Source organism: Mesocricetus auratus, unplaced genomic scaffold (assembly GCF_017639785.1).
Source record: "Mesocricetus auratus isolate SY011 unplaced genomic scaffold, BCM_Maur_2.0 Super-Scaffold_100022, whole genome shotgun sequence".
Lineage (NCBI taxonomy): Eukaryota > Metazoa > Chordata > Mammalia > Rodentia > Cricetidae > Mesocricetus > Mesocricetus auratus.
In genome coordinates this window covers 27,957,728-28,101,906 of record NW_024429203.1, presented here as the reverse complement: position 1 = coordinate 28,101,906, position 144,179 = coordinate 27,957,728, and the positions used below count along the sequence as shown (strand labels likewise).

Here is a 144,179-nt window from a genome sequence, read left to right as displayed (position 1 = left end):
TCCCCTGCTGTAGAGAAAGGACTGCAGAACAGCACTCTGAGGTCACCCAGCAAACCAGGACAAGGGACTTGCACTTGAATTCTGCTCATTAGTTCCCATTTAGTTTGCTCCTGTCCTGGATCTGTTATGTGCTTAATCACCTCGTAGCGTATGTTTTGGGGTGTCCCCCTGCAGCCGTGCCATGCCGTGGTCCCTTGGATAGAAGTAGGGGAGACCTTGAGGATGGGCTTGAGCATGGCTCCTCCCTCACAGATACAGACCTCTCTTTCCTCCCCCTTGGAAAATGAGGGTTTGGATGACACTGAAAGCCCTTTCAAGTTCTCTCTGATTGATCAAGTGGGAGAAAAAGATAAAGTCTCTCTTCCACAGGAAGCCAAGCACATGAGCTCTCATGAGCTCAAAGTGGCAACCTGCTGGGGTGGGACAGAGGGGTTTCCCAAGAATGCAGCCTCATCTGAGCAGGGTGTCACATCTGATGCTCCATAAGTGTTTCTAGTATTGCGTGGGTTCCTGGAGAGCCCGACAGACCCTCTTTGATCTTTAGAGCTCCCCAGTGCCGCCATCACTTCCCCTTTCTCCCTAGAATGACAAGGCCCATGTTCATGGCCGGCCTCAGTCTGAAGAAGGTGACATGTATTGACCTGAATTTTGTGTCCTGATTACCACAGGTTTGTTGGCCAACTGCGGGAGCTTCATGGGATAGAAATTCTCAACTCTACAATGAAATACATGAAGGATTCTTGAGGGACATGGTGCCAGTGTAGAGTCTGTGAACACAACAACTGTGTGCCGTGGGTTATTGCTCTGCTAATAAAGTCTTTTTAAACAACCTCTCCAGAATGTGATGTCTGCTGGGTTTTCACAGCGGGGGCGGGGGGGGGGGGGATCAGGTGGCTAACACAATAGAAACTGCTGCTGCTCACTCTAGCATTCATCATTCGCGTCTCTGCAAGGCTCCTTTGTTTTCTACTGAGGCCAGAAACCAGCCAACCAAAGCTGCATTTCCCAGATGCCCTTGCAGCAACACCACTAGATGAGAACTAGTTCCTGGGGGAAACATGGAAACATCGCGGGTATTTGGCAGTGGCACTTGAATATCTGCCTGCAGTTCTGAGCTCCATAAGAGACTGGTGATAGCACCAGGGAGGCGGCAGCTCCCTGAGTCCCAGCTACAGCTATGGCATGTGCTTTTGGATTCAGTGGGTTGAGTAGTGACGGGTGGCTCTCTGTCAGGGAGCTTTTTTCCAGCCCTGGACCTGGGGGTCAGCATCGCTACTTGGTTGAGTTTACACGTGCCCTGTGTGAGGTGGTTCTGGACTTCTGATGCCGGAGCACAGGCTTCTATTTACCAAAAGCCAAACAATGTCCATTTACGTCCCTAACCTGCCTAATACCTGTTTGGGCCACTCCTAAAGACACTGCTTCCCGCCGGGCGGTGGTGGCGCACGCCTTTAATCCCAGCACTAGGGAGGCAGAGGCAGGCGGATCTCTGTGAGTTCGAGGCCAGGCTGGACCCACAGCCTCCAAAACAATACAGAGAAACCCTGTCTCGTAAATATCAAAAAAAAAAAAAAAAGACACTGCTTCCTTTCCTAAAGCCAGGATCACGTGTGGGCTCCCAGGTGAAAGGTTTAATAAGTTCTTTAGCTTCTAAGTGCCCTCATGGGTTGAGCCATTTCAGGGAAAGAGGCAGGATCTGCACTGTACAGTAAAAGACAAGATTCTCCAAACCAAAGTTCCCAGGATGGTGCCTCCTGCTGCCTGCCCACTGTGTTACGGTGTGTTGTGGAATATTAACTAGGCCAAGAAGTGTTGTGTTTATTTACGTTGCAGATAATAACACTTTAACTGTGTGAAGGTGTGTTACTTTTGTTTATGCTGCAGTTGTTTAATTATGTAAAGATGTGTGGCATTTATTTCACCTTGCCTGCCTAAGGCACCTGATTGCTCTAATAAGCTGAAAGGCCAATAGCTAGGCAGGAAAGGGATAGGTGAGGTTGGCAGGCAGAGAGAATGAATAGGAGAAGAAGGAACGAAAGAAGAGAATGAGAGAGACGCCTGGGACTAGACAGGCAGCCTCCAGCCACCAGACAGGAGAAACAGTGGGCAGTAAGATATACAGAAAGAGGGAAGAAAGGTAAAAAGCCCAAGGCAAAGGGTAGATAGAGAAACAGGTTAAAAGAGCTAGCCAGAAACAAGCCTAAGAAAGTCTGAGCATTCATAACTAGTAAGAAAGAAGTGTGTGCCATGATTTGGGAGTTGGTTGTTGGCTCAAAAGTAAAAGCCTGGTTGGTACAACTGCATGAGTTGCTTAACCTCTCTGAGATTTTCTGCCCCATCAGAAAAACCTAGAGTAATACATATCCAACCTACCTATGTTGTAAAGGTTATACAAGATCCACAATGTTTCCCCAACATTGAGTTAACTGAGTTAAAGGCTTGGTCTCCAGCTTGGAACCATTGACAGGTAGTGGAGACTTCATAAGATCCTAGTTGGAGAGATTTGGTTCACTGAGAGTGTACACTGGAAAAAGCTTGTGGGATCTTGGTTGTTTCCACTTCCCAGGCATGTGATGGGCAGTTTGCTTTGTAGCTTGTTCCTACCATGAAGTGAGGTTCCCACTAAGAGAAGGCTGAAAGTCATAGACCCACGTAGTCGTGAGCTAAAGTCTCTAAAACTATGAGCCCAAACTAATCTTTTCACTGTATTAGTGCATTGTTATGTATATTTGTTTCAGTAATGGAAGGCTGACATTAGAGATGAGGGTATGGTAGGAGCTATACTACTGGACATACGGCAGTTGGAGACTTTGCCTGACATCCTGTCTACTAAGTTTGAGATTTAGGGGGTTGGGGGAGTGGAAAAACTCATGTCCTTTAAGCAAAAAAGAAAACACTCTTCTAGGAAGATTTTATTCAACACACCCCTAAATAAAAGAAAATTCTTCACTGGTAGGGATATCTCTTGGATTAAATTAAGAACTCTGTTCCTGAAAACAAAATGGATAGTTGCATGCTGGAAGTCTGCATGAAAATCACTAACCCAGAGCCCTCTCAGTGGGATTAGTGCCCTGTGGGTGACTGGTGAGAGCACACTGGAGTACTCTTTGATGGTGCTGTCAGTGTCCCTGGGTAGCATGCAAGTGACAGGTCTCAGCAGAGCGGTTGGGACCTGGCTGTCCGGTGCCCTCGTGAAAATGAACCTCCTTGAAGCAGCGGAATTTCAAGGGTGATGTCTGATACCCAACAGAGCACAGAGGAAAAGGAGAGGCTGCAGAGCCCACTGCTTGCAGACCACTGAACAGGGCTGGGAAGCTGATGAAAATAGTGTGCAGAGTCAGCAGGCTGCTCTCCAAGGATCCCAAGCTCAAGCCCCCCTCACTCTGCTCCACTCCTCCTCTCTGGCTCAGGAAATAGCTGTTAAGGATGGAATCCTATCCCCGAGGAGTGGGACAGGTACATTCTGTTGTGCTTGAGAGTATCTGCAGGAAGTTGGGATGTTCCTCACGTTGCAGGTGGGTCCACTGCATGCCCTCCTCCAGGTGGAGAGAAATAATTGCAAACTCACACAGTGTCTCCTAGCCTCACAAAGACACCTTGAGGCAGATTTTGTCTTCACTACAGAAGCAAATAAACTAAGACTTCCTTGCCTGGGGTCATGGATTCTGTAAATAGAAGAGTTGGAATTTAACCTCGAACTGTGTGTATGTTTCTTAACTTTTCCTATATGTAAAACATTTCCTTACTGAATGTGGCTTTCAGGAAATTTTTTTTCCTCCTGAGTCTGTCTTCTCTTTGAATTGAGAGTAACATGCATAATGTGTCTAGCATGGGGGATGGGGCTGGCTTAATGACCATGATGTCTGGACCAGAAATGATCCCTGAGCTCCCCTGCCCTTCTCCATGCCCCTCCCCCTCCTTTCTCTTTCCACCAAAGGACCCTTTCTCCTGTTAGTCACTCCATGTCACCAAAGAGAAGTATTTGACCTTGACCATATTTGTCATTTCTCCATCCTATGCCTTTGGGAGGTAAACATAAGCATTCCCCAAAACCCAGCAGTGGTCTTCCTATATTCTTCTGAGATGGTCAGCAAAGATGATAGCCTCAACAGTGTGGTAGTGCACGCCTTTAATTCCAGCACTTGGGAGGCAGAGGCAGGTGGATCTCTGTGAGTTCAAGGCCAGCTTGGTCTACAGAGCTAGTTCTAGTCTAGGGCAGCCAGGAATACACAGAGAAACCCTGTCTCAAAAAAGAAAAGAATGCTAATCCCGGAGAGCCTGGAGTTCTGGGCACTTAGAACTCAGGAGTAGAGTAACACTGCTCCTCCCTAGGAGCCACATGCCAAGGCCTGGCCTGGTTTATGCTTGTATTTCTTCATACCTCTGACTGCTCTAGTGCAAGGTGCTGGGGTCATGTCCTTTCCCAGCAGACATTACTTTTATTTCCTTTGTCCTAATTTCAAACCAGCTCAATCTGTTGATTCCAGGAACTGTCAATCCAACCACACACTCCTCAGGGTGTCACTAGCCTCATCCTCTTCAACTGCCCTGGAAATGGGGAGGGACAACCCGTTGATTATCACCCCTCCTCAGCTCATGACCACACAGCAGCCACAAGGCAGCCAAGCTTCAGGTATGTGTGAGCAGATACCAGCTGGATGACTGGTTTCTTTCTAACAAGACCTCTGTTGAAAACCTCAATTTCCAAAAGACAAAACAAAGAGTAGTACCTTGTTTGGGGGACCTTAGGCCATAGATGGATCAAGCTCTGACTGCTTTAGGGCCCAGCCCCCACAAGATGCAGAGGCAGCCCTCCAGGTACAAGCAGAACAGAAGGAAGCATGCAGAGAATCTCTGCCAGACACCCCAAGCCTCAGGACTCCCCATGTGTGGAGCTGGGAGGCAGATCTTCCTAATTCTAGAACTGGGCTCCAGTTACCAGCCAATTCCAAAAAACTGCTCGCTGTGACTAGGGCTTTCTGCCAGTGCGCATTCAACTCAGTTTGAGCATTGCTCCGCTGTCACATGTCCACCTCCAACCTCACGTGTGTGCTTTTAATCTTCAGCTGTTCCTTCTGCTCCTTCAGACCCTCCCCTGTCCTCCAGCTGCCGTGCACACATGTGTATGCACGCCCAGTTCATCTCCTGAAACTGAGAGATGAATTTTCACATGGGTATAGGTGAGCTAAGGTGTGATGGAGATTTAGGCTGGATCAAAGGCAGGGACAGAGAGTGAGAATTATAGATATGTTTGACAAGAAAAATGACTCTTTTGCCCATGCTGGCTAAATTTAATTCAGGGCTTATCTCTCCAGGTTCTGCTTAGTTGGAATCTATCTGATTTTATTTGCCTCATGCAAGTCCCTACTACCCCAAGATGTCTAGCTTATGCCTTCTCATCTTACAACAAGGAAGCTTTGACCCAGAAGGGCCAGGTGAGGAATCTTTAACATCTATCCCCTAGTTGGACAATGACCCGACCTAAGAACCAAAGAAGTAGAGGGACAAAAGACCAGGAGAGCCTGGGAGGCAGCCCTCCCATGATCAGAGTGCAGGTTCAAAGCCCATCTCAGTCCTTCATGATCTCAGCGCCTTGGTGAGTTAGCTTCAACGCCTTGGTGCCTTGTTCATAAAAAGTGGTGCTGTGGGGACAGAGCAGGGGTTTGTCGTGAGGATCGATTAGGGTGGTTTCTCTAAGGCTCCCCTCACCATGCTGGGCACACAACAGGCGCTGAAGAATGGGATTGACCTCATTACAGTGTTGTAGCCACGGCCACAGATAACCCTGCTGGGCAATCTCAGGAATTATGAAGCATGGGAATTCTTTATCGGGGATGCATAGGTTCCCGTGTAACTCTCCCTCAAAGGTGGGAGACAGAAGGTTCAATGTTTTTCAGAGGCTGCATGCAAGTGGGAAGGGCTGGTTGGTAGGAATTCAGATGGGCTGAGGAGCAGGTTGTCTGGCAGGAAGGTGGAATGAAGAAAGGCAACAAGATGCTGTTGGGTGTTAGCACTGCAGCTCTGTGGGCAAGTGCTTGCCTAGAATGCCTAGGTTCAGTCCCGGTACTGAGAGAAATGGGGGCAGGGGGTTAACATAGGAAAGAGAGGAATAGCAAAGTAGGAACAGAAGACTGGATAATCCTGTTCTACTTTCTTAGCCCTGCTATACCATGACTACACAACACAGCATGTGGGAGAAAAGAGCTCCAACTGCCTGAGGTGTGCCTGATGCAAATGACCGCTAAAGGAACAGATCCTTCTGTGGCCTTGAGCTTTGAGCTCCTGGTCTTTCCCAACCTGCAGACCTGCTTCCAGGCTCTGGAGTTTCTTATCGTTAGTTACACACTGCCTCTATTTCTACCACTATGTGCCCATTGTCCTATTCTTTGTTCCAGGAAACAAAGGAAACCTCAGTGGGTATCCTTTGGAGTCCAACCTATGCCTATAGCCCCATAGAGTAATGGGAAAGCTTGAGATTCACACCCATTGGCATTGGTATTCTGAACAAGATGTCATCCTACATTATCAGCATCAGCGGAAATGAAGAGAAAGACAAGTTTGGGGTTCACTTGAGAAGCCTCTTTGCTGCTGAGCTCCCCACCTCCCTCCAGATCAATGGCACCTGCCCTCTGCAGCCATTATTAGCATGTCTTCTGGAACACTTTCACATGATTGCTCTGTGTGTATGTGTGTGTGTGTAATGTGTGGTGTGTGCATAGTATGTGTATATGTGCATGTGGTGTGTAAAATGTGTCTAATATGATATGTGTTTGTGTGTGTGCATGTGGTAGCAATGTGTGGTATGTGTGTGTAATATGGTGTGTGTGTATGGTGTGTAATGTGTGGTGTGTGTGTAATATGATGTGTGTGTGTAATATGATGTGTGTGTGGTGTGTAATGTGTGGTATGTGTGTGTAATATGGTGTGTTTGTGTAATATGGTATGTGTGTGTGTGTGTGTGGTGTGTAATGTGTGGTATGTGTGTGTAATATGGCGTGTGTGTAATATGATGTGTGTGTGGTGTGTAATGTGTGGTATGTGTGTGTAATATGGTGTGTTTGTGTAATATGGTGTGTGTGTGTGTGGTGTGTAATGTGTGGTATGTGTGTGTAATATGGTGTGTTTGTGTAATATGGTATGTGTGTGTGTGTGGTGTACAATGTGTGGTATGTGTGTGTAATATGGTGTGTGTGTAATATGATGTGTGTGTGGTGTACAATGTGTGGTATGTGTGTGTAATATGGTGTGCTTGTATAATATGGTATGTGTGTGTGTGGTGTACAATGTGTGGTATGTGTGTGTAAAATGGTGTGTGTGTGGTGTGTAATGTGTGGTTTGTGTGTGTAATATGGTGTGTGTGTGTGTGGTGTGTAATGTGTGGTTTGTGTGTGTAATATGGTGGCTGGGTTGCTAATAAGACCATGGAGAATTTAACTTTACTTCAGTTGTCACTGGGAAGGATCTCAGTTATCTTCCTTAAACTACCATCAGACACCTATATAGTCTTCACACAGCACGTAAGTGCAGGCTGCTTTTCATAAGGTTTAGGTTGAATATAAACATACACATCTATTATTATCCCTCAAACTACATTTCCTTAGAAAACGCTGATAAAGTCTGATGTGGCTTTTGTACATAAGCCACTCAGTGTAACCTTAATGACCTTAAAAGGTATTTTAGGATCATGTTCTGGATCCCACTTAGGTCAGTCCATCTTCTGTTTCCTAGGTTCCACAGCTTTGGGCTTCACAGTCATGTTCCAGCACTTCAGAGAAGCCGGGGCATTATTGGTTGAGTGACAGTTGCCCCCCTGTGCCCCTCTCCTCCTGCATAGTTTCCCATTGTTCGCTTGTATACACTCTACTCACTCCCTCGCCCTCCACACCTGCTGTCCTTTCTTCTCTAAACTCAGCACACACACACACACACACACACACACACACACACACACACACACACACACACACACACGTTCCAGTATGGCAAAGTGCGTGACAGGCACCTTTTGTTAAAATACTAAGTAAGTTATAGGTCTCTTTGGTGAAGTGGAGAGTAGTGCTGGGCCCTCCTTACCCAGGAGGGAACTGAGGCACACAAAGGTTAAACAACTGGGCTGAGCTGAATCCCATCCATGTCTCCCTCTCTCCTCCCTCCCTCCCTCCTCCCTCCTTCCTGCCTCCCTCCCTCCCCTCTCTGTTTCACATGAAGCCGTCTCCTGCTCACATTATACATCCTCCCTCTTAATTTCTGCAGTGTGATTGTGATGTACATTGAAATGCTCATTGGTATGTAGCTCGTTTTTTGTTTTTGTTTGTTGTTTGTTTCCTAAATAGAATCAAATTCATTAATGTGGCTAGAATTTTTCTTATGGGACATCTTAAGGCCCAGATAAAGGGAACTGGTCATAGACTTGAGGAGTGTAATAATGTTACTGTAAAGACAGGTGACCTGAAGAGCAAGACCTTGGCTCTGTCCTTCACCCTTCTCACAAGAGCAATTGGATGAATCATAAATACTAAAAGAGGCTTCCTTCTTTATCCTGGAATTGTCTCCTTTAGATCCTAAGAACCATGGTTACATATCACTGGTGACCCCATTCCTGGTATGTATGTGGTTGCTACCAGATTCTCTCTCATAAGAGCTGCATGACATAGGATGGGTTCCTTTTTTGTTGCCTGTGAGCATCTGGAGGCCTAAGGCCTGGAGTCTGGTGCCAAACCCTAGCCCAGAAGTCTGTTGTATACTGAGTGATAACAGCCCCACACAGGTATCTACCTTTAAATTTTTCAAAGACTTTTCCTCTCAATGAATTCATTTCATTAGCACGGCATCCCCATCAGGCAGGCACCATTAATCCCACCTGATGCTAAAGGCCTAGAGAGGCAATTTCTTGTCCAGAATTTCCTGTGGAAACATGGCCATGCCACAACCAGCACCCAGTCTTTACCGTGAGCCTCACTGCCCACTTCCTGGCCCTGTGCCTCCTCTCATGAGTCGTACAGCCCTGGGCGGCTTGCCAGGCCTTCCCTTGCTCCCCTGGTGTGAAGGGGGGAATAAAATTCTAACTCCTTTAATGTCTTATCAGAAAGCCTTGCTAATCCACCAACAGTCTGTTGGATAACAGCCTGAAGTCTTCCCACTGTAAAGGATTACCTTCCCATCTGATCTGCGCACATGAGGAGCTGTGGGGTGGCTGCCATCATGTAGAGGCCAGCTTCATCTTCAACAAATGAAGACACTCTGATTGCCAGACATTGCCTTCCTTCCTCAGATGGGAAGGAGCCTGATGTCTGTCTGTGTGGCTATCAACAGCAACTCAGCCAGCTATTGAAATGACTGCATATCCCTAGAATATTCCTCATTCACTTACTCAGTAAATACCATTAGGCACCTACTATGTGCTAATAAGCACTGTGCTACGTCATCCAACATGACTTTGGGTAAAATGGGTCCTATTCTTTTATCAGCTTCTACTGGAACCTGTGTGTGTGTGTGTGTGTGTGTGTGTGTGTGTGTGTGTGTGTGTGTATGATATGTTGCATGTTCATGTATATGCATGTGTGTCTGTGTACATGGTAAGTTATACATTGTTAGTTGCATGGTTGCGTGTGTGTCTGTTTACCACATATGTGTGTGGTCCCTGTGAAGATCAGAAGACTCCCTGGAACAGGAGTTGCAGGCATCTGTCAGCCACTGTATGGGTGCTGGTAATTGAACCTAGATCTGCAAGAGCAGTAGGTGTTTTTAACTGCTGGGCCTTCAGCCCCTCTCTGCCTTATTTTGAGACAGGGCTCTCACTAAACTTGAAACTCACTGATTAATCAATTGATTGATTAATTAATCAAGCCAGTGAGTTCCAGTGATCCACCTGTTTCTACCTCCCCAGCTCTGAGATTACAGGAATGTGCCATTGTGCCCTGCTTTTTACATGGGTGGAGGATCTGAACTCAAGTCTTCAGGCTTGCACAGTAAACACTTCACTGACTGGGGCATCTCCCCAGCCCTTCCATTGTAATTAGAGCAGGACAACATCAAGTCAGAAAACAGATTATATGTAAAAAAAAAATACTTCTCTTAATGCTGTCAAGGTCTGTTATAGAAGCCATGATGAGAGAAGGAAGGATTAACATTCCGTAGCTCAGGCATAGAAAGTGCTTGGTCCCTTCAAGTCAAGGAAAGCTTGGGGTTTCGTGAATTTGGCCTGTGTGCTATCACATCAGTGTATAAACTTGTATAAACTCTTGGCTGATGAAAAAAAATTCTCCACTCTGTAAAGTCCTTATTTCCCCACAACTCAAGTGTACTTTTGTTCCAGGAACAGAGTTATTGTTTGATTGCAATTTGTTTCACAAAGGGTTCCTGTGCCAGAGACTTGGTCCTCAATACAGTGGTTTTAAGGTAGCTGTGTAAATGGAGGTTCCTGAATAATCATTCAGAGGCTAGTGCTAATTATAAATGTTTGGCTGATGACTCAGGCTTATTACTAACTAGCTCTTACATTTAAATTAACCCATATTTCTTATCTATGATTTGCCACGTGGTTTATGACTTGTTACCTCATTTTCTGCATGTCTTGCTTCCACAGCAGCTGGCTAGATGGCATCTCCCAGACTCTGCCCTTCTTCTCTGTGTCTCTGCTTGGATTTCCCACCTAGCTCTATCCTGCCTTGTCATTGGCCAAAGCAGCTTTATTTATCAAACAACAAGAGCAACATATATTCACAGCACACAGAAAGAAATCCCACAGCATAGTTGGACCTTTAAGAGACAGGGCCTGCCACTCCATGGGAGAGAATTCATACTTAAAACTGTAAACCTGATCAAAAGCCAACAGGTGGGGGAAGTCCCAGGCCCTATGGGGCATCTTACTGATGTTTTCTAAATGGGCATGTTGTCAAACTATACCCATAGATTAGTTTGACTCTCAGGCTTGGCCAAGAGAGCTTCTTTTTGTAGAGGAAAGAGGGTAGTACAGAGTCAGATGGACTGTTCAGTGCACATTCCTAGATGGGAAATCTACACCACCCCCTCCAAGGCTCAAGGAATGCTGTAGGAGAGTGAGTGGAAAGCATGTGAGACCCAGAAGTGAAAGAAAGTGTGGGAAACTCTGTCTTCTGGCTGTGCTCTGACTGCTGCAATTACGGACATGCAGCAGCTGTGGCTGCCTGTAGAGGAACTGCACAAAAACTAAGAGTGAGAGCAAGAAGAAGACTAATTGAGAAGAGGGGCAGGGGGCGGCTAATAAGAGGTTAATGGAGAAAGGTTGGTGGGATCAAGACACACAGCGTGCACATATAAAACTGTTCAAAATGTTCTAACATTGAAAGTGGTGGAGGCCAATGACAAACCTATGAGCCATTGAATTGTGTGATAGGCAAATTGTATGCTGTGTGAATTATTAGTCAATTGCCTTAGAGAGAGAGAGAGAGAGAGAGAGAGAGAGAGAGGACATAGCAGGAGGTTCCTGGGTCACTGGAGGTGTCACTTTGAAGGGACTAGAGCAGTACCCACTGGTGGGACCCCAGCCTCTTTCTCACCCCATCTTATGTTCTGTGAGCCGAGCTGATCTGAGCACTATGCTTTTGTACTTCCAGAACTATGCGCTAAATAACATGTTATTAGGCTGTACAAAGCAATTGGTTCCATGTATATACCATGCTTGATTGTATGCCATCCACCTTACCCACTGTTTTCCCGTCTTCCTTACCCCTTCTACTTCTCAAATATTTCCCTTCTTTAAACCTAGATACTACATATAAGAGAGAACATGTGATATTTATATTTCTTATTATACATATATTATGTGCCCCAGCTCCATTCATTTTGCTGCAAATTGCATAATTTCACTTTTCAATTGTATATATTGTCTTCACACATTCACTTGTTAATGATTCCATTAAAAATCTTCCTCTTCCTCCTCCTCCTCCTTCTTTTTCTTCTTCTTTCCTCCTCCTCCTCATTTTGGTGGGTATGGTACTGAGGACAACAGTGGTGGCTTGTGCATGATAGACAAGACAGCATGCTCAGTCCTTAAACAATCCTTTTCTAGAAAAGACACTTAGCCTCAGGTGTTTTGTTACAGTAATGAAAACTCAACTAAGATAGAGAAGTTGTAATTATGTGAGGAGAATTTAACCTGTCCTACTAGGCATCCAGGTGGAAGGGGGCCATTTGGAACAGTCATGAATAAGCTGTAAGAAGATCTGATTTCCTCTTGCCCTTCAGTGTTTATCTAGGTGACCTTCCCCATTTAAATGCTATAGGCTTAGTCCTGAAGTCCCAATTGCACTATATATTTATCTCCAGATCACAAAAACAACAGAGAACTGAATATTTCCCCTTCCCTTTGTTTCTCAGAACTAATGGAATCCTACAATATCCAGGTCATGGATTACAGTAAGAAGGGCTTTGAAACATGGACATTTCAAATAAGGGGGCTGCCGCTATCATTGATGTCACTAAGAACAGAAAGTCCCCTCTGCAGAGGTAGTGGAAGATATTCCACAGTGGAAGGTTAGCAAAGCTGGCTCCCAGTGGGTTGCTTTTAGAGAAGTTTTGGGCCCAACATGAACCAAACATCAGGGCCCCAGTACAATGAAAACAAGCTCTGGCTGCACAACCAGCCTGCTGCTTTGGGCTTAGGTCTTTGACTTGTCATTTATTACCTTGGAGACTTACCAATGTGCTGTTTGACTCTCCAGTTTACAGGGGAATCCACCCCTCCCTGTTCTGGTAACAACACCATGGTTTTCCTGGGGAATCATGCCTCTTTCATGTTGAAGCCACACGTTTCTTGTGTTGCTGACTAGCTCATTTTCTGTTCCTATAACCCAATGCCACAGATTAAGTCATTTATGGAAACAAATGACTTATTTTGGCTCATGTTTCCAGAGGCTAGAATGTATTGTTGCATCGAATCAGGGCCTGGAACTGTCGTAACATGGCTGGGAAGTGGAAAGGCCAGCAGGCATATGCTGGAGAGACAGACAAGGCAGCTGTCAGGGTTTGAATGTGACCTGCCCTCCACTGGCCCGAGAACTTGATCCTCAGCCGGAGTGCTGTTTGGGGTGGTCTGGACCTTTTGGATATATGATCTATCTAGGCTAGCAGAAGTGGTTCACTGAAGAGTAGGCCTTGAAGGTTGGATCCACTTCTGGTTTGGAAACACCCTTCGTGCTTTCTGGTCTGTACATTCCGTGAGGAACCACACACAGTTTCTCCAGCCATGGATGTGTTCCACCATGCCTCTTCTACTATGAGGCATTGGATTTCCCTACAACCTGGAGGCAAACTAAACCTTCTCTCAAGGTGACTTCTCTCAAGTGTTTTGGTCACAGTGATGAGAAAAGGAACCAACACAGAAAGCAAGCTGGTGCTTCCAAACTCATTCTCAGGGAAATTTACCCAGTCTCTGCAGAGTGAGCACTCACTCCTGCGAGAGTTTGCTAAGTTCATGAGTGAGTAGCAATAATTCCTTTCAGCAGCTTGATCTCCTTTTAATGCTCACCTTGCCCCCACTGCCAGAAACTCAATTTGAGTTCAGAGGGGATAAACCATAGCATCTCATCCCCAAACACCTATTTTCATAAGGCAAAGCAAAGTGATTCCATCTAGACAATCCACAGAGTCTTAGCTTGGTAGCTTGGAGTCCAGCTGTGAGCCAAAAAAAAGCAATTCCCTTCTAAAATTCAACGACAAGGACCTGGAGAGATGGCTCAGTGGTTAAGAGTGCTTGCTGCTCTTGAAGAGAACCAGTTTGGTTCCCAGCACTCATGTCAGGCCTCTCACAACTCCTATAACTCTATGTCCAGGAAATTGGTTGTGCTCTTATGGCACCTGCACATATATGTACATATACACACCTACACATGCATACACATATAAATTAAAAAATGGCGGGGCAGTGGTGGTGCATGCCTTTAATCCCAGCACTCGGGAGGCAGAGGCAGGAGGGTCTCTGTGAGTTCAAGACCAGCCTGGTCTGCAAGAGCTAGTTCCAGGATAGCCTCCAAAACCACAGAGAAACCTTGTCTTAAAAAACAAAACATAATAATAATAATAAAAATAATAAATAAAGTTCAGCAGCAAAACAGACTTAAAGTATCCCTAATGCAAAGGAGAGACATGGAGCGGAAGAAAGGAGTAACAGTTCCCCCAAGCTAGTCACAAACCCAAGTCAGTGGATAGTAAATCTTAAACCTGGAAGACAATCTTTCACTTCAACAGCCACCTCTTCAGATACACTAAGTGGGTCGGACCCTCAGAGACAGAACTGACCCTATGGCTTTTCTGGGCTTTCTCAAAACTCTCTGGTTGGTCTCTCATGATTGCCGCTCTCATAGGCAGGCTTTACATTCTGGAAGCTCTATAGTGCAGAAGTCACAGCAGTAGTCTGGTCACTGCTGCTCCACTGCAGATTGCTCTGGGGGCTCTGTAGCAGCTTGAACTCCGCATTTTTTCTCAGCATGGCCCTCTTAGGGATTCATGTCCATGGCCTCATGTCTATTAATGTGTTCTTTGAGGTCTAGGTGGAGGAAAGCCATGGCTCTATGGGTCTTGTATTATTTGCCTGTAGAAGCACCACCATGAGCACGCCATTGAGCTATGCAGTTTGCACTTCAGTACCTGAGTCATGTGTAGGGCTGGGCCTGCTTAAGCCTTGTTTGGTTAACCAAAAAACGGTAGACTAGATTTGGGAAGCAGAGACCCAAGATAGCCCTGGGCAGTGATCTCTTTCTGCACTCAAGGTGCTAGAGACAATCTCAGAGCTATCTGAAATGATTCAGAACAACCCCCCTACACACACACACACACACACACACACACACACACACACACACACACACACACACACACACACACACACACCTTGTTTCTGATGAGCCACACTTGGCTCCCTTCCCTCCATGCTAATTCAGTTAGAAAATAGTTCCTCAGCCGTACACTTGCGTACTTTTTCTCTTTGAGTGGCCAGACTGGGTGTTCCGGGTTTCTATGCTCTGCTTTACTTTTAATTATAAGTTCTGCCCCCAGCTCATCCCTTTGTTCTCACAGATCACCATATGTGGCCATGAGCAGCATGACGCAGCATGAATGCTTTGCTGCTTAGACGGGTTTTCTGCCAGATTTCCTAGCTCATTGCTCTCAGTTTGGACCTTGCACAAGATCCTGGGACACAGAGAGAATTCAGCTAAATCCGTTGCCAATTTATAACAAGAATGGCCTTTGTTCTCTGTGTTCCTCCATTCCTATTTGAAGTCTCATTCATTTGTTTTACTGGACACACTTCTGCCCGTATTTACATCAGTTACCTTGCATGCTGTAACAAACCACCAGGCTAAAGTATTTTTGGGGCTCCAGATTTAAAGGTAGACTTCATCATTGTAGAAAGGATCTAAGGGCTGGAGTATGAGACAGCTGGCCTCAATGCATTCCCCCGAAAAGATGAATGCTAAGGCTTAGCTTGCTTTCTTCTTTTAATTTAGTCCAGAATCCCAGTCCATGGGGATTGTACCGCCTACCTTCAAGTGGGTCTGGGACGTTTGAAAACGAATCCTATTTTATTTCTTGCAGATTTGTAACAAGTGTGCTGTGATCCCATCACCTGTAGATTCATGGCGCCACCTCCATGGTCAAGACAGAGAACAGTGTCCTCACACGGATTTTGCAGCTGCATCTACATTCCTCTACGCCCACTTCTGACACCCACCACCCTGTTTTCTATCCCTGTAATTGGGTCATTTCAGGACTGTGGATGGCGATGTGCAATATGTATGTACGCTTTTTACAACTGGTTTTGAAAATCATTGTAATTCCCCATCAACAGTTGCTGAGAATCGCTCCATATTGTGTATATGCCTCGACATGTTTAACCTTTCACCTGCTCTGCTAGTTCACACATTTCTGATATTCTATAGGAAACAATTCACATCATATGCAGTTTCATTTCTCTGGGATTTATTTCCCCAGAGGGCAATTGCTAAGTCATTCAGTAATTATATATTGAATCTTGCCGGAGATGGCATCACTGTCTTGCAGAGTGTCTGGGCCATTCTATATCCCCACAGGCAATGCATTTGCTCATCAGTATTTGGCCGTTATTTGTTTTAACCATTCTGTTACGTGTACACTGACATCTCACTGTGGTTTCAATTTGCATTTACTTATTAGCTAATGACGTTGAGCATCTTCTTAGATCTTTATTTGCCATCTGTGCATCTTCCCCAGTAAAACATGTTTAAGTCTTGTTCCCATTTTCTAACTAGATAACTTCATATGGTTATTTTTGCTTGTTTGCCACTAACTTTGAATGTATCTTTATATATCCTAGGAACCAGCAGGACATGGCTATCCAGAATTCAGTTCACAAATATTTTCTTCCCATGTGTGGTTTATTGTGATGATATATTATTTGTGATTTATTAAAGTTTGCCAGAGGATTCAGAAAGCAAAGTCAGCCTCAGGTTATAGAGATCAGATACTGGTGATTCGTACCTTTAATCCCAGCAGCCAGAAACTAGGAGGTGGTGGTACACACCTTTAATCCCAGGACTCAGGATTAAGAGATAGATGGATCTCTTTGAGTCCAAGGCCACCCAGATCTATATAAGATTGATCCAGACCTAAAGAGAAACATCTCACACAAAGATGATCTCAGCACCTGGGACCACACGCCTTTAATCCCAGTACTATAGAGGTATAAAAGATAGGAGCAGGGTCTTCAGTAGTCAGTATCAGGCATTCATTCTCCAGCCACATTGAGGACAGGAAGGCATAGAGTCTCAGGATTCTCAGGCCACACTGAGGAGAGCATAGCAGTCTCGGATTTCAGTCTGAGGTTTGGTGGAGCCAGGATCACCTCTCAGTCTGAGCTTGAGGTGAGAGCTAGTGGCCTGCTGCCTTATTTTTCTGATCTTCAACTTGCAGCTTAAACCCCAATATCAGTCTCTGGGTCTTTTATTTATTGTGCTACAGTTTATCTTCTCATCATCTTGTGCAGTTCCTCAGAGTACACATTTTTCATTTTGATGTTAAGTTTACTAATTTTGCACTTTATGAAACATGGTCATGATGTTAAGTCTCACAGTTTTTTGTTTTTGTTTTGTTTTGTTTTGTTTTTGGTCTTACCCTGGGCCAGAAATATTTTATATAGGGCCATGAGAAATGATACACACCTGCAATCCTAATGCTTGGGAGGAAGAGATAAGAAGACCATGAGTTGAAGGTCAATGCTGTTTGCATTGTAATCTCAAGGTCAATTTAGAACTCATAGTAAAACCCTGTCTTGAACCCAGTGACAGAGAGAGAGGAGTGATGAGCAAATTGGCAAAGAATGGGCTGGCAAAACCAGCAGAGACAGCTGATCTGAACAGGGGAGAGCTCTTGGACCCCAGACTGACAGCGGGGAGGCTAACATGGGACTGATCTGGACCCCCCCAAATGTGAGTGTCAGTGAGAAGGCCTGGGCAACCTATGGGGCCTTGAGCAGTGGATCAGTGTCTATCCCTGGAATACAAACAGTCATCGTGTGCCCATAGCACAAAGAGGGATGCTCTCTCAGCCTGGACTCTTAGGGGAATGCCTGGATCCTACCCAGAGTGAAATGACAGACTCTAGATATCCCCTATGTGGAAGGAATTGGCAATAGGGTGGGAGGGTGGGGGGGAAGGGGAGTGCGGGAGGAGGGGAGGGAGAGGGAACTGGGATTGACATGTAAAACAAGTTATTTAAAATTAAAATAAAAATGATAAAAAATAAAATTAAAATAAAAAATGATAAAAGAAAAAAAGTAAAGAAAAAAGTATTTTTCTGAAGATTTTATGTTTCTATTTCATATTTAAATCCATGTTCCATTTAGATTTAATGTTTGTATAAGGTATAAGTGAATGGATATTCCTATGACCAAGTAATTCTATTTTACAGATGGAGAAACTCAGATCTGGAAAAGAAAATAAAAATAAGGCCCAATTACTGCTAAGGAGAAAAAAGCCAGCCATTGATGTTATGACTAATCTTTTCCCCTCCTCCCTCTACTTTTTTTCCTTCTCCTCCTCTTCGCTTCCCTCCTTCCCTCCCTCCCTGCCCCTCCCCACTCCACTTCTCTTTCTCTCCTCCTTCCAGAGTGCATGCCCCAGCTTCCTGAATGTATTCATTCCTGTCCGTTGAGCATGCCCTCCCCTTGGCACACAGGCTGAGGGAGGAGCCTGTCAGAGTACATCCAGCATGCCCTCTGCAACATGTCTGCAGTTGTGGAGGTTGCAGACAAATGGGCAACTTCCCTGTATGCAAATGACTTGTTATTCTGGTTTGGAGGAAGGCTCCATTGGATTTCAGCTGTGCTCAGATCACTACAGGACTGCTGGACCACTACACTAAGTCATGCCGTTTGCACTTATGCTTGACCTTGGTGACCCTGCACCCAGGAAGGCTTATGTCTCCTACAGTTCCCCCCCAAAACCCTTAGACTTTGTCCTGGTCCACATTAGAGAGACCAAAGGAGGAACGCATGCACTATAGTTGCTACAGACAAATGCTTCATGTTTTGCACAATGCCCCAGAATTCTCAAATGTACAGTTGGCCTATTTCAACAGGTGGCTCAGCGTTAAAACCTTAGCTCCAGCCAGGCTGTGGTGGCACACACCTTTAATCCCAGCACTCAGGAGGCAGAAGCAGGCAGACCTCTTTGAGTTCTGAGGCCAGCCTGTTCTACAGAGAGAGCGAATTCCAGGACAGGCTCCAAAGCTACAGAGAAACCTTCTCTTGAAAAACCAAAACCAAACCAAAACAGCAACAACAAAAAAAACTTAGCTCCAACAGGTCCATATATCTTCCCCTTGGTGAGAAACTCACGGGGTTGTTTTATTTGAGGCCCTGGCAGCCTGCTTGAGTCCTGGCTGTCCCCTCTTCCAGGTGTGATGCTTCCTCTGGTCCTCCTTTGGGGCTCTCAACACAGTTCTGAAAGCTTCTGGGTCCTGCTTTTCCTGGAGATCCCCTGCAGGTATGACTGGGAACTACCAAAGTGACTTGGATGGTTTGTCACTGTATTTTCCTCCAGGAACCCAAGTTGGTCTTCCAAATGTTGAAGAGGTCCAGGTCTGAGTGAGATTTCTCCAAGGACAGAGAGCCATTCAAGCTTCCAGTCTCCACATTTACTCAGCAGGAGGCCAGAGACCTCCTCCTGGCCTCCAGTTCTCCCTCTTTCCCATTGCAGTGGCCATTGTCTTCCGAATCACCCAGGCTCACCGGAAGGGAATGGAGACTGCAGGCAGGGGTGCTCCTAAGAATGCAGGAAGGGGCTCTCCCAAGGCCCTGTCTTGGTCCAGCCTAAGTGAGCTGGAATCTTCCCTCTGATATCATTTCAGGATACTGCTCTGTGTAATGACTATCTAAATTATTCTATTATTAATAAAAACTCGGGAGTCAAATAGTAGGGTGTGAAACTCTCTGGTTTATTCTTATCAGCTGAGCATGGACTCCATCCTCCAAATCAAGGTTCAGTTTATTGACAGTTTCAGGGGACAGAACAAACAAATCCCCCAAAGCAGCTCTGGGTGTAGCCCCTGCCATCTCTACCTTCTTCCAGGGAGCACGACCCTTCCCTTCCCTTTCTCCTACATTCTTAAAAGGCTGCCACTCAAACACCACCACACCCAGACCATTTGCCCAGGAACCAAGAGATCTGGGTTTGAGTATCAATCGCCACTTAAGCCAATAGCTATGTGGAATGGGCTGTTTTCATACTCAGTTCTCTCATCTGTAAATGAATGTTGACATCATAACACTATTGTAGATTTAAACAAGAAAATGTCTATAAAGTAAAGTGATCAGCCCCCATTTTAACAGCCATAACAGGCTAACATGTATTTACATGACCTTGCTGCTCCTGTTCTGGTCACTAGGAGGTCTGACGCCCTCTCTGTGGCAAGGAACCAATCAGAAGCTAGCTGTCAGGGCTGTGTTTTACACTCTGGGTGTACTTTTACAGACAAGTGCACAACAGTAACATGCAGAGCATAGCGCCCCCGGACGCTATGGCAGTCAGCCCCTTGGAGCAGCAGCTGGGCAGCCTCACCGTCTTCACCAGAGATGATTTTGAGGAAGAACGGTGCTGAGTAGCCAGTGGTGGCTTCAGCCGGGTGTTCCAGGCAAGGCATAAGCGCTGGAGGACCCAGTATGCCATCAAGTGCTCCCCGTGCCTCCAGAAGGAAACCACCAGGTAGCTGACAGCCTGCTTCCACAGAGGAGAGCTTGAGGTAGAGTGAGCTGTTGGTCTAGGGAACTCAGAGAAAGGGATGAGCTGGGTCTGAGGTTGGCAACTGTCTAGGTGCTTTTAAACAGGGCCCTCTGATCTGAATTCCCCAGACTAGACTCTTTCTCTGAACTCCCAATACCGTAAGTAAATAGTACCTCCTTGTTAGTATCTCAAGACGTCAAAGGTGAGTAGGAACTACCTTGCAAAAAAGGCCTTTGTCTGCCTGGCCTCTCAAACTGATGCTCAGACATACTCCTCCTCACCCATCTTTTCTGGCCAGTATTGAGCTTTCCAAGAAATGTGACATTCTGCTCAATGACCTGTAAGTTATCCCCTTCTCTCTTTCTGTGGCAGTCACTGAGTCTGGAAAGGACTGAAGGTTGGGCACTGCCCGAGTAGGACATCACCATGTAGCTGTTACACACTGCTGGCCTTCCACAGGGAATAAACTGAAGGCAGGACCCCCCCAAACCACTTGCCAGCTGACATAAACCCTGTTGGAAAGTCAAGTCTAAAGTCCTATGATATCTGTTTGTTTTGGATCTTGGCTGTCATAGTGTGTGTTACAGCCATACGTTCCCTGCCTTTGACTTTAATGACTATGTGTTCTTGCTATATGCTTCACCCTTACAGCCAGGAAGAAAGTTAGGTCTGAATATGAAAAGACGTGTCCTCCCATAAAACATCTTGGGACATCAACTGGAAACTCAGTGACTCTAACTGAGATGCTATTTGCTATATTTTCTGAGACTTGACATTGTTCCCCAACAGCAGCTTTTGTACTACCTCTTCTCTGCATAGAGTATCCTGCTTTGGAATAGGGCTAGCTAACTCTAAGATTTGTTCAAACCGTGTATAGTCTTTGAAGTAAAGAACATGAGGAAATTGGGTGAGACAGCTTGGCATATAAAGGCATTTGCAGCCAAGCTTGATCCCAGTACCCACTAACTCCTGCAAGTTGTCCTGTGACGTGCACATCCATATATATGCACATTCACACGCACATGCATTGAAAGAAATATATTAATAAATAGAATGAGGAAGTGGATGACATTGACCTGCCTATATTGTAACTATGATAAAAGATTTTTAAAAAACTGCCCCCACAGTTTTCTTTCCCAAGTTCTTAGGAATGGAAAGGAGTAATAAAATTATAACTAGTGTGTGTTATGTGGGGATGATTATATTTGGAGCTTTATGACTATTGTGACATTAGATCCCTCATCCATCCATCCATCCATCCACTTGATGAAGGCTAATTGTTCTCTATGGGCCCAGCACTATACTGGACCCTGGGAGAAAAAGATGAGTGCACTAGACATCTTACCACTCTCTGGAGCTTGCAGCTCAGAGGGAGAGAGACACTAACCACATAATCTGAGTGTGTGCCTGTGACACACACAGAGAATGAATGGTTTTCAGTCAGTCCTTTGAGCTTTGTGACAGAGTTTGCCTGAGATCAGAAAACTTTCTCTGAGAAAGTCACCCTGGAGCTGAGATGTAAAGAATGAGTGTGACTTAAGTCGGTGAGGAGAAATTTGCATGCAATGAGGATAAAAGGACCTGTGACAAGAGGAACACAGCAAGCACAAATGTAAGGGAAAGGCCTTAGAGCTGGAGTTGAAGACGTGAAGGAACAGGGAGCAGATACTGAGGGATTTGCAGCCAGGCTGGAGAACAAGTGTGGAAGGGAAGCAATTCGATGTGCAGCTTGCAGAATGGACTAGAGGGGTAGAATTGATGCTGCTCTTGTTAGGATGCTCATGTCTTCAGGCAGGAGATGATGGAGATGCAGACTATAGTGCTGGGGGTAGAAACAGCATGAAAGGAGGAGCATGACCGGGTGCTGCTGGTAGTTGACTGTGGGAAGCACACCAAAGGCTGCTGAGATCTGCCTGGCCTGCCAGGGGAACACAGCACCCACTAGAAGTCACTGCTTGTTCCATAAATATTTGTTGAATGGTGATCTTGGCATAAAAGAGATCATGAATCCCATGTTTGGTCTTGGCATAAAAGAGATCATGAATCCCATGTTTGGTCTTGGCATAAAAGAGATCATGAATCCCATGTTTGGGGAGGACATATGCTGAGCATAAGATGCCCTTCAGTTACGAAGAGTCAAGCATATGTCAGAGCAAAGACCGGTGCTAACATTACTAACATTCACAGGCTGTATGTGTTAGGTAGTAATTGAAGCCAGGACAGGGACAATATCATCCATTCTAAACCTTAAGTAAACAAACCCAAGAACCCAAGTCCCTGCCCTCATGCTTAGATTCTAACAGAGGAAACAATGAGTAGATAAACAAATACAATTTTTATTTATAGTACTTAGGACTGCTAGATACTTTCTTGACTGTTATATCTAAGAGAGTTGAATAGTGGGATCTTCCAAGAATAGAGTTGGTCTGGCAATATTAATCTGTGGGTTCCCTGCATGCACAGAGATAAAGACTGATAGAGTTGAGGTAGATATGCCGTTTATACAGACTTGCTTCTGAGACACTAGTTAAGGCAATCTGTGTTGTCCTTGAAGCAGATGAATGGTCAGGGCATGTGGCTCTGTGAGTGAAGGTGTTCTAGGCAGAGGAAACAATGCAGGCAGAGCTCCTGAAGGGACAACACATTTGGCATGTGGGCAGAGAAAGAGGGATGGATGAGGAGGCAATGGGGTCAGGAAGCTGTGGCAGGGGTGAGGACAAGGAGACCACAAGGACCTTTGTTGGGCTTTGAGAGACTCTTGTCTTCAGCTCTGAGAGAGAAGAAAGCCATCCGATGGCTCCTGGCAGAGCAGTGATGTTTTTGTTCTTCAAAGATTTATGTTTATTATATCTGTGCATGTAGGTTGGGTATGTGTGCATGGGTACACGTGTCTACAGAGGCCAGAGGTATCAGATCTGACTGGATCTGGAGTTACAGATGGTTGAGAGCCACTTCATGTGGTGCTGGGCACAGAACTTGGATCCTCTGAAAGAGGAATCTGCACTCTTAACTGCTGAGTCATCTCTCCATCCCATACTATGCATATTCATATTTAATAGTGTTTGCTTGGAGGAAGAGCTAGCAGCAGAAAGGTCATTTAGGATGTTTAGGCTCAGAGGCAAATGACAGGGATAGTAAGAAGTAGCCAGATCCTTGCTGTGTTTCAGTGATGGAACTGGCTGTGGGAATGAAATAAGGGGTCAAAGAGGAATCCGGGACCTTTCTGAGGCCTGGAGGATGGAGAGCTCATTGGCTGGGGTGCATAAGGCAGTTGTATGCGAAGACCAAGAGTCAAGCTTCAGACGCATGAAGTATTGAAGCACGGAAGGTCTGATTGAAGATGATGATGGTGACCAGAGAAATCGGAAGGAGAGGTGGAATGAGTAGAGAGCCTGGGATGAGTGTAAGGGCTGAGCATTCTACTTAGCCAAGGAGACAGAAAGGGAAAGCAGAATGACAGTGGGGAGACGCAGGGGAATGTGGACAAGGCTGGTATCAGAGAAGGGAGGTTTGGACTGCCCACTGAGGGCTAGGACAATGGGACCCGAGGCCAGAGATAAACCCACCGAAGAAGTCTGGGTGTGGCTGGGAACTGTTCTCATTCTGCAGGTTAAAACCGAGGCCCAGAGAATCCTTTCCAAAGCCATGTATATCTCAAGTAATAGAACTAAGTCTTGAGGTCAGAACAGTGCTACCTAAAGTCCCCAGAGTTTGGTCACTTCTAGGCAGACATACACTGATTTCCATATACCCAAGAGAAAGAGAGAACAGTAAAAACATCCCCAGAGCTGTCTGGAAGATGTCTGGACTAGCAGAAGGCCTAGAGGAGGCTAACCATGAAGTAAGATGTTCCTATAGGCCAGACCCTCTGGCTGAGTTCCCAGGGTGACCCTGAGAGCACATTGTCAACTGTCAGCTGCGTCCCACTGCGGCACCAGCACAGATCTGCAGATACCTTACTTCTTTTTTAAAATGCCACTCCTCCTTAGTCCCGATCCCTGCAATTCCCCAACAGTCTCTGGCAATTTGCGTATTTACAGTTCCTTGGGCACACACAGGGAAGTGGGGAGAGGACCTTCCGCGCTTGTTTCACAGGGCTTTCCCTTAAGTCTTGACTTCAGTTCACTTCCACAAAAACATATTGTGCAATGTATGGCAACCCGTGGGGGTGGGGGTGGGGCAAGGGGTGCTGATTATAGTTCATCCGTAACACAAACTACCCTGCATCCAGTGAAGACCATGCTTCGGGAGAAAACAATGTAGACAAGTGAGAGAAAGGAGGGAGGGGCAAAAAGGAGGGAGAAAGGGAAAAGAGGTTCCTGGAAAATGTCGTAGAAGACCATACTAAAACGCTAGTCAAGGCCAACTCTGCAAGGTTGGATTACTGGAGGTTTAATTTTCTTTTTTTACAGCTCTCTGTATCTCCTAGGTTTTCTATGAGGCGTATGCATTATTTTCATAATCAAAATGCTACTAGATGTTATTTTAAAACGGAAGCTTGAAGCATAATGCAGGTCTTCCAGGGACTCAAAAGCTGCTGGGAAGACGAAGAGGAAAGCAAGTGGGCAGGATAAACGGCAGACTGTGTTCCAGGCTTTTTACGGCTGGCTCTGCAGGATGGATGGACTCCCAGGCCTGCAAACCCCTTGTCTTTTCACTGATAACTGCTTGAGCCCCAGTGCTGGCTGCCTGGATATTCCTATTGTCTCTCACTTCTTCTCCATTACCTTGCAAGTTTCTGAGGTTTCTCTGAGTCTCCTCAGCCTGCCTCGTGCTGAGTTGCTATGTTCTGTCAAAAGCCCAGGTAACTAGTGTTTCCTTTTCTTCCATCCCGTTCCTGTTTCTCCATAGCTCTGAGATGAGTTGTCTCTTTGAAGAAGCTGTCAAAACGGAGATTACGTTTCAACACAATGTGTCCATCTATGGGGTTTGCAAGCAGCCACTGGGCATTGTGATGGAGTTCATGGCCAGTGGTTCCCTGGAGAAGATATTACCTACCCACAGCCTCAGCTGGCCACTCAAGTTCTGCATCATGCATGAGACCAGCTTGGCCATGAACTTCCTGCACAGCATTAAGCCACCCCCTGCTCCACCTAGACCTCAAACCAGGCAACATCCTGCTGGATAACAACGTGCAAGTCAAGGTGAGGGCCCTGATGATGTATGCTAGCACTCCTCCATGTATCAGGGTTGTCTGTCTACCAAGAGTTTGAGCCTTTCTGTTTGTGTAAATAGTGAACACATGGGTTGTACCTGAAACAGAGATACGTGAGCAGACAACTTTGGGACACGAGGCTGGGGGTTGTAGTGCCCATAAAAATGCTGTCTGGGTCACACTAATAAGATTGATAGAATAATCTCTACCCCTCATGTTCTTTGTCTGGAGAAGGGATATATATATATATATATATATATATATATATATATATATATGAGATTTTTATTAAATCATAGTGGCCCTTTTCATCAGTGCTCTAAACCATCAATAATCTTTTCTTTGCCTTCAAGAGACTCACACATTCTGTTCCTCCAACCCTCTCTTTATCTAAAAAGTCTTAATCATATCATGGCTCTCAGATTGATCATCACCCCTTGGGGAGAACATTCTTAATCTATCTCAACAGGGCCTTCTTGTATAGTCCCATAATAACCTTTGTTACATCATTTTGCTGACCTTAGTTGCAGTATATAAGAATTCTACAAAACTTTTTTAAGGTTAAGTGAAGTTGAGTAATAGCCCCCTTAAGTATGGAAAGGGTCTCAAAAATGAGTGAAACTTATTATTAATGCATGTACACCCTATCTGAATGCCCACCCATCATGATGGTATGTGATTTAATGAGGTATCCCTGAACCCCATCTCACTGTCCCTTAATGAATAGTAAGTGACAGCCAGAAAGGCTGGAAGCAGAGGAGGATAAACACACACGTTGTAAGTGTTAAAGGATCCATGAAGATGGAAAGAGCAAAGCCCCTGGAGGGATAATGGTTTTCATCCTATAGATGAGAAAACTGTGGCTCTGAGAAGATGAATAGCTGGTTCAAGATCATCTAGGGAGTGGTGGTAGAGCTGGAAGACAGTGAAATTGAAGACCACATGTGCTGTACTAAACAGCATATTCTGATAAGGGCAGTGGGGAGGAGCCACAGATGGCTTCTGGGAGGTGCCTGTTGCTATCCTATCCGTGGCATCTGGCAAGTGGACCAGTGAGGGACTCAGACTCAGCTGCTCAGCCAGAGCTTCAAATAGGTACCAGACTCAGTTGTCTACTCCCTGAGCGTGTATAGGGCATCTACTGCATCCCCATCCTGTTAGGATCCTCCCAGCTTCCACTTGCCAGCCCTCGGTTCTCACCTTTTGAAACTTGCACAGCCTGGATCTTTCCTTGTAGGGCTCAATATGATAACCATCATCACCCAGGTAGCTGCAGGCATGAGGCCCTCCTTGCAGCCTGAATGGCCAGAGGAGGCCCATCAGATGGTGAACCTGATGAAGCGCTGCTGTGACCAAGACCCCAAGAAGAGGCCATGCTTTCTAAGTATCCACTCATTATCCCATGCCTAGGAGCTAGAGAGGGAGGGACAGGAGACACCCTTGGCACTAGAGCTTAGAAAATGAATAAGACATTTTCCAGGTGGGGCTGGGAGGTTCTAAGATGTACAGCCGAGGATGGATATTGTCAGTGTTCACTGTGTGCCTAAGGGAGACAGAGTCAGCAAATGGAAGCCATAACATTTGAGCCTGGTCCTGCCACTGAGCTCTGTAGCTATCTCTGGGGACTTTGTGTACTGTGGAGTCTATGGGCTGGAAGGGATGAGGTTATTTGGTCCGCTAGGGACAACACACAGAGTGGTGAGCATCTTAACCATCACCTGGTCCTTGTCTTCTCCTTATGTGAAAAAAGACTTACCTTCAGAGGGTCACTGACTTGTCAAGTGTACCCCAGCCATGTCAAGGGTAGGGCTCAGCTTCCTACCTCGTAGTGGGCATATGGGAGTATACATGAACTTAGTAATGTGTTTAAGAGAACTCAGGAAATGTAAGATTATCTAAAATGTAGTGAGCATCATTGAGCTTGCCTGTTACCTACTTTTTCTCTACCCCTATCCTTGTGGAGCAGATGTGACCATCTAGACAGACATGATGTTGTCCCTGCTCCAGAGTCCTGTGGCAGACCCTGAGTGTGAAGCCCGGAAGGTGTCTTGCAAGCCATCACTGAGCCAGTTCCACAAGGTGAATATGGCAGGCTGGGCATGCCACTGTAGGGATACTGGAAGCCACTGTGTATCATCCATAGTCCTTGGCTAGCCTGTGAGGGAATAGGCAAAGGCTGTCATTTACCAGGCCACTTGACTACTGAGGGTTACATGGGAACTATAAGCCAGGCTAGCTCACCCTTAACTCTTCAACCCAGGGAGACTAGCTGGGGGATGCCAGAATCCATAGGGGAGGACACAGATCCTTATTTATCTAACTGTTCTTTAAATGACATGGGTGCTGTAACTCAGAGCCCCTGGGAAGGACCTTATCCTAAGCTGTCATGCTGTGAATGTCAGCATCATTCTTCAACTCTCCTGTCCCTACTCTGACATGGGAACTATCAGGGACTACCCCAGGGTTCCAAAGATACAGCCTGAAGTCTCTAAATGAAGGATAAGTCCCAGAACTTCCCTGATTAGTGATTTCTTCTATACATGTGCTGGTAGGTTTCCCAGGGAAGGTAAGATGTGAACCCTGACAGGTAACAGAAAGCACTGGAGATAGGAAAGCAGGAAGGACCAGATCTGATCTCTGATGACCCACTCTGTATATGCCTTCCCAGGTCAGCAAGGAAGTCAAGCAGGAGCTCACACACAGTGGTGAGCCTGTCGTGCTGAGATGGGACCAAAGACTCCACATGTAGGGAAGGGTGGGGTCCATCCATTCCCTCATCTTCCTTGTGAAATGGGAGCTAAGACTCCACATGCAGGAAAGGGTGGGGTCTATTTATTCTCTCTGCTCATCCTTCTTGCCCCTCTCTCTTTCTCAAGCCTACCACACATCAGGGATGGTCCAAAATACCCAGGTCCTTGGAGTTTCTTCTTCATGTCAGTGTCATTAAAGATTAGATTCCCCTGTTTCTGTCATGAGTGATAGAACACTGGCTCTCTCAATATTGGCTTTGTGTTAGGCTTATTTGAAAAAAAGATGTGTCCAGTGCCTACCCCATATAAATCAGAATCTGTAGGGGGTGTGGCTTAGCAGTGGTAATTATTTATTTCTGATACACAGTAGATGGAGCAGGAGGAGGTGAGGCCTGGAGATCTTGTATCACATAAGCCCAAGTTCTAGTGCAGTTTTGCTTTTCACAACCTGCCTTGTTCTTGGGTCCTTCTCTGAACACTTTTAACCACCTAATCTGTCTTCCAACTAGCAGAACGAACCAGTATTGTTCATTTCCCCTTTAAAGAGCTGAATGTGGAACTAGCAGGAGCCAGGAGATGTTCAGCAGTGGAGTGGGGATTTCCACCCAGGCCTCCTGGCTCCAGCTCCATCCTGCCTCCTCTGTAAAACCCACTGGTTCCAATCTCCGTCCATCCGAATCAGTGACCCTCGATACCAAAAATGCCATTGCCCTCAAGTCTAGGTTGTTTCTGCAAGGTGTCTCCAAGAGGCAGGGGGATGCATAAAATGACCTGTGACCAGGTAATGGTCTAGTTTTTATTAACCTATCCCATTATCTTAGCAGGCTCAGGTGACTCCCTGAAGTGGATCCTACGGCTCTCTCACAGCAAGAGTGATGAAGTCCCAAGTGATGAAGAACTACATGTCTACGTGAACAAGGTGACTCCCCTCCACTTCCTAGTGGCCCAGGGTAGCTTGGAGCAAGTGAGACTTCTGCTGTCTCACGAGGTTGAAGTGGACTGCCAGATGGCATCTGGCTATACACCACTCCTCATTGCCACCCAGGACCAGAAGCCTGACCTCTGTGCCCTGCTCCTGGCACATGGTGCTGATGCGGATGAGGATGGCTGGGCCCCACTGCATTTTGCAGCCCAGAATGGGGATGACCACATTGCTTGTCTGCTCCTGGACCATGGGGTCAGGTGCATGAGGGCTGGACCCCACTCCACTTAGCTGCACAAGATAACTTTGAGAATGTGGCACAGCTTCTAATCTCCCGACAGGCTAACCTCAACCCTCAGGAGACCGAGGGCAAGACACCCCTCCATGTGGCCCATACTTGGCCACATTGGTCTGGTCAAGCTGCTGATAGGACATGGGGCTGAGTTAGATGCCCAGCAGAGAACCCTGAGGACACCCCTTCACCTGGCAGTGGAAAGGGGAAAAGTGAGAGCCATCCAGCACCTGCTGAAGAGTGGGGCATTCCCTGATGCCCTTGACCACAGTGGCTACAGCCCACTGCACATTGCTGTAGCCAGGGGCAAGCAACTTATCTTCAAGATGCTGCGCAGACATGGGGCCAGCCTTGAGCTACCCACACAACAGGGATGGACACCCCTGCACCTAGCAACTTACAAGGGCCATGTGGAGATCACTCATCTGCTGGCCAAGAGCCGTGCAGACTTGGATGCTCTTGGAAGCATGCACTGGACTCCCCTGCACCTGGCTGCCTTCCATGGGAAGGAGGTGGTGGTGTTGGCACTGCTACAGGGTGAGGCCAACCCCAATGCTGCTGAGCAGTCAGGCTGGACTCCTCTCCACCTGGCAGTGCAGAAGGGGACCTTCCTGGGCATTGTCCACCTTCTGGAGCGTGGTGCTGATGTCCATGCTTGCAACAAGGTGGACTGGACACCTGCTCACCTGACTACCCTCAAGGGCAGCACAGCCATCCTCAAAGTGCTGGTCAAGGCTGGTGCCCAACTGGACATCAAGGATGAAGTTGGCTGCACACCTCTGCAACTGGCCCTTCGCAGTCAAAAACATGGGATAGTGACCTTCCTGGAGGGCAAGGAGACTTTGATAGCCATTCTGGGAGTTTCTGAGCATGGATCCCAGACAGAAGTTTAGATAACAGGCCTCTTTGCCTGGAAGGGGAGAGGTTTGTGAAAGTGAAAGTGAGTTTGGAGAGGTCATTTCCCACCTGCCCATTTGACCATGAGAGGAGGTGGAAGGAAGAGGAGGGGATCCAGTGAGGTTGTTCCAGTGAGCCAGGGAAGCTGCAGAATGCCCGGAAAACTGATTCCAGCTCCCCTCCAAGTCATCTGCAGTCTATCTTTGCTCTTCCTTCTTTTCAAATGAGCTCATGTGCCCATGATACACTTCCTCTCCAGCCTCAAGACCCCTGCCACCTTTTGTTGCTGGCCTCTGAGTAATGGAGCCCTTGCATCCCAAGGAACACCCACGAAATAAAGACCTAGCGCTCCTCTCAGCTCCAATTTTGCATTTTAGGTGCTTCATCTTAGATTGGGGCAGGAGGATCAGACACCTGCTTTACATTGGGAGCATGCACTTGGAGCTCAGAGGAATGTCTGCTCACTGCTAGTCTCAGCCAGGCTCATGCCACCATTATGACCATAGCTTCTGGTGGCATTGGACTCAGTCAGTGGTATCCAATATCTTGGCAGTGATGGAAGGATGTGCCCAAACTGCAGATATGTATTCATCTATGGGTTGCCAGTTTCCTGTCTCCAATCCCATGCTTCTCTGTGCCCATTTATATGGTCAGGTTCCAAAACCTGGAGAGAATAAAGCTGCTGATCTCATTCTCCCAATTAGACATGGATCAGCTGGGTACCCATGGGAGCCAGTGGGGCTAATGTGGCATATGTGTGTATGTAGTGTTCAATGTGTTATGTGTGTGCATAATGTATGTGTGAGTTTACAAGGGAGGAGAAGGGGCAGCAGAGGGGAGTTGAGTAACTGTGTTTACATGCATATGTGATTTGTCTGGCGTTGTCCATGTGCTTAAACAATACCTGTATGTGAGCTTATGTGAAAAGAGATAGAGCAGCTAAGAGAAATTGCAGGTGTATGCATAATGCATGTATGCATATGAAATGGATCTGTGAATACACGTGAGGGTGTAGGCAGGGTAGCTAAGAGTAAATGGAGGTATAAAGATTTAATACATGTATGTGTGCATAATATGTGTGTAAATGCATGCAAGGGAGAAGGCAGGGCAGCTGAGGGGAAGTTGGTAGTGCAAGGGGGTTGTCTGGGCTTGGGGTGGAGCTGCAGTAGCAGATCTTCCTTTCTTCCTTATCAGCTCCTCAGAGAACTGCTTTCTATAAACACATACGAGCCACCCACCCACTGGTCTACCCACCAATTTTGGGTAGGTTGGGGGAGGGCCAGGGCTGCTAATGTCCGGCATGTGTGTTGGTAGTTCTGGGTCAGTGGTAAGTGAGGCAGTGACTGCTAGAAGGATATGAGGAGGGCAGGTTCTCCCTTCTGCTCTTCCCACCCATTAGCAAGCTAGCATCATTATGAGGTGAAAGATGGGGCAAAGGAGACTGGCTACGCTATGTGGCACCCTGCCTAGGGCATGGGTTCATTTTGACAACCCCACTCCTTCTGTCCTGAGGTAGAACAGCTCCAGCTGGTCCCTGGACAGTTTTGAAACACCCCATCACAAGCGTGGGATCAGCACTTGGCTGGGTTGTGTCCTCCAAAAGCAACTATCAGGCTGGTCTACACATTAGAATACCCTGATGAGGGATTCTTTAAATATTTTCCCAACCAGTTAAACCACAATCTTCAGGGCTGACCGTGATGTGAGGGAGAATCAGGACCCTGAAGTGGAGCAACCAGGGCTTAGGATGACCACCAGGGGGCACACCCAAGGTATGCCAATGGCACAGTGGAGATAGGAAGTCTTCCCCAGAGAAGTAGGAAACACTCCTGGCTCTGGGAGCATTCAACACATTGTTTATCCCTATTCTATGTCAGCTTCCTGTTCTACTTAAAAGGATACCCCCAGTTCTGTCTCCTGAAACAATCAACAGGAGGAGGTGAGGGGCAGGTCTGTGTGTACCACTTGAACCCCAGAACACTGATGTAGCTCCAAGTCTAGGACTCCAGAAGAGTCAGAGGAGATACAGGAACTGCATATTCATGTCAGAACAACCAATGGAAATGGTGGTGATGGAGTCACAGGACAAGATGGTGTCTGCCTTATTATATAAGGAAGGGTGCTAGGGTAACCTCGAAGAAAGGTGTTGGGGGAAAATGCTTTGGCATTCATCATCTGGTACATGGCAAGGATGTTGTGGAGTTGTGGTTGGGACTGTGCCAGTGAATCACTTTGACTCTGATGATCCCTGACTTTGCACGGAGGTCCTCAGATCCCTGTGTGGGTAAATCACTTCCTCTAAGAACTAACAGAGATGGTAGTTTGGGCTCAATCTTGAACAAGAGGACTTTGTTGTCTGCTATATTCTCAAGTTGCCCTAGACAGACACACACATCTTGAGCTTCATTTGGACACACCCACCTTCTTAGTTATCTAGGGATGTTTTGGGTTGGGTTTAAGGGAGGTACTTGAAATTGCTGAAAATAGGTTCCTAATGGGTTTCCACTGTGTTTAAAGTGCCCAAGGATGGGAGTGCTAAAAACTGGGACCCTGATTTCTTATTGGACATCTCTATGTGGAGGTCCTAGAGAACCCTTAAACTCAAATCAACCCAAAGTGTACATTCCCTCCCATCCTCAAACCTGCTCCTCACCTTTATCCATATCTTAGTTGAAGGTCCCCAAATTCCTAATCTAGGACTGGTATTTCCAACAAGACTGTAAGGGACAGAAGACATCTTTGGGATCTACATTGCTTAGTAGGGTACCACTAGCTACTTCTGAGTCCTTGAAATACTGTGAATGTAATGAGAGATCAAGTTGTTAATGTCATTAAACTTAAGTAGCCATATGTGGATAGAATTGGTCTATGACCACCCCTTTCTTACCCCTTCTCTAGTCAGTTTCCAACCTAAGCATTGGGTTGATCAGAAAAGAGTCACCTGAAAGATGTAAATGTAGAAGATGACATGGACAGAGCTGAGAAGGGCCAGAAGCCAAACTAGGTAGAGGCGTAGGTACTCCATAAGCTCCAGAACATGGGAGGGATAGACATATTTCTACAGCAAACAATGTGATGTATTCCCAGTGGGAAAGACTCTAATGTCTACCTCGAGTCTCACTGTGAGAGGATGGAGAGAGCTCCCATCTCTTTCCAGTTAAAGGATGGATAGATAGAGCCCGAGTGTCCAATGTATTCCAGAAACCCCCATAGCTGTTTACAACAGGGAAGCTGGAAGCTCAGGTGGGAAACTGAGGTTCCAGAGCATGACAGAATTTAGAGGTGGCCAGACAAACCTGGGCTAGAGTCTTCATTTCATTCTTTATTAGCCTTCATATTCATTCCTTCCCTAGATGTCACTGCTAGTCAGGGAGGGCTGTGAATGCTTTAGCTTCAGTGTGTAGAAGAATTTTTGGATCTGAAGATGCTGCTGGATCACACACAGCCCCAGCAAGCACCAGCACTCACCTTCACTCTGTTTCTCTTCTGTCTTCCAGATCTTGTCCTTTCTTGTCAACATTATTCCACTTACCTGCTTTCCTTACCATGTACAGAGGCGAATTCCTTTTCTATTCTAAACCTTGGCTTCTTGGGCTTTGAGGAGTTGGTGGGTGGTGAAACCCTCCCCGATATGAGACCGGGAAACCATAAGGAGTGGTGCATTTTAGCAAGCCACAGCCAAGGGAGTTAAACTGTACACTGGAAGTTCCCATTGGCTTGTATAACCTTCTCAGACGGGACACAGGCTTGCAGTCATCTGCGGAAAACCATAAGGGGCTAGAGCCACCTATAGATGCATCCTGTACGCACTGAAAACGTTCGGGCTGGGCGACACAGAGTGAAGATGTGAAGAGAACAAGCCAATCCCCAGGCCTGTGGGACATGGGAGGACAGTCATCAGGGCAGAGGAGGCCCCTGGGTTTCTGGACACACAGATGGCCGCCCTAGTCATCTGCTCAGGAACATCCTTTTATGGAGCTCACCAGCCCCAGGATAATACTACAACCGTCTGTGCCAACACTGAGTTTCCTTCCCCAAACTGTGCCCGATGAGATCCTATATAGCCCCTTCCCAGACCCAACCCACTTATTTCTACCTATGAAGCTTTTCCTGCTTGCCCTGTTGAAGACGGCCATCCCTCTTGAAGGCATTGAATTGACACCCCTTGCTGTCTGCTCTATTGCTTGCTCAGGTTTACAACCTGTTTCTACATTCTATTCTCCTCCCCCCCCTTAGTGTTCAGGAGACACATGTATTATCCATGGTGCTTAGTCAGATTATAGTCAATGGGAACTGAAATGTTTTGTGCAATGTTTAGTAAGGACAAAGAATGGGAGCCAAGTTAGTCTGTGGCCCGGGAGGGAACCTGGAGAAGGAAGTTGGGAAAGGTTAGTAGGGTGGGTCCATGCAGGAGATCTGAATACAAAGCTTTCCTGTGTCATAGCCTTGTACAACCTCAAGTTGCTGAAAGTTCCTTTGCTTCTATCACACCACTTAGCAGAGCTTGTGTCCTTAGGGTGTTGTCATGGCTAAATCTGATGCCAAGCCTATGAAATGGCAAGGCAGTTACTAAGCACTCAACATTACTGTTTTTTTGCTGTTTCTCCTAAACAAGAGGAATTTTTCTCTTGGAATACAGCCCAGATAATCAGGCTTTGGGGGGCTTGTGGAGATTGATGATCCAGGGCACAGCTGCCTAGTTTCCCATCTGGAGAGGAAAGGTGATGCTTTCTGGGCCTTGGGATGGGCTGTGATCTTGGAACGCACCTACAATCGTGCAGAGTCACCACAAGGAAACGGCAATCCCCTAGCTCACCAGTAGTGACCGTAGAGACATGGTGGTTAAGATCATCTGCAGACTATAGTACAAAAAGCCCCAGCAGTCAACAGCTTAGTGTAAATCAAACAAAAGCATTGTGTCTGCATCCACAAGAGCAGGGCAGGGTGCGAGCAGAGGCTCTGATGCAGTAAGGGGCAGCGGGATGATGGATGAAGCAACTTCAAGAAGAGGATGGGATGTAGGAAGAGGATGTGGTACTACCTAAGGATTGATAGGAAGGAGGGGCGGGATCAAGCCCATGCTACCAGCTTTTCTGGCTCTGGGTGTGAGTCTGACTTTCCTCTTTTGGCCTATCCCTGCCCTAGATGGACCTCAGAGCATCGTCTCCCTGTGGCTCCCTTCCTCACGCTGTACACGCCTGGGGCAGCAAAACAGTGTTTAGAGGCGAGGTCACCACGATAACTCAGAAGGTAATGGTATGGCTGCTTAGCTTGGTGTCTTCATAAACTCCACTTCTCATCTCTAAATGGTTCCACTCCTCCCCCACATGACTGCAGTTCTCCACTTGACCTCTACCTGGGTGGCTGGCTTCCTCTCTCTGTCTCAGCTCAGCTCCAAGTCTCAGGGTGGAAGGTCATATGTGCCCATAACACAAAGTTCCAAAGTAATGTTATGGTCATGTGGATGGCCCTTTCCTTCCCTCTTCTTTTCTTGAGATGGGCTTGTTACACAGCCCTGGCTGGCTTGGAACTTGCTATGTTAGCCTCACACTTGCATCAGCCCTCTTGACTCTTCCTTCCAAGTGCCAGGATTGTGTGTGTGTGTGTGTGTGTGTGTGTGTGTGTATGTGTGTGTGTGTGTGTGTGTGTGTGTGTGTGTGTACTCCTAATGTCTGGGTACTAAGGATTGACCTCAACTGGGGGCCTCATGCACTCTACCAGCTGAGCTACATGCCTGTCAACCTCTACGGTGAACTTAAAAAAAAATGAACTTGGGTTCTCTATGGCTCCACCTGGAGGTAAAAGGGGGTAAAAGAGAGAGCCCCAGCAGTCATCCTGCTCCCTGCTCTGGAAGTAACCTGGGCAGTGTTAAGATGGGAACATAATCTATTCTTATTGAGGTCTTCCCTGACCCATACAGGTCACTGAGGATGGGTCACCTAGGTCTTCTCCCATAGAAGATACTGTATTTTCTCTCTACCAGCTTCCTGCTCCATTGGTGTAGCAGAGCTACAGACATGTAGTAAACAGGAAAGGACCCTCAGAAACACAAACACCCAGGCACTAGCCCCCTGCCACTGCTGACATTGTCCCTGCTCTTTCTCCACCACCTGCCACTGAGCAGAAACAGCTTTTGCATAGACCCTTGGGTACTACCCTAAATGTCTGGTTTCACACAGGTTTTCCTTTTCTACCTAAAGAGAAAAGATTAAATGAAAAACTAAATCTGCCCACATTAAGCTGCTTCCAAACACACTGCACAGAACAGATGGCATAAGATTCAATCAGGAGTCTGGGCTGTCACCCACCCAGGCAAACCACCTCCTCAGGTGAGTCCAGGGCACAGGAATGGCCTCCTGGGACAGGAGGGGAGAACTACCAGGAAAGGCAAAGCCCAAAGTTTCTCTGTGCAGATAGATTCTGAAGCCACAGATACAGACTGTGTCCTTGCACTCAGGAGGACAGTGAACCATTTGGCGCGGGGAAGACTGGGTAGCAGCTGAAGGAAACCATGTTGTCTCTGGTGACAAAGATGGTCTAAGAATGGGCTCCAGGTATGTGGGGACTCTGGAAATGTCAGGGAAAGGAAATGGGGAGGGGAAACTCTGAGTGCTTCCTTCACAAACCCACCAAGAGGAGCAGGGGCGGGGCCTTTTTGTAGAAATAGAGCCTGGGATACCCCTTCTGCTATGTGTTTTTGGGTACCACTCCTCCCATCCCTTTGCTCCCAAATGCTTAAGGGGGGAGAGGGTGGAGCCCAGCCCTCCCCCTGCCCACTCTAGCTGTCAATCTGCTGTCTGGAAGAAAGACTTGAAGCCTCCTGACAATTGTGGGCAACTCTCTCCTGCCCCGCCTCCCGCCCATGCCCTGCCCTCTTCCCCTCTTCTTTCTGACAGGGTTCTTCTCTGATTGCTCTGGGGCTTGTCTCCCCACCCCACTTTCACGGCCTCCCTTCCCCTTTCTCTTCTCTTCTCTTCTCTTCTCTTCTCTTCTCTTCTCTTCTCTTCTCTTCTCTTCTCTTCTCTTCTCTTCTCTCTCTCTCTCTCTCTCTCTCTCTCTCTCTCTCTCTCTCTCTCTCTCTCTCTCTCTCTCTCTCTCTCTCTCTCTCTCTCTCTCTCTCTCTCTCTCTCTCTCTCTCTCTCTCTCTCTCTCTCTCTCTCTCTCTCTCTCTCTCTCTCTCTCTCTCTCTCTCTCTGTGTGTCTTTTTATCTCTAGGTTTCAGAGCTGGTAAACTCAAGAATGCCCGCATGAGACTTCTGATGATAAAACACACTTTGATTCTCCCAGTCAGGTCAACATTATCCATCCTTAGGCTGAGAGCATGGTGTGTGTGGGTGGGGGTGGGGTGGGGAGGATGATTATTAGGGTATCTGCAGCAGAGAGTTTCCTAGGGTTTCTGGACACGGTGGGGTTTGATCCACCCCAGGAAATAACCACCAAGTTATTGGTGGCCCTTAGCTCCCCTAGGGAACCTGCTTAGCTTACCTTCTGGCACCAGGGTGCTCCTGGGGACAAGAGACTTTCCCAAGGTTTAGCACTACATTCAAGTTCAGCAAGAAGATCCAAGTCCATAATTAAATGCTAAGGGCAAGTTAAGTGCTCCAAACTTTGGTGCTAAAAATATTATATTTAGCATGCAAATTATGCCCTGACAGCTCCCCAAAGCCTGAGCCCGTGGGTGCCACTACCTTGTTTGTCATTATCCCTGATTTTTAAGGTGCCAGGAACATCCTCTTTCATTGGGCTGATTTCTAGTTCTCTTCTAAGGAGTCAGGTTTCCGTTATCAGGGCAGTACCAGCCTAACCCTGAAAGTTTGAAGCTGTGAACAAGCCTGGAAGTGAGAAGAGGGACATTTGTCCAGGCCACTGCATTCAGACATTCCCTGCCTCACACTACCCGTGGCAGAGAATGGACAAGGAACAGATAGATATGAGCAAAGCCAACACCTCAGGGTGGTTAAGATTGGTCCTTCAGAGGTACCAGGACCCAGGGAGTTGGGGATAGCTGGAGTCCCTCTTATCGTTGTCCACTTTATGCTATATCTAAATGTTGAAGATAGTGTTGATGACGTTCCAGGCCACCCAAGGGCCAATGGGAATGACTCTTGTCAACGTTTTATTGGTTTGGTGCATGTATAGTGATGTTACAGAGTTGGAGCCCAGGGCCCTCCAAGCTGCAGCTTCCCCTCCCCCTTCAGGGCTGGACTATGCCAGGTCCAATCGTGGCAGTGGCCTCCTACCCACAGTCCCCTCTAAGGCAGAGGCACTGGAAAGGAAGAGAAATCGGAAAGAGATCAGCAGGGAAGTGGCAGGAGGCTACCCACTTCCCCCAAAGAGTTCCAAGTTACCACCTCCAACTGGAGCCCCAACATGGGTCCGAGGCCTGGCTTCCCAGGCTGGTCAGTGTTTGCTGTGAGGAATGGATCTGTTCAAGACTTGTCAGGGGGTGGCAGGGTGGGTTGAAGGGTAGAGGGATATCAGCTACTTTTTCTCGTTACGGCCCTTGAGGATTGGAGTTGTTCCCCTCAAAGGGTACAGAAACCACATGGGGTGCTATAAAGGGCAGGGCACAGTGGTATTCACTGCTATGAAACGGGGTTCACAGCGGAGTTGCAGTGTAAGACAGATTTTCAGCCTCAATTTCTCTGGGGTCTGTGGAGCTGTCTGGTATTTATGCGTGTCTCCTAACACTAGTGTTGCCTGGGGGCCTTGGCGTGTTCCCTGCTTTCCTGTGTACTCCCTGTGAAGTCTCAACTGTCCTTCCCTCCCATCACCTGATCCAACAGAGGCAATCAAGGGCCAGGTCATGCCGACAATGAGGGTGTGCTCGGCACTGAGCTGGATTCTGGCCTCAGCGACTCTGGTGCCCCCAAGAAAGGTCAAGGAAGGCCACTGCATATTTGGTGCCATGGGATCTGGATGCGAGAGGGGCACTCTGTGAGCTGCCCTGAGCCATGGGTCAAACCCCAGAGTTGGTAGGATACCAATCTCTCTGGCCCTACCCTGGCAGGATGAGGGTGTGTGGGCAGAGAGGGGCACCGAGCCAAGCTAACACTGCAGGGTCTGCAGGTTCAAGGGAAGCCCAGGTCCATCTGGAACTTTCTGCCCACAGCTTGCTGGGATGAGGTGTGGCCTGCCTAGGCAGGGAGGTGGGAAGCAGCTGCTGTGCAGGCGAGGGGCAGACTCAGCAGTGCAGGATCTTCATGAAGGCCTTGCGGAACTCGATGTTGAAGGTGGTGTAGATGATGGGGTTCACGGCACTGTTGACATAGCCCAGCCACGTGAAGGCGCTGTAGAGGACTGGTGGGATGTTGCAGTCACAGTGTATGTTCAGGATGTGCGTGATGAAGAAGGGCAGCCAGCAGATGATGAACACACCTGGGAAGAGGACAAGGTCAGGTGGCCCCAGGCCAAGGAGAGCGTGGCCTGGGTGAGCCCTGCTCCCTGTACACCTGTCTGCTCGGCCACAGGCTTCCCTGGGGGCACCAAGACTTCTAACTGCATGTGGTAGCCTCAGGATCACAGCAAAAGGAGCCCTGGTCTCAGATCTAAGCATCCTACGTCTGACACTAATCTGTAGAGAAGGGTCCGGGCACCTTCCTCGGCCTCATTTTCAAAACAAGTATTTCAAAACAAGTGGGGAATGTTAGCCTTCTTATTCTAGTCAATTTCTACAAATGGACAAATAGGCTACTTCCCAGTTACCACTGGGGACAATGTTATCCTCAAGCTGGTGACACTGGAAAGAATTGGTTCTCAGCAGTGTGGGACTACAATTTAGGAAAAGAGAGAGTTAAATACCCATCTTATTTAGTTTTCATGATCGTCCCTTGAATTCAACGGGAAACTAAAGTGCATGTTGGTTCTACAATGTCCCTGGGGCCACTTTGCTTTTACAACTGGTATCTGATCCCCGTCTGTCTAGGTCCCTCAAATGGCAAGGCTCTTGCTCCAGCCTTTCCCAAGATTGCTCAATGTTGGTAGACATTTATCAGTCCTACCAAAACACCATGGGCCTCAGGACTACTTACTCCAGTTAGACACTCAATGTGTAGGAGGATGTTTTAGGGACAAACCTACCCTGCCATATCCCAGATAAGTAGAAAATAATCCTTTGCCCTTTTGGGGCCTATGCATCTGAGCAAGAAGGCATAAGAACCTGACCACTCATTTGCCAGGATTTCCAGACTATCAGCTGGGATCCCAGTGCCACACGGATGGCAAATTTATACCCTACCCTCCTTTCCCCAGCTGTCTCTATCAATGTACTTAATTCCTAGGTTTTGTCTTTCATTACACAATTTCCTAGAAGTTAAAAAATGTGTGTGTGTGTGTGTGTGTGTGTGTGTGTGTGTGTGTGTGTGTGTGTGTGTGAGCATCCATGTAACACATGGAGATCAGAGGACAACTTGTGGGGGAACTAATTCTCTCAGACCACTATATGTGATTAAGGGATTGAACTCAGGTTGTTAGGCTTGGTGGTGGAGTGCCTTTACCAGCTGAGCTGTCCCTCAAGCCCATGGAGGCTAGAGTCACCTCTCAAGGGCCCATCTTACTTTTCACAGTTTTATCCCATTGGGGACTTGGTTGAGTGAAAGTGCATGTTTCCAAATTACTCATCAATAGTAATAGTAACAAAACACACAATAACTCACATGTGTGATGCTTTCCCAACCATGTGCTATCCTGACTATAACAACAAACCTGAGAGGCATCTTACTTCACAGACTGGGGGACCAGAAGGAGAAGACAGCAACCTGGGACACAGGCTATGGTACCTCACCATAGACTAGTGAAGCTCAGACAGTGTAGTCAAACTGCCTGAGTTGACTATGGTCAAGTTGTGTAACTATAAAAAGTCTTGGTTTGCCCTTCTGCACAGGCAAAATAGGAGATTCTACTGACTATTGACTGTTGGAATGCAAGGAAGTACCCAGTTCATGACCTTCCAGCCATGGTCATCAAGGCAGAGTCTGGGACCTGCATGTATTGCCCTTTCCCCAGCCAAGGCTGGACATGGCATGGCTGTTGCCATCAGCCAGATCTGACTCACCAAGAACAATGGCAAGCATCTGGGTAGCTTTCTTCTCCTTCTGCTGGGAGAGCTTCCTACGGCTCATTGTCTTAAGGGAGGTCCGGGTTTTGCCATTGGGCATGGTCTGGATCTCAAAGATCTTGGCAATCTTGGGGTTGGCAATCTTGGCATGCCCATTTTTCTCTGGTTTGGCAGGACTGTCAGGGTTGCTGTGGAGGCCATGATGGGATGCATCAGGGAGAGTTAGCTGGTGGTGACTGGGAGGGATGGGGCTGTACCGGGTCCTCTCTGGTGGACTGGTGCTTGACAGCATCTCCATCTCCAGCTCCTGAGCTCGGCGTGCAGCGTCCTGGGATGGAGGCAGAGAACTTAGGATGAGGCCCTGAGCAGAAGCCACCAAGTCTCCTTGGTTCTCCTACCACTCTGCACACTCCAGCAAACAACAGAGTGACTGCCAGGAAAATAAAGAAGGCCGTTTCTGGGAGGCAGGGACCATCTAAATACAGAGCTCAAACCTAGGACAGTCACTCCTGGCCTACTTCCCAGGGAAATCCTTGCGAAACCTCAATACCCTAGAAACACTTGAGTGCTAGTACCCAAGCACTTCTCTTTTTTATAACCTGAGTGACACTTTATGGGTTCTAACTAAGGGCCAGACACCATTCTGCCTGCTAAGATAAGCCCCTGACTGACATTTAGTCTTGACTTATAAGAACTCAGTTTTGATGACATGAAAATCATGTTCCTCATCACCCCTAGCAGGTTGGAGTACAGACTCCTGGCACCAGCACGGGTATGTGGGATGAATAGACTGATCCAGAAGCCAAGGGCTGATCTGGAAGCTCCCCATATCTTCACTGCTAGGCTGACTTGGAAGGTCCAGCATAGACCCACACATGGTTTCCGAGTTCCTCTTTAGGCCTTCTTGTCCCGGACCTGGCTGGTCTCAGACCAGCCTCTGAAATACAGCCTATGTTCCCAGATGGTGAAAACGTGCTGCTGCCTTAAAAATAACCTGAAGTCTGTCTTAGCATCTGCCTCACATATAGCTCATTGAAGTCCTATCCTTGGAATGCAGGCAAATTGTGGGGACCCTGCTATCTAAGAGACATATTGATGGACTTTACATATAGTCCTCTGTGGTTTCCCTGTGCAGCTGGAGGATGAAGGGCCAACTTCTTGGACTCTGGTGCCAGGTAGTACCAGGAAGAGCTAAGGTATGCTATGAACCTGCACTTGTAAGTTCTACTTTCAGAGTATGCTTCTTGTCCACCCCAGATACTCCTCCCTCACCCCACTCCAGCTGCCAGCTCCCAGATCCAGTGTTGCCCATCCAGAAGGTGGCACATGCTGAATGGAACAGTGTGGATTCAGAAGTCACATAGATCTGGGCTCCAGTGCATGCCCAACACTAACTGTTCAGACTTGTGCGCTACCTGTACTCCATGAGCCTTGGCTCTTCTGTGAGCTAAAGACTAATAAGATTTACTTCCCGGGGTCACATGAGGATTTGATGAGATGGCAGAAAGCATGGCAGGTGTTTGAGAAGTAAAAATAGCCTCTATTGTCACTTTTACTAGGTTACATGGGTCGGTCATTTCTCCCAAAAAGCTTCTATGTATCCGCGCCTTGCAGAATTGAGGTACCCATGCTCCTAAGTATGCAAAGTGAGTGTGCGCTCAGTGGATGCAAAGAAGGGGTGCCAGGAGACACTTTTCCCTTAAAATAGCTAGCTAGTGAGGTCCTAGGATGAGGGCTTGTGGGCTCCACTGGGGGCAGAAAGTTGGCATTGAGTTCCTGACCTGAACACTTACCATTCTCCTCCTGTTCACTGGGAAACTCCCATTAGACTTCATGATAACGGTGCAGAGTTTCATGTCCTCAGGGTGAGTACAGTTGCCCTGTGGAGTGAGCCAGCACATGGGTCACACAAGACAGTGGGGAGCAGAGGTGGTAAGGGGACAGAAACCCAAGACAAGGGAGTCCGTGGCGAACTCAAACTCGGGGCAGAGGTCCAGCAATTAGAAGAATGTGGCCACAGGAGACAGCTGGGGCAAAAGTGAAGGTTGGTACTGTGATGAGAGGAGGTGGGCAAGGGGCAGGGCCAAAGGCCCTCATTCTTTGTGGGAGACCTGCTCAGGATCATGCTAGGCACATGCTCACATCCTTTCTCACATCAAATCTTCAGGACCACCCTGTGAAGTGTACACGACTCCCACTTAACAGACGAGGAAACCGAGGCTCACAGAAGCTAAGCAACACGCCCAAGGACACACATCAAAAACAAGTGATGTCACCAGGATTTGGGCCTGATGCATCCAATCAAAACAAGTGATGTCACCAGGATTTGGGCCTGACGCATCTAACCCCCATAAGTTCTTGTTCTTTCTGTACCCACACAGTGTCTTCATTGCAGAGTGCTGAGTGGAAGACAGAGGTTATATGATACTTTAAAGAGCAGGAAAAGAATGGAGGGGCAGAGGAGAGAAATAGGAAAGAGGAGGGAAGGGTGTGCATGCAGGCAAGGGCAGAGCATAGCAGGTAAAAAGAATAGTATGGAGAAGATGGGGGAAGGGAAAAGGACGTATAGACGTCAGAATGAGAAAAGTAAAACTACATGAGGAGGAAGAGAGAAACTAAGGACCAGACCAGGCAAGAACTGCTTTGTGCAGCCACAAAAGTCTTCACATAGACAATTCTAGTTAGCTCCCACCATGAACCCCAGCCTCTCTTTCTAAAGATTCTGTCACTCAACTGAGGTCCACGCCATCACTCAGCCCCACCAGCTCCTCCAGTCTAGACTTCCACCTTGCTGTTAGGTCTCAGACCCCCCCCCACCCAAGTGTAGTATTAGCTCTCTAGGTAACGGTTAGGTAGGGACCCTTGTTGGAGCTGAGGTCTGAGGACCTTGAGGGGGGTCTTCAGGTTGGCTCTGAAAGCTCGGCTGCTGCGCTTGGTGTTGACTCTCTTGCGGCGCTTGCGGAGGACGATGTAGATTTTGATATAGACCAGCAGGGTGACGATGAAGGGCACGTAGAACGAGACGATGGAGGAGTAGACCACGAAGGCAGGGTTGGCGATGATACACTCATTCTGGTCTGGAGGGGGGGAGAAACCCATATGGGCAATGTGTCAGCAGTCCTATCATGCTACAACCCCACCAGAGGACATCCATCCTCTTGTTGGGAACCAGAAGCAACTTTACAGACTAGGTACTGGTTGTTGCCTGGAAATGGTAGATGCAAATAAATGTTCAGTTTAAAAAAAAAACAGGCTATAAAATCCCCAACTGTTAGCAAGAAGTAAAGCTGCTACTACTGATTGCTTCCAAGTTTTGCATTCCTTTCCTCTAATTACTTGCTCATTAGTTTTGTCCTTTCTAAGCACACAGGAGAGCCATGATTCAGAAAAAAAATGACACAAGGAAACATTTTCAAAAGAGGAAGCCGTTACTTTAGCCTTCCTGTAGAATGGGGAAGGAGAGGCCCTGCCACACCATAATTTTGGTAACAGGATAATCTCACCTACTTACTGAACTAACTTACCTGTGTTTAATATGCATCCACTGTCCCTTCCAGGTAGGTCAGAAGTCTATTGATATCAAGCCCATTCTATATTAATTCAAGTATAATTAGTCTTTTGCCCATTTCTTGGAGTTACCGTGGCACCTGTATTCTGAACTACACACTTCTGGAGCTTCACTGTAACCTATGAACCACAGAGATACCTGTTTAGCTCTTGTCTCTCTGCTGAGGAGCAACCACATACTGCAAATGTTCTGTTCCTCTTTTGTCTGAGATGCTCCTGACTCTGCCTCACACAGGAAGGGTATTGAGATTGGATCAACTCCTATTTGCTTCTAGCCTTTTTACTCTAGGCAGCATGGGACACTTATTCATCCTCCAAATACCACTATTAGACATGGATAGAGTAACCTCTCTGCTAAACACAGGAGCCCGCACACACATGTGCAAGGCTGTCTGGCTTACTTCAACATATTAAATAAAATTAAAAATGGTTAGACCTCCTCCTCAGTCATTTTCCTCTGCTCCTCAGCAAGTCCCAATGTGCTTGGAGCCATTGTCTCCTCTCCTGCCTAATCTGGAACAACTCTGAGTTGGACAGGATCTGGGGGATGCATCCAGCCTCCTTGGAGATAAGAGTGGGCCAACATTGGGCTTCCACCCATATCTGATTCAGTCACTCAGTGTCCTAAATAGAGTGGAGAGATGGAGCTATCTGAGCCCCAGGCAAAGGCCAGACTTGCCTGTATTGTTGAGTCCGAAGAGCAGTGGGCAGGAGATGGTGAAGGACAGGACCCAGACAATGGCGATCATGACAGTGACTCGGCGCTTGGAGCTATAGCGTGTGTTGTACAGCATGGGCATGGCCACAGCTGTGTACCTGCAAAGGCGGGGATCCTAAGTCTGGGTTACAGGCCAGAAGACTCCTCACTCTACAAAATGCATGCAGATGCCTCTTCTGCTTTGTTCTATGATGCCTGACGAATTCACTCACTAAACCTCCCCCTTGTCCCCACATTCAAACACACAACAAGCACTTAATGAGCAGCAGCTACTGGGTACTCCTGGGCTATTACCCTAATTAATTTCCCCACCCGGACTGCAGACTTTGCACATTTGATACCACACTCACTATACTGGACTGCAGAAGGTAGAAGAATTTGTTGACAACTGGTGGTTCTGTCCCTCAGGGCAAGGCTTTAGTCCCATTTAACAGTAAGAGGTAACAGGGGCAACCATTTTTAATCCCCCCTCATATTCTTCTACCAAGCTCTCCTCGCTCAATGACATCCGATCTTCCAGTAGCCCTGTGAGGGTGAAAGCAAGGCCTCTGGAAACCTTAGTGTTCTGTCAGCACACACGAGTGACAGGCTCTAAAGATACAGCGTGGAAAAGTGGACATGGCCTGGACCCCCTTGACTAGGACACAAAGTTCAAACTCAACACTGTGACTAAAGGGACAGGTATCATTTTCATGTCCTGAAAATAAATCATAGAGTTCAAACCCGTGAGCTCCAGTCAGAACCAACTCTTTCATACAAGTTACAATCTGGGTAGTCCATGGGGAGTGTGCATTATCCTAGCCAAACACACACACACACACACACACACACACACACACACACACACACACAGCCAGTAATTACAGCACCACAGACAGAGCCTGGTCTCAAGGAGAGGTGAGGCACTCAGCAGGAAAGGTGAGTGAGCAGGATCACCTCACCCCACCGGGTTACCCTCACCTGTCGATACTGATGGCACACAGGTTCAGGATGCTGGCTGTGCACATCATGACATCCAGAGTGACAAAGATGTCACAGTGAATCCTGCTGAACTTCCACTCGCCTACCACCTGGAGACAAAACAATGGCATAGATGGAAAGCAGGGTTGCAGACATGATTTACCAGTGGTTCATTACTAGGGAAGGTTGGGCAACAATCTCGGAGGACAGCCCCAGTAGTTGCATTAACGACATTTCTCCTTTCTGTAACAAAATACCTGGCAAGAGCAACGTAATAAAGGACTTCATTCTGGCTCGAAGTTTTAAGATACTGGCTAACACGATGGAAAAGGCACGGTGGTCGGAGCTTGAGGCATCTGGTGGTGTTGGGTCAAAGGTCAGGAAGCAGAGAAAGGTGAATGCTGGTGCTCATCTTGCTGTTTTATTTGTATTCAATCTATGTAATCCCCACCATGGGACAGCAACGCTCATATTTAGAGTGGGTCTTTCCACTGCAGGTAACTGAATGTTGGAAAGTCCCTCAGACTTGCCAGAGGTTTGCCTCCAAGGTGGTTCTAGATCCCATTTGGTTGACAGTCCCTATTATCCACCATATAAACCTTCCGAGTCAGCAGCTGAGCAGCAGTGGGGAGCAAGTAGTGCCTAGGAGGACTTGGGGCCTGTACCTCTGACCTCTCTCCTTTGTGCCAAGGATTTTGTGTCAGAAGAAGGATGACTTACCTCATCTGAGTGCCTCAACTTTGAGCCTTAATCTGTAAAATGCCTGCGTGATTATCTAGTGGTCTCCACGAGTCTTCAACAATTCTGTTTTTTTTTCTATTTAGCATCCATTCATCACAGAGACAACTAAAGTCACTCTACTCTCTGATTTTTTTTTACTCTACTCTCTGATTTTTTTTTACAGGCCTAGGGTGAAGTTGTTCCTCCCAGGCCTAGCTTGCTCTGCAAGTCTGGAGTGTCCCAACCATAGAGGAAACCTTTAGCTTTCTACTCACAGGAGAGAAGGGTGAGAAAGACTCACCCATGTACTGGAGTAGGGGAGCACCCACTGTGTACTCTCTAGCTCAGCAGGACCCCACACTAATTGTCATATTGCTCCTTGCCAGCACTGCCCTTTCTTCCCTTCCCAGACACAAAACCAAGCATTCCATGTTGGTGGGGATGGCTTTGCCACCACCTCCCATGGATGAAGCAGCAACTTCTCTGTGTATATCTTCTTGGGGTTCAAATGAACCTGTTCCTGCACTGTGGTAGCCAATGACTACTGGATATCCAGATGTAAAGCATGAACATGGCTTCCAAGATACAGAATTTATTTTCAAAAGACCGCTGGGCAGGGCACTATGCCCATCTGGTTCACATCAGCTTTGGAGTTCCTCCTGAGACTGGTATCTAGAATCTGCCTTTATGTCTCTGAGGATCCATATCTGAGATGCCAAAGACCTCTTCTCCATCTTTCCTGTCCCTTTTCTCTCCCACCCGCCATTCATCTTTTCTACAGACATCTATTTAGCATCTTAGGGTGTGCTACACTCTGGCCTAGACTTCTGGATACAGACGGGAATGGTCCAGACAGTGCCTGCCTTCAAGAATCTCTCAAACCCACTCCTATCCAGCTTGCCCAGATCCTGGGTGAAGAAGGAAAATGTTGTTTCTATTATCTCAGGAGCAGCTACTTGGGAGTGTTTAGGAGCAGTGATTCCTCTGTGCTGCAAGCTTTCTCAGTACTTTCTGTCTGGATGCATGTCCTCAGCCTCCTATTGAGACCTATCCATGCTATCTCAAGCAGACTGTATTGTCTAAGCCCCCATCAATTTTCTTATCCATGGCACAGAAATTCTTCAGGTCCCAGGTTCAAGGGGAGAGTAGGACAAAATGCACAATCAGTGTTGAATAAGTGATCGCATGACTCTGAAACCTCTTTGCAATCTCATCTGTTCTAGGAAAGGCTCATGGTGACTCTCTTTGTGAAGGATGTGAGAACCGTAAGTTCCCGGATAGGCAGGAGCTCTCTCCCTGCCCTCTCTCAGGAATCCCTCCCTCAGCTATCTAAATAGAAAGCAGTGGGGCCAAGAAAGCCTTTCCGCATCTTGACTCTTGAAGCACTCTGCCTCCCATTTAAAATAATGGTGAAAAATTATGAATGACATCTTCTTGAGGGACTGAGGCTCCCAGAGATCCCAATACAGTTGGTGTAGAGAACTGTCCCTACCCCCACAGTCTAATAGGGACATGGAGGCTGAAAGTCAACAGGACCCATGGACAGAGTTCTGAGCAGAACTTGTTTCACTCCAGAAAGAGGGCGCCTCTTTACCTGCACATGAAGAAGGGAGAGAAGGGAGAAGAGGGGAGGGAAGACCCTTTCTAAGTTGAGGGATTCTGGGTATCCGTCACTATTTCACCTTCATCAACCTTGTTATGTGGTGCGATATGGACCATTCTAAGCACTTTTTAATATAGGGGCTTGTTGATTTTCCAACAACCCTACAAGATGGGCTGTTGTTATTCCTAACTTACAAGCAAGGGAGCCAGGGTACATGAGGGTCATCTGTGCTCCTATTTCCTCCATCACTGTCCTGTGACCCCTTGAGGTGCAGGACCCTTTTTTGTAAGGGAGCAGGGGAAGATCAAGCCTGAGAATTAAGAGACATTTCAGGAAGAGTTCTGCACAGGGCTTAGAATAGGCAGAGTCTGGGGCCCTCACAAACAAGAGTGTCATGGAGGAACTGTAGTGGGAGCCTGTGATGGTTACCTCCGGTTGTCAACTTGATACAACCTAGGATCACCTGGCAAAAGAGTCTCACTGAGAACAGGGCTGGCCTGTGTCCACGCCTAAGAGGGTTTTGTTTTGTTTGAAGGGTTAATTGGGGATAGGATGACCCACCATGAACAGGGGTGGTTCTATTTCACGGGCAGGGCCCCAGACTATATAAGAGTGGAGAGAGCAAATTGAGTATTGAGCACACACACATTTATTTCTATCTGCTCTTCCCTGTGGATGAGATGTGGCCAGATGTTTCAAGTGCCTGCCTTGACTTGTTCCAGCAACAAGTAGCTTGGAATCATTAGCCAAAATAAACCCTGTCTGCTCTGAGCTGCTTTTTGTCAGAGTATTTTCTGGCAACAGAAGCAAAATGACAACAATATTCAATACCTAACCATCTTCCCAGATACCCAGGCTTGAGAATGCCTCCTGTCCTGGACAGGGCACTCCAGTTTCCTAGACAGAGAAAGCAGTGGCACCTCACTCATGCCCACTGAAATTCCCCAGTGCCCCATATCTGTTTGCTAGGCCTGGAGAGCATCCCCAGGGAGAAGGGACCCACTGTGGGACTTCTCTGCCAGCAGCTTCACTGGGAGGCTTGAGTCAAGATGAACAGCTTCTCCCCAAGCCTCTGGTTCCAGCTCCAGGAACTGAACATACAGCCATCAATTCTCAGTTTCTCCATCAGTGTCCACAATGTGTCAGCCACAGGGAGCTGCCTGCTCTTCCAGCTTGAGGGACAGCTGGAGTCTGTCCTGGGAGGTTGCACTGTCCTCCCTGGGAAACGCTTTACAGCACAGGCTGCCCATGGTTGGCCCTACCAGGATCCAGTTATTAGAATAAACCAGGAGGAGGAATTAAGGGCAGCACAGAACAGCAACTCCAGTTCCTGAGATGTGGAGAGTGCTGAAGAGTTTCAGGAGCACAATATTGTCACAATCCCTCCCTAGGATTTTCACCTGTTCATCCCACTTTAGTGCAATCTACTGAAGCAATCCCAGGGCAAGACAGATTTTCAGCTTAGACTCCCAGTTGTGTGAGTAGAGAAGAGACTGGTCTTCTCTGACCAGCTGGCCTATCACCTGCAACATGGTGACAGTGCTGCAAGGACCATATGGGACCACTCTGTGTATAAAACACTTACCAGGGGGCTTCGTTTAGAAAGCACACTGTGGATGACAAACATAATTACTATGACTGTCTATTCCATAAAGAGAAAAACTGAGTCCAGAGGAGAAAGACAGACTACCTGGGGGAAGTGGCAGAAACCGCTGGGGTTTAAGAATCCAGACTCAGGTACAAGGTCCTCCTAGAGCAAGACAGGGACCCAGACCTACCTCCAGGTAGACGACCCACGGCATGACCAGCGTGGCTACCAGAAGATCAGCTACAGCAAGGCTGACTATCAAGTAGTTGGTGGTGGTCTGCAAAGCCTTTTCCCGGGATACAGCCATGCACACCAGCACATTGCCAAAGACGATAATAAAGATGAGGAGGGTGAGCAGCATGGCATAGTAGTTGTAGTGGGGCCTGTCCGCCTTTCCTTCTGACCCATTGAAGGGCCGACTCCAGTTCTGCCTCTCCAGATCATCATCATACCAGGACAGGTTCAGTGGATCCATTGGGGCAGCGGGGCCACTGGGTGGCAGGGCTCTGGCCGGGAGAAATGAACACAGAGAGTGAACAGCAGCATTTTCCAGGCATGCTTCCCTCACCGGGGGTTCCCTGAAGAAAACCCGGGAACTAGCAGAGTAGAGAATTCTCCAGCCTAAGGTTTTTATGTTCATATTCAGTGACATTATAATGTTTGGACTTACTTCCATTTTTCTAGCAAATGTAATAGAATAAACAAGCTTCAAAAGGGATACTTGCCCATTCTTTCATTTGTTCAACCCACTCATATGCACAGTAAGCTAATTAATCATTAATTCTTGATGGTATTAACATTTATTAATCACTCTATAGGTGGATAGAAAATACAGGCAAGCAAAATACACATGGTTTTGTATCTGATACTCTAGAAGAAATAATAGCAATTGCACTCAGTGGCACAGGCCTGTAATTCCAGTTGCCCCCAAAACTGATGCTGAAAGACAGAGAATGCAAGGCTAACCTAGGCTACAGAGTGAGCTCCAAATCAGTCTGACAACTTAGTGAAAAACTCTATCCCAAAAATTCAAAGAACTAAAAGAACAGATGTTTTGGTATATTTAAGTAGTACATTATTTGTCTAGTATATACAAGGTCCCAGATCCAATCTTTAATCCTAAAAAGAAAGAAAGAAAACAATAGCCAATAATCAAGCAATAAAATTTGCCATGGTAGGGACTAGGAAATAGAATGAGGAGAGATACACATCCTAGTTCACGTATGTAAGCAAGGCTTTCTGATGGAAGTCTCATTCAACTAAGACCTCAAGGATATATAGGAATTAGACACGTAAAGAGCTTGAGATTATGGGAAGGGTCCAGACAGAAAGCCCCAGGTGCCATGTAAGAGGGCTTAACAAGATTTGAGAAAGCAGAAGCCTAGAGCATTTTGGCATGAGGTGAATCAGAGAAGCTGTGTAAGTGAGATCACAGAGGGCCTGAAAAGCCATCTAGACTTGACCTAAGGGCAGCAGAAACCACATGTTCAGGTGTGCCTTGCGGAGTGATGAATCTGAGCATAGAACATAGCGAATGGGCAAGGTCCACAGCAGAAGCAGGGTACCAGAAGGAAACTGTTGCAGGAATTCAAGCAAGAAACGACGAGGTTCCACAGAACACACCTTGTGATAGGCCTGCGATGAAGGAGGAGGAGCCTGCTAAGCAACTCAATGTTCATTCAGGGAGGACATAGCAAGCGATTCTGTTAAGCTAAAAATGTAGGGCATGGTAATGAGGTTGAGGAAAATTAAATAGAGGGACATTCCTAGGCCAAAATGACTGGGTCTTATCAGCTTGGGAGTCTGTGAAAACTCGGAAGTAAAGGAATGACAGCATTAAATCGGGCTGCTTAGGGTGGAAGAGAATGTAGAGTGAAGTTAGCTAGCCACAAACCCAGCAGAGGTGGCAGTCACTGAATGGAAGCAATGAAAGTAGACATAGACAGACCTTAGAATTAATGTCATGGAGCCTGGTGGTAGGTAAATGTGAACAGGAGAGGGACCGAGGCTAAGAAGGGAAAGAGACACCCATGGCAACTCATGGATTTCCCTAGGGCTGATAGTGATGCATTCACAGAGAAATTGTAGTGGGGGGGGTGGCTCAGGAGCAGACTTGAGTGGCACCTGGCTTGGCTTGGATTGTGGTATGACTGAAATGATGCACACATAACACAGTCTCCACAATGCTAACAAAACTGCTCCTATTTGATGGGATGCAGTGAAATGTATTGGCATTCCGAGGCATTCCACACCAAAGCACTATGACCTCCAGGACCTCCACCACCTAGATGCCCTTGAAAGCAACCGGTCAATGTCACTTGGGATGAAAATGGGGAATAAAGCAGATGGCTGGTCTCCTACTTTGCACCACCACTCTGAGATCCCTGGGGAAATGGAAATGCCTAATTCACTGTGGTGCAACATGGAGTGCAATCCTGCAGCAAGTTTCCCAATTCAAAGGCAGTGAAGCATCGTGTTTTATTGATGCTGTCCGTACTCAGCAAAGCAATGGATCCCTCCTCCCACGTGGAGCACACAGCAGGAAACCTGTATGTACATATTGATCAGGCAGTCGGGTTGCTTCTGACATTAATTTATTCAATCAGCATCTATTGAACCCACACTGGAGTCTAGAGGAACTCTTCACTCCTGTTTGCTTTCTTTCTCAGCACTGGGGGATTGAACTCTGCTTAAAACCTGTAAAGCAGCACTTCCGAGCCACCTTTAAGTTCTCTTTTTATTTTGAGACAGCCTTACTAAATCACTGGGGCTATCCTTAAACTCACTCCGTCATCCAGGAAGACTTTTAACTAGCAATCCTCCTGCCTCAGCCATCCCAGTCACCAGAATAACAGAACTGTACTTGTAGGTCTGCTGCTCTCCCAGATCTCTCGGTTGCCTTTAGTCCTTCTCCTTGTCTGGCCAGTGGTATTTGCTGTGAGTCTCAGTTTCCTGTAGCCCCTTCCTCGACCCGTTCTCACATCAGACCAGACCTGTGGTTCCACAGCACAGTGGTGAGCTAAGATGATGGGGGCATGCACTTACAGGCTTGAGAGTTTGCCAAGCGATTTCTAGATATGCTGTCCCAACCTCTAACAACTGTGCACAAGCTCTCACTATTATCCCTACTTCACACAGGAGTCAAGTATCCGGAAAACTCCCGTCTGAGCGTACACATGCTTCAAAGACTGACTTGGACTTCTTTCTTGGAATAGCCTGGACTGTTTGTCTCCCACCCTCCTCGGGGCTCCTGCTTCTCCGTTCCAGGTTTGTCCTACTTGTGTGTCTGCTTTCTCTCTGAGGTGTGGCCTTCTCAGGGTTGCACCACGTGTGGCTCCTGCTTCATTTTCATGGAGTAAATACATAAAAAGCACAAGGTTTGTTTTTTCTTGACTCTCTGCTCTGTGGACTGTAGGCACAAAGTGCTGAACAGATGCTTGCTGAACTGAATCAAAAGTTCCACGAATAGACCTGGGAAGAAAACCCCTGTGGCCCTGAAATGTGCTTGCTAACACCGGCCACTAGATTCACAAATGCTCAAAAGTAATACAGCCCAAGAGCATTACATGGTGACTCCAGTAATGTGCTGCATTGTGTTTCTCACATCTGCCTTGCAAAACTCAAATGCTAAAGCCCTAACCACATTATCTCAGAAGGTGATTGGAGACAGGACCCTTAAATGGGAAATTAATTTAAAATGAGGCCCCTAAGATAGGCCATATTCTAATGTGTCACATAGGAAGAGGAACTCTGGACATCAAAAGAGTTACCAGGGCTTCATGAATAGAAGAAAGACCACATGGGGTTGCATTGTGAAAGGAAAAATATTCCAAAATGAGGTAAAGTTTGTGTTTGCACCCTGACTGCAGGACAAACGTGTAAGTGAGGTGGCAGCTAGCCCGGAGGATTCTCCTTTCCCAGGTCACCTGCTCTAGCCAACTGCTGTAAGGCAAGCCACATTTCTTAGGTCCCATAGTGGAATGTGGACTTCAGTGTTGACTTAGGCAACACCAAGAAAGCAAAAGAATACCATTATACTCCAGCACATCCTAAAATGCTGTCAGTTATGAAAAGCATTCTGACTTTATAGACACTGAGATGGGAGGGAGGGAATTGTATCTTGGAATGGATTAGGCAGAGTACCTCTCTGGTACCTTCAGAAAGCCTGAGAAAACCTGGCAGGATCAGGCTCCGGCGTCCATCTGCCTCCTTCCTCTTTTCTTTCAGCCTTTGAATTGCAACTGTCGTTGGACCCCACAAAATATCAAGAGACACAAGAGCACCTAGAGTGTCCTCTCCCTCCCCATGCCCTTTCCCTCTGACCCTCTGGCTTTTTCGTCCTTCCCAGAGATTATCCCTGTGCGGTGGACAGCCAGAATGTCCATACAGAGGTATCTTTGGGTTCCTCCAGGTACCCTGCTGGTTGTAATAAAAATGTGGCCAGCATCTGCTCCGAGACTTGTCTGCAGAACATGAGAAGAAGGGTCACACAGCAGCCAGGACACTGGATTGGCCAGGAAAAGACCAAAGTTTTTGTTCTTTTCTTTTTTTTCCTGAGAATTGCCCTGAGTGAATTATTCTTCCAGTCATAAGTATTTTCAGATGAATGTGGTCACATGTCAGAACACAGATTTTGGTTAGCGTTTTAAAAATACAAAGGAATGGCTCACCGGCCTCCAAGTGCAACCCTCATTTACTTATAGGTGGCTCCTACCTCCTGCAAAAATATAAAAACTCCCTATTCACAGCTCCCAGTCAATGAGCACTTACTGACCAACAAATGCAAACATGGTTATGGCCAATCTTAGATCAACAGCCATAGCCACGGGACTATGTATCCTGGGACACAGATGAGTGACCTAATACTGAGATGCTAGGCTCATTCAAGGAGTGTCTTGGTCAGACTCCCTAAAGTACTGCTCCCTACCTACCTCAGAGGCTTTCTTTCTCAGGTGATCCCACGACAGATGGGGTCATAGGAAGGCCTTTAATGTAGGCGGCCTCCATGCCTCAGGCGACCGAAGTGACAGAAACAACTGCCCCTTATATATTCCCAGTATTCACTGTTTCTGCCCTAGTTTAGAAGGGCAAAGGTCAACTAAAAGATATTCCAGAGCCATCTATTCTGATGCCCTAGAAGTGTCCCTCAAACACCCAGCCCAGCTCCAGTCTGCATTAGCACTGGCCTCTTCAGGAGCCTAGAGCAGATGTCGGGAATGAGCCGGGTGTGTGGAAGCAGCAAGCCAAGAAGATGGAGTCACAGTAGCCAAGCTCAGCGGCTCCTGACATTGGGCCTCATGAAGGCCTACTTCCTGTGTATTCCCTAATTTGGAAATGAGCCATCTTTCTCACAGAGAAGCCTAGACACAGGTTGGTGCTAAACTGAACCCCAGACAGCCTAGGCTGCCACCCTGCAGAGACCACCCCTGCTGAGCCAAGAGCAGGAGCACGCAGAGCATGGGGAGGCTGGGAAGGGAGCAGAGACTATGGTATAGAGTGTCCCCGCCCCCGTGGTCCCCTCCTCCCAGTCACGAACCCCAGAGACAGGCAAGGTCCCAGTCTGTCAACAGAATCCGGCTCCTCACAAGCAGATAGGGAGAAAAAAGGGTGCTTTGAGGTGCCATAGTTCAAGGATGACTCCCAAATGAGGCATTTTCTCAGGGAAGGAACCTGAGGGAGGGCGGCGATCAAATGCGGTCCCCAGACGGCTGGGGTGAGGCCAAAGGGCTCCATCTGCTGGGGCAGCTGGGGTCACCAGAGCAAAGTTGGTTGGTTTCTGGGAGTGGTATCACCCTTTTGTGCCCCACTGCTGCCTCTGTGTCTTCTCAGGTCTGCTCCATGGAACACAGGGCTGGCAGGCAGGCGCAGGGAGAGAGAGCAGCTTCAGCCCTGCTTCGTGAACCCCAGCAGCCTGTTTCCTGTGCTCCACTCCTCTTGAGCTGCCTCCTCTGAAGTTTGGCACTTGAAGGAATCTAATTGTCTAATTAAAATTTAACAATCCCTTATCAGGCTCGATGGCGGGTGAGACACTGCTGTCTTAAACACATCAATTTTTCCCCCTTCTTTTCTAAGACTTTAAGCATTTCAATGAAAAAGTAAAGGTGGTGGTGGTGAGGGGAAGCATTTCTCATTTACATGTCAAAAGCAGTTTGGCGGAGTGATTTGCTGGATGGGGATTGGGGGTGAGCAGGTAGGGAGCTCCTCTCCAGGGCCCCCTGGCAACCCAAGCCACCACCTCCCTCCTCTAGGTGGGGGGCCAGGCTGTGTTCATGAGTGGCTCTTTGTCCAGACTCTCTGGAGGCTCCCGGAAGGCAGAGTGGGCCTGGGGGTGGGAGAGGAGGAGATGCTCCCATCACGTGACAGCTCCTTATGTGTTCTTGACCAGGAGGCAGCTTCAGCTTGGGTGGGGGATGGACAGATCTCTCACTAAGAGTTCTAGGTGGAACACCTACCAGGAATCTATTACCAGGCATCTTCCACAGAGACTCCAAGAGCCAGGAGTGGTGGACAGAGACATTAGCGTTATCTTAATGTCAAGGTTTCTTAAATCCTGGGCTGAGGGAGGGAGGTAGGTCTGTGGGAAGGATAAAGATGAGGGATGAAACTGAGTGTTAGGATGGAGCAAAGCCATGGCAAGGGGCAGTGGTGGACATGAGGCATGGACTATATTGTCAAGCCAGCTAGCTCCTGGTTTGCCTCCCCCCTCCCCCTCCCTTCTTTCTTTACACCCCAAGCCCAGGTACACTGAGAAGGCGGGTCTGTCTCAGGGGTCAACAAGCTCCATGTGAGTAAAGAATTTGGAGGGAAAGGGTCTCCGTGGATTGGATCTTAGATGTCCCCCAAGGCCCATGCCCAGGTTGGCATTACTGGAAGGTGGTGGCAATGGTAAGAGGGGAAGCATGTGTGTGTGGGGGGTTAAAGCAGTGAGGTGAGCCCTCGGGAGCTCTTCCTCTTCCTCTTCCTCTCTTTGCCTCCCAACCGCTGTGAGAAGAGCAGCTTTCTCTACCACAGGCTCCTGGAATAATGTGCTACTTCCACCCAGGTCCCCAAACCACAGAACCAAAGGACTGCCATCTTTCTCTCTAATTCAGTGGTTCTCAACCTTCCAAATACCATGACCCTTTAATACAGTTCCTCACGTTGTGGTGACCTCAACCATAAAATTAGTTTGTTGCTACTTCAAAACTGTCATTTTGCTACTTTTATGAATTATAATGTAGATATGTGATATGCTACTCCCAGGTTGAGAACCGCTGTAAACCCTTCCTCCTAAGTTGATTATCTCATGTGTTTGTGACAGTCATAGGTATTACTCTTAGGCTCTAGAATAGCCCCAATCCCAACACCACCGTAAGACAACAGATCTAGGGACCTAGTCTAGGGGCGAGGTCTTCCCTCCCATGACCAGGCCCACCATTTGTGGGCAACAGGTTTCTATAGAAGAAGTAGGAGAAACCACAGGCTGATGTCATGTGCTTATGTCCCCCTACTTCTGACATGGGTCATCCAGCCTCAGGTTTCAGGGTGCTGCAGCCAATCTTGTCTCCTTGCAGAGCACTGTTAAGGCTTCCTTAGAAAGTCTGGGAAAGTAAAAAAATCTCTGACCCTCTCACTTTCTGGTTGTGTCTGCCAGTGCCTTATTGGGGGTTATCAAGGGCCTTTAGTGACCCAGCCTGAAGGTGGTAGTTCATCCATGAACTCAAATCCCCTCCCTTTATCCCCATCCCCCACTTGCTGGAATTCAGCCTTTCCTGGCCCCTCTGGCCTCCTGTTTCCGAGATAAAAATGTAAACTCTCCATGGACCCTGACTCAGCTTGCTGTCACTGAATTGACAAACCTCCATCATAGGGACACTGCTTGCTACTTCCATGGCTGTCAGCGTTCCACTTCCTCTGCAGGCCCAGCCCAGACTTGCACTCAGAGTCCTATCACTTTCCTAGTCCTGCCTAGGACTTCCTCTCAGGCCTGTCTTCCCAGGCTTTCTCCAGGGAAGCTTCTCTGGTGCCTCTCAGCATAGCACACTGCTTCTGGGACCTCCGCAGATGCAAGGCTGTTCCTTGCCAATTGTCTGATATCAGTGTGTCTTGTCAAATGTGAGCAACCTGTTATAAAGATGGCTTCAACCTCATCCCCTCCGGGTGCGCACCTCCCAGCAGAGCCTGGCAAACATGGCCGCCTCATAAATGAAGAGACATCTGTGGAGCTAGTATCTCATGTAAGAGTACAGCTGGTAGACCCTGGGCTCTGGAGCTTACCCACCTTGTAATAGTTTCTCCCCCTGGATTCTTCTCCGTGGGGACCACACTTTTCTTCTGAGAATTCAGCAGTCGTTCTGCGCCCCAATGACAGAGGCCTAGCTAGCATATCCCTGAAGTGTACACTGTAGCACCCAGAGTTACAGTTCGTGGGAGGGGAGAGTGTGTGTATACATGAGGTGCGGGCCGGCAAGAGGTGAATCTGGATCCCAGGCAACTTACATTCTGTGCAAAGGGATCCCGTAGCAGGACTCTGGGCTACTGAAGGCCAGGGGACACAAGATCTCCTAGTCCCAGGATTAGTGACCCACTGAAGAAGTGAAGTTGTTGTCGTCTCCAGAGCTATTACCTCATAAATGGTGTCAAGTAGGATGCTAGATTATTGCAAAGGTGAACTAAGAGCCAGCTTGTCTATGGGGCATGGAGAGGAGTCTGGGGTCCCCTTGGAGCACACACATTTCTTCATTCAGCCACAGAGTGAGCCCTGACTGAGAATCTTCTGGGAGAGAAGGAAGCTGAATGTGGCTGAGTGTGAGAGCTAGGGCCATTTCTGTTGCGGGCTAAATGTGACTGGCATGTCTTCACCTCTGGGACTTTTCATCCCAGGCGTACCTCCTTGCTTCTCTCCTGCTCAGAGTGACCAGGTGTCACAGGGATGTCCAAGCATCCCTGGCAATATGGATCTCCCCCAGGAGGTCTCAGAAGCAGTGGACTGATCGACATCAGAGCTTTGTCACCCGCCTTGCTCGCAAGCAGCATCTGGAGACTCGGCAAAGACAAGCAGGCATATATGGCTCCCAGGCTCATCCCTGTGGATTTTGATGGCTCCGTAAAAATGTCTCCGAGCAAACTGTCAAAGTGTCACACATTAATTAACTGTTAGCTGAGTGACTCAGTGTGGGGAGGGGAGGGAAGGGGACGGGAGGGGAGCAAAGCTCCAGTGGTGTTAAGCAAGGTACCATTCGGCATGCGCCGTCTTTTGATTAAAACTCTTCACAGTGCGAGGGAAGGGGCAGATCTGCGGGGCAGCTAGCTCACATGTAGCAGAAAATTGACAAGTGGGACGAAGGCAGAGGGCGTAGGGCCCAGAGTCCCCTCCTCGAGAAAGGGAACACGGAGGAGAGGGGGAGCTTCTGGGACTCTCTCTCTCTCTCTCTCTCTCTCTCTCTCTCTCTCTCTCTCTCTCTCTCCCCTCCCCCACGCCTCTTCACTCCCTCCACACCCAAAGAAAAGACCTGGGGAGGTGAGTTTGATTTTCCCGAGGGTGCTGGTCTGGACATCTGAGCTCTGAATGCAGCCAGGACTAATTTCTCTTCTGTAGGAGCTGGGAAGGGAGGGAGCCAAGTCTCGGACCAATCTCCTTGACCTTTACTTTAATTTCATGAAAGAATTGAGAAAACACACTCTTGAAAGTCAAGAGGGAAACAAATCCTGAACCTTATTGCTCTAGAAAGAGGGAAAACAATCTTGGCTATTTGGCAGAAAATTGTTCTGCTTTGTGAGAAGGCAGCCCTGTTCACAAAAATAAAAAAAAAAATAAATAAAAATGGGCACACAGACTGCGTAGGCAGGTTCCATGGGATCAAGCAGGCTTGTGATCTTGCTGCTGGGGACATTCAGGAAGCAGTTCTCCCCAACATCTCCTCCCTAGAATGCAGCAAGTGAGGGCAAGGGCCATTCCTGTCCCAGGCAAAGCAGGAGAAAGGACGCCTCCTGCAGTAGAGTGGATAGGCCAAGCAAGACTGAACTTTATGGCTCCCAAATAAATAGCAATTTAGTTTCAGGACCTTGAAGGCCAATAGATGGTAAATTTCACCAAAGGAATAGAAAATTCAGATAGCAGAACATGCTGCAGGGCAAATGGCCTGCTTTCTTAAAAAAAAAATAATAAACGCCAACTAAACAAACAAAGAAACAAGAGACAGAGAGGTCTCTAGAATAAGAGCCACTCCAATGCTCATTAACCAGTTACAATGTATAAAAATATTTGGATTCTGAATCAGAGATACCAGCTGTTCAAAGTCCATGACATTTAAGAGACAATTGAGAATCTTAGCAGGGGATTTTTTTTTTTCTTATATGAGGACTATGAATAAGGTGGGACAAACACAACCTTGTTCTATGTTTCTCTTTTAAGAAGCAAGGTTTCTTACAGCCCAGGCAGGTCTTAAGGTTGCTACATAGCTAAGGATGACCTTGAACTCCTGACCTTTCTGCTTCCACTTTCCAAGGGCTGAGATGGCAGGCATGTACTACCATGCCCAGCTACACTCAGGTTAAATTTGGATGAGACCATGTGTTCTAAAGATACAGAATGAGATGTTTGTAGATGAAGTTACATGCTGTCTGAGATTCATCTGAAAATGATTATGAACGTGGAGGTGTAGTGGGAATAAAAATGACCTTAAGTTATGGTTGAAATCGGGTGATGGAGACATTGAGTTTGTGCTGCTACTCCTCCTGTTTCTGTGTATGTTTGAAATTCTCTTTAACAAAATGTTTTTCTAATAATAGCTTTATAATTTCCTTATCATACCTCCTCCCCCCCACTAAAATGATAAGTACACACCAGAACTCAAATTATTTTTCCAATCCCTCATTATAAATGCTGGCTTCCTTTTTTTCCAGGCTGGCTAACTGGTCATTCTGTTGGCCTTGCCTAGTATAGGCAGGGCCTCTGGGACTCATGAACTGACCAAGGTAGGGAGGGCTGTTTTGCATATTCTGTAGTCTGAGATGCTTCCTCAAAACACATGTGGCCTAATGGATGGTGTCCTCTTTCCATAGGGGATGGTAGCTCAGCTGGTCAGAGCAGGAGGCAGAGTGTAATTCCCACTCTAATGGCAAATAAACAGCTCCCGAGCTACTACTGTGCTTGCCAGGAATCATGTAATACGCTGTGCATTGCATTTACTTTGTGCTTCGGCCCTGTAACATTGGGTTATCCCGTGGTACCAGTGACTCATCCCTGTAACACATGGTACCAGTGAAGATGCAGACCCAAAGAGGGTGAGACGCTTTTGCAGGTCACCCCAATAGACTGGGTTATTGTGATGGCCAGTGTTACTTAAACTTGACATGAGCTCTAGCCTTTTAGAAGAAAGAACTTCAACTGAGAAAATGCCCCTACCTGTGGGCAAGCCTGTAGTGCATTTTTTTGATAGATGACTGATGATTGATATGGGAAGGCCTAGCCTTCTGTGATTAGTACTACTCCTGGGCAGGTGGTCTTGGTCCTATAAGAAAGCAGGCTGAGCAGACCACAAGGAACAGTAAGCAGGGTTATTCGAAGGCCTCTGCATCAGTTCTTGCCTTGGGTTCCTACTCTGACTTCCCTGGATGATGAACTACAAGCTGTAGGATGAAATACATTCTTTCTTCCCCAAGGACGTGGTCTTTATCACAGCAATAGAAAATCTAACTAAGGAAGAATTTGGTACCAGGAGTAGGGTACTGCTGTGACAGTGACTGGTGCAGGTTGATCTGAATCCAAATACTTCCTCATACCAGAAAAGGACTCTGAATCAACCCAGGGAGGAGAGAATAAAGTTCTCCAACCCCCAGGTCTGAGAGGCAACTCCAGAACCCACCAGCCTGTTAGGTGGTCACAAGATGCAAGACGAAACCCTCACAGCCTTGTAGACTTCCTTCTGTTCAGTTGGACTTCTCCTTCCCTGGGTCATGGCCCCTCTACTTCCCAGCAGTACTATGGGTATGGAGCACTTGTTCTCCTGGGCTGTTAGATCCTGAGAGGAAAACAAGACATGCATTTTGCAGAAGGAAGTGTGGAGGCAGTGGCCCTGTCCCAACTACAGGCTGAGGACATGCACAGAGCTTCGTCCTCCCAAGATCTCTAATCTCTCAGGCTTTTCCAGGCAGGAAGAACCACACATAGCGTGATGGACAGGAGTTGATGCATTCTGTGTGTGTGTGTTTTCACCACAGAGCCACACTTGGTCCCAGTCTCAGCTTAAACACTTCAAACACTGTTCCTTAAGTTTTTGTTTCGTTTGTTATTTTGGATTTTTGGTTTGTTTGTTTGTTGTTTTGAGACAGAGTCTCACTATATAGCTCTGGCTGCACTGCCACTCACTCTGTAGGCCAGGCTGGCCTCGAACTCAAAGAGATCTGCCTGCCTTTACCTCCCATGTGCTGAGATTAAGGTGTATGCCACCACTACCCAGCTTTGTGCCTCAGTTTTATTATATGGAAAATGGAGCAGTAACTCCTCCCTCATTGGAATGGATGTTAAATGAATTTAGGAACTGTGACTCCCCTAGCAGCAATAACTACCAGCTTCCATCACAAAGAGGGATGTGACAACTGCCAGAGACATATATGAACCTGAGCCATGTAAGCATCCCCAGGCAAAAAATAAGCAAACAAACCTCATACTGGAATGAGGGGCCCTGTGAGAGAGACCTGTGACTTCTCCATCTCTGTATACCAAGAGATTTCAGCCTTAAGGCCATAAAATTCCCACCAGCAGCCATGAGCTAAAAGCCTGAGACGTTAAGGCACCCATAGTTCCCTTAAAGTCTTCTTGACGTATGCCTTGCAGTTTGCAGCAACCTTGGCCCTTCCCTCTGAATCTCACAGAGGTAAGTCATACCTAGCCTGTGGCATTTCTAGTAAATTAGAAGGAAACAAAGATGTGAGACATGCCTTTGCCCCGAAGGCAGAGATGGACATGCAGAGGCCTTAATCGGGAATGGAAGACTGTGATCTATAAGGGCATCATCAACTGTGAATTAGCTCTGACACGCAGCCATTTAATTGGGCTCCCTTGATGAGCCATGTCCCAAATTCTCAGTTAAATAATTAATAGTCAATACGAATCTGATAATGAGGGCTCTTGTTCCTAATTCCAGAGGGTGGAGGAATCAAATAAGATGATATGTTTCAAAGTGATCTGCAAACTTCAAAGTCTCACAGAACAAGTCGTGTTCTTTTGTCATGTCAGTTTTGGGCATCTGCAGATTGACGATGCATGTGAGATCAGCAGATGAGGTGGTTGCTAGGGATGAAGTTCAGTTGATAGAGTTCTTGCCTAGCATTCACAGAGCCCCGGATTCTACCCGCATCACTGTATAAACCTAATATACATAATGGTACATAAAAATCCTTGTATTTTGGGGGCAAGATGATCAGGTTTTCAGGCTAGGGGAAAACAACTTAATCTGCAGAGCCATCCTACAAGTCTAGGTCTTGTCTTTGCTTTCTTTTAAGCCTTGGGGTGGGGGCACATATGCACAGGTGCCTGTAGAGTCTAGAAGAGGGTATTGGATAGCTGGAATCTGGGGCTAAAGGCCGTTGTGAGATGTCCAGTGTGGGTGTTGGGACCGAAGTCCAGTCCTCTGCAAGAACAGCAAGTGCTCTTAACCACGAGCTCTCCTTCAAGTCTTACAGCTGTATTTTGAGACAGGTTCTTACTCTATATAGAAAGCTGGCCTGGAACTTACTACATAGCTCTGGGTAGCCTCAAACTCAGAGTAATTCTCCTGCTTCGGCCTCTTGGTTGCTGAGATTGCAGACATGCACTACCATGCCCAGCTCAGCAGTCACATATCAAAGAAATGATGTGTTGTTTTTATTTTCACTGAGTGTTATTAGATAAGTTAAACTTGCTGTGATAGGCAAGCAGTTTACCACTAACTTACCCACATCCCCAGCCTCCTCCTTTATTTTGACCAACAGAACAACAGTGAACCTCAGAGACCCACTTATGGAATAATGGAGAAATAGAGAAGTTGCCCCCAGGGGTACTGTCACACTGTTATGTGACCCTGAGAACTGCAGAGGCAGAACAATCACTTGGATCGTATCTTGTGCTCCTGGGATACCGATGAACTAAGTTCCCTGAGCCCGTGTGGCAAACAACATAATGTTGCTAATCAAACTTCCTATGCACCCACCCAATTTTATAAATCAGTCTTTTGATGCACTAAGTGAGGATGAATTAGCAGTAATGAGGCTGTGACAGCTCCCCGAGGCACGGGCTTGACGAGAGCTTTGATGGCTGTGGCATGAAGGAGGGGCCTCTCCTCCTTGCAGGCGTCAGTGCATGCTGCCAAGTTCATGCACCACAGCTTCACTTGTAAATTGTGCACTCTCCCTCACACATGAAGTCGGCACCTGAGAAAGTCCAGCCTTTGCAGATCTGAAAAACTGAGCCATGCACTTGTCATAAGCTCTCGGGCAGTAGCGATCTTGAACAATCCATAACAGACATTAACCATGTTTGTAAATGGGGGAAGGTCAGTTATAGCAGGCTGAAGCAATCAAGGCTACCTATACTCCCTGGCCAGTCTCCACCAGCCCAGCAATAGTAGCTAATCCTCTTCAACTCAAATGTGCAGCCTCGTAGCCTATGGGCCACATTTAGTTTTGCAAATAGAATGTGTTGGACTCACACAGTATTGTGGGGAAAATGAAATTCATTGTCATTATTTGACATTTGGAGGTTTCATAATAACATATGAATCTCTGGCTTTTCCTATTTAAAGAATGCTAAGTTTTTTGAATATTGGGTCAGCTTATTTATGTGTTTGATTTATTTTTGGATATAGTCTTATGTAGCCTAGAGTTGGCTTTGAGTAGCCTGTGTGGAACTCCTGATGGCCCTGCTTCCACCCCCTCAATGCTGGGACTATGGACACGTGTTACACATGGCTCTGGATCGGCATTCTTGTATGTCAGTAACATGCTGGAGCCAGCAGTGGCAGCCAGCTTTACACAAGACTCACGGGACTGAAGAAGGCAGAGGGAGGACCGTGCATGAGCAACGATAGTGCTCCGAGGATGTGAGAAAGGAGGGCCACCACCTCTGCTCCACATCCCTAGTTATTTTCTCCTCAGTTGCCTCATCTCAGAAGAGGTTCAGCCTCAAGAATTTAGCAAAAGCCTGTCATGATACCCAGTCTTGGCTGGCTGGGATCACAAGCTCCTGGGTGTACCACAGATACTATCAGACTTTATAATCCTATAACCAACTGGTTTCATCCCGTTCATATTTACTATCAGGTCCCAGAAAGCATTTAAGTTTGATCTCCTTTTTTTCATGTTTTTAGAGCAACTGAGCTGTTATATGCTGCTAAATAATTAAGGCTATGTGTGAATGAGCCTTTGGCACCCTCTCCATGACCACCACCCATCACAGGGTAGCAATAGAGGACAACTTGGGGAGGCTGGAGGTAACTCTGGTGCTTTTGGGGCACAGCAATGATTTTGTGTACCTTCCTCCATAGAGACAGGGACCCAGGACTATTTCCCTTGGACCTTTCTCTTCCTAACAATAGTAGAAATGACAACATCATCATTATCACCATCATCATAATACCTCTCTCCCCAAAGTTCTATTTGAAGCCAAGTGGTGGTGGTGCACACCTTTAATCTCAGCACTCAGCAGGCAGAAGCAGGTAGATCTCTGTGAGTTCAAAGTCAGCCTGGACTGCAAAGTGAGTTCCAGGACAGCCAAAACTGTTACGCAGAGAAGCCCTGTCTTGAGGAAAAAATGTTGTATTTGCTTTATATTATCTGTGACTGATCATCTAATTATATCAGCAGCCAAGAAAGCAGTTATCAGGAACTGGGGTATACCCTGCAGGTCAAAACAAAACATTCCATCTTCCTGGCATGCAACAAACAGAGGGCTGGCATCTGCCTGGTACACCAACCAGATAGGCAAGGCCGCTGGTGACCTAGGGCAGGTCCCTGCCTGCCTTTAATCTTCTATCTTTGCTTTAATTTAGTGTCTTTGCTACTGTCTTTAGTCTGTGTTATGCTGAGAACTCTGTGGGAAAATTGTGATTGGCTACCTCATCCCCTTTCTTCCTCTGTAATTCTAACACACAAGTCAAGATTTGCTGGATGTCACAGGGTCCAAGGATGACACTCCTCTCTAGGATGCTGATAACATAACATGTAACATGCACTCAGCCGCTGGTACCTGCAATTTCCATGCCAGGGAACAGCCCTGTGAGCGTGCTTGCTGGTACAATTGGTTTATTTGAGAGAATGATGCCCAATTCCTATCTCTCTACAGATGTATCGCTCACAAGAGACTACCTCCTCTCGGAAGCTTGCTGCGATCTCTCCCAGGAAGAATTCTTTACTTACTCCATTTCAGAGAACAGCATATGACTTGGTTTTGGTGCTGGGGTAGTAAAATCCACAAGTCTGCCTTTTCTGTCTCCTAGGCTCACCAATAGCAAGGTTTATGTTGTATTCCTTCTTAGCCATGTGAGCACCTGGAATTTGCTGGTGCAGACTGGGAGCTAGGCAGTGGCTAGTGAAAGACCACAGTGTGAAAAGGTCTCCATTGACCTCTGAGTTCTTGGTGCAATGGACCAGTCATCACTCTCCAGTCATTGCTTCAGTAAAGGAAACAGGTGGATGCCTGCAGTGGGCATACCATTGCTGGAAGGATGCAAAGCTCTATCCCATCATGAACAATCCCAGAGAAGGTGCAGAGCCCTGCGCATCATGTTCAATCCTTGGGACGATCCAGGACTCTACCCATCATCTCAGTACTGGGAGAACCATAGCAAATGGGCTTATGGTAACACAGCTACTTGGCATAAGCTCTCAGAGAGTAGCAACCTTGAATGGTCCATAACACAGAATCAGCCCATGGGGTTATCAAGGGAGAGATGGATGGCAGTGATGACAAGTGAGAAAATCAAGGCTGCTGACTACTGCTCAGTTTCCACCAATTCAAAAATAGTAGCTAGTAGGTTGTTTTTGATAATGTCATTAATTCAGTTCACTATTTCATACACCATAATATACAGGCATCAGCTTGTGTTATTGACCCATGAAAATGAAATGGAATGCATGGTGGAAGTTTTCTGACAAAGACAAATTGTATATAAAATTTTTAATTAAAACTACAAAAGGAGATGAAAACACTAACAGCAATGAAAGAAAAGGGGCTGTAGACAAAAAATAAATCCTGAAGTTAAAAACGAATAACTCCAAAAATTGTTTACAATTTATATTTATATTTTTGAAAATTTAAATGTTTGTTTTCCTTTTAAAATACTGGAATTTGTAAAAATGTAAATATACTACTTCAAATAATTTGAGTTAAACTTCAAATAGTGGACTCAGCTATAAATGCAGGCCCTCAGAGTGACCCAAATAATTCAGAATATGAACATACGTGAGTGCTCTAAGGTAAAATGCAATGATGAATCTATTATCTGTTAGTAATTCCCATTTCTAAAGGCCTTTTTCAACGAGCCCATTAGCCATGCTGAATGAAAGGGAGTGATGATTAAGAAAATATCATCAGCTTGACAAGATCTAGAATCACATCAGAGATAGACCACTGTCCATTTTAAGGAAGCTTCTAGACTGGGTTAATTGATGTGAGAAGGCCAACCCTAAATGCTGGACCGCAGCATCCCATAGGGTGGGATCCTGGACTAGATATAAAGGAGAAAGCAAGGCAAACGCCAGATGAACGCTCCTAGCTGACTTTCCCTGCCCCAATGGTCTGTATCCTCAAACCGAGACAGAGTAAACCGTTCCTTCCATAAATTGCTTCTGTGGGCTGTTTTGTAACAGTAATTAGAAAAGTAATGAGTTCAGAGGACTTGTGTAGGCGGGGCGGCTGCTGATGCTGATTATGGCAATCCATTGATTCAGTGTGTCTTATCGAACCTGTATTTGCAGCCTTGATTAAGAGCTGTAAGTACACCACTAAGCAAGGCAGGCCAGTGTCCTTGTCCTTGGGAAGTCTGTTTAGTTAGAGTGACTGTGAGCACAAGCTGGCCCAGGGCGAGAAGGAAAAAGCACATGCCTCCTGGAAAGGGAAGGTGGCACGGCTAATGTAGCAAGCTAAACAGATTAACTCGCTGCCACTCTCGTAGCTGCGTAGGATCTATCGCTCCGCAGGGCAGATTCTTGGCAGAAGCAGTATTTCTGGCAGCAGAGACATATAAGAAAGCAGAGTGTAGGAAAGCAAGCCTTCCAAGCTGTGCACTGCCCGTTCTACCACAGATGTTCCAAGTAGGTGTCACATATTCGTTAATGCCTCACCGCAGCCCTTCATAAGTCTCAAAAGGGTCACAAAAGGCAATGGAAAAGAGGGAAATTGTCCCAGGTTGGAGAAGACTAAGGAGGCTTGACAGAAAGACCTCTCCTTGCCTCCAGGTGGGAGGTGGAGAAAATATAATTCCTGGACAATCAAGAAGCCGTGAAGCTACCCCTTCACATGACAATCAGAGGTGCATCTTGCCTGCCCATTCTGGGGCACCTGCCAGTTTGTTTGTGTGTTTGGAATAGGATCTCCCATACTTAGGTTGGCTTCAAACTCTCGAACTAGTTAAGGATGGCCTTGAATTTGATCTACCAAGTACTGACTCCTGGGTGATAGGATTACAGACTTCTACCACCATGCCCAGCTTGACACGTATGCTTTATCTGAGGTAACTTTAGACTTAGGGTTACAAAAGCAGTTAGGAGCATTTACATACCCCTTCACCCAGCTTTCACTAGTATCTCCATCATTACACAACCAGGAGCTGTTGTTCAACATCATTAACAAAAGGACTTTGGGCACTTTGTCAATTTTTCACTAATGTCCTTTTCCTGGTCTAGGCTCCCACTTGGTCGTCAGCTCCAGCTGTCCACCCAGTCCTTCCAGATCTGTGCTATTGGATGCGAGACAGCCTATGGCACTGAGCTGGGCTGGACCCAGTCTCTAACTACCAGGTCCTTGTCATTGGAGTGGCTGTTATGCCATTGCTGTTAAGAAGATTGGTCCCTTCCACCTGCATTAAGAGACCCATGAGGGGCCAATGCTGGAGAAAATTGGTTCTTGTTTGCATTAGGACAAGAGTAAGAATAATCGCAGCAGTGCATCAGGCAGCGCGTGAGCACCGGGTTCTCCACTCTACATACCTTTCTCCAGTCCTGAAAGAGGCACAAGTGGCCAACATTACAGACCTTTCTATTACGAATGAAGCAGGAGATCCGAGGGGGGCCAATATCATAGAACAGCTAGTGAGTAACTGTGGAGTACTAAAAGCCTGAGTTATCCACCAGCAAAGCCGTGGTCTCCTCCAGGAACAAGGCCATCACCACTGTACTATGAGAGTCAATGGCGCATATGAGATATTGTAACCATGACGGCTGCCAACCTGCACTCTTAAGTGAGTTCAATGACTGGATTTGCCAATATTGATTGACACAGGTACTTCTGGAAACAGGAATAAGAACCCTGCAATGTTTCAATGCTGATGCATGCAGGCATGCTGCTGTCTCACTTGGGACAGGATGCTGCCTGCTTCCATAGAGCATTCCTTGGAGAAACGATTGACCACATGGCTAATCCATGATCTCTAACCTACGATCTCTCCACCAACTTCAGAGCCAGGTCCTACAAGCCTTGGCCTATACAGATAAGCAGAAAGTGGAATAAGGTATCATGGTGTCACCATTCAGGATGCAGGTGTCTGTGTCAAGCACAGTAATGCAGTGTTGCCTTCAGGAGCCACCATGGTTTCCTACCTGCTTGGCTGCTGGAAGTGCAAATGGAATGATGGGACTCAATTCCTAACTGGCTGCCACTGACCTTTCTGCGACTTTTAAAACTTACCTTATTTTCTTAAATTTGAGAATTCTTTATTTTCCGTACCCTAACTCACATGACACCTTACGTATTTAATATAGGGCATTACTCATGTACAAGTGGAAAATATGAATTCAATGTTTCAAGCCAGTAGTGGTTTGAATGAGAATGGTTCTCATAAACTCATATGTCTTGGTACTTGGTCCCCAGTTGGTGGAACTGTTTGGGAAGGATTAGGACGCGTGTCCTTGTTAGAGAAGGTGTGTCACTGGAGAATGATTTTGAGGTTTCAAAAGCTCGTGCTACTATTCCCAGGTAACTCTTTCTGCCTTGTGCTTATGATCACGATGTAAGCTCTCAGCTACTGCTCCAGCATCACGCCTGCCACCCTGCCATGCCCCATGACATGACAGTCATGGACTCACCCTCTGAAACTGTAAGCCTCCAATAAACCCTTTCTTCTATAAGTTACCTTGGTCATGGTCTCATTATCACAGCAATAGAAAAGTAACTAAGACATAGACCAATATGGCTATTAATTTCTGTAAATGCTAACTCAACACAGTAAGCTGAATGACTTTTTTTACAAAGTTGACACCACAGCTAAAGCTCCAAAAAAATCAAATATATTGTATATTCTATATAATAGCATATATTTTATATTTGTATCCTACATTATATTATTTTTGCATAAAATTTTATATATTTAAAATTATACTTATATAGTATATAAGAATTTAAAAATATATATGAAAATACCAATAGCCATATGCCTGTATACTGTGCATCAATGGCAGTAACACTTTTTAAGGCTCTGCAATTATCTGAACAAAATGGTAGAGACAACCAGTTTACAACTTTAAAAATAATATTAAGTCAATGCAAACCCCATAAAACAGCATGGTTATGTAGCTGTTGTGGTACCTGGCATGGTTAATTGTTATTTAGCATCATCATTATTATTATTCTTAGTCATTATCTGGAAATAAAATATTCTGAGTAACAGCCTTGAAAACAGCTTTGATGAAGCATGGTCACTACCATGCATCATCATAAAGCAGCTACAAGCTCTTCCACATCCACAGAGGTGTAGTGCAGTGCTGTCCCACATCTGTAATGCTAGAGGACGCAGTTGAAAGGCCATGCTTGAGACTTGATTCTACTTTTCAAGCAGAGCTGTCTGTAGCTTTGATGCTTAAGAAGGGTTAGCACCCATCCAAGAAGGCGGCTCAACAAATCCTGAGTAAATATGGACTTGTGCAAAAGTCCTCCAGCTCTGGGGAATGGACCTTGCAACATATCACACCCCTTGAAGACTCAACCTATCATATCTCAGTGCTCCAGCATTCGCAGATAGGAGTCCACACAAACTCTGGGCCTGGATTGAGAACGGAGTGGGCTGAGAAGATGCACAGAGCTGAGCAGTCACACTCTGCTCTGTGGTACCTATGCCTGTCTCCACTGGAGCAGCTCCAGTCACCACCCAGGCTCTCCTCACTCCTTCCTGTACCATTTTTGTAGCCTACTCTCATCTTTCCTATTGGCTAGACAGTTCTTGGCACATCTATGGTACAGGATGTTGGATGGGCATGGACCAAAATGGCTTTGAGAACCAGAAATGGAAAGGTTTGACCCTACTCAAGACTCCTATTTGACCCTTTGAGGAAAAGAAAAGGAAATCTTGGTCCACGTTCAAAGATGTGGAGCATCCAACCAGCAAATACACTTGCCTTTAATAAAAACAACCCCACAAGGACTCGGTTAGCATCCAGGATGCAGGTGGGCCCCTGGGCCAAAAAAGGTGCACAAGATAAAACAGGGTGGCTGGGAGCAGGATGTGAAGAAAGAGCTCCAAAACCTGAGTCTGGCCCCAACTCTATCCTCCTTTCTAGCTGTATGGCCTCAAGCAAGTCACCTTGCTCTTCTGGCCCTCAGCCTTATGGCTGTGCCAGAGACTACATCCTCCCAGTTATAGACTGGACCTACCATGATAGGGTCTCCAGTCTTGAAGATCCAGAGAGCATAGGATTGCCTAGAACCTTCTGGGTTGTCACCAGAGAGCATAGGATTGCCCAGAACCTTCTGGGTTGTCAGTTATGGGACTTTTGTCTACTGTGGCTGCTGTACCTGTCCAGCAGGAGTCTATGGCTATGAAAAGGGTAAGACATGCTCCCTGCTGTGGGCCTAGAAGCAATGAATATGAGTAAATGAATATCAATCAATTAGGAATTCACCATCAGTCTGTGAAATAGAGCCAGATGAAGAACCAGTGAGTGAGCCACTAGGAATAACAAGCCCCCAAATGGGACATAAGTTTTATGCTCTTCCAGTCACAATGAGATTTGTAGTCCTTAGGCCAGTAGAGTGTCCAAGCCTGGAAGGCATCCTGAAGCAATGAGAAAGAGAGTCTAGCCTCAGCCTGGTCCAGGCCAGGGTTGGAGGCAAGCAGCTCATGACTGCATACCCTGGCTCAGATGAGCTGCGAGCCCTCAGGTTGTCCTTAATGACTCTAGGAATAGGAAGACATCTGATTTCCTCTTGGAATAGCTCTCCACTCCTGTGAGCACAGAAACCACTGCCACAATGTTTTCTACTGCAGGAGATGGCCTCTTAGTGATGGCACTATGGTTATCCATCTACAGTAGCCCCGAGTATCTCCTCTTGTCCCCAGCACCAGCACAATGGAGAACGAAGTTGAGTAGGCATACCAGCAAAGCCTGGTGTTCTTAACTGACCTCCTTCAAGGGCACAGTTTCCTGCTCTGCCCCTTCCTCAATCCTCTTCTTGCATGCCATGTGGTCTGTCCCCAGATAAGAAAACTGCATCAATAACAGGTTGGCTCTCCCTGGCCCCTTTGATTGATTAGAGCCAAGTGTAGTCTATGTCAATGAAGCTAGTCTCATAGGTCTTGAACCTGGGTGGGGTACACTCGATTGGAGGTCTCTTCATCCCCTCCTATCCACCACCCAAAGCCATGACTTTAGGTTTGTACTGTCATGCCTGCCTTCCTAAACTAAGCCTCTGACTCTTCTCCCGTGAAAAGGCAAGGCTCTTTCAGGGCTGGTCTGTTTTGTGGCTTTTCCTGCCTCCACATGTTACATCATCTGCCCAGTCCCTCATCTTGAATGTCACTATTTCTCCACTTGCCTCCGCTTACAGCTGTCTAACTCCTGTCAGGCTTTGACTTCCAGAAGGAAGCCGACTGCTGAGCTCATTGTGGCCTCTTCCTTCTGGTCTCCTGTGTTCTCACAGAGGGATCAGAAGAGAGAGCATGCAAACAAACAGTCTAGATCCCTGGGAGAGCAGGGCACTTGGCATGTCCTGGGAAGATAGGCAGGTAAGGAAGGAAGATTTTGGCATTCCCTCAGTTTAGAAATGTCAAGCATTTGTGGAGTGTACATGGGTAGCGATCTGCCAGCTTCCTTTCAGTCAGTCTGATACATGAGCTGAGGGCAGGTTGTGAACAGGGTCTTCCCGAGGACCACACAAAGCATTCAGGGAAATGGGTTGACTGAATGAAGGCCTGTGAATGCAGAGCGTGGTGGTTAATACTATCGTCAACTTGACTGGACTGACAAACACTGAGGTAATTAGTGAAGCACATCTCTGGCAGTGTCTGTGATGGCATTTCCAGAAACAATTAGATGATGAGGCTCTGACCTAATCAAGAATTAATCACTGGACAGAGTCATAATTTGATGACATTCTACGGAGCTGATGGAACGTAGGAGGTAGGTCACAGGTAGCAGACGTGGGCTCCTGGGGGAGGGGTACACCTGGGAGCTGTATCTTGCCATCATCTTTCCCCATGCTCCTTTTCACTATTTCTTGTGAACTGCTTTGTTCTACCGTGATAAACAGACACCTCCCAAAATATAAGCCAAAATATGTGTGGTCTTTTTATCACAGCAACATAAAGCAACAAGTACAAGAGTGACAGTCATGACAGAGGCGTTCCCACCAAGATGATGTCTCCCATGGGACAACTATTAGGAGGTTAGGCCCAAGATTTTAAGCTTGAGTGAGAGTGGAGGAAAGATCAGAAATGGCCGTCATCTCTGGCAACTAAATAGACTCAAAGATAGGTATGCCATCCAGAGAAACTATCCAATAGGCTATCAGACACCACACTATCTGAGTGTGAAAGGGATGGGTCATGGACATAACTGGTCCCTTCATCTACTATTGATGTATGAGACTATACCAGAGTTTTCTATATTTCCAAAAAATACGGAAATGCATTAGTTGAAATCCCACTAACTTGGAAATGGTTGTGACTGGCAGGTAGCACCCTATGAACCAAAGCTCTTCCATGGGGCAGATTCAGCTTGTTCCCTCTATCCAAAGTCAAATGGTAGCTTAAAGACATTGTATTCTCCAGAGTCCTCCCAACAGCCTTCTGGCCAGCCCTCTTTATGTGTTGAAGAAGCTGTTCTCAAAGCATGTTAGTTTGTCCAGAATCTTTCAGCTAGTTAGTAAAAGAGGCAGGGCCAGAACTTAATACTCCCTGTAGCACTGTCCCAGATACTGCATTGTCTCCAGGCTGGAAAGGGTGACAGAGCCTTGTCATTAGGACAGTCTGGGAGCTATGGCATTGGCTGCTAATCTTGATATTCTTAAAAGAGAAATGGTGAAACAGTCTCTTGCATTCTCTCTTAGTCTCTACAGGCAGAAGAGTTCTAGATCAAATGGACAGATGGCTTCTTTGAATCACCCAAAAAGAGCCATGGTCTTCCATCAGTTCCTAGGGAGACTGGGTCCTATTGAGGTAGTTCCAGATTCTTTGTCAAAAGCCACAGCGTGATCTTTTTGCCAGCCTTCCCCAAAGGAACTTCTGAACATTAGCAGGGTAACTACACATTGCAATATGTCTTTGGAAAGTACTGGACAGTGGCTATGAACGACACTACTGCCCAGTGGTCCAAGACGTCACTATGGGTATCTAGTCCACTGAAGTACTTGTGATCATGGAATCAATGAGATTTATCTTAGATCCTTCCCCCAGTGGGTTCCAAAGGTCCCCCATACCAGACTTTAGTTATTTCTTTGACCTCAGCATTTATAGCTGAGATAGACATATCCAACAACATGTAAAATCCTCCAGAATGCAGGATCAGCTAAATTTCTTAGAGCAGTTAACGGTTATGTTATCTAAGGGTATCTCAGGGTCATGTTAACCCAGGGAGATGCATTCTATGTGTTCTGGATTTGCTGCCTGTAATGTTTGTCTAATGTGGTAGACATTAACAAGAATAAAATCTGAAAACATGTAAAAGATGAAGATAACCCCAAGCTTTTGGGTTCTTTTGAATCCTATAATCTATAGAACACTGAGTTTTATATCAATCTCATGTCAGCTTTCTTCCACTGATATGTGTGTGTAAATGTACATAAATCTTGTTTGCTTTTGCATTGTTTTTTGAATAATATTTACACTTTGATAATTACATCCATGAATCAAATATTTTTTGATCACACTCATATCTTTCCATTCCCCTCTTTTACTCCCCTCTCTCCTTCTCAACCTCTTCTTTGCCCCCAAGCAGACCCCCTCCTACCTCCATGAGTTTATTTTGTGTATATGACTCACTGAATTTAGTTAGAGATGCTTGCATGCAAGCAAGTGTGTGGTTATTTACTGGCGTATAGGCAACTTATCAGTGACTCCACTACTGAAGAAAAATGGTATCCCCACCCCCCATAGCCACTAACTGCCAGTAGTTCCTCAGATAGGACTGGGACCTGAGAAGCCCCTCCCATACATGACATTTTTGGATACAAGGTCTTGCTATATAACTAACCTGGTACTTACAATGTAATGCAGGCTGGCCTTGAACTGCCTGCAATCCTCTGCTTCAACTCGTGGAGCGCTGGGATTATAGGCATGTACCCTCCACTCAGCACTGGCTTTTTTTGTATCCTTTTGTAAAGCCAGCTTTGTCATCTCACTAGTTCCCCAGCTAATGAATTATGCAAGTCTTTGGCACGTACATGTTTGAGAAATCGGTTTTTAACCTTTTGAAAAGTATTACTCTAACAGTTTACGTGACTCAAAAGACAAACACCTGTGAAGAATTCAACTGGCTGGATTAGCAGGCAGAGCAATGTCTGATGTCTCCCCTCTTCTCTCCCCTGGACCCTGCAGCCTAGCACTCTGGACTCCCATCAGCATCCTGCGGGGGGGGGGCGGGGGGAGGGGGCGCTGCAGGATGACCTGCTCATGTATGTGGAATATAGACACCCTCCACTCTCAGGCATCACAACCGCACTATGAAAAATGCCAATATTTCCTTCACAGCCTGGGGACAGGTGGCTTCTTAGGTACCTGTAGATAGAAAATACACTGAAAAGACAACAACTACCCAGCCTTTCCCCTGTAGGTCCCATTAGCTGGGGTGAGTTTGTCTCAGGCTTTTCCTTTGCTCTCCATACTGGGGTGTAGGGACAGGGTCACAGATACCTGTGTGTGTGTGGAACAGGTAGCTGTATGTGTGTGTATGGGGGGGCACAGATAACCTCGTGTGTGTGTGTGTGTGTGTGTGTGTGTGTGCCCACAGGTACTCACGTGTGTGTATGCATGTGTGCCCAAGGTACCCATGGGAGGCCAAAGGTACCCACATGTATGTGGGGAGACACAGGTACCCCTCTGTGTGTGTGTGCACGCACGCACATGCGCACTCAAGACTGAGCTGGGGGATGGAAGAGGGCACCTTGAACAAGCCAGCTTTTCACCACCCCCACGGTATAAAAGCCCACACATCTTCTGCAAGCATCCCTGACTCCCTGACGTCAGTGCTTCCCTTTTTTCAGATCCAGCCCTTGCGTCTAGACTACTGCAGATCACATTGTTGTGATGGTCATTCCATCAGCCATCAGAAGGTCTGGGTCACCACCTTGACTCTGCACCTTGTTAGCTGCACAGTTAAGATTGGTCACTTCATATCTCTCTCTCTCTCTCTCTCTCTCCCTCTCTCTCTCCCTCTCTCTCTCTCTCCCTCTCTCCCTCTCCCTCTCTCTCTCCTTCTCTCTCTCCCTCTCTCTCTCCCTCTCCCCTCTCCCCCCTCTCTCCCTCCTTCCCTCTGCCAAAGCCTAAGTTTTATCAGATGATAATAACAGCTACTGTGTTATTTAATAGGACAACGAGCATCAGGCCTGCACCTCAGCTCTCCACATACAATGTCAACAGCCAAGAATTTGGGGGGGCACCTACTTAGCTGCCGCTGCTCATTTCACTCACCTGCGAGGAAGGTGCAGATGCCAATGGGGCAATATAAAGATTGAGTCAATGTAAAGTTTACCTGAAGTACTGGGTCATGTGTGCTGAGTGATTATATCAATGCCTGGCATGCAGAAGTGGCTGTTCTTTTAACTACAAACTCCCTGAGGCAGTGGTGTTTGCACCTACTAAGAAGTGCTGCACATTTATGATGACTTATTTTCTTCTATTATCCTGCCTCAGATTTGTGAGTTTCGCCTCTTCAGGTATGTCTATTGAATGCTTAGAAAAATACCAGTAAGTGTGAATGGAAAAATAAACAAGACAGAGTCCTGGTCTTCAAAAGGATTGCAGCTCAAGGAAGAAACAAGGGTGGCGGTAATTAACATAACACGTTTATGAGATGACAGCATCTGGAGGCCATGTGACCAAGCTGAGGTCCCTCAAGGCAAGGCTGAATCACGTGCCGTGCAAAGCCGATTCCTGTTCCTCCCATCTTTATGCTCTGCTACTAGAACACAGCTTTGTACATCACAGAAGGTCAGCATATATTTGTTGAATACACATGGAGTTGAGTGACCTTTCTTAGTGCATAGGTCACACAAAGTCCCTCGGCAAGGGAGAAGGAATAGCCTCACTCATCCTAAGCACCAAGAAAGGCATCTTTCACACGCACCAGTATGGTGTGCTGGCACTCACTGTATGTGTGGTGTGCTAACACTCGCTGTACAGATGGCTCTCCCCGGCTGGGCACTCAGGTGGCTGGCTGGCAGTTTGCTGAAGTTTGCTAGCAGCTGCACTTAGAGAGCCATACAAGTAAACTGCCAAGTGCCACGCATGATAGTGTTACTTTTCCTGGCACGTTGACTCTTAAAACACTCCTCAGTGAATCTGTTTCACAGATGAGGAAATGGAAGCTCAGTGTCAACTTGGGACCCCATCTTTTCCTGTGGTCTACCCTTTGTCCCTCGATTGTTTGATGTGACTTGGGTCAGTCTGCTGCCTGTACCTTGCCCCAGCCAAAGGGGAAGAGGAGAAGCTCCATCCTTCAGACTCCCCAGAAAGCCCAGGACTCTCCCTGCCCAGCCAAGGTCCCCAGCAACCCCATGCTATCTGTCTCTTTTATTATCTACTTTGAGATGGCTTGTTCAATCCCAACAGAAAGGATGGGCCTATGAGGCAATAGTCGACCTCACTAACCGGGACAGGAGTATACATATCAGCTCACATCTTTAGTGTGGCCATTACGGGAAAACAGAAAAGAATGAGTACTGACAAGGATGTGGAGCAATCAGAACCCTTGTAAATCTTTTAACACAGTTGTAAAGAGGTGCTACAGCGAACAGCAAGAGAGCATTTAAAAAAAACTGTGACCAGAATTGTTAAAAGTTCTAGCAGTCCATTTCTGGGGATTCATCCAAAAGAAGAGAAAGAACAGTGAACCCACATTACAAGCATTATCACAATAGCAGAAGCAGCAGTTTCCATTGGAGGGATGGTAAAGAAAATATTGGCAGTCCATAAAATAGAATATTATACAGCCATTAAAAAGAAAGAAGGCCTGGAGGAATAGAGATAGCAGAGGTAAACCTTGCCAGATATTTTTGGTTGATTTTCAATAAAAGGGTCATGAATACACAATACAGAAAGGATGGTTTCTTTAATTAGTGGTTTTGGAGAAAACTGGTTATGCACAAGCAAAAAAGTAAATAGGACATTTACATCACCCTTTATTATAAGTCTTTTCAAAATGGATTACAATTTTAACACTAAAACCTGTAACTATAAAATACTAAAAGAAAACAAGGAGCACTACAAGATTGTGAACTGGGCAGTGATACCCACCTTTCATATGAACCCCAGAACCCAGGCAACAAAAGCAAACCCAGGCAAACAGAATCACATCAGACCAAAAGCATCTGCAGAGTAAAGGAAATGATTGGAAGAATGAAGAGACATTGTGAGAGAGTATTTGCAAATCCTTTATCTGACAAGGAGTTCATATCCCAAACGCTCAGGAAATTCACACTCTTTAGTAATAGGAAAACAACTAAGCATTAAAACCCTGAAGATTAACCCCTCAGAGGTCAAGACTGCTTCCTGTGCTTGCAGAATCTCAGCTACCTGTGATTCCAGACCCGGGGGCCTTACCCCCTCTTCTGGCCTCCATAGACATCTGCACATAAATCAGACACACACACATTTATAAACAGATAGATAAATGGCCTGAGTGAATATTTATCTTAGGAAGTCATACCAAAGTCAGACAAACAAATGAAACACAGTTTGAACTAGTCACGGTGGCTCTTCGTTGTCACCCTAGCACTTAGGAAGAAACTGAAGGCAGGTGGATTGACATGAGTTCCAAGAGCCTGGGCTATGCAATTAGTTCCAAACATGCTTGAGCTACAAAATAAGACCCTTTCTCAAAAACAAACAAAACTAAAACAAATAAAAATAAAGCATGAGGAAGAATAAGTTAAAATCCCAGGATGGTACCTCCCACAGTTAGGATGGCTATCGTCACCATGGCGAAAGGCAACAGGGGTTTCAGGGACAGAGAAAGGAGAGCTTTTGAACGTTGGAGGAAGTATGATGTATTAGAGCCATCTTAGAGAAAAAGGATGTAGATGTCTCTAGGAAATTAAGGTAGGGCCAGGAAGATGACTTAGGAAGCAAAGGCACTTGTTGTCAAGCCTGACGGCCCATTCAATCCCTGGGCTCACACGGTGGAAGGATAGTACTGACCTGCAAGTTGTCCTGTGACCTCCACACCTACACACACACACACACACACACACACACACACACACACACACACACACACACTGAACAAATAAATAAATAAATAGCAAACTGTAATACTACATGATATAGCAATATTGCTTCTGGAATATATAAAAAGTAATTGATATCCATATGTTTATTACAGAAATATTCACAACCAAGATCTGAAAACTAACTACCAAAATGCAACTAAATGAATTTTTAAAATATGCAGTATGAATATACAGTGGAATATTACTCAGCCTTTAAAAAGACTGAACTCCTCTCACTTGAAACAGCAGGAATATGGACAGCATTATATTGTGTAACACCCCAGTCATAGAAAGATACACATTACAGGATCTCACTTATGCCTACAATCTGAAAATCATCACTGTTAAAAGTAGGGACTCTGAATAGTAGTTACCATGTTATGAAGGAGAGAGAGTGGGCCAGGAAATCAATCTAGTCAAAGGGTGCCAAGTTCCAGCTACTGTGAGGACTAGGTTCTAGCTGTCCGCTACATATAAAGGTGTTTGTCATTAATAGGAATACACTGAGGAGTTCCACATATCTGAAAGAGTAGATTTGAATTGTTCTTACAACAAAGAAGTGATGGAAAATGACAGACATTAATTTTCCTGCGTTGCTCATTCTACAATAAAACCCATGTCAAAGCCTCAATCGGCAGTCCTAAATATGTGCAATTATCACTCTCAATAAAAATAATTGTATGGGAGGGGAGGAGGAGGGTGAAGAGTGGGGAAAGTGAACAAATGAGAAAAAAGTTCAATGGAACATATACATAAAAGATGCTGTGATGGAGCTAATTGTTTTATACACAAGTCTAAAAAGACCGGTGTATTTTTTTAAAGAAGTAATTGCTTTTTTATTGTAAGGGAAATCCTAACACATGCTACAACAATGATGAATCTCGAGGACGTTATGCTAAGCAAAAAGAAAAAGAATGCTATACAATTGCCCTAATACAAAGTGTCTACAATGGTCAGATTGACGGAGAAGAAGTACAATGGTGACTGGCAGGTGCAGGGGTTCGGAGCTCATGTTCAGTGGTATAGAGCTTCAGCCTGGCAAGAGGAAGGTGTGCTGGAGACACAGTTGTACACCCAGGAGGATATTCTTAATACTGTTCAACTGTACACACCTGGAATGGGGGACTGGGAGATTGGTTCAGCCATGTGCACAAATGGGATGACCCGAGCTCTATCTCATGACCTGTGTAAACAATTGAACAGAGAAACACATGCCTGTAATCCCAGCACTGAGGATGAAGGGAAGGGAAAATCTCTAGAGCTCATGATCAGCCAGCTTAGCCGACTTGGTTAGCTCCAAGTTCAGTGAGAGACCTTGCTTCAAAAAATAGAGAGTAATGGAGGAAGACCTCTGTCTTCCACATGCAGGCATACACTCACATGTGCACACACACACACACACACACACACACACAATCCTTTGGTCTCTAGTGGAATTCACCCTGCCCCACACCCCTGCATGCATGAATGAATGGATATGGTAGACCTTGTGTACATCATTTGATGGGCACCCATCCCTAGGGGAGCTATCGAGACAGGAGTCTGGCCTCAAAGGACTAAACCAGCTCTGCAGCTAAGGCCTGAAAATGAGTGCACATGTTTTATTTATCGACAGGCGCCTATGTGTACTATGTGAAAATCTTTTTTTTCAGGGTCCATAGGTGATGTAAAGACAGCACAATGCTTCTCCTTCTGCCTTCCAGTCTGGTGTGAAAGGTACATGATGCTTGAAAAGAGGAGAGTATGTGGGAATCCCAGGTGTGTGTAAATCCTGACTGCCATGGGACACTCGATCTCTGAGATGCTTGGTGGCCACATCAGAACATCTCTTTCCCCAGAGACTGGACCATTAAAAGAACAATCTCTATTACAGACTGTGGCGTGATTCAGTGAGTATGCATTCATTTAACCACAGAAGAGGATAAACAACTGAAGAAGGACCTTGCTCTACAGTAAGAAACAGGGTCTAGAAGCTGAAGCCACGAGTCAGCCGTTTAGAGCAAACACTGCTCTTGCAGAGGACCCAAGTTTGGTTCCAGCACTGGTGTCAGGCAGCTCACAACTGCCTGTAACTCCAGGTCCAGAGGATCTGATACCTTCTCAGACTTATATGTATATACATAGCTTTAAAAATAAAATAATGTTTTGAAGATGGAAAAAAGAAACAGTGCCCAGGCTGAGGAGATACCTCAGTGAATAAAATGCTTGCTTTAAAGGCATGAGGACCTGACTTCAATCTCTAGAGCCCACATGAAAGCTCAAGCTTGTAATCCCAGCATTGGATGGGTAGAGATGCGAAGGTACCTAGGGCTCTGGACTCAGCCAACCCAGGCTTTGCTGAACTCCAGACCCTAAAGGACGCTGTCTCAAATGAAGTGGACAGTATCCCACATGCATACACATGAAGACACACATGCAGTCACGCCCACATACACACATGCATACATGTGCAGGCACACATGCCATCACACCTACACACACAGAAACAGTGCCCCGTGTTCTTGCTGGCTTGTACAGCCCTGCCTGTGCCTAGGCAGCGAGCTTTGGGGTGAATCCTCAGCATTTGCAATACTTTCCCCAAGTGAGTTCCTGCAGCAGTAGAATGAGCTCTAAGCCAGCTTGGTTTCCCTGACAAATACCTCCTCCTACTGCCAGAGACTCTAGGAGGTCAGAATGAGACTCTAAAACCACACACACACACACACACACACACACACACACTCTCTCTCTCTCTCTCTCTCTCACACACACTCTCTCTCTTTCTCTCTCTCTCTCTCTCTCTCTCTCTCACACACACACACACACACACACACACACACACACACACACACACACACACACACCATGCAGCATCACTCCCAGAAGCAGGACCAAAGTATCCAGGGACTTTCTGGGAACTAAAGCTCCATTTGCATCTAAATGAAATGGGCTAGTGTTGGGCCTGCTTGACTATGAATGAAATGAGTTCTCCTGTCAGATTTCTGTGTCTGCCTTTGCCAGCTTCTGCTAGAGCTGCCTCGGAGCTTTGTCTGCACCACAAAATAATCCAGGCCTCAGAAGCATCTAATTTGGAAATTATGGGCTGTCTGCGGCTGCTCTCCAGGCCACTAGCTTAATGCTGATCCAGGTCCTTTTGCAGGCAGCAGCTCTAAGCAGCCATAGGCTCTGTCACCTTGGTTCTGCTCATTAGAGACAAGGCCAGTTACTCCCAGTCTGGGAAGCTGAACTTCTGGCTCCAAGGGCTGCCCCCACAGTGGGTGGGATCTGGCAGGTCAGGCCCCAGCCTGACTGAGGACAGTTATCAAAATCTTGAGCTCTACAAGGCACTATGGAGGGAGGCTAGACATTAAGATAATAAATAATAACAATAATTAGCTTAGCTCCCTAAAGACTCCCAGCTAGCTGGTGACACAGACAAGACCCGCAATTAGGAAAACAACCATCTGAGGCTATGGATCAGCGATGAAAAGGTGTCTAACCCGGGCATTAGGAGACTTCATACGCAAACACACACGCTCCTGAAGCACACAGAGTCACCCTTTTATAAATGCTTCCTGAAGTCTCTTCCTCCTTGAATCCCTTCTCCTTCGATTTTGTGTTCTCTGGCCTATGAGGGTGAGGTAGGATGCCTCAGGAAAGTGCAGGAGAGAGAGAGAGAGAGAGAGAGAGAGAGAGAGAGAGAGAGAGAGAGAGAGAGAGAGAGAGAGAGAGAGAGAGAGAGAGAGAGAGAGAGAAGTTGTGTCTAACTGCTTCTACAAGAGGAATGTGATCCTTGGTAGTTTCTGATGGACAGGCCACAGGGGTCAGCCATGCACGTGGGCATCCCTCCTGCTTCCTCCCAAAGCATCAGCCGAAATTAAGGCCTTAATTCATTTGAAAGGCAATGTACCATTAAAGAAAATGAAAATGCAGTTTAAGCGTATTTGGTGTGTGTATGTGTGTTGTGTGTGTGTTAACATGAAGACTGCACAGTCTTCTTGTACATGGTGCTGTGGGCTGTACTTACATATTTTTTCCTATAAGTCTCTAAGCTGTCTGTGTTTTAAATCTGGAATGTGCCTTTCCTTCTCTCATAGAGGCATTCTCCAAATGGTTCTAAGAGGCCTTCACTAACCTCCTGTGCTGGGACTCTAATGGGGTACAGGAAGAAAGAAGCCATTCATGATTATACCTTGTACTATAGGTCATAATAAGCGTGGAAAAGAGCAGAGTGGCATGAGGTAGAGTTGAATGTGACTCAGGGGTGTCAAATCCAGGCTCTAAACCAACTTCATTTCTCATCACCAGGGCAGTCTAGAGTGTAGCCACTTAAAGTCTCCTGAGTCTCAATGTCCTCGTCTAAGAATGGAAATAATAGTTCTAATCCTTAGTGATGGCTTTCACACAATTAAAAGTAGCACAGAAAAAGAAGATGTGTTCTCTCTCTCTCTCTCTCTCTCTCTCTCTCTCTCTCTGTGTGTGTGTTTGTATGGTGGTTAATCAAGAGACACCTAGGTCACTACGGGGCACATCTTTGGAGGCATCCATCAGGCCTTTCTGGAGAGACTAAGACGGTAACTGAGCACCAAGAAATGCCCTGGATGTGGACAGCAACCTCTCTGAACTGGAGTCCTGGATTGAATTCAAAGAGGAAGAGAAAAAAGCCAGCTGGGTACGGACACTCATCCCTCTGCTTCCAGTTCCTACTGAGATCTGAGGAGAGGAGGAGGCTCAGGACACTGCCTTCCCACGTGGTGGACTGTGTGACCATGAACCCAAATCAGCCCTCTTTCCCTTTGTGTTTTCCATGGCAGGTATGTGATACCGATACCATAACAAGAAAATGAAGTGACACCATGGGCTTTCTGGGACCACACTGAACCTGGGTTGTACCCCTTGAATGTAACCCACCTAAGGAGGACACATATACACACAGTTCACCAAACCCTAAAAGCCTCCTGGGTAAGCTATTAGCCTTACTGCTCAAGGGCCACCTGGTTGGTTTTGTGTGTTTTTGGTCATGTTTTGTTTGTTTCTAGGCAGACACATCCTCAGAGGCACTGAGTAGGGCCCTCAGCCTCGACCCTCCTAACTGCCTCATGGTCCATTGTGCAGAGGCAGCACACGGGCACTGCTGGCCGCCTGCCTCTGCCCTTTTCTCCTCTCTCTTCCACTAGGACCATAGGCTTAGTGGCTGTGACATTACCATGGAGACTGGGTAAAGAAAGATGCAACAGAGGGCAGGTAGCCAGCCCCTCAGAGATACAGGGGAGATGGAAGCCAGAGCAGCTGGAGGCAATGGGGAATGAGAGGCCTCATCCTCGGAGTTCAGGATGCCAGTGTGGGTTGCAAGGCAATCCTGCTTGGAGCCTCTGAGAACTCAAGTCCCAACACCAGGTTTAAATAAGATCTATGGAACCAAACCCTGCCTTGACACTTCCTGTTTTATACCTTCTCTCACTTGCTACAATGAGGGTACGCTGCCTTCTCTCAAGTGTCATTCAAGTGATCCAACAACAACAAAATCTCCTTGATTCCAAAGTACTTCTTATGTCCTGGTACACTAGCTGACTAGATACCCATAAGACAACTCCTTCAGGCCCCACTAGTCTGTCTGTGAGGTTCTCTTCTCCAAGGGAGTTTGTATCCTATACCTTCTCTTTGTCTCTCCTGCTGAAGCTGAACTAGATGACAAGAATCTAGAAACTTCTTTTGTTTCTTCCTCTACCTCCAATCCTGACATATCAACTAGCAACAGTAAAATGATTTGTGGAGATAATTGTTCAGTCAAGCCCTGTCCAGATGCAGGGATGTTTTGTTATCTAGAGAAGCCACAGGGGCCCTTGACAGACTGAGAAGAACATGGCTGTGTGTGACATACATGGAGACTCAGAAAGGCTAGGTTTGGGAGTCTTAGACAATAGCCCTGGCCTGCCAGAGCCTCTGTATGATTACCTGTCAAATAAGTACATTAGATAGAGCCTAGTGCACAGATGGCTTTAAATAAATGTGCGTAGAATGAATATTGAGGGAACAATGCTAAATCTATGAGGTTTTTGAAACTTTGTAAGAAATCCAACATTTGCACCCAGCCCTAAGATCACTGAGTGCCCTGGACCTCAGGCTCCCATTGGCCCCTCCTTTCTAGAACATTCCAAGGACTCTCTTCCTCTACCTGTCTTCCTCAAAACTCTCCCATCTTGCTCCTCCATACTAGTCACCATGCCAGCAGGTCAGTGAATCCCTTTAAGCCCCAGATCCCAGTTGTATTAATTGTTTTCTTTCTTGTCCTTACTTGCCTTCCGACTTGGGAGGAGAGACTTCAGTTAGGTATATGAGCAGCTGTTCCCAAACAGGTGACTTGGGAGGAAGTGGTCCTGCCCTGGAGGAAGCAAAAGGTACCTAAAGGAACCAGGGACATGGGAGGCAAGAAAGCTCCCTGTACTAGGTTGAAAGTATCATGGCCACCCAGAACTTCAGAATGCTACCTCATTTGGAGAAGGTCCTTGGCAGAAGTAGCTAGTAAAGATGGAATCATGTTGAGTCAGAGTAGAACCTAAGTCACCTACGAGTACCCCCTTGGGGGGGGGGCAGACACACAAAGAAGGCTGGAGATGAGGGCAGACACTACTGTAGTGATGTTCCCACAAGCCAAGAAATGTTAGTAACCACAAGAAGCTGGAAAGCTCGCCGGGCGGTGGTGGCGCACGCCTTTAATCCCAGCACTCGGGAGGCAGAGGCAGGCGGATCTCTGTGAGTTCGAGGCCGGGCTGGACCGACAGCCTCCAAAACAATACAGAGAAACCCTGTCTCGTAAAACCAAAAAAAAAAAAAAAAAGAAGAAGCTGAAAAGCTCAAGGGAAGCTCCTCCCCCTGGAGACTTCGGAGGATGCACAGCCCTGCAGTGTGCTGACACCGAGCTTCTAGCACCCAGAATCAACAGACAACTAAGTCTCTTATTTTGAACGTCACAGTTTGGGATACTTTATTATGATAGTTACATGAAACTAGTAGATGCCTTGAGTTCTCCCAGCCCCTACAACTTTTGAGCACATGACTGTGAGCTTGGAAGGAGTCTTCCCAGCTCCCTTATCCCTCTGGAGGGTCTCTTGATGCCCTAGGCCTTTAGTGCCCCAGTCAGGTATACAACCACCCTGCCCCATGTGCTTTTTAATCTGTAGTGGTGTTGGGGATGGGACCCAGGGCTTCGTGGACACTAGTTGAGCACCAACTGCCCATTCCTCCCAGCACCCACTCTGTCTTTGAGCAAATTTCATTTGCTCATGCATCCAACATGGAGTGATTCTTTTTACTGTCCCCTCTTTAATGCCCAGTTCACAAGATCTGACTAGTGACACGAGCCATCACCATACTTGGTCTATTATTTTAAATGACAACAACACTATAGATGTCTGCTTCATCCTGTATCCACAGCCGGTCTCACTGATTCAGATTTCTGGTCCAGAATTGAGACACTTTTATATTACCATACCATGCCTTATTGTTCCATAATCATCCTTAACTTTTCTATTTCCCTCATCCTCTACATCCCACCAGTCACCAGGCTCTAGCAGCTTCCTGGCTCCACTTCCCACCTTTGTCCAGGTCACCTACACCCCTGTCCTCGACAACAGCAAAGCCTTTACTGTGCCTCTCCCATTAATCTTCCCCTGTCATTAATTCTCTCACACAGGAGCCTCTGCATTTAATGTAATTCAAATCAATGGAGCTACTCTTCTGCTTAAATCCAATCCTTCAAAATGGTTTCTTGGTTCCTTCATAAGTCCTGGAGGTTCACAGTGTGATCCCTGTTGATGCCTCTGGTCATACTTAGGACCATCTGCAACTCAAATTCTACACTTTATTCACTGAGTTCCTAAAACATTCCACACTCTATCCTAAGAACGGCTGCATAAAGGGGGGGGGGGAGAAAGGGCTGAAGAGAGTGTAATCCAGTCCTGCTGTTCCCTTGCTGGGCGACTCTTGGTTCTTCCAGAAGAGTCGAGTCCTACTTGTCTAGTTGCCTTATCTGCAATGATGTTTTTCTTATCTCCAGAAGAGAAAAGAAAATGCAGAGCACACATTGGAGGACATCTCTGTCTATGTATTCTGATAGTTATAAGATTAATACCAGTAAGTGTAATTTAAATCACGTATTTGTTTGCTTTATGTGTATATATGTGTGCTTGCATGAGTTCATGTGTACCATATGAGTGCAGTACAGGTATGTAGAGAGGCCAGAAGAGGATGTCTGATCCCTGGAAGCAGAGCTACAGCTGGTACTGAACTGCCTGATGGGAGTGCTGGGAACCAAACCTGGTTTTCTCTGTAAGAGCAGCAAGTGCTCTTACCACAGAGTCATCTCCTTAGGCCCCAGTAAATACTGTATGTCACATGCCAACCCAAACAGTTGATATGCATGGCTCATTGACATAGCACAAAATCCCATCAAAACCCCATCATTTTATAAGAAAACAGAAAAGTCTGAATCTCAAAAAAAGTGACAATAACTTGAGGAATATCACACAACTCACTAGTGACTCGAAAAAAGAAAAAGATCTGAGAGGAGTAAGCCTCTATCACTCTGGCTTCCAAATTTATGTTTTGAATTGCTTTGTAATACTGATAAATAGCTAGATGGGCCTATCCCACTTTGTGTGTGTGTGTGCCAAGTGTGTGTGGGTGCATGTGTGTGTGTGCATGCTTGTGCATGTGTAGAGGCCAGAGGTTGACATCAGATGTCTTTATATCAACTCTCCATCCTCCTATTTTGAGTTGGTCCCTCAATGAACCTGGAACTTGCTGACTCAACTAGACTGGCGGCTAGCTCCAGGGATCTGTGTCTTCGCGTGGCTGTCCAACCCTGGGATCGTAATTGGATGTACCCTATCATGCCTGCATTTTTACATGGGTGCTGGGAATCCGAACTGAGGTACTTATACATGAGTGACAAGCGCTTTACTGATTGACCATCTCACTATCACGACATACCATTTTAAGAAAACTTCTGGGAAACAAAGGAACAAGATCTTAGGGTTTCTTGGTTCCCCAGGTTGACCTGCACCAACACACCCGTCTGTTTTCTTGTTTCTCAGTACCTTCATCTTGGCATGAGTATCTGGCTGATGCAGGCTCTAAAAACTCAGCATCTTCCCTATAGCAACTATGAAAATCTTTCAGCTAAACCACAACATAGCAATGGCAGACAGCTAGTATTGGTTGAGGATGAATGAGAAGTGTTAACATCTTGCTAACCCACAAACATGGAGGACACTGTACACACTGTCAGACTCTTAAGGAGCTTCAGGTGAGTAGAGTGTGTGTGAATCTGTCAGGAAGTAACATCACTCACTGACCATCACTCACCAGCTCCACAATTTAAGTGACTACCAAACGCTCAGAATCACTTTCGACTATACAGGTTTCCTGGGAAGTATGAGGCAGATTCTCCACTTCAAGCCCCTCATAGTCTAGTGGGGGGATAAGAAATGTACAATCAAAATATTAACATTATGAAGGTGATGTAAGGATATGGGGAGACAGCTAGTGGGGAAAGCGCTTGTTGTGCAAGCTTGAGAACCTGAGTTCACATTTCAAGCATCTACACAAAAGCCATACCCGGCAGTGCACATCTGTAACCCCAGTGTTAGAGTGGGTGGGTGAGGCAGATGAACCCCCACCTAGGGCCTGCTGGTCAGCAGTTATAGCTGCAACAGTGAGTTCTAAGTTCAATGAGATACCTCATCTCAAAAAACAAGGTGAAGAGCAACGGAGGAAGATAGGAGACATTGACCACTGACCTCCACATGTGTACACAGAGTTTTAGAAAAGCAAAATGTCAGTACAAGACAGGACTGGGCTGGGGGTGTAGCTAGGTGGTAGAGCTCTTGTTGAGTATCCCAGGGGCCTGGTTCAGTCTCAGCACTGGAAACACAGTTAGATGGGATTCTAACTAGTGATTCTGAGGCTGCCTGACTTCACCTCTCTGAGCCAGTCTGCACTACAGGTCTCAACGACTATCTCAATGGGTTCCTACAAGGGGCTGTGGGCACAGCACTCATGAAAGTGCCTCACAGATGAAAGAGATTATTACTGCTTGATGGGTTCTGAAAATTAAAAGAGGATTCCAAAACGAAGAGTATCATCGCTATTGTTTCACAGGGAATAAGACAATTATTTTAAATGCTTGAAAGTGAGCACAGACTTGATGATTCCACTGTCTGGAATGTCTGTCTTTCCCTGGATGTCTGAACAGCTCGCTTCCATATCCTTTAACTCTTTCCCTTGTGTGTCTTTCTCTCCACAGGGTCCATCCATCCTGCACATCTCATTCACCACCATGGAGTTATCTTTGGTTTTGCATGCCTGCCTTCCAGATCACTGCAATCCTAACCTGTTCCCTGGTTTGTGTTACCTTCTGACATACTCAGTAGTTTTCTGCTTGTATTATTGTTTGCCATTTGTCCTTCCAATAGAATGGAAATTCCAGGAAGGCAGAGACCTTTGTTATGTTCATGGATGTATTTGCAACCAACACGAGTACCTGCTACACTGAGGTATTCACTACTATTAGTTAGATGAGAGAGTAAGAAACAAAATTTGTGTTGCATGGCTACCATGGCAGAGGATACCCAGAGAAGAGGGATTCAGGAAGACAGAACATGAAAACCAGAAGCAGGTCTGAAAAGATGATGGTGGAGGGGACCATGGTATGCAACCACAAGCTTCCAGTCTTTAGGATAACACAAGCAGAGAGACCATTGAGGAGGCATACAAAAGTCAGGCAGATTCCATGTCACTTCAAACCATAGAGAATAATTTCTGACTGTGTACCCATTATTCATTGTTGCATAACCAATTGCCCCAGGACTTAGCAACTTAGAACAATAAACACATTGCCTTGTAGATTCTGTGGGTCAGGAATGTAGACCACTCAGTTAATAGTTTCTGGCTCAAAGTCTTTCAAAATGTTCTGGTGACGACATTGGCTACTGTCACTTGAAGGTTCACCTGGAGAGGGTAGGCCTGCTTCTAAGACAGTTTACTTTGTGACTGAAACTTTAGTTCCTCACCACGTATATTTCTCTAGAGGGTTCCAGGCATACCCTCATGACATTTTCCAGCTCTCCCCAGAGAAGCAATGCAAGACAGAACCAGGCAGAAGCTATGATCCTTTCGGATTTATCTTTAGAAATCACATTCTGTCCTTTTAGACCTTATCCTATGGGCTCACAGGTGTTCCCTGCTAGCAGAGGAACAGATCCCATAAGAACATGAATGCCAGGAGGTGGGGAGTCTGAGGGCCACCCAAAAGGTTGACTAGCATGGAATTGTTCCTAAGGAAGCTGCCAGGATGATTGGAGGCCAAAGTTGGTCCATTAACATTACCAGTTTCCCCAGTTCCCTAGAGAACACTGGCCACACACGTGTTATCTCTTATCCAGAGTCAGATCAGGCCTTCAGCTATATACATCACTTTAAAAAATTCGGTGTATCAAAACTTGGATCCACCTCAGAGATCCTTGCACCCTTTGCTTGGGCCTTGAGTGCTAGCTTCTGCTTGTCAGTACTTCTTTTGTTAGACCTGCTGTAAATAAGTGAAAGAGAACAAGATGCTCAGAAGCTAAGGCAGGAACAACTGAGGATGCTGACCTGGGAACAGAATCCGCACCAGCCCTTCCAAAATCTCTTCCCGTCACTGAGAAGCAAGCACATGTAACCGGCCCATAGCTACATCACATACAAGGGTCCTTCCCACTGAAAGATCCATAGATGAATGAAAAGGCCCATGAGGCTAACTGGCTTTCAGGATTGGAAAGCGTCAGCACCAGAAGCTATTAAATTCTACTTCTTCCTCAGGCAGGACTGAGCTTCATCCAGTACGTGAATGGTATTTGCTTCTGCTACTAACAACCTCAGAATATGGAAACTATATGGGTTGGGTTTTCATTCAGAGGGGGAATTGTTTTCGTTGTTGTTGGTTTTTTAAATTTTGGTGTGTGTGTGTGTGTGTGTGTGTGTGTGTGTGTGCGTGTACTAATTTTAGGGGTCTGTTCAGTGTGTACTGCTCAGGCCCTCTTAGTTTGGAAAAGGGATAAAATACTGGTATGTTTCCTTGTTCTCCCCCTCCTCCCTCCCATGTCTCTGTGTGTGCATGTGTATGTGTGTGTTGTATATGCTGGTGTGCATGTCCACGTGTACAAGTGCAGAGACCAGAGGAGGATGTTGGCAGAGGGGCAGGGAGGGGCCTTGTTCTGTTGTGACCTGCCTTATTCTCTGGAGATGGAGTTTCTTACTGAATGTAGGCTGGAATCCAGCAAATCTGAACCATACTCCTGTCTCTGCTCACCCCATGCTGATGGATTATAAAAGCACTTGACCATGCCCAGCTTTTAACACGAGTGTTAGAATTCAAACTCAGATCCTCCTGCTTGTACGACAAGTACTCAGCCACTGAGCCTCTCTTCAGACCTTATATCTTATTTTACATTAAAAGTAGCCTCTTTCAGAGTGAACACTACTCCACACATCTCTGCCAGTCAGGAAGGATCAACCACAAGGTAGCAGGTGCAGAACTTGGGATGCTATGGGGATGTGAAGGACTTGGGATGGTTGTGGGGAGAGTGAGGCCATGTAAAGCCATCACAAGGAAAACTGACACCTCCTCCTGGCTTGTGTGGGGTGGATGGGAGCTCAGCAGTGCCTAATTCAAAGGGGTGACAAGCAATTCAAAACTATCTCCCTTGGGATGAATAAGCATTCCTGACAGGTGCTGGCCAAATAATTTTGGTAAGGATAATTGTAGAGTATAAGAAAGAAGCGTAAGCTTTAATTCTATGGAAGTTTTAATAATCAGCATTTCAGAGATGCAAAACCAGCTTTTGAATTAGGGGGGAGGTAGTTAGCAGTAACAGCCCCCACAGTGATCACCCAGAGATTGCTAAATGAGGTTTAGCAATTTCAATTTAAAAAATTTTTTAAAACTGGATTTTAGGTGTCTGGTTTTGTCTGTTACCTTTAGTCATTATCACTGAGCAGCATTAGCATTGAGGTCCACCCATATAGAAACCCAGGTGCTAGAGATTAATCATTCTGCCTCTGATCGCATAGCAAGAGAGTGTCAGAGTTAGAATCAGACTCCAAGTTGCTGAGTTCAGCATCCTCAGGCTTGCCTGATATCCTACGTTGTTTAAGGGGTTAAATAAAGAACTTGTTGGTACACGTCATTCATAAAACACATGGTGAGATTCAACAACATGCCAGAAACCTAGCTTCCTTCTTTCAAAGTAAGTATCATTTTTCCATCAGTCTAATGGAGCTTATGGTGTTGTTGAATTCCAGGGTGATTCGAATGTGTTAGGAAAAATATTGGCTCCTTTATTTTGTACCTAGAGACACTCATGTACAGATTAGATGCTCTGATCAATGATACACAGGCCTCTCCTGTCTCTGCCAACTTGAAAAACACCAATCAGCTAGTCCTTAAAGACGCTCGGGAGTTTCTCCTCTATCGGTTGGATCCCAGGACCATCTATTCCTGTCTATTTAGTCAAGAAGCTGAGTCTAGGAGACTAGTGACTGTTCAATCCAGGTGTCTATTAGAAGAAATCAACAAACAGGCATGTTGACAGGAGTTTGCTTTTCATTCCTTAGACAGATTGAGTCACTCAGACATGGGAAAGAAGGCCACATCACCAAGCTTCAGTCCAGCTTGAGAGATGCCCTACCCACTCCTCATCCCTTTCTACTCCCTCCAAGCTGGAAGGCTTGGATGACCGTTCTGGCCTCCATTCTGTCCCTGACTCCTGCACCCAAGATTCTATTGCTCACTGAGTTACCTTCCTGGTGCACTACATCTGGAGGAGCTCAGAACTGGGATAGAGCAGTGCTTCTCAGCTGGTCCTAAACTTAAGAGCACCCAAGTAAGTCCGTGCATTTTCTCCATTCCTGGTAACATCTGTAAAATCTACTAGCACTTCATTTATTAAAGAAGACTTATCCAGACTGCAGAGGTGTCTCAGGCATTAAGAACACTTGCTGTGCAACCACAAGGACCTGAGTTCACATCTCCAGCACCCACATAAAATCCAGTCATATTCATGCACACCTATAACCCCAGCACAGGAGTGATGGAGGAGGAACCAGCCAGTCTAGCTGAAAAAAGGCAAGCTCCAGTTTCAGTGAGAGACCCTGTTTGGAGGGAATTAGGCAGAAAGGGATTAACCAGGGCACCCACACCCTCCTCCAGCCTCTGCACATGAGTGCAAGAACACATGAACAAACACACACTTCTCTTTCCCTCTGCCCACCTCCCCATACAAGAAAGAAATTAAAGAAGACTCACCCCAACCCCCATTCTTTCCCCTTTATCATTATTTATGCCACTTACATAAGTCAGCAAGGCCTATTATTTAACCATCGCACAGTCTGGTTCTGACTCTCCACCCCACACCTTAGCTGCATGACCTTGTATGAGCCACTTATTTCTCTAAGGCCATGCGTCTTTCTCTGCCAAATGGGGGTAATGAGAAAACCGTTTCTAGAGTTCTTACGAGATGGTAAGTTGAAATGGAAAACACATGTCAAGCGCTGAGCACAAGGCAAGTGAGTGCTAAATTTTGGATGCTGTGATGATGAGACCAGAAATGCAGGGAGACGGTGCTGGTGAGCCGGCACACTTGTCATAAGCAACCATTGTAAGGAACCGTGTGAGTGAGGAGGCTCTTTCCTAGACCAAGGGTTCCCAGGGAACTGCTCATGATGTTGCTGCCTGGGGAAACAGGAAGGAACTGAGGCAATTATACAGTATGCAACAGAAATAATTTCATTTCTAATGCCTTTCCCCTGCTGCGCCACTTCAGACCCAAATAATAACAACAAGGCGGAGGCGGGAACGAGTGGGGCAGGCACGTTCTGAAGGAGCTCAGTGATGAATAGACGGGTCCCCAGGACTCATTTTGTCTTCCAGACATCTACAGCGGAGAGTCCCTGGGGCCACAGCTGCAGTTCTGTGCTGATAGGCAGTGCCTTGAGCCGCCGGAGGCTAAAGCCTCTCTATGGGAGCAAGCTGACATCATTCCAGGGCTCCAGGGAAGTCAGGGGTCCTCCCTTCTCTTCCTACCTGGGCAGACAGCAGACTTCCCTCTTCACCTCCTGGGAAAAGGGGAAGTCCTGGCAGGTGCTCTAAGGTTACAACACAATTGCCCATATTGCATGAAACCGATGCCTGCATTCAGTGTACTCCTAATGCCAGCCTATTGTGAGAGCCCCCACAAGCAATTCTCCTCTGTCCCCAGTTATACACACACTTACACACACCACACACTGCGTCATTGTCTCCAAAATGCTTCAATCAACCTCCAGGTCTCTGAGTTTGGGCCACTGCAACAATATACCCTTTGCTACCTAGGGGAGTCGGGGAGTCCCCAGGTCCCAGTGACTCATCTCTGGCTCCTCCCCGTACACTGGAGCCAACAAGAGCATTGGCTCCTCTGAAGAAGGACTTTCGATGTCTCCTAGGGAAAGAATGAAGCACTCTCTCCCAGGAGCAGCTTGTCTGCCAAAGGTGGCGATTTAACCCCTTTGTCAGATTGAGGAAGAGACAACGCAACGTCCAACAGGCAAGCTTCTCTCCCGTTTCTGGACTCCTCTGCAAACTGAGTGGCTGAGTCTTATAGTTTCATTTCTCTTGCATCCGCACATACTGACAAGCTATTTTCCAATCCTATACATTTAGATGTTTTTTAAATGAGAAAAGAATCTCCAGTTACACTGATGATGGGGAGAAGTGAAGGGCAGGGAATAATAGCACTGGACTGCAGCACTCTTAGAGGTATTAAAAAGTATGGTGATAACATCAGTCTACCACCCAGACTTGGTGAATAAACTGCAACCACATACCCAGTATCTCCATAAATTATCATGGAAGTCTGGGGTAGCGCATATGCCCAAAGACAAACCATGACATCCTCCAAGGACCATAAGATACCTTTTGTGAATAAAGGGGAGGGAACATGATACATTTACTTAGCTGAACTTACTGAATTCAGCTGAAGAAGTGGCAACACAGAGAGACAGAGGAGGCTTCCTAATGAGAAGCTGAGCCATGTTCTTTCCTTTCTGGTGTCTGTGCTTTTCATGCATTTCCTATGAGTCCAGAAGGGCCCCTGCTAAGCAGAGCACCTGGCGAAATTGAGATGTTGGTCAATAAGCCAAAAGAGTCCAGGAGCTGGGAACTTGACAGCACTCTATCAGGAGACAGTAATAAGGAAGCTCGGTATTTGGGGGCAGTTGCCCTGTTGAGAAACAAGGTCCAGGGTGACCTCCAATAAATAGTCCTATGAATAGTATCTGAGAAAAATGAAATACTGGGCCATATTCTAAGTTTTTTCCAAGACCTACAACCTTAGATGACAATGAGTGTGTGACATACGACATGATTCTGGGAGGTTCTGCAAATATGGCTTCAAAAACAAATCTCCGCTTGGATTCTCCATAACCTGTGGAAGTGCAAAAACACCTTCCCTGCTCTTATTTTGTAGATATTAACCCCAAAGGAAAGAGGGAACAGCAGAATAGGGAAGATTGGCTTAAGGATGTCTCATCATACATCATACTCATCCCATATATGTGTTCATGTGTCTTTCCCCTTGCCCTTGTTTCTCAGAGAACAGTGACAGGAGACATATTTGGCCTCAGTAGATTGATCCCAGGAATATTTAAAGCAGTCTTTCTTCTGAGACTCTGAGCTCCCCTCCACTTTCCCTTGTACCAGAAGACAAGTCAGTGGGTTTCTCTCCAGTTGAGGTTCTTCTAAATTATTCTCAAGATTACATTTGCATGTTATGAACAGAAATAATCCATCTTGGAAGGTAGAGAACTGATGGCTGATTCATCCTCACAAACCTTCCAGTTTATGGAACAAAGACTTAAATCAGTGGAGTTAAGGAGTCACTGCCAAGAGGGCATGAGTGGCTACCAGCCTTGGGAAGCATGGCATGCTACTAGGCAGAACTAATCATATCTTGGCATTTCAAGAGCAGTTGTGCTAGCAGGAAAGACCATCACTCACAAATGGGGGAAGGTGGGAAGCACACATTAGGTTGGCCTCCAGAGAAAGATTATATTTACACAAGGCCATCTGCACCCTTATTGGTGAGTCTTAGGAAGGAAAAAAATTCTTTTGAGAAAAATCAAAGCCTAGAGAGTCCTGTGGGAGAGAAAGTCGAGCTGTGCCTTTGCTGCCAGCAAAGGGACTGAACCAGGCAGATGATTTTTCCACCCCCAGGCCCATATTTGAAGAATTTAACATGAACTTTAGGAGAGAGTGGGATAAATAAGAGATAATTTTTAATGGATAATTTGTGTCTATTAAAAATGTCTATAGACTCTTTTAGAAGTCTGAGCTTTCATGAGAGGTGATTATCCAAAGCATGCATATATATATGAATGAATCACCCAGATCCCTGTTAAAACATAACTTTATGGGCCTTGGCTTTAGATTCCAAGTCAGCATCTTATTTGGAAAAGAAGCAAAAATATGCATTCTTAACCAGTTTCCCAGATGATTCAGCTGCAAAGTTCCTTGCAGTTCCTCAGGGAAATGCTTCCTGGACCTCTACAGCAGATCAAAATCTTCGTGTTGCAGGCAAGGAAGGTTGATGGAACTCAGATCATTTTTTAGAAGACCCAAACTGAGAAATGCCAGGCATGTAACTCAATAGTAGGGCACTTGCTTAGTGTATGCAGGACCCTGGGATTGATCACCAGCTCTACAAACAAGCAAGGACACCACAGCTGGGAGGTCCCCACATATTTCTGGGTCTGACCCTCCCAGATCTCTTCCCTGTTCCACATCTGAGCTCAGAGATGTTATCAAAGCCCCCACAAAACAAATTTGCAGTGCATTTGTGAATATGAAACATCGAAGTCCAAAGCTGATACCCAGCAAATCAGCTTCCTGATTCCCTTGAAATCGGTTGTATTCACTTAGGCCACTCTCTGCCCATCCTCATTAAATAGCAGCACATGGGAAAGATGAAAAGAATGCTTTCTCAAGTGGCCCTAATGCGGCAGGATGAATCAGGTATAAGCACAGTATTTGCATCTGAAGCGGGGTTGGGGGGCAACACTGAACATCTAGCTCCCAAGGAGAGGAACAAGGATTAGCCTAATGTTTGCAGTCTGGTCATAAATGGTAGGGCATGCAGAAGAACCTAGAGAGGGAGTCCACAAACTGGCACACACCTCATCCAACCTCAGGAGCCCCAGAGCAGAAAGTAGCAGGAGACCCAGTGAGTAAATGATGAGTCGCTGAGGCAGCTTCCCTGTAGCTGAGAACAAGGGCCTATCCCCAGGGAGCTGCAGTGCTGTGCCTTGTGTCCATGGCAAAGCCTGTTGTGTAGATGGCAACGTACCTTACCTCTTCTCCTAAAAAGGAACCTCACAGGCTGCCCACTGTAAAAATGAATGGCGGGGAGGGGGGGTGCTCTGTTTGACGCTAAGAGAAGCTTCTCATCTCCACATAGGGACCTAGTGGGGCTCTTGATCCATCCCAGAGCCAGACAGTCACCCTCTGAGACTGTCCCCCGCCCAGGGCTCTGAAATCCCTGGCTTTCTTCTGGACTGGGTGACAGAAGTAGACAGAGAACAGAAATTCAGAACCAAGGACAGCGTAAAGTCTAGGGATGGAAGACTGCTCCAGGAAGCCACCTCTCCATCATCTTGGGCTTTTGCCCTTTCAAAAGTCTCAGGTTGCACCAATAACAGAGATGTTAAAGGCGACCCTTCTTTTTTTTTGAGGTGGTGGGGAACTCTGATGCGGGTCTGGGGTCCTAATCTTGGATGCCAGGAGGACAGTGCCTTACCAAAATCCTCGGAGTCATCCACCCTCCGAAGCCTCAGTTACACCTTCTGGTACTCAGGATAAGGACTCCCACCCAAGCAGAGCAAATGATGCCAAGAAGGAAGGAGAGGGTATGGCATCCGCCAGGTTTCCAATGCCCGGAGCACAATCTGCCCGTCGGAGACTCAGAGGAAAGGGTGCTCCGGGACAGGCGGCGCTAGAGTGGCCTGACAAACTTCTGTTCCCGGCCGCTCAGCTCTGGACGCCGCTGCCTCTCCTCTCCCTGCTACCCTTGCGGAGGCCACCACGGGCGGCTTGGGTCTCCATCCCGCCGTTGCTTACCTTCAAGCCATAGGGCGCCCGGGGGCAGAGACGGCGCCGGCTGCTTGAGGCTTCTGGCTCCCGCCGCATCCACGCACGGCTGCCCCTCCGGCAGCCGTCCGGGGCCGCCGGTCCCCTCCGCGGGTCCCTCGGCTCCCGGCCCCGCCGCGCCGTTCAGATCCCCGGCGGGCAGCCGCTCGGCCGGCTCGGGCCCGCGGGGAGCAGTGGACGGGCCGCGGCGGGGCAGGGCGGGGCGGGGCGGGAAGGCGGGAGCGCAGAGCTGGAGACCAGGAGCGGAGGCGGGCTTGTCGGCGCTGAGCGCGAGAGGCGACCAGCTCCGGCACTGAGGCTGGACAGCTCCGTGGAGTCAGAGCGCCGCGAGCGCGGGAGAAGGGGGCGGGGCCGCCCTGGCCAGGAGGAGCCGGGAGCCCCGCCCCTGGGACAGGCCCCACCCACCCAGGGCCCGAGTGCAATCTCTGCACTGTGGGGCCTGGGTTAGGAACTCAGAAGGGCTGAGAACTCCATGGCTTTCGGTAGAGGATAGCCTGAGCTCTGGACTGCCCACCATTGTCCCCCTACACTCATCAAGTAACACCCTGTCCATCTAAACCTACTCTGGTGCAGCATTCGCAACACTAGCCAATCGATCCCCTTCCCTTTGAGGAGTCAGGGTCAAAGGCTGGGCGAGGTACTACCTACCGGTGGTACTTCAAGTCTTTGAAGGAGAAATAGATTCCGGAAGGACATCCAGAGTCTGTATACAGACCTCAGATCTGAAGATCACCACTGGTAGTCCTGCTGCTGTGTTTTCCCAGAGGAAGACCTAGGCACAGCTGATCTGAGATGGAAATGATAAAGGCGGCCCTGGGAGTTACAGCTCACCCTGGGTCTTCACTGAGGTGCATGTCCAGGGCTGAGAGGAGGAAGAGGAAGAGAAAACACGCTCTTTTTCAGCCCGTCCCAGGGTCATTTCTCATTCAGGGAACCTACTCCTCTTTCCTTCCTCTCTCTTTCTCTTTTTCATGAAGTTGGTGCTGTCGGTCCTGCTCCCACTGGCTTCTATGTCAGATTCAAAAGTCACAAAAGAGGAATAAAGCCAGGTCCCTGTTCTCAAACGGAACCAATTCAGCGGAGTAGAGACTTCCAGGAAAATACCTGGGCTTAAGCAGGTGCTGTGGAGCACCAAAAAGGGAGAACTCACAGAACTGAGAATTCAAGGGCCATTGCAAGTCCTCAAGGAGAAGGTGGCACAGAATTCCAGCAACAACACAGAGGACTGTCTGCAGGTAGAAGGGAGTTAGCCCTGCCTAGCCACTTAGCCACAAAGAAGAAATTTCTCCCATTGACCCACACAATACTAGGAAATTGGAATTGGAAAAATACCCTGGTGTTCAACTTACTCCTGTTTGGGTTCAAAGGGGAAAACTGCAGCCCAGAGAGAAGATGTGCCCTTCCAAACCTCACGGGGACTGAGCAGTGGAGCAGTGTCTACCTCCTGAGACAGCACATTGTTCTTAAATGTGGCCATCTATGGAGGCATTTGGAGGAGGGAAAACTATGAGTAAATGCAATGTTGCCTCTCTATGCCCCTGCCTATTATATATGGCTATCTAAGAAGACAGAGATGGGGGAACTATGAGTGAACATGATGTACCCTCTCTAGCCCCTGTTCCTTATGCTTTGGATCTACCTGTCCCAGCTCTCCTGTAGGCTTGGTAGAGGAGTGTTAGGACCACCAGAAACATCAGTGTTTTCCACATTTGCTTTTAAGGCATTCAAATGTTACAGATGTTGTTGAATCCCCGCTGTTTCCCTGTGTGCCCTTGGCATGTTTTTCTGATCTATTTAAAGAGGGAATTGGTGTTTCTCAACCCACAAGCTCTATGAAGTTTCACCTGGCCTGGTATCCTGCCTCTGTCATCCACCAGCTGTAAGATGTCGCCTAAATTGTTTAATCTCTCTGGGTCTCAGTGTTCACATCTTTACCCTAGTACGCATGATGCCTATTTCTCTGGATGCACTGAGGATAGTAGGTGATGTCTCAATATAATGAGCACTCTGGCTGCTCTTCAGTGGGGAGGTTGGTTTTGCTGGTTGAAGAGACAAAAGCAGGAACCAGGTGACCTCAATGAAAAGGCCTCCACCCAAGGACACCACACCTCTGCACTACCTTTTCTTTATCCACATCTTGCATGACTGAGTGATTTCATGCTGGCTGTGAGTGAGACGGATGGATCTTTTAGTTTTCAATTAGCAAATGCCTTGCTTTTTAAACAAGCAATGCAGCAAGCAGATGCTCTGGGTGATTGATGGCAGGCAACAGCTGTGGCCAAGCAGTGACTGTACCACATACTCCCACCTTCCTGACCCGGGCCCCTCTGGAGGTCATTCAGTACCTCCCAGACCATCAGACTAAACTGGATCCAATCCAAGTAGACCAGGTGAGAACAAGATACCCCTTTTCTCATATGCTTCCTGGAAAAGGGGGGTACAATAGTGTTTTTTAAAACTCCATAATTGTATGCCGTGGAGCTTGGGAATTAAGATGGTCTATCCCTCAAGCCTCCTAAATCTTTAATTTACCTCTACTGTTGGTGTGTGTGGGAGGGGTAGATACACATTTCTGTGTGCCTGTGCATACGTGTGCCTGTGCATACGTGTGCCTATGAATGCCAGAAGTCAGCATCAGATGACTTCATCAGTCTTTCTCCACCTTAGTCTCTCATTGTATTGAAGCTCATCAATCTGGCTAAACTGGCTGGCCCGAGATCCACCTGTCTCTGCCTCCCTCCCGAGTGCTAGGATTATAGGCCTGAACTGTTGACTTTTGTTTTTGAGTGTCCTGGGAGGCTAAGATTCTTATGTCTGTGTTGCAATCACTTTATTGACTGAAATTTATGTCAAGTCCAAGATCAGGGCACCGGCAGATTCAGCATCTGGCGTGGGTCTGCTTTCTAGGAAGGCTAGGAAGGTGATTGGCTGGGTCAGGGGGTGAAGCAAAACAATGAACGTGGCCCTTTGTGCCTGATGGTGTCTGTCAAGGTGCAGAACCCCTCAGAGAGGTCAGCTTCCTAGTTACTAAAATTGCTGAGAGTCACAACCCTCAATGGAAAACCCTGGTGAAGGGAATTGACTGTGGCTAAGACTAATCACCCTAGTGGGCCTGGCTCTTCCAGAAGGACAGAGGCTCAGGGCACTGTTTTCCACCAACACAGGGGAGCAGTTACTTGAGAGCGTTGACAGCTGTGTGTGAAAGTCGCCCTTACAGACCAATTTCCTTAACAGTAGACTCTAATGGGGCCTTGAGCCTCAGTGTGAAATGGACATTTGTAGCTGTTTCTTGCATCCTTCTAATGATGCACAATAAAAATACAGGTGTGACCCACTTTAAGAAATTCAACTGTAAAACTTTCCCCAGTTACAAAACAGAAAAATTAAAGTGCAGCTACCCATGTAGTTTATTTACTTGCCTTGTGGAAAGGATTCCTGAAAGTATATGACTTATTTATACATCCATGCTCACAGAAGTAATATTTTTAGCAGATGACTTTTACTTTGTATTGGGGGGGTAGTTCCAAATGTCTGGGCTGGCCTCGAACTTGTTCTGTAGATGAATGTGACTTGAAACTGCTCACTCTCTTGACTCTACTGGTATTATAAATGTCTGCTTCCATGCCTGGTTTATGTAGTACTGGTGTTTGAACCCAGGGCTTCATGCATGGTAGGCAAGTGAGCACTCTACATATTGAGTCACATACTCAACAATATTAGCAGTAGCCCAAATGTAGAGATGATATCACCATGGATAAATGAAATATAATATGTGCATACATGGAATATTATTCAGCCCTTAAAAGGAGGAGTTTCTCACAAATGAAACCATGTGGATGAATTGACATTACATTAAATAAAATAAGTCACCCACAAAAGGGCAGACACTGCCTGATCTCACTTGTACAAGACACCTAAAGAAGCTAGTTCATACAAGTATTGGACTGGGGGTTGCAAGAGACTCAGGGCAGAGGTGAATAGGGAGCTATGTGGAAGGCTCAGGGTTCAGTTTTGGAAGATGAAGTAGTTCGAGAGGTGGCTGTTGGTGATGGTTGCACAAGAGTATGGATGTCCTTAATGTCACTGAACTGGACATTTACATAGTAATGTATTAGTAAATGTATATTCCTGAAACAGTGAATATATAGGAAGTTATTTTTTATCATGTGGTTGTTTGAATGAGAATGGCTCCCATAGGATCATATAGTTTAATATTTGTTCCCCATTTAGTGGCACTGTTTGGGAAGGATTAGGGTATATGGCCCTGTTGGAGGAGTGTATCACTGGGGCCTGGGGTTGGATTTTGATGTTTCAAAAAGCCCATGTTCTCTCACTCTCTCTCTCTCTCTCTCTCTCTCTCTCTCTCTCTCTCTCTCTCTCTCTCTCTCTCTGTGTCTCTCTCTCTGTCTCTCTCTGTCTCTCTGTCTCTGTCTCTGTCTCTGTCTCTGTCTCTGTCTCTGTCTCTGTCTCTGTCTCTGTCTCTCTCTCTCTCTCTCTCTCTCTTCCTCCCTCCCTCCAGCTTGAGGACCAGAGTAAGTTCTCAGTTACTGCTCCAGCATCATGCATGACTACCTGCTGTCATGTCACCTACCATGATGGGTTAACCCTCTGAAACTACAAGCCCCCAATAAATTATTTTTTTCAATAGGTTTGTTTGGTCAGTGTCTCCTCAGAGCAATAAAAAAGTAACAAGACATGTCCTGTGTGTGTGTGTGTGTGTGTGTATGTGTGTGTTTGTGTGTAGGTACACATGCATGTATATATATATACATGTGGAGGTTAGAGACAACCTTTGGTATCATTCTCAGGAGCTTCTAAAAGTAAGTGATTGATTGATTGATTGATTGATTGATTGATTGATTGATTGATTGAGATAGGGTCTTTCAGTTTCACTGGAACTCACTGATTTGTCAAGCCCCGCCAGCCAGCAAGTGGCAGGAATCTGCCTTGTCTCTGCTTCCCAACTCTGGTACTGTAAGTACATGCCACTGCACCTGGTTTTGATATGAGGGTTCTGGAAATATAACTCAGCCCCTCATGCTTACATATCAAACACTATACTGAACAAGCCATATGGGACAAGCCATATGGGGGTCTCTGTGACCACCATAGCCAGCAGAATAATAATCCATGGGAGGCAAGAAGGTAGTCCAGCATGACTCAGTAGCCAGTGTTGGTTCAAACTTCATGTCTGACTCCCAGTAGTTTATTTTAGACATATTTAGGCATAGCACAATTTGGTGAAAAGTTTCCCGGTGATACAAAACTCAGTCAAGATATGACAAGATCAAAAATCTTTGTAAAGTACATATGGCATCTTCCATACAGATGGGTTCTATAGACTGACTGAAATAAACAAGTTCTTGGTAAGGATCTGGAGGAGGGTCCAGAGTGGTCATGACCACACAGATAGCACAGAGCTCACAACGCTATTAATTATGTCTGTACCCAGCCTTCTGGGAGAAAAATACGTTATGCAACTCTCCCTTTAAAGAGATGACACTCTGTTTGACACCCCTCAGTCCCCTAGTGCTTATCTGGGAGCACAAGAACCTCTGTGCCTCCCACATCCCCCCAACCCCATTTTTTAAAATTGTGGCTATAATAGAGACTAAGGTTGAATGCATTGCCTGCATGGCTATTCTAACATAGGCAAGCATAAGAAAATTATAAGAACAGCTAACAGAGGACCAAGGAAAGGGGATAGCCATCTTAACCAAAATGGCCATTCGAAGGTCATTTGAGAAATGTTGTTTATCTTTTTACACAGATCATTAACTTGACCATCCATAGCACGAGAAAAATCTGATGTATTGGCAACACATACCAGTAAATTGTTGGCAACCAAGATTATGCTTCAACAACAAATAATCTATAGTTGCTTTATTTTGAAAAACTCTGGCTTTCAATTGGTCTATCTCTTGACTATTTTCTGCCAGTATTGTTTTGTTGTAATACTAGGTTTATTAAATAGAAAGGCCATTTTGGAAACATCTTTTTATATTCCAGTAATCATTCCTGGGACTGGCAATTAAAAAAGAAAGCAGTTTTGGCTGCAACCATTACATGATCCAATAGATAAAAAAAAATCATCACAGTATTTGGAGAAAGCTCTCTTAATTCTATTGATCAATTGCAAACATTTCCTGAGCAAAATGGATGTCATTTGGCCTATTCCACATAAACCTTTATAATTCACAGGAAGAGCTGTATAAGTAGAATTTTGGGGGTGGGGAATGGTCCAAAGGTAGTTGTTTACCAAAGGGAAGGGTATGATTAGCGGTAGAATTGCAAATTGCAAAAGGGAAGGGTATAAGTACACTTAAAGCATTAAAGCAGTTTTAGAAGAAGACATTTATTTACTTTGTCTTTTTGGGGGGGGCAGGGAGTTCCAAATACCTGGGCTGGCCTTGAACTTGTCTATAGATGAATATGACTTTGAGGTGCTAATCCTCATGCCTCTACCCGCTAAGTACTAGTATTATAAAATGTCTGCTTCCATGCCTGGTTTATGTAGTACTGGAGTTTGAACCCAGGGCTTCATTCATGGTAGGCAAGTGAGCACTCTACATATTGAGTCACATCCTCAGCATAATGTGATCAAAAACAAACCACCACTGACAGGAATGTCAGGTGAAGCCCTGTGAACACAGGTGAGTGATTCTATTTTGTCTCCTGTTACTTGTGCATGATGTATATTGGTAACTCCTATGCCATAGACATTTTTTTCAGAGGCCAGGAATAGACAGGTCTCCTATGATACCAAAAGATTGTTCTTGTTGACTGCTATGCGACAAATGAGGCAGCAGATACACTATTCTAGGTCTGATAATATCAACTTGAGTGAGCAATACATCAGATAGTCCTTTTTGTCTTTATACAACAACAATTTCACTATCAGAGCCTTAAATCTATATCATTGCATATGGACTGATCCATTAGATTAGTCCAACCAAAATATCCCCCATTCACGTGACTACATAATCGAATGCCATCTTTTGTCCAAACAACTGGTCCAAAAGGATAAACAATCCTTAGCATGACAAGAAATTATACTGACTCTTATACACATGACTGTCATCATCCCTGACAAAAGGCGTTTGAATTCTTCATTGATAAGTGAGCATTAGCCTGTAATATAGTCAGTGAACACAACAGCATCATTGGAGGGTCAATAGTGTTGTGTCCCTGCTGTCTTCCTGAGTCACTGGCTTATTCTTCCTTTTGAAACGTCTCTTCTCAATGGGTTTGCTGCCCATCTTCAGAAGCTTCATTTGTCCAGTGGACTCCTGTTAGGCAGTTCACATTCTCAGTGTGTGTGTATTCTTCCTGTGCTGTTATACATGAGGTCAGTATGTCGAGCCTCTGTCTTCCTTCAGGATACCCATTTTGTGGGAGAATGTGACTAAAGTCTCTGACTCCTCCTCAGTCCACCCAATAAACTTCCATCCAAATGTAAATAACAGTCTGGTTTTGAAGACCCATTCCTCCCTTGGTGGCTCTCTGTTCTCCTCTGAGTTCCTTCAACCCATCTACCAAGTTTATCTTGATTTAGCCACCATCAGGATATAAAGGAATAGAGAAAAAGCAGTCATTTAAGCCAAATATCCATAAGAAAACATAGTATGAGTAGGGAGCCCTGGCTGCAGGGGCCCCATTGTTTTCCCAGTAACATTTATGTCCCTGAGATCAAATAACAGCAGAAATGTATTTTTTGCCGTTTTATGAATTACAAAAATAGGGACATTCCAAGGACTAACTTAAGATTCCGTAAGTCCTAGTTGCAGTTATTTCTGTACTACAGGTTGGATCTATTTCAATATTTCCCCAAGAAGGGTCCATTAATAAATCTATATTGGGCCATTCCTGTTATGAGGGAAAACCTAAGCTCATATGGTGCTCATATGGCAGCAGAGCCCCACCCACTACCACTTGGAACTCAGGTGTTGCATATCAGATGCAACTCAGGAAATGCTCAGCAGGATCCCAGGCAACTGAAAGAGCTACAGTGCTGGAGGGCTCTGAATTCTGGTCAGATAGTGAACCCCCAAGCTGTGCCTGGTGCAGTGACTGCAGGTAAACTGGAGTAAACTTGACATCTACATGGCCCACCCTGCCAAGACCTGTCAAAGTTGTCCAGCAGAGAATTTTTCGTTTTATGATCCTCCTGAGAAGGTTCAAGCAATACATTACCATAGTCCAGCTTACAAAATAATTGACAGGATTTTACCCTTTTTCTCATGGGCTCTTTTTACATTAGCTCCTATGTGCTCCCAATGATCAGCATCTATGGTCCCTTGTTCAGGAAACCCATGTTAAATTTTACAGTCACTTGTACAAAGCTACAGAATTGTTACTCTGAACATTTTGTTCCTCTTTGTCTTAGGAAACATCTTAACAACTGTATAAAATGCTTTGCCTCCAAGGAATGAGCGGAGCCTATGCTATTTCACACTGTCATTTACAATCATAACCCTTAGGTGAGAGGACCAGATTTCTACCCTCTGTTTCTATTTAAAGAAAAATTTTCTTGCCTTCTCTGAGGTCTGAGCCCCACAGTTATTGGCTGCCAATTGTGGGGGTCTCTTCGACCACCATGGCCAACAGAATAACAATCCGTGTGAGAGACAAGAATGTAGTTCAGTTGAACAAGAGTTCAATAGCCGGGTGTTAGTTCAAACTTCGAGTCTGACCTTGAGTAGTTTATTTGAGGCATATTTGGTGAAAAGTTTCTTGGTAATAAATAATTCAATCCTGTGTGTAAAACAAAGCTTAAGACATGATTACATTGAAACTTTTTGTAAAGTACGTATGACATCTTCTAGAAGATGGGTTCTATAGGTTAACTGAGAAAAACAAGGTCATAAGGATGTGGATCTGGTTTGGTTCCCCTAGGGCTTATCTGGTAGCACAAGAACCTCAGTGCCATAAAGCCATTTTGCTATCTTATTTTATTTAAAGACAAGGTCTCACTGTATAACTCTGGATAGTTGGGAACTCATTATGTAGACCAGGCTAGCCTCAAATTCACAGAGATCTACCGGCTGCTGCCTTCCAAGTGCTAGGGTTAAAGGTGTGTGCCATCATGTCTGACCTTTTTCTGTATTTGCCACAAGTAAAAATGCACATGCTCTGTTCCCCTACAGGTGATAACATATATAAAAACAAAACCAAACGTCTTGATAAGTAGATGCAATGAGACTATACTGTAGTGCAAATCTCTGGAGTTCTCCACCCTCTCTGCCCCCAGAGCATAAGACCCTTTTGAATCTGTGCTCTCACTACTTTCTGGTAGACTCATGATGTCAACAATGGACTTGGGAGGATGTTATGTAGGTTACAAAATGTGACTGGATGTTTCTGTCCCACCTGGTCCTACTACAGCCATTTAGTCCCAAATAAACACACAGTGGCTTATGTTTGGCTGTTGGCTCAGACTTCTTATTGGCTAGTTCCCTCTTAATTATGAACCCATTTCTATTAATCTGTGTATTTCCATGTGGTCTTGGCTTACTGTGATGCCCAGGTCTTTTGCTTCCTCAGCAGCTACATGGCATCTCCCTGTGATTCGCTCTCTCTCTCTCTCCCTCTTCTGCCTCCTTCTCTCTGATCTCTCAGCATTTTCCTCCATATCTGACTCATGAGTTTTTTTATTAATTAGACCAACTAGGTACTCCATTTACAACAAGGGATTTTCCCTTCCAGAAGGTAAGACTAGGCAACAGCAGGGCAGTTTTTCGTAATGGCTTATGAATACAAGGCTCTATTAAACACGCAGGTTTTGAATGGAGTCTGCAGCTCAGAGGCAGCTCTCTCATTCATTGAGGCTGAGCAGGTAAGGAACAGGGGTGGTTTTAGTCTATAAACTAAGCAGCAGTCAAGGGGATTCTGCCCCTCCAGCCTGCTCTGGGGTGTGCATTGCCTTTTTTGAGGACCATAGCATCCCAATGCTCATTGCCCCCCCCATTCATCCAACACAGTTGAGATGGAATCAGGGCCCACAGATGTGACAAACAGTTCTGGCAATTCAAGCAAAAATTAATTTCACTGAAAATATCATAGTAGCTTGCCAAGTCACAGTGAGATTAGAGAACCTAGTTTGTAAAAGCAGACAGTAACGAAATGCTTAGACACATTTCCCAGCAAAATCAAGTCTGAGCAGTACTTAGCAAGAAGGCAGCTATTGTAAATGAAGGCACCAGATGGCATGCCCATGGCTGCTGACATTGGAGGCTAGCATCCTCCAGGCACTCTGTGTTGCAGTTTCCTTGCACACTAGAAGTTGTCTCTGCTCATGCTACATCTGTAATTGATGCTTCACTGTCTGCACTTCTTAGGTTCATGAACTCCCTGGTGGCAGTGTAGAGTAGCTGCCTGTTACTGGCCAAGTTGGGTCATGAGCATCTTTCAGTTGGATGAAGGCTCTGCCTTCCATCAAGAGCTATATGCTATATATTTTCATAAAATGAATGGGACAAAAGTTAGCACAGAACTAAAAAAACACCCCTCCTCAAATCCAAAGTGTAAGAGTTCCAGAGTCCTGCCTGTTCTCATTTACTAGCAGAACACAAATCACACAGTCTTCCCATTCCTGCTGCCCCCATTCTCATCCAGTCCAACACCCTCCTGTATTTAGATCATCACAAAGCCTTCTAACTACTTCCACCTCCAGCCATCTTCCACACTGTTTAAGAACACAGGTTCTAAAACATAAATCTGATTGAATCACCTACTTAAAATCCTCAGAGTCATTCCTGTTGTCACTGAGATAAATTCTAATCTTACTAAAGTGAATTAAAAGCTCACCTCATCTCTCATTGCCTAACTCTAGCTACTCACCAGTCATTTTCCTGTTGAGGGAATGAATCCGTGAATGAAAGAATGAGATTTGGAAAAGCAAGCCGACAGAATCTATGCTACAATTTCCCTAAGGTCAGTAATTGGGTTGACAGCAATAACAGAACCTGGAAAATGAGGAAAAATATACATAATTAGGGTCCCAACTCCAAATCTGCTAGATCAGAATTTAGAAAGCAGAAGTTAGGGTTTCCTCTTTGCATAAAGTCATCCAGTAGCTCTAAGTTCCAGCTTGGGATAGGGGGAAGACACACTGATCTATTGCCTTTATGGGAGGCTCGGGCCAAAGAGGTTAAATTCTCAAGGTACATGCATCTCATCTACTGTTGTAATGAAGCAAAATTTTGAGCAAAGTTATTTTGACACATTTAGTGATATATATATATATATATATATACTCCTTATTGTTCCATATGGTAATTAGGCATAAGTGATAAGTCGGAGGGAGGACTGTTGTTACAGTTATAGAAATAAAATATTGGGGAAAGAAGGTTAGCCCTGAGGAAAGGGAGCCACCAGGAAAGATTAGATACTACCCCAAGACCCTATAGACACACCTGGGTTTACCTCCTGCGTTCTCATAGACCCAAAATCAGGCATCTGCTGTGGGGTTGAAGAGTCCACAGTGGGAACTGCACAGTGGGAGGTGCTTCAAGGCAAAGCCCTCGGACTAGAATGGAGAGTGGTCAGCACCTTCTGGCCCCTTCTTCTAAAGAGTGGGAAGGAGCTTCTTTTGAAAGTAATCATTGTGGGCATCAGGTCCTTCCATGCAGAGAATGAACTGGGGCTGGGATTTACAGGAACCCCATTCTCTGCCTATGTCCAGCAGGAGCATCTCCTTGGTGTGATGAAATAGACCATTGATTTCTGGACACAGGCTCCAGATCCATCACTCCCATACTCTGAAGAGCAGTCATCCTTCATGATGGTCCATCTTTATTGTCAATGTGATTGGATTAAGAAACACCTAGGACATTAGTGAGATGTATCTTTGAGTGTGTTTGTGTGGGCATTTCCAGAGAAGATTTATTGAAGGACAAATACCTGCCCAGAATTAGATAGCACCATTCAATGGGCTGGAATCTTCTATTTGAAGCACTAATCTAATTAATCTTAACAATAAAAACCTGGAGTCAGGGTTACCATAATGCTAACATGAATACTGCTTACCTTGTTATCCTTTGTCATTATACATGTTAATTTGACTTTAGCATTTTTATTTGGGCCCTAAACTTAGTATTTCAGTAAATTAAAAAAATCATTTTGCAGTCTATAAAATGTAATGTTTAATCAAGTCATAACTTCTGAATGCTTCTGAGTCTTACTCACACCTCTACTATTGCATCTATTATTTTTATTGTATTTTTTCTATTGGCTTTTCTCAAGTTGTATATACACAAATGCAGGAATTATATCTCTGGGTTTTTCCCCAAGGACTAACTTCCATAGCTCGGGAAGAGGCTATGGAAGTTACCAGTGGAGGGGAGAAGTCAGTACAGCTATCAAAAACAAAAAACAAAAAAAAGAAAACAAAAAAAAAACCCTGGAGTCAGATATTGGGGTAAAAACCTGGAAGATAAGAGAACTAGGAGTAGCTGCCAGTTGTTTCCTGTCTCCTTCCTCTGTCCAAAAGTCTTGAGATCCAGTCTTCACTCCCACCTTATCACTTCCTGTCCCTACCTCCTGAGTACTGAGATTAAGGCATGAGCCACCACCACCCAGTTTCTATGGTTAACTAGTGGCTAGCTCTGCCCTCTGATCTCCATGCAAGTTTTATTCGTCAGAACACAAACAAATTAAAATGGAAAAGAAAATAGTCAGTTGAGCAGTCCTCTTTTCTCTGCTTCCTGACCTACGGAGATTTGATTAAGCTCCTTCAACCACCACACCTTCCCTGGCATGGTGAGTTGTATCCCCTTAAACTGTGAACCAGAAGATTCTCCATGAGACTGTGTTTTGCTAGGTTTTAAATCACCATGGCCATCATGATAACCCTATATCTACATATCCAATAACTGCTGGTGTTTCATGAAGCAATGCACAGTTGCATCCCAGAAAGCTTTTTTTCATCTCTCCCATTCCAGTGTTCGGTGTCATATTCACATCACTTGATGTCACATGAAGAATTAGGATGGGAAGAAGCTACCCTACCCATCACCCTAGCCCCAGTCCAGCTACTGGTCTGTCTGGACTAAAACTGAAGAGCATAGATATCTGTAGTTGAAGCTCCTTGTCCATGTTTCAAAATCTCTCACTTGGAGATGGAGACCTGGCATTTCCTGCAACAGGAGTCTTTGCTTCCTAGTCAGTCTCATGGGCATTTATTGGCTTTGTGGTGTGGAACACATCACCTGACAGAACAGCAGCTTCCACTACTTTAGTATGGGGGGCAGTTATCTTAGTTTTGAAAGTCATGGTGAAGATTGTATGTGATCATGCAGTAGAAAGAACATCTAGTCTGCAGAAGTGTCCCTGAGCTGATGTTTGCTGTTTTTATCCACCCTCTCAGGCAGGTGACTTAGCAGGAACTGTGGAGTAAACTTACCTACTTCCATGGGTATTGTGTTCTCACGGAGGACAAGTGAGACTTCCTAACTAGGGAGATAACCGTCTTTCCCCATCATCCATAGCTCCTTGCAGAATCCTAGAAACCTTCACTAGAGAGTCTGGTCTTTCCACTAAGCTTCCTGCTTTCCTTTGCCACTTAGGTTGGAAGCCTAAGAACTCTCTGGGTTTCTTGAGCACTTAAGAAATCCTTAATTACTCAAGTGCAGAATTATCTGCTGAAATTAAGTGTGGTGAGAACTGCAGTCATGAATTCTGAGCGCCTGCTCCTGTGGAACTCTGTGGGGGCTCTGTGGGGGCTCTGTGGGGGCTCTGTGGGGGCTCTGTGGGACTCTGCAGGACTCTTTAGAGCCAGTTCTGGCAGACACTATTGCGTAGCTCAGACCCCCCACTTTCACCAGCCTGCATTATTACAATTGTGCCCTCAGTTGCCCCGTAGAACCAATTTTCCCCATCCTCTAGAGATGATCACACAAATGCACAAGACCTATCTGTTAGCCACACTGTGATGTGTGGTCCTCCTTGTTTGGCCCTGGGCAAGGTACACAAGCTGCCAAGGACTGCCTCTAACCCATCTTAAGCCATATCTCTCACCACTTTTTACCTCTCCTTTTCTTCCACAGCAATGCCTGACCATCCTGCAGCCCTTCAGTTCACAGGCTTTGCCTGTTCTTCCATCCTTGGCCTGACTCTTACCCTATGAAGGGCTTCTGGAATCTTTCTCTTTAACAAGTCGAAGAGTGTGGGAGTCCTAAATACCCCTTGATACTTCTGTCTTCTAAGTGTAAGCATTACAGCCCTGCCCTTCCATACCTGGTTGCCTCTGTCTCCTAAGTGTCATCATTACAGCCCTGCACCTCCATACCTAACTGCCTCTGCCTCCTGAGTGTAAGCAGTGCCGGTGTGCACCTCCATACCTGGATTTAGAAAGGATTTTCTTCTCATCTTCAGTTTTTCAATGCTTAATATGAAGCTTCGGAAAATAATACTTCAGAACATTGAGCTGAATATATCTGCTGAAGTCTGTAATCCTGTCCAAGACTCTACATGGCCGTGCCCAACTCACTGGATAGACCTTCTGTGTCCCTCCAAGCTGGGCCTCCTTGTGCCTGTGATTGCACCAGTCTTAATGCTTTTTGCTCAGGTCTCCAAACATTGTCTACCTGTCAGATGAGCCAGCTATCCACACCTCACAACCCTTACCCCTATGCTCTGCTTGCTTGATATCATGTGACCTTTATTACCATATAAATATATTTTTCCTCCTCCCGGATCTTTATGAGCCATGGCATAGATCACAAAAACTCAAACCAGGAAATGTAGGTACCAGATGAAGTATAGTCTAATTCTCAATTGGATCCTATAAGCTGGAGATCTCTTATCTTCCCTTCCAGGTCTCCTCTCTTTTCTTCACCTCATGCCCCAACATGGATTGCATCAAGGATGCTGCTCTCTGCCTTCCAGGACTCTGACTGGGATACTAGAAGGGAATCTTCATACACCATGAAAGGTAAAGTTTAGGAGCATGATATTGAACAGCATCCAGTCTCTGTACTAGACAACTGGATACAGTTAAAAACTAGATCTGACTTCAGATGACTAACCCAGCCTGACACTGCCTGCTTCTTTCTTCCTCATATGGGAAATGTTCTATTGCTGTGAAGAGACAATGACCATGGCATTTAATTGGGGCTTGCTCACAGGTTCAGAGGTTTAGTCCATTATTGTCACAACAGGAATCATGGTGGTACAGGCAGACAAAGGGCTGGAGAAGGAGCTGAGAGTTCTACATCTGGATCAAAGGCAGGAGAAAAAGATACATTCGGTCTGGCTTGGGCTTTTGAAACCTCAACCCCATCCCCAGTGACACACTTCCTCCAACAAAGCCACATGTCCTAATCCTTCTAAATAGTGTCACTCCCCATTGACTAAGCATTCAAATATATGAGCTTATAAGGGCCATTCTTATTCAACCACCATAGGAGGGGCACTGGACCCTTGAATTATGTTCAGCTTCCATCCCATTAGTTTTAGGACCATCTCTGATTGACTTAGGATGAGGCGGGTAATTGTTCTGATGAATCACTCTCCTAGAGTTTCCAGTCTGGACAGACAGTTGGGCAGGCATGCTGAGTTCAGTGAGAGACTCTTTTTCTCACCATCAGACAGCTAATGTATGAGGTGATCTGGTGTAAAATTATTTCTTATTGGAGACAATTAGGATCAAACTGGACTGTTAGGTGTTCCCTATCAGAATCTGGAAGTATGGGATTCTATAGATAGGATTGTGTTGTTGGGTTTGGGAGCTGAAATGAATACAGAAGGCAGTCAGATGAGTCAAGGACTATGAACAGTCATGAGTGACTAACATTTCTGAGCAATCTAAAATTATGAATGAAGGAGAGATGAGAGTGCAATAAGAGAATTGTTCCATGGCCTGGGACATATATAAACACAAAAGGTAAAGCAGAGAGCACTTCAGAGAAGAGCTATAGCCTAGTAGATTTGGTCTAGGCTTCTTGTGTGGCCATGTTGAAAAACTCTTTCTGGCATCCTTGAGGCCTGGCCCAGTTGTTGAGATTTCTAATCACTAAGTACTGTGATTTTCCTCTCAGCCTTCCTTCCCTTACCCCATGCACGTTTACTTGATAGGACCCAAGAAGGCCTCCGTCCTTTCCTCAAAAGGACATCTCCTTAACCCTAGGCTGATCCCAGTTCTGAGCAGCAGTTTCCTTCCTTCTCCCCAGGATCCAAGCCCTCCTCTGGTGCTGAGCTGAGGTCCTTGCTTTGTTGGCAGTACCAATCCTAATTCTACCAACTTGAAGCCAAGACCTCAATGGGGTAAATGAAACAGGAGACCACTAATGCTCAAGGGAAATAGTTGATGTTTTGTTTAATTATATGTATGTATGTATGTATGTATGTATGTATGTATGTATGTATGAAGCCTAAGTCAGAACAAGAGAAAGACCTTAAAGTCCACTGATGGCTGCTTTTAACCTCCCCCATCCCCAAGTGTCCTCCTGGATCTTCCAGATTCACAGTTTTCTCAAGATGGCCAGTACCCAGCTGATGGAGCAAAGGGGTATGCTATATGACACATGGAAGCCTCCAATGCCATCAGAATGAATGAAGAGGTGTTGGGGAGGCTGGAGAGAAGGAGAAGCAGAGATTTTTTTCTGTTTGGGGTGTGGTTTTTGTTCTGTTTTGGTTTATTGGTATTTTTTGTTCTTGCTTTTGTGTGCTTGCTTACTTTTGTTTTTTTTTGTTTTTTGTTTGTTGTTTGTTTTTTCCCGTAGGGGGATGCAACAGGGATGAGGAAGAAATATAGGAGGAATGGGAGGTGAACAGAATTAAGGTGCATGATGTAAAACTCCCAAAGATTTAATAAAGAAGAGAACAAGGAGCAGGAGGGACATGCCTGAGGCCAGAAGCCAGGTAGCCACCAGACAGACCATCATAGGGACAGCAGGAAAGTAAGAAACACAGAAAGAAAGAAGGCCAAAAGCCCTGGGGCAAAACATAGATTAAGAGAAAGAAATTAAAATAAGAGCTAAAATAAGGCCCAGCATTCATATCTAATAAAAAGTCTCCATATCATGATTTGGGAGCTGGTTGGTGGCCCAAAAGAAACAGCCTGGTACAAACAACCGACAGCAGTGCTTTTCTAAGTGAAATATACTCTACTACAGGAGAGAAAATCTTCCAGTAGAGTAGCATGGGCCCAGAGACTGCCACTTTAGACTACACTACACTTGACATTTTAAAAGCCTGGAATAACCCAAAAGCCTCAGCATAAGCAATTAGACTGTGCACTTGTAGAAACAATAATAGAATAAAAATTGAATTGTTTTATTTGTAAGTCATCAAATTCTGACTTGAATGAACTACTTTCATATTTTCCCACCAAAACCACAGTCCTTTCCCTTTAATAATTATCTCACTTTAGCAGTGTGAGAAAAATAAGGAGACACATTTCTTAAAGAATCCCAGAAGCAGGAGGGGCTAGAGCAGTGGTTCTCAACCTGTGGGTCACTCCCCCTCTGGGGCAAATGATCCTTTCACAGAGGTCACCTAGGACTATCAGAAAACACGAATATTTATATTATAATTCATAACAGTAGCGAAATTGTAGTTATGAAGTAGCAACAAAAATAATTTTAAGGTTGGGGTCACCATAACATGAAGAACTATATTAAAGGGTCACAGCATTAGGAAAGTTGAGAAATACTGTTCTAGAGTATTTTGGGTGCAGAAGAGAGGTGTCCCAAAATTTCCCTCTTGATATTTGCTAGAACTTAAAAAATAATTCTTGTACTCATAGATACATATATTTATTGTTATAATGAAATAGAGTTGTTATAATTTTTTTCCTTTTTAAAAAAAAAGATGGCCAGTGCCCTCCTCACCTTCTTTCTTATTGTGGGCAGTTCCTTTCTCCCCTTAGATCAGTAAAGAAGTTTGTATTTTACAACGGCAGAAAACTGAGGGAAAATCAAACACAGCACAAACAGGAAAATAGTGAAATGGAAAATGATGAAAAGGCCAACCAAGTCCCACTCTGTTTATCTAGTACACAGTCTTTATCCCACAGCTCCTTGGGCCTCCTGCCTAGATCATTTAAGGTTTAGCTGTGCACCCAGGTTGAATCTGGCCTCAGAATTTCAGCTCCATCCTCTAGAATAGAGTCACTGACCATTTTCTTCCATGGGCCTCTCTGCACACCCTTGCCAGATTGCTCTTTGGTACACATCTAGTCACCCTCAGTCTCTGGCCCCACGCCTTCAACTCCCATACCTCCCCTGGAATCTGGGTGATTGGATTATTTGTTGTCTTTCTCCAACAGGACTGTTTCTAAGAACTTGAAAAATCTACACTTGACCTGAGCCAAGTCGTACTTGACAATGGCCTCTGTGAAGAGAAGGAAGCTAGCACCCACTCTGGAAATGGGTTTTCAGCATTTCTGCTTCCCTCATTGATGTAGAACATTATTTTAAGATGTGTTACATTTATTTATGCTGTGGACATTTGTTTAAGGATGCAAAGATGTGTTGCATTCTTTTATGGTGTATTTGTTTAACTCTGTGAAGCTGAGTTACTTTGCCTGTCTAAGACACCTGATTGTCCTAGTAAAGATCTGACTGACCAATAGTGAGACAGGAGGGGGAAATAGGCAGGGCTGGCAGTCAGAAAGAATAAATAAGAGAAGACCGTTAGAAGGGAGGAGAAGCAGCAAGAAAAGGAGAGGAGGACTCCAGGGGCCAGTCACCCAGCTACACAGAAAGAGCTGGAGTAAGAAGTAAAGAAAGGTATACAGAAACACAGCAAGATAAAACCCAGAGATAAAAAGTAGACTGGTTAGGAAAAGCTGGGAGTGACTCAATGGACTGTGCAAATGACTCGCTGGCTGGGCAGCCGGATGAAGGCTGGGAAGAGTCAGAGGGAGCAAAGAGGCCTTTGGAAGACCATGGTGCTGAAGCAGGAGCATCTGAGCCCAAACTGAACCTGGAACATAGCATCCACCAGCCAGTCCCAACTCGACACTGAGCCGTGCAGCTGTTGAGCCTGGGGAGTGAGTTGAACCCCAGCCCAAAAGAAATACAAGTTCTCAGGGAGAAGAAGCAAGTCTCCCCACACTAAGAGAGCCGGAGTACCATTTCTCCACAGTCAAAGTGATGCAGGAACATGAGGACCATCCACGGAGAAGACGAGGGGGTCGGCAGCCATCACAACAAGAGCAGAGGAGAGCCCTTAACAGTGAGCAAGACCAGCGCTGGGGCCATTCCTGCCTCAGGGGGAGCTCTGATGAGAGGCCTGTCAGTGTCAGGGTCGGGATGGAGACAGCCAGAATCTGCAGGCCCAGGAAGAAGAGAGAGGGACTTTATAATGCCAGGCACCGGTGGCATCGCCAGCAGAATGAGGGTGTGGGCGGTGAAGCCCAGGAGGTGATCCCTAGTCCTGCTGGTAACCGAAGCAAAGAGATGCCTGTTAAAGGAAAATCAAGCTTTGAACTTTCCAGGGGCACTTCTTGAGGACACCAATACCTTCTGAGGTTTGGTTATTAAGTACAGCAAGCCCTCAGAAGCCCAGATCTCCAAAAAGCGGTGGCATCTCTACCCCTTTAAAAATGATGAAGTACTTCCGGTCATGTAAATCCATCAGCAGAGTGCTTACCTTTTGGGTCAACATGGCTGCATCGCCGACATTCCCATCGCCCAACCCTCTTGCTTAAAGCAGCATGCAGTCTTCCAGTGCCGGCTTGTGGAGTACACACGTGCCGACGGCACAGTTGGTCGGAGGGTGAAGCCCTACATCATCGACCTCGGCTCAGACAATGGAACCGTCTTGAACAACAAGCTTATTGAGCCACAGAGAGACTATGAACTGAAAGAAAAAGATGTCCTTAAATCTGGGTTCAGTAACAGAGAATATGTCTTGCTCCATGAGTCTTCAGACACATCTGAACTAGACAGGGAGGAACATGAAGATGATGAGGAGGAGGAAACGGCGCCTGACAGCTAGCAATTGAGAAGCACCCTCCATATGCAGACTGTTAGAAACCGTTCCTCCTGCAGGCCATGGGGTTGACTCTCCAGCGCCTCTTCTTGCCCTAAGTCTGTTCTCTGTTGCTGCCCCCCAGCTTGTGTTGCAGTATGAGAACTCGCACTTCGTATTTTTGTTGAACTTGGCACAACTATCTGCCTGTGGGTGCTTGTTTTCAGAACAATCTCACCAATTACAGCGTGTTGAGTTTTGGTCAAAGTGTATGACTGTAGTGGTGCCTTCAGAACTGCTGCACAGGAAACCTAAGCCCTTGGAAAGGGGATTGTGGATTGTTGTTTGTACAGTTTCTTATTTCTATAGTTGTTGAGCTTTGTGGACCAGGAGTTTCTTTTTGGGGACAAACCCTAGAGCAGAGACTCTCAGTAAACTTTGGTTGTCACCAAAACAATCTCCAGCATATACCACAGATTTGACCTGGGTCAGCTCTTGAGTCACAGAAGTTGATTTTGCACTTTGTTTTTGGGGGGTGACAATTTTTACCACATGGCCTCATTATCGACTGTCTAAACTAAATGGACACTCTGCGCCACCTGTGTAGACATGACAGTGTTGGGAGGTCATGGCTCCTATCAATGGGTGCTGGTGACATACCATGCACTGGGTTGTGGAGCTGCATCATCTGAGGACTCCTGATTTCCCCATGAGGCACAGACCTAACAGTTTGGATCACCTGGTCTTTTCTTCAGCTTTGCATTTTTATTCAGACACTACCTCTCTCTTCTCCCTTTGAGAAACACACTGATGTTGACTTTGTAGAAGTGCCCCTGGTGTGGCCTAAGGTCTCGTGCATGTGTTTAAAGGAGGTTGTATGGCTTCTACATTTCTATGCTTCATTTTTGATCATGTGTTTGCATTTCCTTCCCAAGGGTGGAGAGCAAGGGGAAACCTGGTTTCTGAACTTCTCACCTGAGGTCTGGGCAACTAGAAAGGAATTCTTACAGTATATGTGCTTGCAGATGGTGGATTTCGGAGCTATATGCTGATTTTCATATGACAGTGTTTTGTGGTAGAAATAATACCACATGATAGGCAAAGGCCTGTCTGCACTGGGAGAGAAGGTTTTCATTTATGTATTTTTTTTTGTTTTTACGAGACAGGGTTTCTCTGTATTATTTTGGAGGCTGTCAGTCCAGCCCAGCCTCGAACTCACAGAGATCCGCCTGCCTCTGCCTCCCGAGTGCTGGGATTAAAGGTATGCACCACCACCGCCCGGCTCATTTATGTATTTTTGAGATAAAAAATAAAATTTGTAAATATAAAAACAGAAGAAAGAAAAGCTGGCTAGAAGTAAACCAAGCTAAGGCTGTGCATTCATAAGTAATAAGCTTCGGTGTTATTTATTTGGGAGCAGGTTGGCAGGCCCCCCCAAAAGAGCCAAAGTGTAAAGAGTTAAAAAAAGTCACAACACACCCCATTAGCAGATTTCTATCCCATTGGGTCCTCACCTTCCTTCAGAGTTCACTAACAGTGAAACAGCTTTGGGAATCACTTGAAAAGGAGAAGCATGATCCTAAACTTGTGAAGACTCAAGACTGTGCTTTCAGCCCCTTTTCATGGGGCCTCTAAGTCAGTGATGGCAAAGAAGTTTCATCTTGAATGTCAGTCATGATTGGCTGCCTGAAGGATGGGTCAAGAAGCAGTAAGTCACATCTGGACTCAATGGGAGAAAGCATGTGATATGCTAGAGATATCTGGGAGTATTCACCACCCATAGACTTAGCTGTTGTGAAAGTCACATGGCAGTATTGGGTACCACTGTCCTCAGAAACTCTGCTTGCCATCAGTCTCCTGTCATGAGGAAGAGCTAGCCTCTTCTCAGTCAGCATTCAAGCCTCCGCTTTGCTGTTTCTAACCACAGGATGTTAGGTAAGATACTTAGAACCTTTGAAACACAGTCATTTGTAAATCATCACAGCTATAGTACCTACTATATAGTTTCCCTTCATCATGAACAAAACATGTGACACGAAAGACTTAAGGGAGCGGGAAAGGTTTTAGAGAATTTTCACAGTTTTAGATAAATATCAGTCTGTAGTGTTAAAGAAGACATGATGGCTGGAACATCTGATGGAGGCTTCTCACTTGTGGTGGACAAGGAAGCAGAGAACACCTGGGACCAGGGGTTGGGCTTTATCCTTTAAAGGGCTTCTCCCAGTGACCTATTTCTATCTACCTCCTAAAGTTTCAGAGCCTTGAAAATAGTACCTGTAGGAGACACTCAGGTTTCAAACTGCAACACCAACATCATAAGACTTCTATATAAGAACTGACTATATAAAGTCTTATAAAGCACCAGGCACACTACCTTACACAAAGCAGGCCTTTAACAAATGTTATTGGCTCTCATTTTATCAATATCAAAGCCTAAAGTTATACTTTTGTAGATATTAGCTTCCTGTGCCTATGACCTGCCAAGGTAAAGTGCACCCAGTCTTCCTACATGGCACATGCTCTCTTTCAAATACCATTGGACTTGTGGCATCTCTTACGTCTCTTGTGTTTAGCTGGAAGTCCCATTATTCTCCACTCTACTGTTAGACATTTCAAATCCTCCCCATAGGTTCCCTCCCTTGTTAATGCGATTACACATGGTGATTGTTTCATTAAGCACCTTTTCATAGAGTGTTTGGTAAATACCTGGCAGAATGTGAAAGCTAATTATCATCTTAATTGGTGAAGATGAACTGGTACATAATACGTTTGATTTAATTATCAGGGCAAGCCCTATGAAGGTTAGTGAGAAATGAAAAGGTTCTGAGGTTTCTGGGCAAGTAATTGCTAGGCTTTGGAGACAACAGAGCTTATCTTCATGACTTTAGCACCCTGGGATGCTAACCTTTCCCTTTGCTCAGATCAAAAGAAGAGAGCTGCAGTCTTATCAAAACAAAGAATGGGTCTGTTGGCCATTGGCTGCTTAGTTTTTTCACATATATAAAGTTTCTCTCTCTCTCTGTACATTTTCTCCCCAACTTCACTGAGATACACAAGGTACATATTAAATGATTTTAAGAGGTGTGTGTGTGTGAGAGAGAGAGGGGGGGGGATTAAGGCTGTTTTCTCCTTCAAGGGTATCTGTTGTTTCCCCAATGTGATGAGAACCTTGGAAATTACTAAATTCATTGTCTGTGTGTTCTTTTGGCTTTGGATTCCTTCTCTTCCGAAGGCCTGGGATACTGTTCTTCACATTGACTCAGCCATGCCTCCCACCCTTGCTGTCTTGCCCCATGACTGACCTCTTTTCTCCCACTGGTAACACACTTTCATCCTAACTCTAGGTTCCCTTGATGCACCCCCTTGTCCAGCTGTCATTTCATTCCGTGTCCATCCATCGTATGGACCACCTATCTAACTTCTAGGCCTCTCCCAATATTGTTCTCCTTGGCTTCCACTTCCTTCGCCTCCTGTCTACTCTCTAACCATTGCCTGAATCTGGACAGCATCCCAACAGCTCCTTCAATCTCTTATTTTACTACTCCTGCTCAGCCACTTGTACCCTCACCATCTTTACACTCATCATCCCTTGTTCCCTGTATCCTCTCCACAGCCTCACTTTCCTCCTTCACCATCTACCTTGGACCTTGTGGTGTATCATCTGAATTACTTTCCTGCCAACATTTTATTCTCTTGCCATTCCAAACTATTATTAACTCACAATTATTTCTTTTTATTTTATTATTTTAATTTTAAATAGCTGGCTTCACATGTCAATCCCAGTTCCCTCTCCTTCCCCTCCTCCCGCACCCTCCCACCATCCCCCCCCCCCAGCCTCCCACCCTATCACCACTTCCTTCCACATAGGGGATATCTAGAGTCTGTCATTTCACTCAGGGCAGGGTCCAGGCACTCCCCCTAAGAGTCCAGGCTGAGAGAGCATCCCTCTTTGTGTTATGGACACGCAAAGTCTGTTTGTATGCCAGGGATAAACACTGATCTACTGACCACGGCCCCATAGGTTGCCCAGGCATCCTCACTAACTCTCACACTCAAGGGGTCTGAATCAGTCCCATGCTGGCCTCCCAGCTGTCGGTCTGGGGTCCAAGAGCTCTCCCTTGTTCAGATCAGCTGTCCCTGCTGGTTTTGCCAGCTCATTATTTGCCAATGTGCTCATCACTCCTCTCTCTGTCACTGGGTTCCATGGGTTCAGTTCAGTGTTTAACTGTGGGTGTTTGCCTCTGCTTCTATCAGTCACTGGATGAAGTTTCTAGGATGGTTATAGACATCAAGTTCATTATCAGGAATGGGCATTCGAGGTGGTCTCTCCACTATTGCTTAGCTTGCCAGTTGGTGTCATCCCTTTAGATCACTAGAGGTCTCACTGGTGCCAGATCTGTCTTCTAACCTATGATTCCCTCTTCCCCCTATTCTACCCCCCACTCAACCTTCCTGTTCCCCCATGACCTACTCCCTCTTCCTCTTCTCCTCCTCTCTTCTTCCCAGCTCCCACTTCCCCCCACCCCTCACCGTGTTCCCAATCTGTTCAGAAGATCTTGCCTCATTCTTCTTCTCTGTGGTACCATGCCTATCTCTCTTAGGTTCTTTCCTGTTTCCCAGACTCTCTGTCAGTGGAAGTGCAGACTAGCATTATCCTGATCCATGTCTAAAATCCATATATGAGTAAGTAATACCATATTTGTCTTTTTGTGACTGGGTTACCTCACTCAGGATGGTTTCTTCTAGTGTCATCCATTTACCTACAAATTTCAAGATTCCATTGTTTTTTTTCTGCTGAGTAATACTCCATTGTGTAAATGTACCACATTTTTTCTCTATCCACTCTTCAGTTGAGGGGCATCTAGGTTGCTTCTAGGTTCTGGCTATTACAAATAATGCTACTATGAACATAGTGGAGCAGATGTCCTTGTTGTATGAATTTGCATCTTTTGGATATATGCCTAAGAGTGGAATTGCTGGGTCTTGTGGTAGATTGATTCCCATTTTCCTGAGGAATTTCCATACTGATTTCCAAAGTGGGTGTACCCGAGTTGGCACTCCCACCAGCAGTGGAGGAGTGTTCCCCTCTCTCTACATCCTCTCCAGCATAAATTGTCTTCGATGTTTTTGATTTTAGCCATTCTGACAGGAGTAAGATGGTATCTCAAAGTTGTTTTGATTTGCATTTCCCTGATGACTAAGGATGTTGAGCACTTTCTTAAGTGTCTCTTGGACCTTTTAGCCTCCTCTATTGAGAATTCTCTATTTAGTTCTGTACTCCACCTTTTAATTGGGTCAAGACACATGCAAGCATAGCACTGAGGAAGCCTCACTGATGAAACATGAGCTGGACCTCAGATATAGTGCCATCTTGCAAGATCAGAGATTTGTTCTGTAAGATGGTGGAGGTACACATGTTTAAATATTGATAAACCAAAACTTTTCCAGAAAGGGAATTGATGGCAAAGGGCCAACAACAACCCAGGTGCAAGAAGAGTGATGTTAACTAGATTGGTGAGCAAAGGGTCCACACTTTTATGAAAGACTATAACCAAAGGCCAGATTGAACTCAACATCAAATAATAACTCTTCCTCCCTGATAGCTGGATCTCAAATGGACACTGATTAAAAACATCTGGAGCAAAGGAAAAACAAGTTAACATATATGTAAATGTTACCAGGCAGGAGAAAGGACACCATCATCTTTTTCCTCTCTATCTACAGTTCCTGTAAGACATGGATGCATAACTCCCAAGTTGAGTCATACGACTGAGGCCACAGACCTGTTAGACAAAGCTGCAAGTCACTTTGAATGGGACTTAGTGTAACAGCCAGTTTAATCTGCTTGAAAATTCTAATTGATCTAGAAGTGCCTGAGAGGAAACAGGAGAACCACTGAAGCTGGTGGACATCATAAGTGTGCTCTATGGGAAAGTGGTGCTGCCTGAGTCCAGTCACAGCCACATATGGAGGGCAATAGCATCAGATGTAATGGTGGGAAGGGAGTGAACACATTCTTTGTGGCCATTCAGAGTTTATTGAAGCCTATAGAGCTGATTGACATTCTGTGTCAATTGTGTTTACATCAACTTGCTCTTCACAATTTTGAGCAATCTTATTCTTGTATCACAGAGAGATTAGGACTTGCCTAGCACTAAGATTTTAAGCCTATGTTTCAGGGGGTTTTTTTTTGCCCTGGTAACTTTCACTTCTTCTTTATAACTTGCATGCAAATGAAGCATAGGAGAAACTATAGCTGATAAAAAAGTAAGGAACAAAATTCAGCTAGCTGTAATCCCAGCAACCTGGGATAACTACAGTTAACTGGCTGATATATAATTCCCCCAGGATCTTAGCATAATTTCTAAAATAAAACTTAGAGAATACTGTGCATACAATTTTATATCCTGACTTTTATTTGACAGTGTCCTGACTTTTTTTGACAATGTGCCCTGAACATCCTTTCATGTCCATAAATCACTCCCCACACATCTCATTGTTGTAGTCATGCAGTGTTCTACTTTACTGGTGTTGTTGATGATTGCCTGACATTTAAGTTGTCATCAAGTTTCAGATGTCATAACAGTAAATGATGGTTCAGTGGACCTCTTCCTGCATTCTGAATTAACCCTTGAGTCTTTGCCTCTCTGTCTGTTCTCCTGTCTTTATCCCTTTGCCTCCCTACTCTTTATCCATTTGCCTTCTTCCCACGCTCCATCGTCTTTGTATCCAAATGGAACCTCCCAAGGCCTCTTCAACATACCACATTCTCTACCTACTCTCCAGAACCTATTCTTTTCACTTCTCAGAAAGTTATTCTGCCACATGCAATTCCTTCCTCACCATTACTCAATCTTTGTTCCCTTAAAGCAAAAGCTTTCACTGATTTGTAATGTCGTTCGGGTAAGGGATAATGTCTGCCTTGGTCAACTTCCTGGAAAACATGCCAGCACATAGGCAATACTCCACCAACATCTTTGGAGTATTCAGCAAGTAAATTACTCAAGAATGCTAAACCAAAGTTTCCCAATTGTCAAGGCATATGATGCATGTCCAAACTGGCTGCTTGCAAGGCCTCGCATTAATTTACTTTTGCTCTGACAGTGTGTAAGGTTACTCATTTCCCCACATCCTTTATGGATGTTAAAACCTGAGAATCATTTCTGTCCATGGAGTCCTGACTAGAATGAGGCTCAGCACAGTAGAGTATCAACATGAAAGTTCATGTTTTCCAAGCTTTGCTTTCCGCTATGTTCTGCTGAATCCCCCTTTCCCATCACTTAGTGATATTTTGTGCAAAAAAAATAAATGTTCCTGTCACTTTCAGTTACTAAAAACTAAGTCTAGTTAGTTCCTAACACAAAATTTGTGTTTGTTTCAAAGCTCTTCCTTCCTTCTGCCATCTCAAGGCCCAGGAAGCTCTAGAGACCCAGAGGTGAGAGGAGTTGTGTGGTATCTTCTTTTACTTCTCTTCTCCTCCTTCTCTTGTGCTTAACTGTTATAGACTCAACTAGTCTTCCTTTCATATGGGGACTTACTCAGATAAAGGTAAAGTCTCCACCAACATGTGCCCTACATCTCTGAGAGGAGATCTCATCACTTGCTCTAGCAGCCAGCCTGACAGCTCCCAGTTCTTGCCCCTCCTAATCCCACACCCTTTTAGATCAATCCACAGAAAGTGTTATTCTTCCTCTCTGCCCTTCAAAGATTAAGGAGAAAAAGAATGGAAACACCTCCAGTTCTTCCTCCACAAGCCCTGGTGGTGAAGTTATTGTCTCAAAATGAAGAAGTCCTTCCTCAGGGTGTGAGGAGGCTCAGAAGACTTGGGAAGTAAGACTCACCAGGCTCAGGAAGTTCCTGAAAGTTACAGGATTCACAAGGTCCCTCCCTAAGTTTATACAAGCACCAGCACTGGCTAGCAGGAGGAGATGTGGCCTTCCAGTTGTATAGGAAGCTCCAGAAATTCAGCTCATTGCCCAGGCTGAGGTGGGGTTTTGGGTGACAAAACTTCTTTTGAGTCATCCACATCCTTAGAAGTAACTCCTTACCCACACTCCTGTAGGTAACCCAAATAAAATACCAGTGGTTTCCTTGGCCTTCAGTACTCTGTCTAGGGTGAATAGACATGTGTTCATGTATCAACAACCCCTACACGGCATCCTCTTTCTCTGATGACATGAGTTATATCCACTGACCCTTTGCAGAAATCTCTAGACCACATGTGGCCACTGGTTGTGTATGTTTCCCAGGGGAGATAAAGGACAAGATACTGCAATTGTAATCATTCTGCAGTCATATCATATCACCACACCATTTACCATCCCCACCTTATATAAATGAAAGTAGTGGGACGGAGGTCAGAATAGAGGGCAGGTTGAAGGTGGCAGGTCAATCCTGCAACCTGGGACTTGAAAATGTCAGTGTCAGGATGTGTTGGCTCTGCTCCTCGGCTTCTCTTATACTTTGGTTTGGGTCTTGGATGCAGTTCTAGGCAGCAGAACAATCTCATCATTCTTACTGCAGATGTGCCCATCCTAAAACACAACAATATTTATGTAATTATTGCAGAAATCAACTGCATATGGCTATTTCTTGAAGTAATACTAGGGAAAAAAGCTGCAGGTAAGACCAAGCAATTTGTGATTAAAGGGAAAATGTCCACATAAAGGAAGTCAGGTGAATCCAGGATACTGTGAGCTAGGGCTATGGGATGACAGAGAGTGGGACCACAAAGAAGTTGTGGCTCTTGTGCCTCCAGGAGCCTGGAAGGTCAGGAACCTCTTGTTCAATCTTATCTATTGTTAGGGGCAATCAGATGCCACATGCAAAACACAGAGGGAGAAGAAGCTGTAGTGAAACTCTGGACCAAGTTTGTCCTCCAAATGCAAATGCCACATCCAGGTGAACAAAGACTCTGGCTGAAATTCCTGTCTTTCCACTGTCAACACATGTAATGGTCCATTTGGTCACTTCCAGCACCTAAGCTTTTAAAACTGATTGAGTAGCTGCAGAAGAACCTGTGGGTGGGAGAATGAATGGCAGGAATTCTTCCAGCCCCAGCATCCATTGAAAAAGAAATCCAGGACAGGGTCTCAATGAATCATTCACAATGACAGGACCCTCTCTTCCTTGCTAGGTGGTCTGTGGAAGTTAGATGCGCATTGAAGTAATTACACTCAGAGTGTTAGTGACCTTGGGATTCATTAATTTTAACTTCAGTGGCATTGATTTCTTGTTTAGCAATTAGCTTACCAGAGCCCTTGATGGCATAATCTGTCCATTTACATAATTAAGACATAAGTCTCAGGCTTGGATAGTATCCCAGGCACTGGAGACTGGACAGTAAGGGAGGCAGGTACATGACAGCTTGGAAACCCAGCGTCATGATCTTAATAGCTGATCCCATTTACCTCTGTGACTTCGATGGCCTGAGACGTTCTATTTAGGCACATATTTTTGAAGGCTGATTCCAAGGAGATTAGCCTACTAAAACTATCAAGCTACAATGGAAGTGATCAGTCTCCAGCAAGCTTTCAAACGACTGCAGCCAAGAAGCCAACCCTATGACCCCCAAGAAAGAACCTGCCAGCCAAGTCTTACCCAAATCCCTGACTGTGAGATAGTAAATGTTTATTAGGATTTATGTTTTTAAAGAGATTTATTACACATGTAAATCATGCACAATAAAGGTTTTCATTATGACATTTGTATTCATGTAGATGATGTATTTCAATCACATCCACTCCTGTGCTCCTCACACTCTTACTGATCCCCTAACTCATCCTCTTGCACTTACATGCCTTTCTCATGACAGGATGGATTTCATGAATGCTGCTCGCAGGAACTCGGATAAGGATTTGCAGGAGCATAGGGACCTTATCAGTGACTACATGACAGAAGAAAATGTCTCTCTCTCCTTCACCAACCATTAGCTACACACAAATCCTCAGGCAAGGCTGGGCACCATGAATCCTGACCCACACCATGACAGGCTGCAGATGGGCCAGTCATGAGCAGGCTGTGTGCAGAATAATCACAACTTCTATGAATTAAAGCATGCAACACACATATTGTCCCCAGAAATCAGCATTCTACACTGCTTTCCTTCCTCTGACTCTTGCAATCCTTTCACCCTATCTTCTGAAGTTCCCTGAGCCGTGGAGTAAGTGATATAGATGAACCACTTATGTCTGGGCATTTGATAGTCATTCCTCTAATTACTTTAACTAGTTATGAGGCTCTGCAGGTATTTTTGTCCACTACAAAAAGAAGCTTCTCTTACCAAAGCAGACAGGAGAGATATTCTATGATCCTAAGTATAGTTAATTAGAAGGCAACTTGGTTGGCACATAATGTCTCTGTTTAGCAAAATAATGGTAGTATCCCCACTAGGGCCTGTGATCTCATTAGCCATGGTCTTTTGACTGGGTTTAAGAGAACCGGAAGTGAATTCTTTCCTGTGAATCAGGTCTCAAATCTAATCAGAAAATGGGTGGTTATCCTATAAAAGACTTGCCATTATTGCATCATTGGGCACATATTGCCTGTATGGTCGGTATTACTGCACACAGGGTTCACATTGAGCAAACCTCTGTAAGCAGCCTGTACAGCATCTTCGGTTACTGTGAAGTCTAGACAGCAGGAAGAAAGCTCCCAGCCCAGTTCCAGTCTGATTTCTCTATGTCCTGCAATCAGGGTAAGACACCAAGTCTTGAAGTAACTTGTTATATACAATAACTAATACATAGCATATTAATTTTTTTCAATGCTGGTTTTAAATAAATCTTTGTAAAATTATTTTTATTTTTAGCTGATGTGTATGTATAATAGTCTGTGTGCATGTATGTCTGTGCACCACACATGTGCCTGGTAACCCCAAGGAAATGAGAAGAGGGTGTCTAATCCTCTGGGAGTAGAGTTATAGAAAGTTTTAACTCAAACTCAAGTCCTCTGCAAGAGCAGCCAAGGATCTTAATTGCTGAGGCATCTCTTCAGCCCCCCAATGCTGTTTCTTGAAGAAAGAAAGAATATGATCAAAATATCAAAACAACTAAAAGTGTTCATGTTCTAGACCCCAAAGTCCTCTCCAAGGATTTGCCTTATAAAAATGTGTCTAAAATGTAAGCACTCACATGTTTTTAAAAATGATTCATTATGATGTCCTCTCTAATGGTAAAAAAAGAATTCAGTGGGCATTTTTATCAATAGAGTTAAATAAATTACAGAGAAAAGCTGAATAATTCCACCTAGACATTAAATAAATTAAATTTGCATTAAAAAAAACTCAAAATTCCAAACCCAGATGGTTTAATTAGTGGGTGTCTTAGTTAGGATTTCTAGTGCAGTGATTTTTTAAAAATGACCAAAACAACTTATGGCTTATAGTTGATTATCCAGGAAGGCTGGGACAGGAGCTCAAAGTAGAGGTCCTGGAAGATCTGCTTCCTGGCTTGCTCCTCATAGCTTGCTCAGTCTGATTTCTTATGCTGTCTTGGACCAACAGCCCAGGAATGGCATTGGCCACAGTGAGCTGGGCCCTCCCACACAAATTATCAATGAAAAAAAGGTACCACAGACAGGCCCACAATCTGGTGGGGACATTTTTTTTCAGTGAAGGTTCCCTCTTCTAAAAGGACTCCAGCTCAAGTAGACATGAAACTATACAGCACTGTAAGTTTACCAGTAATTAATGGGGAGAAAAAGCATAAATCCTTATACAAACAATCCCAAGGAAGAAAAGAGAGAGGGAGAAGAATTCCCAAGTTAGCAGAACATTGATTCTAGAAGCTGACAGAAATAATTTTAAAAGGAAAATTATATACAATCATGATTCATTAGCAGAGATTCAAAAATTTCAAACAGCATTTTAGAAATATCAGTAGGTGCTGATGAAATGGCTCAGAAGGTGAAGGAACCTGCAGCCAAGCCTGATGACCTGAGTTTGATCCCCAGAACCCATAGGATGGAAGGAGAGAACTAACTATCCTAAGCCATCTTCTAGCATCCACTTGTGCAAATGTGCTTCCTATAAATATAACACAGCAATGAAAGATTGATTCAAAACTGTTAAAAAGAAAACAAATCGAAGTAACTTACTTTATGAAGAACAACTAAGGACTGAATGTTCCAAGGTCTCTCCCTCTCTGCATAATGTCTCCATCAAATCCCTCCAACCTCAGGGATCAGGCAACCCCATGGAAGGGGAAGCAGGAGCATAAGAGCCAGAAGGGATGGAGGAACCAAGAACGCAAGGCCCTCTATGTCACCATGATCAATTCACATGTGAACTCACAGATACTGAGGCAGCACACTCAGGGCCCACAGAGTTTGCACAGGTCCTCTGCATGTATTTTACAGTTTCCAGGTTAGTGTTGATATGGGATTCCAGAGTGTGTGTACAAGTGGTCTCTGACTCTTGTACATTTTCTGGGGCTCTTTTGCTTCTGTTTGTTTTATCAAATTCCAATGTGTTAGTTTTTATTTTATTTTATTTTATTATTTTGTCATTATCCCTATTTGTTTTCTGAGGAGAGACAGAAAGGGAGTGTACCTGGATGGGAAGGGGAGGTGGGGAGGAATTAGAAGGCATAGAGAAATGGGAAACTGGAATTGGGATGTATTATGAAAGAAAGAATCTATTTTCAAAAAAAAAAGAAAAAAAGCCACAAATTTGGGAGGGAACTAGAGGGGGAACATGGAAAAGACAGGAGGGAAAAAAGGAAGGAGGAAATGATGAAATCATATTTGGACTAAATAATTTTTAAATGATAAATGTCATTGGGGGGAAGTGATGGGGAGAAAAACACATTATCACAAAGTGAGAAATTATCCCCTGACAAAATGCAATGTTTATTGACGATTTTCAAGAATAATTTACTTGGAAAAACACAGGAAGAGTGCTTTCTTAACACTGCAGTGAAATGTTAGGAAACAGAAACAGATGTTTAATAGTAAAGCCTGTAGCCCTGCTTTGTGTTGCAGATCTTGTCTGGTGCATTGAGGCAAGAAAAAATAAAAAGTACAACGATTACAAATGAAGAAATAAAACTGTCACTGCTCACTGACAAAATTATTATTCACCTAGAAATTATGAAAGATTCTACAATTAAACTATTATCATTAACAAAAGATTAGTAAGCTTGCTGCATGCAAAAATGGCATTTTGCAAAAAATTGGTATTTTTGCATACCAGACACTAATAGAAAGTGAAATTTATTAATAACATCAAAAACTGTCAGCATCTATGAATATAGCTGTCTTCCACTATGATGGACATTAAAGAGTTTTGCTAAAATGGAAAACAAGACTTCCGGGGCTGCGTGGGGTGAGATGCTACCTCCATGTGAGATGGTAGATGAGAAGAGTCAGGATAATAAATGAATTCTGCTTCATAGATAAAAGGACGAGATCACTGGGAATAACCAAAGAGGTGGTGGGAAAGGAGGTAACTGTAGAGTAACAGAAGCACAGATGGTGAAAATGAACAAAGTCTATATGGCTTCGGTCATGGTTCTGCAGCATGAGATGAGTGGGAAAGACAGAAGCTTTATCCAAAAGCTAAGCTAGGCAGATTTAGTAAAAAGAACCCAGGAATCCTGCCCATAAAACGAGGGAACAAGTCTCAAATATTTTAAATGCAACTAGGAGTTTTATTGAGGCTGTGACTCCTCCAGAATAATGGGCCAGCAGTGTTGGCATTTCGGGTGGATTGGGATGGGACAGGTATTCTGGCACTTGGGAGTCACAGAATACTGAGTGTTACACAGCTTAGATGGAAAGGTATCTTGGAACTTGAGAGCCAAGGAGTATCACAGGTTGTAGTAAGCTTAGCAGCTTACAGCCTTGCCTCAGGAAACGGCTTCCCCAGTGCATCAGCTCTGCTCTGGCAGGGCAGGGTCTTCCAGCTGGGGATGTTCACCCAGTGTAGCAGTTTTGCTCTGCAGGAGGTTTCTCGGGCCAAGTTGCTACAGTTCAGCTCTGCTCTCGGAGAGTGGAGAGTGGAGAGCAGGAGAGGGAGAGCTGAGAGAAGAGAGCTGAGAGCAGAGTGTAACAACTCCTCTCTGCTAGGGGAAGATTTCCCCTGCAAAAGTGTTACAACCCAGATCTCTCTTCTCTGCCCAGGGTCTCCTCTGCTCCGCCACTGCAAAAGAAGATCTCCACCCAAAGCTCATCGAAGGGGTTTATTGGGAGGGAAGAATCCAGGAGAGTGGCTGCCCTCTGCCAGAGTGGCAGAGGACAGCCTGGTAGCACCAATAGCCACAGACTGAACAGACACAGGGTTTACATAGGGCTTCCAGGGTGGGGATTGGTCAGATTTTAGTGCTGAGCTCAGATTGGCTAGAGCTCTGCTCGAGGATTGGTTAGTTTTCTGCACAGGGTTAGGGTCAGATTTGGCTCTGGTTTCAGGGCCAAAGCGTGTTTCCTTCTCTGTTCCTTTTTAGCCTTTTGGCTCCAATTTTAGGGCCAGGGTGCATTTCTTTCAGTGACTGTGAGTCCAGAGACAAAGTGTGTTCCTTTGGCACTGGTTTTAGGGTCAGGGTGCATTTCTTTAGTTCTGGTTGCAGGGCCAAAGTGTGTTTCTTTGGCTCTGCTAAGGGTGTGTTTCTTTGATTGGTCCCTTTTCCCTACAAGCAGTCACAGAAGAGATTCATTCTATCAGTTGCCATATATTGGAGGGCTTTTCTCAGAAACAATCTTGTGAAGACAACTAGTATTTAAGACTGAGCGACACTGGGACCCTGACAACAAATAACAATCGCAAGACAAGGATACTAAAGTCACTGAAGTCAACCAACCATAGGTCCAGGGTGGACACAGGTATGGAAGGGAAGCAATCTGGAGAGCATGGTAGACATACCAAGAAGAGCAAATGTCCCCAAGGTCAGCTTGAAGGACTTGGTGGTTGGCAGCCTCATTCTCTGTAGAAAGCCATGTATCTCAACACCTGAGGATAGCTGAGGAATCTGATAGCCCTGACACGGAAAACAGTGGGTGTCCCAAACTTTGCAACCACCTATCTGTCACAAATATGATTACCAGTGGGGCTGAAAACTCATAAGTTTCAGTGTACTCCTTGACTTCAACAGTGCAGCTCTTCAGCGGGGGGGTTTGCTGCTGAACAGGTTTGGAAAGCACAGACACTGGTTCTCTTTTACAGACAGATCTCAGCCATGTTTTCTCTTCTAACTCTGCAATGTACTCAGGACAGACTTAGTCAGAACCCTAGCTTGTTGTGGACTATTACTCTACCTATATAAAGGTACCTTACATTTGTTTATGTTGCATTTGTTTAACTATGAAGATGTGTGACATTTGTTTTACCTTGACTGCCTAAGGCACCTGATTGGTCTAATAAAAAGCTGAACAGCCAATAGGTAGGCAGCAGGGGGATAGGTGAGGCTGGTGGGTGGAGAGAATAAGTGAGAGGAGGAATGTAGGCTCAAGAGAGAAAGGGGGGAAAAGAAAACAATGAAGAAAGGGCAAGGCATGCCCAAGGTCAGCCAGTCGAGCAGCTGCCACACAAAGACATGAAAGAAGCAGTAGAAGATATACAGAATGAAAGGTTAAAAGCCCCAAGGCATAGTAGGTAAGTCTGCTGGCAGGCTGCTCTACCACTGTCCACACCCATTGGACACTGTAACCTACAAGACCCACTCCCACTGAATCCATCACCTTCCCTCTGGTAAAACACCCCCCATAAGAGCAGCAGCCCCCAGAGACACAAGCACCACCTGCACCAATTAAAAGAAGAGATGGGCAGACAGCAATGTAAGAATACACTCAACAACATCAAGGGCAATATGGTACCACCAGAGCCCAGTGGTTCTACAACAGCAAGACCTGAAAATCACAACACACATGAAGCAGCAGAAAATGGCCTTAAAATGGCTTTATGAAGATGATAGAGGCCCACAAAGAGGAAATGAGAAATTGCCTTTAAAAAAATTGAGGACAAGACAAAAAATTGGAAGAAGTCAATACATCCCATAAAGAAAGTCAACAAACAAACAAACAGGTGAAGGAAACAGTTCAAGACTTCAAAATTGAAATAGAGGCAATGAATAAACACAGACTGAGGGAAATCTGGAGATGGAAAATCTAGGTAAATGATCAACTTCAGATGAAAGCATGAACAATAGCATACAAGAGATGGAAGAGAGAACCTCAGGCATTCTTCTATAGTTAGAAGAAACAGATTCATCAGTCAAAGAAAATGTTAAATCCAATAAATTCTTAAAAATCCACAAAATCTGGGACACCATGAAAAGACCAAACATAAGAATAAAAAGGATAGAAGGATAAGAAGTCTACCTCAAAGGCATACAAAAAATGTATTCAACAAAATCATAGAAGAAAACTTTCTGAACCCAAAGAAGGACATGCCTATGAAGATGCAAGAGGTTTATAGAACACCAAATAGACTGAACCAAAATAATATCCCCTCACCACATAATAATCAAAACACTAAACATAGAGAATAAAGAAAGAATACTAAGAGCTGCAAAGGAAAAAGTTCAAGTAACATGTAAAGGCAGACCCATCAGAATAACACCAGATTTCTTAATGGAGACTCTGAAAGCCAGAATGTCCAAGACAGATGATATGCTAGGAGACTAGATGCCAACCCAGACTACTTTGCCCAGCAAAACTTTCAGTCACAATAGATGGATAAAACAAGATATTCCATGGCACAGCCAGATTAAATCCAGTCCTACAGAAAGCACTAGAAGAAAAACTTCAACCCAAGGAAGTTGGCTTCACCCACAAAAGCACAGGCAATAGATAATCCCACATCAGAAAATCCCAAAGAAGGGAAACACACACCACCACCAAAAAATAACAAGAATTAAAATGTACTGGTTATTAATATCCATATTATTAATATCAATAGACTCAATTCACCTATAAAAAGATACAAACTAACAGAATGGATATGAAAACAGAATCCATCCTTCTGCTGCATACAAGAAACACACCTCAACATCAAACACAGACATTACTTAGAGTAAAGGATTTGGAAAAGACTTTCCAATCAAATGGACCTAAGAAACAAACTGGTATAGCTATCCTAATACCTAACAAAATAGACTTCAAACTAAAGGAAGTCACAAGAGATGAGGAAGGATATTTCATATTTATCACAGGAAAAATTCAACAAGATGAATTCTCAATTCTGAACATTTATGCCACAAATACAAAGGTGTCCACATTTATTAAAGAAACATTACTAAAGTTTAAATTGTACATCATGTCCCACACACTAACAGTGGGAGGCTTCAACAAACCACTCTCACCAATGGATAGGTCTGTCAGACAGAAAATTAACAAAGGAAACTAACAGATGTTATGACTCTAATGGACTTAACATACATCTGTAGAACATTTCACCCAAATACAAAAGAATATACTTTATCAGCACCTCATGAACCTTCTCTAAAACTTACCACATACTTGTTCACAAAGCAAATCTCAACAGATACAAATGTATTTTATTGGATCACCATGGCTTAAAGTTAGAATTCAACAACAATGCAAATTCCAAAATGCCTACAAACTCAAAGAGACTGAATAGTGCTAAACCAAATCACACCCAGGTCAAGGAAAAAATTTAAAAAAATTAAAGACTTCCTGGAATTCAATGAAAATAGATGTACAATGCACCTAAACTTTATGGGATGCTATGAAAGCAGTACTAAGAAGAAAATTCAAGGCACTATGAATAATAAATACTAAATGCCTACATAAAGAAGCTGGACAAATCTCACACTAGAGAATTAACAGCACATCTGAAAGTCCTAGAACACTCACCCAGAAGGAATAGATATCAGGAAATAATCAAAGTGAGGGCTGAAATCAATACAATAGAAATAAAATAAACAATAAAGAGTCAATGAAACAAATAGTTGGTTCTTTGAGAAAATCAACAAGATAGACAAGCTTTTATCCAAACTAACAAAAAGGCAGAGAAAGAATATCCAAATTAACAAAATCAGAAATGAAGAGGGAGAAATAACAACAGACACTGAGGAAATCCAGAACTCTATCAGGTCATACTTCAAAAATATGTATTCCACCAAATCAGAAAATTTAGAAGAAGTGGACAATTTTCTGATTAAGTACCACATACCAAAATTAAATCAAGACAAGACAAACACTTTAAACAGACCTATAGCCCCTAAGGAAATAGAAGTAGTCATTAAAGGTCTCCCACCCCCCCACCCCCAAAAAAGCCCAGGACCAGGACCAGATGGCTTCAGTGCAGAATTCTATCAGAATTTCAAAGAAGAGCTAATACCAATATTCCTCAAATTGTTCCACATAATAGAAACAGAAGGAACATTGCCAAACTCCTTTTATGAGGCTACAGTTACCCTCATAGCCAAATCACACAAAGATACAACAAAGAAAGAGAACTATACACCAATCTTCCTCATGAACATTGACACAAAAATAAAATATGGCAAACTGAAGCTAAGAACATATCAAATAAACCATCCACCATGACCAAGTAGGCTTCATCCAAGGAATGGTACAACATATGGAAATCTGTCAGTGTAATCCACCATATAAACAAACTGAAAGAAAAAAATGTTCATCCCATTAGATGTTGGAAAGGCCTTCAACAAAATCCAACACCCCTTCATGATAAAGGTTCTAGAGAAATCAGAGATAAATGGTTCATACCTAAATGATGGGGGGAGTCTTCTGTACATATGTTTCTCTATTGGTTGATGACTAAAACACTGTTGGCCAACGGGGAAGCAAGATAGGTGGGACTAGAAGATAAGGAGGATTTGGGGAAATGCAGTAAAGAGAAGTCGCCATGTGATCCAAGCAGGAAGTGACATGGCAGGGCAGAATCAGTATATATGCAGGGACAAGTAGGAAGCACCTCTCATCTCCTCTCCTCTCCTCTCCTCTCCTCTCCTCTCCTCTCCTCTCCTCTCCTCTCCTCTCCTCTCCTCTGCTCTGCTCTGCTCTGCTCTGCTCTGCTCTGCTCTGCTCTGCTCTGCAGAGGTGTGGAACAGACACGATGTAGACCCCAATGGAGTAAGACGCCTGAACCTTTTCTCTGGTAAGATAAGGCCATGTGGAAATACATGGATTATTAGAAAATGGGTAAATAATTAAGACTGAGCTAGTAAATAAGAAACCTTAGCCAAAATGTCAACAGCTTTATACTAATAAAGCATCTGCATGTCTCTTTGGGGCAGTAGAACCAAGCCATACCAAAGAAAATTCATGTTACACTTAAACATAATAAAGGCAATATATAGCAACATTAAATTAAATGGAAAAAACTCAAAGCAGTTCCACTAAAATGAGGAACAAGAAAAAGCTGTCCACTCTCCATATTTATTCAATATAGTACTCAAAGTTTGAGCTAGAGCAATAAGACAACAAAAGGAGATAAAGGGGATACAAATTGGAAAGGAAGAAGTCCAATTATCACTATCCACAGATTATATGATAGTATACATAAGTGACCCCAGAAATTCTATCCAGGAACTCCTACAGCTGATAAACACCTTCAGTAATGTAGCAGGATACAAGATTAACTCCAAAAACAAAAAATCAGTAGCCCTCCTTTATACAAATTATAAACAGGACAAGAAAGAAATAAAATGAACATTGCCCTTTACAATAGCCACAAATAAAAAATATCTTGGGGGTAACTCTAACCAAACAAGTGAAAGACCTGTATGACAAGAACTTAAAGTCTCTAAATAAAGGTATCAGAAAATTTAAAGATCACCTATGTTCTTGGATAGATAGGATCAACATAATAAAAATGGCAATCTTACCAAAAGCAATCTACAGATTCAATGCAATCCTCATCAAAATCCCAACACAATTCTTCTCAGATCTTGAAAGAACAATATTCAACTTCATATGGAAAAATGAAAAACTCAGAAAAGCTAAAACAATCCTGTTCAATAAAGAAACTTCTGGAGGCATTGCCATTCGACTTCAAACTCAGCTATAGAGCTATAGTAATAAAACCTGCTTGGTATTGGCTTAAAAACAGACAGGTAGATAAATGAAATTGAATTAAGACCCTGACATTAATCCACATACCTATGAATACTTGATTTTTTTTACAAAGACTCCAAAATGGTACAATGGAAAAAGGAAATCACCATCAACAAATAGTGATAGCATAACTGGATGTCAACATACAGAAGATTGCAAACAGATTCATATATATTTCCATGCTCAAAACTCAAATCTAAGTGGATCAAAGACCTCAACATAAATCCAGTTACATTGAACATGACAGAAGAGAAAGTGGAAAGTGGCGTTGAATGCATTGGCATAGGAGACCACTTCCTAAATAGAACACCAATAGCACAGTTACTGAACAACAATCAATAAATGGAACCTCCTGAAACTGAAAAGCTTCTGTAAGGCAAAGGACACTGTTAATAAGACAAAGAAATAGCCTACAGAATGGGAAAATATCTTCACCAACCCCATATCTGACAGAGAGTTGATCTCCAAAATACATAAAGAACTCAAGAAACTAGGCATCAAAAAATAAAATAATCCAATTTAAAAAATGGAGTACAGAAATAAACAGAGAATTCTCAACAGAAGAATCTCAAATGGTCAAAAGACATTTAAGGAATTGTTCAACATCCTTAATCACCAGAGAAGTGCAAATCAAAATTACTCTGAGAACCAGGCATTGGTAGTGCATGCCTTTAATCCCAGCACTCAGGAGGCAGAGGCAGGCGGATCTCCATGAGTTCGAGGACAGCGTGGTCTACAGAGCGAGTTCCAGGACAGCCTCCAAAGCAATACAGAGAAACCCTGTCTCAAAAAAACCAGAAAAATGGCTCTGAGATACCATCTTACACCTGACAATATGGCTAAGATCAAAAATTCTGAGAACAGCTTATATTGGAGAAGATGTGGAGGAAAGGGAACGCTCCTCCATGCTGGTGGTAGTGCAAACTTATACAGCCACTCTGGAAATCAGTATGACAGTTTCTCAGAAAATTGGGAATAAATCTACCTCAAGACATAAGGATACCACTCTTTGGCATATACCCAAAGGATGCTCAATCATACCACAAGGACACTTGCTCAACATTTTCATAAAATCATTATTCATAATAGCGAGAACCTGGAAACAACCTAGATGGCCCTCAATTGAAGAATGGATAAAAAATGTGGTACATTTATACAATGGAGTATTACTCAGTAGAAAAACAAAAACAAAAACAAAACAATGACACCATGAAATTTACAGGCAAATGGATGGAACTAGAAAAAAAAATCCTGAGTGAGGTGACCCAGTCTTAGAAAGACAAACATGTACTCACTCATAAGTGTATGCTAGATGTAAAGTAGAAGATAACCAGACTACAATCCACAACTCCAGAGAAGCTAGTAACAAAGAGGACCTTAAGAGGGACAAATGAATAGCCCTGAGAAGGGGAATTAGATGAGACAGATCTCCTGGGTAAACTTTGGGGTATGGGATGGTAAAGGGGAGGGGATGAGGAAGGAAACATGAGAGAATGGGATGTCAGTTTGGGAGAGGGATGGAGTGGGCGAGCAATGAAAGAGATATCTCAATAGAGAGAGCCACTGTGGGCTTGGGGATAAACCTGGTGCTGGGGTAACTCCCAGGAATTCACAAGGATGACCCCAGATAAGACTCCTAGCAATAGTGGAGAGGGTGCCTGGACTGGCCTTCCCCTGTAATTAGACTGGTGGACACCCCAACTGTCATCATAGAGCCTTCATCCAGTAGTTGATGGAACCAGATGCAGAGATCCACAACCAAGTACCAGGTCAAGTTCTGGTAATCCAGTTAAAGAGAGGGAGGAAGGAATACATGAGCAAGGGAAGTTAAGATCATGAAGGGGAAATCTACAGAGATAGCTGAACCAAACTTGTAGGAACTCACAAACTCTAGACTGACATTCATGGAACCTCTACGGGACCAAACCAGGCCTTCAGATTGTGGGAGTAAATTGTATAGCTGGGTCTCTCTAAGGGGCCACTGACAGTAGGACCAGTATCTATCCCTGGTGATGAGTTAACTTGTTGGAGCTCATTCCCTAGGGTGGGATGCCATGCTCAGCCTTAATACAGAGGGAGGGGCTTGGTCCTTCTTCAACTTAATGGGCCAGGCTTTGTTGACCCCCCCATGGGAGCCCTTACCTTGTAGGAGGAGTGGATGGGAGGGTGGGCAGAGGAAGGAGTCAAGGGGCGAGAGGAGGGGTGGGAGGAAGAACTGTGGTTGGAATGCAAAATAAAAATAAAAAAATAAATGTAAAAATAAAAGCTCCAAGGCAAAAAGTAGATGAAGAAAAACAGGTTAAATTAAGTTATAAAAGGTAGTTGGACGAGCCTAAGATAAGACTGAACATTCATAATTAATAATAAGTCTCTGTGTCACAATTTGGGGCCTGGAAGTCTGAGAAAGCAGGCTCCACTGGCTACCTCAGGCAATGTGAGCTGGGGAGAGACTGCCCAGCCCACAGGCTGCAAAGCTGTGTGTAGCCAGGCAAGGACTCCAGTACACAAAGAAAAGAGTCTCATCTCAGGAAAAATGAACCTGCCACACTCCAAATTCAACCCCCTCTTTTTCCTTTAAACTATACTTTTAAGAGTATTTAGAAAAGAGTTTTTACCTTTTTATCTTTGTTTGCATTAATTTAATTGTGCTCATACATATTTTCCTGTACAGTGAAATTCAATCATTTTTCTCTTTGTCTTTCTAACAGTCTTCTTTGTTCTTCCTTTGCCCATTCTTTTATTTTATTTAACTTGGCTTTGTATTTCTTTTTCTCCTTTGCCTGTCCCCTTCAACCCCCCCACGTATTTTGTCTATTTATTTTTTTTTGCTTTACCCTAAGAAAATTTTAACTCCATATCACACTCTATATTACTTTTTCATGTTCCGTTTTGTGGTCATTGGTGATGGGCTAGCTGGTTTTTAGAGGGTTTTTGAATCTATCATTATATCTTACTTAGTTTTCTGTTATTGCTGTTATCAAAGTTTGCTGTCTGAGAAGGCTGTTCACTGAGAAAATCCCCCCAGATAGAGCTGAAAAAGATCCATCAGCCAACAAATGTACAACCTGCAACAGAGAAACATAGAAAATGAAAAATCAAGGCAACAGGGTACCTTCAAAAGATCGTTTCCAAACCTAAAGATATGGTTGAAATGCCAGACAAAAAAATTCAAAAATCTGCTTGTACACATGATCAGTGGCTTCAAAGAGGAAATAAGCAAACAAGTAAACAAAGTAAGGAAACTAGTGCAGGACGTGAACAAGAAAGTCAGCATCACAGAAGAGAAAGTCAGAAATGTGAGTAGACTCTCCTTGACCAGATCATTGCCATCATGGACATGAGTCACATGCAGCCCATCAAGCTGGCTAGGGTCACCAAAGTACTGGGCAGGACTGGCTCAAAGGGACAGTGTAAACAGTCGTACATGAAATTTATGGATGACACCAACTGCTTCATCATCTGAAATGTTAAAGAACCTGTGCAACAAGGAGATGGGCTCACTCTACTGGAGTGAGAAAGAGAGAGTTGGAGACTGTTCTGACCTTACTGCTGGGTACTGGATATCCACTACTTGGCCCTTGGGGTGACTTGTAACTGTTTACCAAATCATCTGTCTTGTGTGTTTACAAACAAAAAAGAAAGCAAACATTTTGACACATACACACATAGGGAGAGAGAGGGAGGGAGGAGTGGAGGGAGAAATAACAGACACACAGAAAGAAGACACACACAAACACAGAGAGAGAGAAGAAGAAGAAGAAGAAGAAGAAGAAGAAGAAGAAGAAGAAGAAGAAGAAGAAGAAGAAGAAGAAGAAGAAGAAGAAGAAGAAGAAGAAGAAGAAGAAGAAGAAGAAGAAGAAGAAGAAGAAGACAGAAGACACGTTGGAAATGAAAAAAAAAAGAATCAAACAAAAAATCAAGGGGAAACATCACTAAAACAGGAGACCAAGTAGGAGAAAGAATATTAGAGATGGAAAATGAGGTCTAGGAAATGCTATATTCATTACAAAGATTAAGAAAAGATATGAATACAATTCCTAAGAATTCTGGGATATGATCAAAAGATCAAACCTAAGAATCTGTGTAATAGGATCTGAGATAATATATGTATATATAAATAATCTACTCAGTGAAATTATAGTAGAAATATTCTAGGAATTTAGGCAAAGAAAAAGAAATCCCACCACAAGATCAATAGGTATGAACATCCAAGAACCTATCTCTTACACATTATAGTCAAAAGTTCCAAGACAATGACACAAGGAAACAATATTAAAAACTGTTAAGAGAAGACTACCAACTCTTTTTTGTTTTGTTTTGTTTTTCAATACAGGGTTTCTCTGTGGTTTTGGAAGGTGTGCTAGAACTAGTTCTTGTAGACCAGGCTATTCTCAAACTCACAGAGATCGGTCTGCTTCTGCCTCCTAAGTGCTGGGATTAAAGGTGTGCACCACCACCGCCCAGCCAAACACCAAATCTTTTACAAAGGTTAACAAAGAACTAATAAAGAATAAGCCATGTCCAGGACCAGTAATCAAGCAACTCCCTAACGCAAGCAGGGAGAAATAGAAGAACAATAGTTGAGCCAGCCAAGGAAACAGATAATCAAATTACAGGAATTACCAAGTCTCTCCTAACGATAAGCCTAAATGCAATGGTTTTGACCTTCCAATAAAAAGATACAAATTAGATCATTGGATTA

At 45.3% G+C, this 144,179-nt stretch overlaps 3 protein-coding genes and 2 pseudogenes across 5 annotated transcripts in view; 4 read left to right on the top strand and 1 right to left on the bottom strand.

Annotated features, from left to right (window-relative positions):
* The window catches only part of Ttc12 (tetratricopeptide repeat domain 12), a 44,040-nt gene extending 43,211 nt beyond the window's left edge, over window positions 1-829 (top strand). For all 3 annotated transcript variants that reach the window (XM_005069497.4, XM_040730172.1, XM_040730173.1), the window contains exon 22: window positions 669-829. In XM_005069497.4, coding sequence (XP_005069554.1) covers window positions 669-744 — 76 coding nt within the window. In that variant the 3' untranslated portion in view covers window positions 745-829. The remainder of the gene's footprint in view (window positions 1-668) is intronic.
* Window positions 830-20,031: 19,202 nt separating this feature from the next.
* Window positions 20,032-30,269, top strand: Ankk1 (ankyrin repeat and kinase domain containing 1). The gene is given in 9 exon segments (XM_005069290.2): window positions 20,032-20,216; window positions 25,086-25,314; window positions 25,316-25,378; window positions 26,608-26,773; window positions 27,356-27,468; window positions 28,058-28,094; window positions 28,964-29,314; window positions 29,317-29,452; window positions 29,454-30,269. Coding segments are annotated over 9 exon segments (2,073 nt in total). The 3' UTR covers window positions 30,247-30,269.
* An 8,080-nt stretch (window positions 30,270-38,349) lies between these two features.
* Drd2 (dopamine receptor D2) lies at window positions 38,350-99,674 on the bottom strand. Its single transcript, XM_005069495.3, has 8 exons — window positions 99,497-99,674; window positions 50,653-50,968; window positions 46,552-46,661; window positions 45,553-45,689; window positions 44,193-44,383; window positions 43,100-43,186; window positions 41,304-41,634; window positions 38,350-39,628 (listed from the first exon to the last, which is right to left on the bottom strand). The coding sequence occupies exons 2-8, from the start codon at window positions 50,935-50,937 to the stop codon at window positions 39,435-39,437; spliced, it is 1,335 nt and encodes a 444-aa protein (XP_005069552.1). The 5' UTR covers window positions 50,938-50,968; window positions 99,497-99,674; the 3' UTR covers window positions 38,350-39,434.
* An 18,858-nt stretch (window positions 99,675-118,532) lies between these two features.
* Window positions 118,533-120,272, top strand: LOC101834710 (annotated as a pseudogene).
* Window positions 120,273-142,808: 22,536 nt separating this feature from the next.
* On the top strand, window positions 142,809-143,018 carry LOC101834445 (annotated as a pseudogene).
* Window positions 143,019-144,179: the final 1,161 nt, after the last annotated feature.

Coding starts and splice junctions, on each gene's coding strand:
- Drd2 (XM_005069495.3), bottom strand. CDS start 50,937: ATGGATCCACTGAACCTGTCCTGGTATGATGATGATCTGGAGAGGCAG. Junction 41,635..43,099: donor CAGTGAACAGGAGGAGAATG/GTAAGTGTTCAG, acceptor CCTCCATCCCAG/GACGCTGCACGCCGAGCTCA. Junction 39,629..41,303: donor GATGCTTGCCATTGTTCTTG/GTGAGTCAGATC, acceptor TCCTCTTCCCAG/GTGTGTTCATCATCTGCTGG.